Source organism: Halichoerus grypus, chromosome 5 (genome assembly GCF_964656455.1).
Source record: "Halichoerus grypus chromosome 5, mHalGry1.hap1.1, whole genome shotgun sequence".
Classification (NCBI taxonomy): Eukaryota; Metazoa; Chordata; class Mammalia; order Carnivora; family Phocidae; genus Halichoerus; species Halichoerus grypus.
In genome coordinates, this window is record NC_135716.1 from 32,827,650 (window position 1) to 32,971,828 (window position 144,179).

Below are 144,179 nucleotides of genomic sequence, written 5' to 3' on the forward strand. Positions count from 1 at the left end.
ACAAGTTAGAACAGGGACGGTTACATGCAGTGTAGTGCCCAAGAAGCACTGATTGCTATGGTTGATGGTCGAGTTATTAATAAACTGCTGGCCCTGTTCTCTGCCAAAGTAATGTAACAGTTATAATATAAAATATAAAACTGTTTATAACAGCTATATTTGAACAAAAGGCTTTCAGGATCAATAAATTTGGAAACCAGTGCTGGAATATCATAGAACCAAGTCACCCTATGCTAACCGACAGTACACATGGTTTATTGATATTGAAATAAATATATTTTGAAAAGAATTTACTAAGAGTGATTTCAAGTAAAGATACTGAGATGTCAACGGGGGTGAATCTTCCCACGTATAGGAGGGAGGCTCAAGCCCAAAGAAGCTTAATATTTTCCTAAAAGTGACATGGAAGCTTCACTAAGGATGAATACAGTGAGCTGGAAAAGCCTGGGCTTTGGAGTCAGACCCATCACAGTCTGAATCCCAGCTCTGCTGCTAAAGAGTTTTATAACTGAATAAATCACTTGATCTCTCCAAGCCTTGTTGTCTCATCTGGAACATGGCATAATACCTACCCTTAAGGGTTATTACTGTAAGGATTAAACAAAAGAAAAAGAAAAAAAGAGACTATGCAAAAGCCTTTCCCAGAGCATAAGAGGTTGAAAATAAATTTTAATTGCCAATATTACAGATTCATTTTCCAAATTAAAACAACTTTTTTTGTTGTTCTTCCCTCCACTGTGTATAATACATTTTGGGTGTTAGTAGAGCCCTCTGAAAGAGCAGATTTCCTACATCAGCCATTGTCCTGTTTTCTTGATTACAGGACCACTTAGGTCTGTATCTCAGTGAAAAGTGCTATCTTGGCACAGACATCTATTTTATTTTACAAAGGCCAAAATGAAGGATTTCCATAGAGCTCCAAACAGGAAAGATGTGACTACATGTTATGGACTTAGTAACATGTGTTGAGCTAGTATAAACACCAGTCTTTCAGGGAAGTTATCTCTATCCAGAAACTATGGTAATAAGCAACTTATAAATAATATTCAAAAACATTTTGCAACTTCACTACAATAGGATCATGTATATTTCTATCTTATCTGCCGAGCTCTGATTTCAAAGAACATAGAAATTTCTTACCTAGTTTGACTTTTAGATTTACTTTTTCAAAGTCTGACTTATAGATGTTGTATTGGTTATTGTGCATTGTATGAGTTTTAACTCCATTGTGTTCCTATTAGTTTCCTTTGGCTGGATTTGCATTATTGCTGTTTTTTATTGAGATGTCACCATACAATATAATTTCCATCTCTAGCTCATGAGTTGCAGCTAGAATTGTTAGCCAAGTGTGCAAAGTGATTCTATGTAACCATTTTCTTGATTTGGAGTGGAAATAAGCATCCATGTATTGAGTACTTCCTGAGTACCAACCATAGTACTAGATGCCTTATGTCTGCCATTTCTAATCCTCAGAACATACCTGTATGATAGATATTGTCCTCTGAATCATCATCAACAGCATCAATAAGTGCCTTTGTTATTGATACTGGAAAGAGTATAACTCTTGAAACACGAACTAATTCTTTACTATATTTTCACAAAGAGAATAATGGACAAATTTTACTTTATAGTTAAGATTTTATTACAGTCATAGAGTAAGGATTTCTGTTTTATTTGGAACCACGTTTGCTTTATTAAAAACACAAAAAGGTTTAAAAACAACCACTTCACAATAGGATGGCTATAATCACACAGAGCAGGAATAACAAGTGTTGGCAAGAATATGGAGAAATTGGAACCCTCATGCCTCACTTGTGGGAATATAAAAATGGTGCAGCCATTCTGGAAAGCAGTTTGGCAATACCTCAAAAGTTAAATATAGAGCTACCATTTGACCCTGAAATCCCCCTCCGAGATATATACCCAAAGAAATGAAAACATATGTCCACATAAAAACTTGTATGTTTTTATAGTAGCATTATTCATAATATGTTTATAGTAGCATTATTCATAATAACCAAAAAGTAGAAATAACCCAAATGTACATCATTTGATAAATGGATAAAAGTGTGATATATCCAGAAAATGAAATATGACTTGGCAATAAAAAGGAATGAAGTAGAAAAACATTCTACAACATGAATAAACTTGAAACCATTATGCTAAGTGAAAGACGTCAGTGACAAAGGACCACAAATTATATGACCTTATTTATATGAAATGTCTTGAAATCTATAGAGACAAAAAGTAGATTATTGGTTGCCTAGGGCTAGGAAATGGGGAGTTGGGGGAGTTAGGGTTGGTGACTTCTAATGGGTACAAGTTTCTTTCAGGGTTGATAAAAATATTCTGAAGATAGATTAGGTGAATGTTGCAAAACATTGTAAGTATATTAAAAACCATTGAATGGAACACTTCAAATGGGTGAACTTTGTGATATGTAATTTATCTCAATAAAGCTGTTAATGATTAGAGAACAAAAACACAAACAATATTCCTTTTCTCCTTTTGCTTTTAGAATTAGGTCTAAGCTATTTCTGTATAAATAATCTTGCTTATTCTGCAGGATAAAAGTAATTTTTTATCAAATTAAAGACAGAAAATACTGTCTTCATCTGTTTAGCAGTATAATATAGTGGTCAGTTCCATTGGCCTTGAAATCTGATCAACTAACTGTATTACTCTGGCAATTAATCTCTCTTAACCATAGTTTTTACATCTGTAAAATGGAAGTAAGACTTCCTACCTCATGGAGTTCCTGTCGACATGAGAGAACATATGAGGGCCTGAGCCCAGGGCCTAGTGGATTCAAATTCAACAATTAATTATTCCATAAATATTTACGGAATAAATATTCCATAAATATTTGCTCAAGCTATATGCTCTTGAAGTCATAATGTGAAAACTTTGTTTAATGTGAGAAATACATTTTGTAAATCTAGAAAGTTCTAATATAAAGTTATAATATGAAATTACACTTGTATATTAACATGTCCCCAAAATGATGCATTAGTCATATTCAAGGAAACAAAGAAACTATTTCTTTTCCTTTCCAACTTTAAAGGAAGGATAATAACTATATATAAATAGAGATATAAGGTCACCAGGAGTGGCTTATCTGTTACTTACACAAGTTGCTGAACAAACCAAAGGAATAGTTGGCCTTTTCAAGAAGCCATCTAGTGGTTTATTCTAGAATTTACAGTTATTTATTTTGCCAAGCAATTAGTTGATTACTTGTTTATTATATCACTCAAATGAACTTCTTTGAAGGCAAATGTATGAATCGAAAAGAAAATAAGGCTGGCACTCAGTTTGGAGCTCCAAAGAAGTCTAAAAGAAACTTTTTAACTGTGACCTGATTAATGTGGACCAAATGCTGCAAAATCCCTCCGAAGAGTCCTGTACTGTGATATTGACAAGGTGAACATGAAGTACGTGAGCTCTTCTTAGGTGCCACCGAGAGGTCTGTGATCACACAGATAAATATGGTGCAGTTTATGTTTTCCAGGAGGTCACAGATTAGCGCCCTTAAGTACACAGTTACATAACAGATGGGTAGTTAGGTACTATCCTTGACCTCCAGCAACATTTTCCCTGCGTCTATCCCGTCTAGTACTAAGCACTTCTTACAGGAAAAGAGTAATCTTCTCCCAAGAAGTCTTTAAATGAACAACGTTTTTAATGAAGAAGGACGATATACAACTCCATCACCTTATGTGAGAGAAATAAAAGTATAAAATGAGATGGCAGAGACCGTGCAGAGGTCGGACGGCTCTGCGCCAGGGGCGTGGGCAGAGGTGGGGCCAGGGCCCGTAAGAGGCGCCGCCCCCTGCCTGCTGTGTGTGTATCTCATGCTCCCTGCTGTCCGCGGATTGCTCCACATCGGCGAGGCTCAACACGGTCATGTCTGCATCACTTTATACCGTGTTGGGAAGGCTCCAGCTCAGCGCCTGTTAGCCCTGCTTCAGCCCCAGGTGTGGCCTGGAGTAAATCCCAGTAAGGTCTGCCTTGAATCCCTTTTGCTTTAGATCTTGACAGCATCGGGGACGGGGAGGCGGGCTTGCTTTAGATATAGGGCACAGGAAGAGTGCCACTAAGTTGAAGATGACATTTATTTTTTTATTACTATTCTTAATTTAAATTTTAGTTAACATACAGTACAACATTGTTTTCTGGAGTAGAATTCAGTGATTCGTCACTCACATACAGCACCCAGTGCTCATCACAAGTGCCTTCCTTAATACCCATCACCCATTTAGCCCATCCCCGCCCACCTCCCCTCCAGCCACCCTCACTGTGTTCTCTATCGTCAAGAGTCTCTTATGGCTTGTTTCCCTCTCTCCTTTTTTTCTTTTCTTCCTTCCCCTATGTTGATCTGTTTTATTACTTAAATTCCACATATGAGTGAAATCTCATGGTACTTGTTTTTCTCTGACTTATTTCACTTAGCATAATACACTTTAGCTCCATTCACATCATTGCAAATGGCAGGATTTCATTTTTTTTTTTTTTTGATGGCTGAGTAATGATATTCCATTGTATATGTATACCACGTGAAGATGACTTTTAGAATGGAAATAGGTAAACTCTTCTGCAGATACTCTGCAGCTCACTTTGTATTCAAATCAAAAGTCAACAAAATTCAAAAGACAGAAAAGAGATAGTGGTTGCCATGGGCCAGGGCTAGGGGCAGAGAAGACTGGCTGTAAAGGGGCACAAGGAAATTTTGGGGGATGATGGAAATACTCTCTATCTTGATTGTGGTGGTACCTACATGAAAAAAGATTGCATGAAAATTCATAGTACTATATGCCCAAATGAGATGAATTTTATTCTCTGTATTTTACAATGTTTTTATTAAAATTTTTTTAAAATATAAAATACAATATTCAAACCCTATTTTGGTCTATGCAACAAAAGTCCAAATAGTATTTTTAAAATGATTTGCTCTTGCTTAAAATGGTTAAGAAACTTAGCCAAGAATCCACAGATGATAGGTGATAAGCCAGAACTCAAATCCAGATCAGCTGGGCTTCAAAGTGCAAGCTGATTTATTCATTCATTCATTCGTTCGTTCGTTCGTTCATTTTTTTTTCTTATACTCTTTGTAATCCATGGAGCGCTTTCACTATTTCCCTAAGTATTATTATATTGCTGGAATAAGTTTTGCTAAAAACGACCAAAATAACTTGGAAACTGTGGCACATTCTGAGTGAGTTAGAGGAGCAGGAGAGTTTGTGGAAGCACAGGTTAGTGCTGCCGGCAGATGGGCAGACAAAACCTCCGAGCAGAGCCCAGTGTGCCTGGGCCACCACTTGAGAAGGCAAGTGTCTTTTTGTTTAAGGGAAACAATGACAGGCACTATCATAGGCTGAATTAGGGGTCCCAAAGATACCCGGATATCTTTCTAGACCCTGGAAACTGTGGATGTTGCCTTATAGGGCAAAAGGGGCTTTGCATATATGAAGTTGAGGATTTTGAAATGGGGAGATTATCCTGGGTTACATAGGTGGGCCCCGACTATAATCACAGTGTCTTTACAAGAGGGAGGTTAAGGAAGATCTGACACGGAAGAGAAGGCAACTGTAATCACGGAGGCAAAGATGGGAGTGATGGGGCCACAGCCAAGGAATACCGCCCCCCTCCAAAAGCTGGAGGGGGCTAGGAAGCAGATTCTCCCCTCGGAGGCCCCAGAAGGAACAGCACTGCCCATAGTTTGACTACAGTCCGGTAGAAACTGACGTGGCTCCATGACCAAAAAAAACTAAATCTGTGTTCTTTCAAGCTGCCGTGTTTGTGGTGCTTTGTTAAAGCAGCTGCAGGAAACAAAGACACACTACTAGAGCCCGCTTTTCTAGGACGTGCCTACACCGGGCAGCTTCGCCTCAGAATATTTTAACAAACGAAAAACAAGCAAACAAATAAAAACCATGTAGGACCACACTGTATAGGAGATAAGAACGTTTAGAAAGTATTTTCCTTGAAGGACACCTGGGTGGCTCAGTCGGTGAAGCGTCTGACTCTTGATTTCGGCTCAGGTTGTGAACTCAGGTCTTGATCTCAGGGTTGTGAGGTCAAGCCCTCCATTGGGCTCCCCATTTTAAAAATAAAAAAAGGTATTTTCCTTGAGTTTCTTGGACTCACACGATAACATGTCTGAAAGTTTTCCCCCAAGGCAGGTCAGCGTGGGTGTGTTGGATCTGGTCCCATGAGATTTGTTAATTTGTTACCAAAAAGTCCACTTTATAATTTTATTTACTTATTTACTTATTTTGCCACTCATGACCTTGGTTACCTGAGCAAGAACACAGAACGGCTCCACCATAGAATCATCACAGTTTAGGTGACTATGAGCAGCTTTGCCACAGCCCAATATGGGCGCTAGAGGTCTGAAGTCAGTGTCAGGGACGTAGGATTTCACTCCTGGATCCTCATTTATCCATTCACGTCACCTGAGGCCCCAAGGCAGCCAGGAGCTGAACCTGGCTTTGGAATCTGGAGTCACATAATGGGTAGATTACAGGCTCCAGAATGGCTTACCTCCAGTATTTATTGCTATGTGACCTTGGGCAAACCACTCGACCTCAAAAGCGTCATCTATTAAAGGGAAAAATAGCATTCGGTTCAAAGAGTTCTTGTGGGAGTGAAGTAAAATAAGGTACGTCAAGTATTTGGCCCAGTCCCAACTTGACCTGAGTGCCTGATAACTCTTAGCTACCGATGCTGGTATTGTTATTCAGGACAGCTATCTCCCTCTACCCAGGACTGGTGCTTCAGGGAAGAGTGCCCTCTGGAGCTGTACGATGACCAGCTCTCTCTCTCTCTCTCTGGCCCTCCAGAGTCAGGGGATCATTCCCACCTGCCATGCATGTCCTTGCTGAACAGTGAAAAAATGTCATCCCTGCTCAGCAGCACACAGACTCCAAGATCAGTCCCACCAAGCACCGTCCCCTGATGACTGCGGGTTATACACTCTGTATGTGGCACCCTTCCCCAGCAGAGCCCCTCTGCTTCAGTGGAGGGACCAGAAATAAAATAGTCCTGAATCTCAAAGGCAAGTCCTACTCGGTCTCCAAGTCACCCACCTTGACCCGAGAAGAGTTGAACTCTAGGGCTATGCAGCGCACTCTCTGGATGAGCTTCTGTCCCTGCTCATAGAATCATAAAACTCTAAAAGCACGGAGGGTAGGTCCTATTAACTTAACTCTATGTTTTTCAGTTGAAGAGACAGAGGCCCTGAGAGTAAATGACTCGACCAAGCTCACACCAGAAGTTGGCATCAGAGCCAGGATTAGACTCCTAATTCCAATTCCTCATTTGATTTTTTTCTATTTTGACCTGTCCATGCTGCCTACTCCCCTCTTCGATCACTGATTCAAATATAACCTCATTACCCTGCCAGGGACTTGGATCCCAGGGTGGGACAGGGAACTGGGGCTTCCTGCAGACCCCAGCTGGGGCATGCTTTCTGGAGACACCCGGCTCTGTCCTGTTCTCTCTTTCTGAGGTGTTGCCTGCACACCCTCACCATCCCTTCCCTCTGCCCATGAACAATGGCTTGAAACCCTCTGAGGGCCCCTGCGTCCTAGAACAGGAGCGGGACAGGTTAGGAGAATAGGGAAAGCAAACTCCTGGACACCAGGCTTGCTGAGGACTTACATACCACTGGGCCTGGTGGATTTGTTTCCCGCTAAACCCAAGGGACTCAGTGAGGGAGGTCACGATTTTCTCCTCTACCTTGCTGCCCCTTTAAACCATCCATCAGGGCTGTTCTGTGATTAAGCATCAATCTTTATAAATCTTTGAGTGTCAGTTCGTCCTCTGAGGAGTGCTCTCAGACACACTTTGTTCTGTGAGTCAATCAACTAGACTCTTCCCCAGCAGGAGGAATGCAAAATGGCAGTCTTGCTTCCCACCAACATCGAGTCTCTGTCTCCCAAATCCTTGTTCACTGTAGACATGTGGGTCAGGAGGCCGGTGAACAGGCCGAAGCCAAGAGGGGCGGGGCTGTTCTGAGGACACGCTTCCTCCAAGGAGCATGTTTGCCCAGGCTCCCCCTGCCCAGTGAGCTCGTGTGGGACACCGATGTCCCACCAGAAGGGGGGATAACTCTTCCTGCGAGCTAATGCTTCTCCTTAAACTTGCCCACTCTCTCTTGTGTTGCTCTCAGTGAATCTCAATGAACCACATCCTCTTGTTCTAGTGATATTCTACAAACCCCTTTTCTGATAAAAGTTTGAGTTCATGAAACGTGGGAAGTCTGTTTTGTGTTGTGTTGCAGGGCATTTCATGATATAAAGCATCTAAAATAAAGAAACCTTTGAAATCATTCACCCGGACAGTTTCAGAAAGGGTGTCGCAACCGCCCTGACATCCCAGCTTATTTACCTGAGGTGGTATGTTATTTGAATAGCTTGTAGGAGTTTCATTACATTTAAAATTATTCCTTTCACCTTTACACAACACCCTTTCCATAACAATCGTATAACCTTCTTGGATTTCTTGTTCCTGGCTTGACGGCCAAATCCGGAACTTGAAATAATTGAGGCTTTCTAATTTTTAATCATTTTGACGCATGCGCAATCTGAGAGCTGAGGAAATTTGGCCATACCCTGCATTCCATTATTGAAAATGCCATCCCTGAGGCCGCAGGTGACCGCCTCGTCTCCAAACTCAAAGGTATCTTCCCAGCCTCTGTCGGTTTACTGTTGAAAGTGACAAAAGACCCAAAGTAAACCAGCTTCCACAAACAGAGGAAAGTCTAGAGGAGGGGACTTGAGGCATGGGTAGTTTCAGAAGCTCCAACAATGTGAGAACCTCACCTCCCTCCATCTCTCCTTCATGTCCTCTGTGTTGGCTCTGTTCACTTAACAGCCGTGCTGTCTACACGGCTCCCAGAAGCCTCTTGTTTATACCCTTCCAGGTTCAAGTCCAGCAGGAAGGAACAAACTCCCCATCTACTCCACCTAACAAAAGCCTTAGAATCTGCTCTCATTGGGACACGTGCCCATCCCTGAACCCATCACTGTGAGGGCTTCCTGGTGGGTGGAGGATTTCCCGCCAAAGAAACTCTAGTGACTGTTATCAGAATAAGGACAAGAATAGGGGCTGGAACAGCAGATGTCTACCACACTCTCCAATCCTTCTATAGCATTCGATCCTGGTGCCCTTCTTGAAATTCTGTATTGTTGTCTTCCCCCCACACAATGCTTTCTTATCCCCCTTCTCTCTGACTGCCCCTCTTCTGTTTTCTCTTCCTCCTCCTCCCCTGTAGGGTGTGGGGTGGTCCATGGTTGTTTAGCTTTATCAGACTTGACTTGCCATCGCCTCTCCAACCTTTTACATACTCTGTTCCCACGACCTAGAATGCCATTCCTCTTCCCACCCCTCATCTCTTTATGTCTGTGTCCTCTATGTCCTGATTCAAATATCTCTTTGTGAATCTTCTATAACTGATTTTCTTCAAGACAAAATCCACTCTCCCTTTCCTCTAAACTCTTATCTTTATCCTCTCTCAAAGGTAGAATTTTCTGTTTTATGTATTCGTCATATATTGAATGTCTATATGTGTCACCATTGGCTCTTGGCTCCTTGAGGACAAGAATGTCATTTATCTTTATCGCTTACCCCTCTAACACCCCCCCCCATCCAGCCCCAATGGTCAGTCCTTACAAAGCCAGTATTTGTTAAATAAGTTTATATGGTATTTCCCATTTTATTAAGGTGCATTCACATCCATCACCATATCTGCTTCTCAAAGCAAGTCTGGAAGGGGAGAACAAGTATTATCACAGTCTTATGTATGAGAAAACTGAGGACTCAAGACGGTGAAAGATTTAACTGAAGATCCCTAAGCCAGTTTTGTGAAAAACCTGAGGAAAAGCCTAGATCTTTAAAGTTACATTACCAGATATCTTCCATAAAAACCTTGCTGGTCTGTATTGCATCATTAAAATCTGGAGAATAGTTGATATCAAACCGCTTTACTTTCAAATAGATTAAATACTTCACTCTGAACTTTCACTCTGTGTCTGCCAATTACTCGGATTGTGTGATGATGATTCACTCCTCATATAAAGAATATTTTTACAAGGAAATCCAGATCAAGTGGTTCTTTCTGGCGTGGGTATTATCATTGTTGCAGGTGTTGCTCTGTGTGTGTGTGTGTGTGTGTGTGTGTGTGTGTGTGTGTGTGTGTGTCTTGGGACAGACAGTTCGTCTTCAAGGGTAGGGATACAGGTGGATTTCTTTCCCCCAAAGTGCCTTTTCTTATACAGGAAAACAGACGTGTAAAACTCCAAGACTTCCCCGTCGGAGGACTCGGACTCCTAGGCTCGGCGCGACGGGACCCCGGGGTGGGAGCGGCGCGGGGCCGGCCTGTCCCCGCCTGCCAGCGTGAGCCCAGCCCTCCCGAGGTGGAGTCCGCCCTCGGTGCCCGTCGATAAACCGGCCCGGGCGCCGGGGCTCCGCGCTCGCCCGCGCTCGCCCGCGCTTCGGAGCCGGAGCCGAGGGTGCCGACCATCCTCGGGGACCGTGAAGGGGCCGCCCCCATCCCCACCCCACGCACCATGGCGGCGCCGTCGCGGCTCCTGATCCGCGGGGGACGCGTGGTCAACGACGACCTCTCGCAGGTGGCCGACGTGCTGGTGGAGGACGGCGTGGTGCGGGCGCTCGGGCGCGACCTGCTGCCGCCCGGGGGCGCGCCCGCCGGCCTGCGGGTCCTCGATGCCGCCGGCAAGCTCGTGCTGCCCGGCGGCATCGACACGCACACGCACATGCAGTTCCCCTTCATGGGCGCGCGGTCCGTGGACGACTTCCACCAGGGCACCAAGGTACCCGCGCCGCCGCGCCCTCCAGCCCCGGGCGCCCCGCCGAGCTCCGGGGCCTCCCGCCGCTGCCGCCGCGCGGAGGGGCCGGGGGGGGGGGGGGGGCTGCGGAGCGAGCCCGGGCGCAGCGACCGACGGCTGGGGAGCCGGGCTTGCCTTTCCCCGCGCGCGCCCTTCTTCTAGGCGCCCCTTCTCGCGGCCACCGGCCCAGCTCTGGCCGAGCCAGACGCCCTCCACTCCTCCCTCTGGGTAATTTGACAAGTGTAAGGCAACCTGTCCCCTCACCCTCATTTCTCTGCACTCTATACCCCCACACTCCCCTCCCCACCGTCATTGGTATTCTGTGGAAGTCCACACGTCTTTCATAATATCTGTAGAATCTTTTCGTTTGGGGGCACTCCCAGCCATTTTCTCCCTATGTTCCATCCCCAACCAAAACCAGATGAAAAATCCATTCACCCAGTAGTTAGTGCCGTGACTTCCAAGTTCACAGCGTGTGCTGGGTCGTGGTAAGTCTGGGCGGGCTGGAAGCCCACCACGTCCACAATCTTTGCCTCCACCCCCCCCCACGCCACCCCCCCCCCCCCCAGCCCCCGGGTAGAAAAGACACAGCCCGGACAAGAATTTAGAAGAGAAATATTCCAGAATGGTCTCCCAGCACTCACACTGGCCCCAAGGCAACCTGGCCCCATCTCTTCTTAACCGGCTTGCCCTGGGGACGTCAAATAGGGATCTGATTCTTGCTGCTTGAGCCGGGGCAGCCTGGCTGATGGTGCAGGAGTTTGAGATCACCAAACCCAGGTGAGAGAGGCTTGGGTTTCTCTAGGAGTTTGAGATCACCAAACCCAGGTGAGAGAGGCTTGGGTTTCTCTAGGAGTTTGAGATCACCAAACCCAGGTGAGAGAGGCTTGGGTTTCTCTAGGAGTTTGAGATCACCAAACCCAGGTGAGAGAGGCTTGGGTTTCTCTAGACACAAAGGCCTAGAGATTGTGGTCAATGAAAAGAACCTTAAACGTTTCTCCAAAGCTCCTGAAAACAAGATCTGGAGTTGAACTGGGCGGCCTTACAGCTACATACAGTTAACACCCCGCTCAGCACTTCTGCTAAGCCCAGCCCTCACCCTTCTTGAGGCTTGCGTTTTGGGGCTGCAAGGAGAAAAATGGCTCTTTCCAGAATGAAAGTATTGATATGCTTAAGGCCTAAACCCTTGTGTGTGAAACAGATCAGGTTACTTAGTTGTGCAGGCTTTCAGAGCAGTTTGGAGGATAGTTCATTTACCTTACTAACTTCTCTCAAATAGTTTTATTTTCTTCACACACACCCCTCCACATTTCTCAGTCATCTATGATTGAGTAGAATGTTTAATAGAAAAAAGAACCATTTGACCCAGATAGAAGGGTCTGGGGCTTGCTGCTCACATCAAGATTTGGAAAGCTTACTCCTAGTTACTAATTATTAACCTTTACCATCAGGGCAGTGGTCGAAGTCTCTTTGTAGGACATATCATTATCCGTTGTGAACATTGAATATTCATTTTGCCGTTTTGTTAAAAAGTAAAATTTCTTAAAATTTAATGAACTTAGTTTTTACATTTTAAAAATTTTCAGATATAAAAGCAATACATGATGGTACAAAATTGGAAAAAAAAATATTACCCATAATCTCTTAACTCCATGTCAACTGTTTGGATGTATTTCTTTTATGCTTTCTAATATGCTTTATTTTACATAATTGAGACCATATTATGCATGTATGTATGAGTGTGTGTGTATACCTGTATATAAAATTTTGTAACCTGTTGTTTTCAGTTACAGTGGACACACTTTCTGTTATCACAGGCTCATCATTAACAAAATGCTTTGCTGGTGGCGGGGGACTCCATTGACACCTCCGTGTACCAGGTGCAAAGCTATTCCTTCTGGCCATCAGTTGCCAGGCCCACTAGCATCATTTCCCCTCAGCATCTCCCTTTTTCTTATCAGGGTTCTACAGATGCAGCCAGGAAGTGGGGTTGGAATGCTCTAGAGGAGGAACATTCCTTCCCTTTCTCAAGATTATCTGTGCATGCCCCAAGGCCCTGAAAGTTGGTTCTTAGTCTTCTATCTGTTGTTCTCTGGCCATTCAGGGATGCCTAGCATGGAGAGATTTACAATTCTATAGTGAGAAGGCAGGTCTTTGAAGCATATCCTAGTATTATAGTCATCAGCATTTGAAAGAACTTATCCACCAGCTGATTCTCTAGGTATTTCCATACTTAAAGGTTGTCGACTCCTGAGCTTAGGATCTTAATTAAATAGAATGGTCTTAATTAAACAATATAGTCAGAGATGTTAAGGTCAAAGATTTAGCAGAGGCTAAATTCATGTTGAACATTAAACAGTACTCACAAAGACACTAAGTTACAAAAGTCTACTTCAATACTGGTTGGATCCCAGGAGATAACCTCTCCGGCACCCAGAAACAGAGGAGACTCCATGAAAAGGAACTACATGGGTAAATATAGATAAACATGAGCATTCAAGTATTGGCCTGAGTTCTGAAAGGAGAACGTTATGGAGTCGCCTTGTCCTCTTTTATAGTCTTCACAATAATTCCCAAGGCAATGTTGTAGAGTTTCTAGTTCCCGGAAATAGAAACAAAGAAGTCTTTTGTAGATGCTGCTGTGCTGTATATTACACTTGAAAACATCTTATTAATAAGGTTAAAGTACTATTTATTTTATCCAGCACTCACTGGGTGCTAGACACTGTGCTAAGCTGTTCATCTGCCAACACTCTCAGGGGCCTTATCTCTTTTTGCAGTTGAACAAACTGAAATTTAAGTCACTTGCCTAAGGTCACACACCAGTAAGTGACCAAGTGGCTCTTCAAATTCCTTACAGCCTGCCATTGCTAGAGCTCTTACCTACTAGGCCCTCTTCCTTTCTGAAACGATTGGGAAAACGTGTGATGTTTAGATTTGTCCGAGTGACAGGTGATGGTATGAAAACGCTGGGTGAGTTGCAAAATCGAGCAGAGTCATCCGTAAGAAATACAGTAGCCCTTCACCTTCCCAAAGCTAGAGGCAGTTAAGGTTATCAAAATAAATACACATCTCAGGCATTAGGTTTGTGAGGCATTTGTACTGCATTGATGGCCACATCATCTCTAAGGATACAGAAATGGGTACGTCACATACAGAAAGCTATAGAGGAAAAATGATATATGATGCTTTCAGGAGATGGGCTCTAAACGTTTGCTTTCTGCATGCCCCAGGCTGATCATTTATAACATCTGACACATAGAAAGGATAGTGTTTGTGGTATTCTATTTATTGATCACCAGATTGTGATGTGGCCCAGTTTAAAAAATGAAATATAGGTCAACCAAAGGTTATATATTTTGTAAATATAATTTATGGCAGAGGTTGGGTTAAAGCCTATAATTGATTTACTTAATTACAGGTAAAAGCTTTCTATCTGATGTAACTAATAGAAATAATGTTCTGCTTTAAAGAAATCATATTTCATCTTGTTGGTCTATACTAGAAGTACAGTCGTCTTCCAATAATTCAATATCCATGAGGAAAAACAACGGGATTTTTTATTCAAATGGAAATTGTGAATTAAAGTTGAAGAAATTATGACTTTGCTTTTACTACATCCTGTGATAAGAGAGTAAATTATAAAAGCTCGGCTAGTTTTCAAATATATATTTATTAATATTCAGAATATATGCAGCTTGGAGTAGGTAGACTCACATTAAAAATCTGGCAGCATCAGTAGCTGGCGGAACGATCTTTTTTTTTTTTTTTTAATTGGGAAAACACGCAGCACACTTTCTTTTGTGTAGGACAAAAAGTCTTCAAAATTATCAAGAAAGGAAATTATACTTTGCTCTGGAACTTTTTGGTAAAGTGCCATCAAGATGATTACTTATAATAAGGCAGTGGAAGGTATGTGATTAAGCATGCATTTGTGGTGTATTTATAGAATTTCTTCACCTTGTAGGAGAACTGTGCTTCAGAAAACTTGGTCGCCAGCCAAATCCCTCTTTCTGTTGCTTGCTGGAGTGGGCTGGGCTTCAGAGGCTGTGTGGGCTGACTGTGTGACCTTGGGCAAGTCACTTCTCTCAGGGTTGTTAACATTATCTTGTCTCTGTAATGATGCATCGGTTAGAAGAGCAACTTCATTTAAAAAAAAAAATGTTGGAAGTAATGGAGACAATATATATTATTCCTTATCCAGACCTATAGGAAAATGCTGGAGCATTATAATTGCTCAATATATATTAGTTTCCTTTAAAAAAAAAAAAAGAAAATACAGTTGAGTGTAAAGAAAATAATATTTAAATCACCTATAATTTTAACATTTTGCTTCCTGTATTTTCATGCTTTTCTTTTGGGGGGCATATAAACATTTTTTAAAAAGATTTTACTTATTTATTTGACAGAGAGAGAGAGACAGCGAGAGAGGGAACACAAGCAGGGGGAGTGGGAGAGGGAGAAGCAGGCTTCCCGCGGAGCAGGGAGCCCAATGCTGGGCTCGATCCCAGGACCCTGGGACCATGACCTGAGCTGAAGGCAGATGCTTAACGACTGAGTCACCCAGGCGTCCCCATATAAACATTTTCTACCAAATTTTGCATACTCTTCAGAGACAGCCGTGTTCATCAGACATTTGTCTGGGACCTTGACTATCACTGGAGAACGTGATTTCCATGGCCCTTTTATCCTCGCAGGGCTGAGTCTCAGGGCTTTCTCTCTAGTCTTGGTGTCTCTGTGCGTCAGGCTTCTATTTCTGCCTGTCTGAGGAATCTGGATGTCCCACAAGCACTTTGAACTCAGTGTGTTCCAAACCAAATTCCTCCTTTCTTTCCAATGCACCACCCATTTTTCATCCTGTTTCACCAACTGTTAATAGCGCCCCTCCCATCTTCTCAGTGCTGGACATTTTGGTGGTTTCCAGGGGGTTTTTTTGCTTGTGTAACAATGTTGGAACAGAAAGCATCACACGGATTCTTGATAATTGACTTAGAAATCACCCCTCAGAATGAAATGACTGGACCAAAGAGTATTGGATCGGTCTTAAAGGAGTTTAATACATATATTCAGATTGCTCTTCAGTTTGTGCTCCCATGAGCAATATATTATAATCCTCATTTCACTGAATCCTAGCTAATTGTAGCTACTGCCTTAAAAAAAATCAATGCCAATTTAATTGGAAAAACATAGAATTTCTTAATGTTTTTAAACAAGCATTTCTTTCATTGCTGGTGAAGCTGAGCTTTGAATGTCCTCGTTGTGCTAATAGTTTGCCTGTTGCAGCTCTAAGAGTTTATAATTCTATGATTTCCTTGAGTAGCTCTTTACTGATTACAGAGTTAATCTTTGCACTAATCAGAGGAAGAAAAAAAAAATCTCCAAGATTAATTTGAAACAACTTGATGTTAAATAGGGCCCTACTGAGGATGTTGTATGTTAGGGATTCTTTCACTGAACTTTACAGAATCTAGGACGTCTTCTTTCAGTTTGCATACTTGAGTTCTCTATGCTTTTCAGTTCCACTGCTTGTTTCCGCCCTCATTTGCCTGGACCAGGTGTTTTTAATGTCCAACAAAGGTAGTGTAGAAATCAAGGTTTTCATGATGCTACTGTCCGGAAGAAAAAAGTTTTCCTATAACCTCTTAGGTTTAGTTACTGAGGCATGCAAATTAATTGACAAAAGACAGATTAACAAGAGAAAGGACAGGTCTTTAAATTTCACACACCTGCGAGTTCACCGAAAAATGTGACTCAAGAGGCAATTAAAATTTGGGGTTTATATGCCACCTTAACAGGGTAAAGGAAGGGATAGAAGAGCACGTATGGGAAATTAAATGCCTTCTTAATAAGAGAAGAGGGGGAGTAGAAAGGGCACTTATGGGAAAACAAATGACTTTTAGGAAAGACAGATGAGCTCTTAAGAGAAGAGGTGGGAGACATGAGAGTTTGTGACAAGGTCTGTTGAGGCCTGGTACAGGTTTCTAGTCTCAGGTGTTAAGAGTCAATCTTCCCTGGTGGTGAAACTTCCTAGAAGGGGATTTATTACAGTTGAATTCTTTTGGGCGGCTTTGCTTTTAGGCAGATAAGGGAGTTCTCACATACACACACACACACACACACACACACACACACACACACACACCCCTATTCTTTTTTTTTTTTTTAAAGATTTTATTTATTTATTTGAGAGAGAGAGAGAGTGAGAGACAGAGCGCCAAGAGGGGGTAGGGTTAGAGGGAGAAGCAGACTCCCCGCCGAGCAGGGAGCCTGATGTGGGACTCGATCCCGGGACTCCGGGATCATGACCTGAGCCGAAGGCAGTCGCTTAACCAACTGAGCCACCCAGGCGCCCCACACCCCTATTCTTAAATACCTTCAGCTCAAAATGATTTCTATGCTACAGTGGCACACTGTGGACCTTGTCACTGCCATCCAATACGGAATGATCCGAAACTAAGGATTTTTCAAGTCGATGGTTAGGTGCTATTATTTCAGTGAACCAATATTTTTGGTAACCCACTAAGTGGCAGGCATTGTGTTTGGGCTCATAAAGATGAAAACCATGGTGGTCTTTGTTACCAATGGCAGACAGACTAGAGCTACATGGGGCTCTAATTTATGTTGGCCTTAATAATGAATTATATACAGTAGCCTTTTGGACTTGTGGGCTTAACTTTGATGATTGTGACTATTTTTGAGTGAAAACTTAAGGTCTGGTATTTTCCCCTTTGCAAGGTCCCCTGCCCTAATGGCTTGCTGCATCACAAGCTATGTTTCTGAGCAAATTATTTAGCTGAGAAGTGAGCAACTACCCAGAGTCTACTGCTCACTTCCACTTTGTGTGCTTCCTATCACATGTCAAGTAACAAATTGAGGGAGGACTCTTCAATTCTTCAGTTATGTTTTATTGCATCTAACAGAGAAGCTGTTATCATGGTGGTCATGAACCCTGAGAATCTGTTCACACATAAAAACAAAGACCTTAAAAGTTAGTTTAAAGTAAGACAAAGTGTAATCTTTGAAAAAAAAACAAACAAAAAATCATTTGAGGCAAATATGGATTCCAATCTGTTGTATTAACAATCCTGGTTAACACTGATTAGGTGATAGGCTTTGGACAAAACTGAGGGTTTAGCTTTCATAGGTGCTTAGAGTATACATTCCACATTAACATTTTCCTAGAAGGAACCAGGAAATTACATGGCCAGGGCTAGCAATATTTTTAAGAAATGAAATGTCACATTAACATGCAACTTACACTGCTTTCTCATTTTGCTATTGGAAAGTGAACCATCAAAATTATTCCATCTCATAGCTATTGGGGGAAATTCATTGATCCCTCCCTTCCTTTCTCCTGTTAAAGAACAAAAATTCAACTGAGTAAATTTGAAGATCTAATTGTCTTTATTAAGCGATTCAAAAATCAGGCAGCATCCCATCTGGCAAGTAGAAAGAAGCTACAAAGAGTTTACAAGATGGAAGGTTTTTATAGGAAGGAGAGTGGGGCAGGAAGTTACTAGCAAAAGAGAAGAAAAGGATTGTTTCATGAATGGTCAGTTTCGGGGGTGGGGGGTGGGGCATGGTGTCTTATCATGCAGATTACCTCCTCTTACTTTGGGGGATGGAGAGGGCCCATGTGACAGATTACCTCATTGGTGCCGACCAGAAAATTCCTGACTACTTTTCTGAGGCAGGTTGAAACTGCAATTTGATTAGGTATTAAGCCCTGGTTTGGTGATTTGGCCTAGCGTAAGTCATTCCATTTTGGGACTGTGATTTTCTTTTTAACACTCCCTTAAACATTTAAAGAACATTTATGTACCAGGCACGGTAATGGGCAAAAGACAGACAGAGATGAAACTATATCCATCCAATCAGGATCTCTGAGGGATGGGATAAATTTCCCTAGACGATGCCTGTGTGCAGCCAAGGTTAAGGGTCACTGGACCCGGGGCGCCTGGGTGGCTCAGATGGTTAAGCGTCTGCCTTCGGCTCAGGTCATGATCCCGGGGTCCTGGGATCGAGCCCCACATCGGGCTCCCTGCTCAGCGGGGAGTCTGCTTCTCCCCCTCCCTCTGCCTCTCTCCCTGCTCATGCTCTCTCTCTCTCTCTATCTCTCTGTCTCAAATGAATAAATAAAAAATCTTTAAAAAAAAAAAAAAAGAGTCACTGGACCAAGTAGAAGAGGGGCTGGGGAGGGAAGAGCAGGCGTGAGGAAGAAAGGAGCTCAGAGCTCTCCAAGGAGAGGGAGGGACGGTGTCACTGGAGTGGGGCGAATGGGTTGGGAAGCAGGTGACTCAAGAGCAAGCGGAAGGGTCAGCTGAAGTTCAGCCTTGTGGGATGTGTAATAATTGTCTTTTTTCCATCCTAAGAGCAAAGGGAAATCAATATAAGATTGGCAGTGGCAGACATGGCTGGGGATGAGGTGACAGTGAAGAGCTACTGCTCTAGTCCTGTCAGAGGATGCAGATGGCATTGAGCAGCAGAGGTGAAGACGCAGGAAGGAGAGAGATTCATGGAATATGTAGGAGGCAGCCCGCGGGGGTTGGGGGAGAGCTGGGCTTGCCAGTGGGTTGGATCTGGGGATGTTGAGAAGAAGAGAGATACATGTCCAGGGTGACTCCTCAGTCTGGTTTGCAGAGTTGGATGGACAGTGGTGCAGCTAATATGTCAGACTCGGGGACACAAGGAGACAGGCAATGAGGAGGCCATCTTTACAAAGCCAAATGTGCTTCTGGAGTTGGAACATAAATTGGGATCATGAAGTTTGTTTTCATAAGTCTTAGCAACTCTGAGAAAGCTGAGAATTCAGTCCAGGGTTTCTCCCTAAGGCTCAAATGTCCTCTTGGATTTCTTTCTGCTTTACTTGGGTTGATTGATCAGGTCCTATGATTGATTTTAATGAGACAAAGTCACTTGTTCCAGGATGAGCTTAGAAATGAAAATTTGGTGACCCCGTCAAAAGGAAGACGATGCTTGGGATGCTTTCAATAACGATTTCCCGCCTAATACATTCTTAAATAGAATCTTGTGTTATATAATATTGTGGCCCTGCTGTTGGTTGGAGTTTATCTCAATGTATGTCCTATCACATTTGCACCTGATACAGCACGTGCTCTCCTCCCCAAAAAGAAGGCTTTAGATAAATTGGAAGGTTTTCAAGGGAGAACAGCCGAAGTAATTAGGAGCTGAAAGAATTGATTTATGAGCCAAGATTAGACAAGGTAAATACATTTTGTTTGGCTATCTGACAAATAAAAGTGGAGTGAAGTCAATCAGCAGTAAAAACAAAGGAAACAATTCAGGTTCACCCAGAAATACGAGAGAAATTTTCACCCTTTACTGGTTCTCCCTCCCCTCCCTAACTCTTTTCATTCCTCAAATGTTAGGTAAACCCTGAAGAACATTTGTGAAGTGAACCCAAAAGGATCTGATGATAAAAAACAGTTAGACAGATCCTGAAAATATTTGAGGTGGGCTAGGAAGGTGATGTTCTGACCAGCTGGTTTGCTGAATAAAGGAGATTCTTCCAGGGCCCATAGATGCGTGAAGGTGAAGGAGCACTAGTATAGAGCCCTTCCTTATTAATTTTCTAGGGACACATTTATTTCAGTAGTGATTGTCACAGTGATGAACATCAGCGGAGCCATATAAAACTGCGTTTCATTTGTGGCTTTCCAGTTCACAGTCTGATGGCATTTGTTTTGTTTTGTAAGGCATTTGGTTTCCTAAGTGCTTGATTCACTTTATCAACCTCTGCATTTCTCAAAGGAATGATTCACCGATGACCTGGGGCAACTGGCTGGAAATCAAATCCCAGGACATGGAAGAGGGGCTGAGGGAAAATGGCTTGCATAGGATTGAGGCCCAGAGTAGGCTGAAAGTAAGACTTACCCCTCAGAGTTGTATGCTCCTCCATGTAACCTTGGGGAGTCATTCGACATCTCTGAGCCTCAACATCCCCAACTGTAAAGTGAAAACCATTCCTACCTTTCCAGACCGCAAGGCTTAATTAAATGATCTAGTGTGTATAGGACGCTTAACCCAGGCCTGGGCATTTACAAGCTCTTCTCTGAAGAGGTCAGTACCTCCTGGAGGAACACGTCTCCTTAACACCCTATTTGGGATTACAGATCCGCCGCTCTAGCCTGTGGCTGCCTGGATCCAGTGGAAGGAAATAATACTGAAATAATATTCGGGGGTTTGAGGTAACCTTGGGCGGTGAAAGGACCCTGGGTAACCAGAGGCACCAGGAGAGGAGGGGGAAGAAGGAGGCTCAGAGGAGCCTGGGGCGCAGACCGTGGCTGCAGCTGATCGCCAGGACCCAGGGTGGCAGCGGGGGCCCCCTGCGGTGAGTGGCTCATGCCCCCCTGATTTGTTTTCCATACATCTGCCCACACCCTCTCCCATTCAGTAGAGCTTCTCGAAATGTGTTCCCGTGTTGAGGGGAGGAGAGGGAGGAAGGGCATGGAGGAGAAACAGAACAAGAAGAAACAAAGGAGAGGTCATGGCAGTTCTCCTCTCCCTTTCCTGCTCCCGGGGAACTAGGGATGTGGAGCAGGTGTGATAAATCCTGATTTGGGAGCTTGCAAATTGAAGCCCCAGGAATTTCGATCTGCTGTCGTTTCAGAAAATGGCCCTTTGACCATCACATCTGCATCAGCAGCAGTCTCTACTTTATTTACATACCATATGCATGCATGTTGATCATCTATCTGTAAAGCCATTTTTTCTTCTTATAACACTTGTGCTTTGTTATAGAAAAGTTAGCAAATATTAAAAATAAAATTTAACTAGAGGGAAATTGAAGCAACCTGCCATCACGCCACCCAGAAACAGCCACTGTAAATGGTTGTTTTGGCTCGATACTGTTGCTTTCCTGCTAAGTGTTGGAATGTTCTGGAGCATGCATTGTGATTTATATTATCATGTCTCCCTTCTCTGTCCTGGGGTCATTTCGGCCACCCTCAGGACCCCTCTGGCATCCTCTCCAAGGCGACTGCCACAACCTTCTCCTGCCCTTGCTTGCTCCTCAGGGTCAGGTCTGCATTTCTCTCTGTGTGCAAATACACAGAGTGGACATGTGCCCAGGCCCCTCACTCTCAGGATGTTCCACACCACACTCATGCTCCCCCTCCATGCCAGAGCTGCCTCCCTCCTCTGTCTCCTCATCTGTCACCTGATCAGTCATCCCAGTGAGAATCTGCTCAGAGCCCTGTCGCCCAGGCTGATAGCACAGCCTTCCTCTTGTTGGAACCAATGCTTTGAATTAACCCTAGTCTAGGTCTTAATTCAATTCTGCCCTTTGCCACTTTCTGCCGAGCTGCCGGCTTTTCCTCATGGGCCCTTCCTCAGAGTGACTCCATGCTGTTGGCTGTTCCTCAAAGCCCGGGCTCTGGAGCCTGATGACGTGGTTCCAGTCCCGCCTTTGTCAAGTTAAATTTAAGAGTGCTCTGTTGGGTTTCCTCAACCCTAAAATGGGGCTAATAATATTCCCTGCTGCAGATCTGGTGAGATAACTTAACTTCAGCCATTTAAGGTATACCTTAATAGGGGTTTTTAGTATATTCCTGGAATTGGGCAACCATCACCAAAATCAGTGTTAAAACATTATATCTCTCCAAAAAGAAACTAGGTGCCCCTTAGCTATCACCTTGACTCAACCCCTCCAGCCCAAGGCAACCACTACCCTACTTACTGGCTCTGTGGATTTGCCTCTTCTGGATATTTCATACAAGTGGAATCAGAGAGTATGTGATCCTCTGTGACTGGCTTCTTTCACTTAGTGTAATGTGTTCAAGGTTCATCCACAACATGTGCCAGTGCTTCCTCCTTATGGTCGAATAAGATTCCATAGCGTTCCCCTACCTCATTTTGTTATCCATTCATCAGTTCATGGACATTTGGGTTGTTTCCACTTTGGGACTATTATGAATAATGCTGCACTGAATATTTGTGGACAGGTTTTTGTGTGGACAGGTTTTCATTTCTCTGGGATAAATGCCTAGGATTGGACTTGCTGGCTCATAGGGTAACTCCAGGTTTAACTTTCTGAAAAACTGCTTTCCAAAGTGGCTGTGCCATCTTCTTGTAGTTCCATCAGCAGTGTATCTGGTTTGCCCACATCGTGAATGTGGAAGACTTAATACGGAAAGAATGGAAAGAATAGTTCTTTAAGCTTGATTTTATAGTTCAGTAGACACTAAAAAAGTACTTTCTTCTAACACTTTAATTAACAGCGCTTGCTTTTAGAAAAATGCCCTTTGTCCTCAAGGGATGTCTGCGATGCACTGGGAAAACATTTTAAGAAGGAAAAAGGCAAGAAGATTAATCTGCATTCAAATAAAAATACAGAACCTGAGGATTTTTTTTTCTAGTATTGTCATTACTGCAATGAACCAATAGGGATTTCTTAAGAAATGCAAATAGGTATTGTTTGCCATGAATAAGGCAATGTTATCTAAAGGTAGAGACGAAGTATAGGATCCTGTACAAAAAGTGAGATTTTTTGAGAGCAAAAAGAATTGGAGTGGGGCCAAGTGACTTAGGAAAAATAAAAAATCTATTGAAGTAAGCAAGAATAGAGCTTGTAAACCAGGGAGGCTTTGCAGGGAGGGTGATGGGTGTGCAGGCAGAGGGACCTGGGAGAGGGGCTGGTGGATTCCTAGCTGGTAAGCACTGAATCTGAGCTTCCAGCCCTGGAGTCAGTCAGCCTCCGTGGTCAATGCCCTTAATGACTACATGAGCATCCCTCTCTGCTCCTTTGTTTTCCTCACTTACCTTGTTTGACCACAACAGTTAAAAGCACATGAACCACCTCATGATTACAGTTTAAGTAAAATCAATTTCAGTAGTTCATCAAAGACACTTAATTAAGCAACTTAACTTACTTTTTAAATTAATCATGAGTTAACATAATATACTATAATATACCAAGGAAAATATGAGTTGAGCCAGATCATGTGGGGCCTTGTAGACCCTGTTACGAAGACTCAACTTCATTCCAGAGGCGGTGAAAAGCATTCAGTTTTAACCTTTGTGCTTTGGAATGTGCTTCTTTCTACTTGCCCCGAGGAGTTTGTATTGGAGGGAGTGGAAGCAAAACCTGAGACACTACGATCAAGGGGAAGAATGACAAGAGGTTGAACTAAGATCAGAGCAGTGGGGATGGATTAGAGGGGCCAGTTGGGAGTTAAGGAAAGACAGTTGGTTGTGGGGAATGAAGGTGAAGCAGGCACCATGTGAGTCTCTGGGGATTCTGCATGCAGCATGGGCAGTTTGGAGATATAATTCACTGAGACTGATTCTCATGAAATGAGATTTCACAATAATGAGTCTAGTTTTCTGGAGAAGAAAAAGTTTTGCGTTCTCCATTTTTCATCTCAGTTTTTCCTTGCAGTCCGAGAATTTTGTTTGGGCCAAAGCCATTTTTTTTTCATCAGGCATGTCATTTTTCAAAACAATTCCAGCAATTTCAGTACTTCCAACTTTAATTTATGGAAAGTCTATTCATGTCCCTCTGAGTCTTTATTTATTTATTTTTAAAGATTTTATTTATTTGTGAATAAGAGAGAGAGAGAATGAATGCAGGAACTCGGGGGCAGGGGGACTCGATCCCAGGACCCTGAGATCATGACCTGAGCTGAAGGCAGACGCTTAACTGACTGAACCACCCAGGCGCCCCATGTCCCTCTGGGTCTTTTGAACAAGCAGCATTGTTGTGCAATTTCCTGGACCCCTCAAGCTTGCCCAAGGGCTTGCCAGTGCCGAGCATTCAAGGAGAAAAATGACTCCGCTAGAAAATTGATGGCTAGGGGCGCCTGGGTGGCTCAGTTGGTTAAGCGACTGCCTTCGGCTCAGGTCATGATCCTGGAGTCCCGGGATCGAGTCCCGCATCGGGCTCCCTGCTCAGCAGGGAGTCTGCTTCTCCCTCTGACTCTGCCCCTTCTCATGCTCTATCTCATTCTCTCTCTCAAATAAATAAATAAAATCTTAAAAAAAAAAAAAAAAGAAAATTGACGGCTAACCTGTTGAAACCCTCTTGTGATTCCAGGCCGCCCTGGCAGGAGGCACCACCATGATCATTGATTTTGCCATTCCTCAGAAAGGCGCTTCCCTCCTCCAGGCCTTCGAGACCTGGCGAAGCTGGGCTGACCCCAAAGTCTGCTGCGACTACAGCCTTCACGTGGCGGTGACATGGTGGAGTGACCAGGTGAACCACCGGGGGTTGCGGGGGGGGGGGATTTCTTCCATTTAGTCCCCTAGCCCTTGCTCCCCTAGGAAATTGGTGATATCAGTTGCTTCCTGGGTGACTGGAAGTCAGAATTAGAGGGAGGACTTTTCCTTACATATTCCTTTGTACCTTTTTGAATTTGGAATCCTCTGAAGTATTATCAACTTGAAAAACTAAAAAATTTTTTAAAGCATATAAAGATGATAGGATACATCCTTATACCCATTCACAATAGCCTTTCCTAATACATGATCCAAGGATTGTAAAATCTTCAGCTGTAATTTTTTTTAAAGATTTTATTTATTTGAGAGAGAGAATGAGATAGAGAGAGAGAGCATGAGAGGGGGAGTGTCAGAGGGAGACGCAGACCCCCTGCTGAGCAGGGAGCCCGATGCGGGACTTGATCCCGGGACTCCAGGATCATGACCTGAGCCGAAGGCAGTCGCTTAACCAACTGAGCCACCCAGGCGCCCTTTAGCTGTAATTTTTAAAAGTACTAAACTTCTCAATTTTAACACCTCCAGGCTCTTTTAAGCAGTATTTTCCCACAGAGTAGAACTTGTATTAGAAATGTTTAATATCTGGAGAAAAGAAAGAAGAAGGGATAGAACAGGAACGTTTTGAAGGCTGCGTCCCAGGTGTACCCGCACCTGGTGCCCTTCCTGCTCCGTTCTCTAGCATCAACACGGGGTCAGATCCTTTCATGGTGGAGCTGAAACCAGCTTTCCTTATCTGCTAACCATTTAGGCCATGGCAGAAAGGACGACAGAATTCAGATAGAAAAGATAGTTTTGAGAGATGTTAAAACATGTTTATTTCTCCTCCTAAAAAACATGCATGTGTACTTTGGAAGAAATTTTTACTTGAATTTCAATTGCCAACAGTTTTTCCACATTGGACTTAATTCGGAAATCCTTTTGCCAGAAAGGGTTCACAAAGGTGATTTTATTTGAAGTTACCATGCAACTTATGTCCGCACTTCCCCCCTCGAAGTTGGGCTTCAGGAACCAAAATAATATAAAACAAGTAATTAATCTTTAACCAATGGGTCTGCAAACATAATAGCAAGGTTTACAGTCCACAGCAAAAGTTAATTTTTCTCCCAAAACACCATTCTAAGTGATGCATCTAATCTCTTTTCTGCTTTTAGGGTCTTCCTGCTTTCCTCCTTTCTCCCTCCCTTCCTCCTTCCCTCTCTCCTTCCTTCCTCCCACTCTTATTTTACAACATAAAGCAAAGATGAAGATGTTTGCCCTTACCAGTGTTTCTCACACGTTAATATGCAAATGGTTACCTGGTGGAATTGTTAAAGCACCAATTATGTTCAGAAAATGTATTCGTTTGCTAGGACTGCTGTGACAAAGAACCACAGACTGAGTGGCTTAAACAGAAATCTATTGTCTCACCATTCTGGAGACTCAAAGTTTGAGATCAAGATGTTGGTAGGGTTGCTTCCTTCTGGGGGCTGTGAGGGAGAATCCGGTGCAGGCCTCTCCCCGGCTTCTCGTGGCTTGCAGGTAATCTTGGGTGTTCCTTGATTTGTAGAAACAGCACCCCGTCTCTGCCTTGGTCTTCACATGGCATTCCCTGGTGTGCATGTCTGTGTCCAGATTCCCCCTTTTTACGAAGACACCAGTCATCTTGGATTGGGGCCCACCCTCACGACCTCATCTCTACTGATGTGATCTGCAATGCCTCCATTTCCAAATAAGGTCCCATTTTGAGGTACTCGGGGTGAGGACTTCAACATATGAATTTTAGGGGGTGCACAAGTCAACCCATAGCAGCAGATCTGGGACAGGGCCTGAGAATCTGCATTTCCGGCCAACTCCCAGGCGATGCCAAGGTTGCTGGTTCAGGTACCACACTTTCAGAGCAGTAAGGCTTAAGCCACCGTGCCTGTATTTGGAAGCCCGTCATGTGCATATGCTAACAATGTTTAAGGCATTTTTTTTCTGACTATAAAAATAATATACTCAAGGGACACCTGGGTGGCTCAGTCATGAAGCGTCTTGGGATCAAGCCCGGCATCGAGCTCCCCACTTGGTTGGGAGCCTGCTTCTCCCTCTCCCTCTGCTGCTCCCCCCGCTTGTGCTCTCTCTCTCTCTCTGTCAAATAAATAAATAAAATCTTTAAAAAAAATTATACTCATGGTAGAAAACTTGAAACTATAGAAAAGTAAAAAAAAAAAACCCCAAAAAACAAAAAAACCCCCCAAAACCAAAAAAAAACCCAAAACGAAAATGAGGCACTCTATATCTTGTCCTGCCCCTTGCTGTTGTCCCTTAACATACCTTGGAGCTCATTTCATCCTTCAGTGATGACCACTGTCAACATTTGAGCGTTTTTTCCGTTTCTTGATGAATACGCTGTATATAGGTCCGTTCAGCCAGCCGTCCATCCAGCAGATGGTTTCGGCATGGCCACCGCGGCAGGCACCGTTCCCGCGCACGGCAGTGGACAAACTCTGCAAAGCCCCTGCTCTCTAGTGGGGAAAGCCATGAGAAAGGAAATATATAATAAATAAAGCACCACAGAGAAAAGTAAGAAAAATTAGTAAGGGAATCAAAAGTGACAGAAGTGAGTCATCTGACATGTAACAGAGTCATTTATAAACATCACTGATTTAATAGAAAAAAATGGCATTGTTTTATTTTGCACTTTTTAATCAGCAGAAAGGTTAACATTTTTTTTTTCATGTTTATTAGTCATTTGTATTTACTGTTTGAATTGCTGGTAGTATTTTTCACCTGGCATGTTAGAGTTTTTCTTATTAAGTTAATAGACAACTAAAAGCAATCAATAATCCTATGCCTAGAACATGTGTTGGGTGTATGTGTGTGTGTATTAACATATAGAAATTCAAACAATTGTATTTGGTCAAATCTACCAATTTTTTCTTTGAAGTTTTTAGTTTTTATTGAGACTTGAATTGGACCTGCAAGGGTAGTGAGTGAGCATGTTTTGATCTTACCTTGTCCCTTACCTTTGGCACACCTGAATTCTCCTAAGGATTCCAACCTGTCCAGAGTCTCTCACGTCCCAGGAGGGGCCGGCAGCTCAATCCGGGTCTTCCTCCTCCATCTGAGAGCCCATCCTGCGGGTTTCAGATCTGAGTCCAAAGCCTTACCTCGCATTAGCTTTGATCCCTTTTAGAGACATGATTTCTCATGTTGCTGCCAAGTGGCTTCGTTTTCATTTTCCAAAATAATTTCCTCCCATCAGGAGATAGATGCTGAGGATTTTATGTCCGAGTAAAGAAATGAAGTACTTTGGGGAAAACTATGAACTCTTTCACGATTAAAAGCATCATACCAACAGCACTTCATCGGATGAAGTGAGGTCTAACCTGGGGGAAGGATCAAGGCCTTAATTGCATTTTTTTGGGAATTTAACTGTTGCCTTATTTTACTTAATTCTCTTCTGAATGCAACATCTCGAATGTTGAAGAGAATGTTGAAATTATTATTTGAACGAAAGCATGGCATTTTGTGTGTGTGTGGCTGTTGTTCCCCTTTTAGGTTAAAGAAGAAATGAAAATCCTTACCCAAGACAAAGGTGTGAACTCTTTCAAGATGTTTATGGCCTATAAAGACGTGTACATGGTGAGGGATGAGGAGCTGTATGCGGCCTTCTCTCAGTGCAAGGAAATTGGAGCGATTGCTCAGGTCCATGCAGAAAACGGAGACCTGATCGCAGAGGTAAGCATTTACATCCCAGAGCTTCGCCACAAATGAAACGGCCATCACTTGAGCCAGAGACAGTTGGACCCAAGTAGGTGAGCTCATTCTGTGCATTGGAAGAATGGAAATCCAGACATTCATGTCCTATGGCTTGGAAACACTTGACTCGGTTTACTTAAGTCCATGCTCTGACTTTTATTCAGGTGATATATGCATTGGAATGAAGATTTCCCTTTTTCAGATTAGCTATCAGATCTCAAACATGTTTCTCAAACAAATACTTTTCTTTGTGTATCCCAGCACTTTTTTTTTTTTTAGTAGCTCCACCTGCTGGTTCAGAATGCTAAAGTGCGGACATGAGTGGGCTCTGATGACTTAAGCAGTGTATTAAGTGCTGTTTAAAGCCCCACTCTTTTCAGAAACTGGTATTAAAATGTGCTCTGAAGGAATCTAGATGGGGTATTTATTTCTCATGGGAGTTCCATTATTAATGCCCGAAGGATACACTATCTGCAAGATTTAAAGTGCTGTCTCTTACCCTTTATATTAGCTGATTTTTTTTTTTTTCTCTCCCCAGGCTCACCTCCCATTAAAGTCAGGGAGAGTGAGGCTGGGTGGCCAGGAGGCAACCAGGGATCATGAGAAGCGAGCCTGAGCTGTAAATTCAAGCCGACCGGAGTTTAAATGGACTCCTCGTTTCTAGCTGTATGACACCGGGTCAGCCGTTTTCCCACTCCGAGTGTTGACTTCCTGCTTTTTTTGTAAGGAAGAAATAACATTTTGGAGTGGGAAAATGTCTCGTCCAATATCATTCGGTGGGTGGGACAGAGGGCAGCAAAGACTATGATTCAGTAAAAAGCACAGCTACTTACGTAATGTCATATGAGTCACTTAAAAATATTGGGAATTTGAATATTTGGTTTTATTTTATTTTGTACTGAACCAGCAATAAGAATGTGATTCAAATTACCTCCTATCTTTTTCAGCCTTTCCATCGAAATAATTTAATTGTGAAATATGTGTATGAAAAGCTAACATATACCAAGTGTCATGTTTATGTGTTAAAACTGTGTTTACCAAATACACACACACACACACACACACACACACACACACCTCTACCCCTAATAGGTCTGAAAGCCTGGCTGTGTATTTAATTCACAAGAAGATCATGGTACTTGTCATTAGTAGACCTTCCTCGCACATGTGTCTGTTCCCACTGTCTTTTTAGGGAGCAAAGAAGATGCTGGGGTTGGGGATAACAGGGCCCGAGGGCCATGAGCTGTGCCGCCCGGAAGAGGTGGAGGCAGAAGCCACGCTGAGAGCCATCACCATCGCCAGCGCCGTGAACTGCCCTCTCTACATCGTGCACGTGATGAGCAAGTCTGCAGCCAAGGTCATAGCGGATGCAAGGAGAGACGGTAATTCCTGAGCGACAAGCTCGCCTACAGCTCGGTAGTAGCTGAAGAGTGAGGTAAATCGGCCGCAGTTCCTGCTTTGCTTACGAGAAATTTGCAGGGAGGGGAGCCCGGGTGGCTCAGTCGGTGAAGCATCTGCCTTCCGCTCAGGTCATGATCCCAGGGTCCCGGGAGGGAGCCCCGAGTCGGGCTCTCTGCTCAGTGGGGAGTCTGCTTCTCCCTCTCCCTCTGCCTGGTGCTCCCCCTGCTTGTGCTCTCGCTGTGTCTCTCTCTGTCAAATAAATGAATAAAATCTTTATAAATAAATAAATAAATAAATATCACAGGAAGTTACCTTTGTAAAAAAAAAAAAGTTGCGCATGAATTTCCACAGCTCGTCTTCCTCCTTTTCCATTAACATCCTTTCTGTTTTCTTGCACCTTATGCGTGTCTAGTTGTATCCTTGTATCCTTCTTTCTGCTTCTGTGCCTTAGGTTATTTCTCCACCATCCTTGGAACCTCAGGACATTTCCTTCAGCCACAGGTCCCCCACTCTTTAATCTGCAGCCCACTTTTTAATCTGATGGCTAAGTGCAAACTCTCTGATTAATTTTAAAGAAGATTACCTGTCTCTTAGGCATCTCCATTATCCTCTTAGTACCTGAATCAGGATGGCTCAGGGTACACAGTAGATGCTCAACAAATTTCTTTCAAATTGAGTTGATTTGTCCCATAGCTCCCTGGGTATTAAAGCTATTAGAGCAATTATCCAAATAGTATTTTTATGACAATTATTTTAAGATTTTAAAACCAAAGCCCCTCCCCCCACCCATAAAATATAATAGACCCTCCTACCATGTGCTAGCATCATCTCACTTTTAAAAGTCAGGAAATCAGAAATAGTTTTATAAATCATCCTGGCTCTTTGTTTTCTTTTTAAACTGAAACCGACTGAACTTTTTAAAATATGGGTTATAAAAATTATGAAATTAGATTCGGCATGTCTTTAATTAACACTAACATTAATTTTGTCAAAATCGCTTCTTGTTGCATGAAGGTTCAATAAGGATTTTGTGCAAGTTGAATGCATTTTAAAAATGTAATCCATCGATAGACCTTGTGTTCAGAGTAAACTCAGTTTTACACAGGAGCCAATAAGGTCTTACTACCAACCATTTCTGGTTACTTCTCCCCACTCGCCTTCCCCAATAATATAATTTCGGTATAAAAGAGCACAGCAGTTCAAAAAGAAAATACTGCAATTTAAAAGTTACAGTATTAGTTTCTGCCACTAGGTGGCTCTGTTGCCAACTCTATGGAATTGGTTGTTATATAATTATTTGCTTTGTAAATCATGTGCCATGTCCTACAGCCTGTCAGTCAGGTCCATAATGTCAGAATATGATTTAAGAAATAGCAAAATCAGCAGAAATGGGCAGTCTTAACCCACATCAAGCTACGATTTTGACAGACCTGTCAGAAAACAGTTTGTTGATCTTAGGTATTAATTTTTTACTGGGATAGAGTTCCATTAGGTGCAGAGTAAAAGTCTAGAGAAGGTTTTTGGAATAAATCATGGGTAGAAAACTATTAAACTTAAGTATGGACATTTTAATTTTATTTTAAATTTTAAATTTTATTTTATTTTTTTGAATAGGTAAAGCATTTACATGGTCCCAAAGTCAAAATTATATATTAAAAAAAAAAGTATTCTCAGAGAAACCCTACTTCCTTCCCTAGCAACTTCATCCTCCACCTCATTAGTAATTATTTTTATTAATTTATTTCTGGCTTATCTTTATAGTGTTTCTCTTTATGAAAAAAGAATATATGCATATTCTTATTTCTCTTTCTTTCCTACTTGAAAGGTAAAGTAGTATATCTCGTGTTCTGTATTTGGCTTTTCTTTCTACTTGAAAATATGTCTTAAAGGTCAGCTCATGTTAGGTCTAGAGTTTCTCCATTCTTTCCTACGGGTGCAGAGTATCTCTGTATTTGTTCTAGTCCCCTACTGATGGACACTTGGGCTGTTTTCAGTCTTTAGCTCTTACGTATAAAACCACAGTGATGGCCTTATACATATGCTGTTTTATGTGAAAGGTGTATTCGTTTTCTATCACTACTGTAAACAGATTGCCATAAACTTAGTGGCTTAAGACAGCACAAGTGTATTCTCTTACAGTTCTGGAGGTCAGAGGTCTAACCCACATCTTACTGGGCTAAAGCTAAGTTGTAGGCCATGCTTGGTTCTTTTCCTGGAAGCTCTAGGGGGAGAATCCCTTTCCTTGCTTTTTCTACCTTCTAGAGACCACCCGCATTCCTTGGCTCACATTTCCCCTGCTCCATCTCCAAAGCTGCAGGGCTGGGTGGAGAACATTGCATATTCTGCTCTCCTCTGCTGTCCCTCTCTTCTGCAATTAATCCGGTATAAAGCCCCTATCTCAAGGTTCTTTATTTAGTCACATCTGTGAAGTCCTTTTTGCCACGTAGGAGAACATAGTCACAGCTTATGGGGATGAGGACATGGAGGTCTTTGGGGCACCATTATTCTGCCGGCCACAGAAAAGGATCCTCAGAGCAGCGTCCTAAAAAGTGGGACTGCTGGTTCAAAGGGTAAATGCATACATACTTTTTGGATACTGCTAAATCCCTTTCTAAAGAGGCTGTAAATAGGAAATATTTAAAATGTCAACCCAGATGTTCCAGCTGAGTCACACTTACTGTGGTAACACTTGTGAAAACCCTCTAATGTGCAATGGTCAGAGGCAGCCGAGGTCCAGAATAAATTGGCATAAGAGGTTTCCCACGCCTGGCATGTGATCAAGCAGGAACCCAAAGGGAGTAAGGGGTGGGTTGGGCATAAACAATGCCAGACTGTTCACATGGTGACTGTATCCGACAACCCAAGGGCAGATCCCTGGAGAGTCTAGAGTGACAAGAGCTGGTGGACCACACTGACCTTTTGCTCATTTATTATCTAACAAAATTTCAGAACATGAAAAAGCAATACACATCTATTCATTGTTATCATGTTTAAATAAGAAACAGTTCAGCCTTACAGATTTATGATATGCACATGTCCTATCTGTGAATACCTTTGCCAGCCCATTCTATCATCAGGGCCTTACCATCAGAGTGTGTCCCCTAGAATGCAGCATCAGCGTCCCCTGAGAGCTCGTTAGAAATGCAGAGCCTTGGACCCCATCCCAGACCCACTGAATCAGAATGTGCACTTATAACTAGAGCCCTAGGTGATTCATATGCATATTAAGGTTTGAGAATCACTGCTCCAGGAAGCACAAAAGGGATCCAATTATTAATTCTTTATTGTAGTAGCCTAGCAATACAATGCTATTAAGTTTGATGTCATTGTTGAATTGCCAACTATCTACCCAGAAGAGAGCAGCGTGAGTGTTAATGATTATATAACAACCAACATTATTTGTTGAGTACTTAATATGTGCCTGGCATATATTTTAATATGTCTTATATCATTTCTTGTTTTACTATATATTATGTCATTCGTGCATTTTAATGTATGTTATCTTTTTAAATTGTCATAACAATGCTTAAGCCAAGTTTTATCAGTTTTCTGACTGATGAAATTGAGGCTTGGAAAAGTTTGGTAAATTAAGCCCAAGATCACTTACTACTAGTAGGTGCTAAACCTGGAATTCAAGCCCAAGTCAGTATGGCCCCAAAGCCCCAATTTTTTCCATTACTGTCCACTCTGTTCAAGAAGAAATTGGTTTTACAGATTTGGGAAATGCAGATATCAAGTTTGTATTTAATTGGCTTTGGTTTTTGGCCTTACATTTAAAATTTTATTTAAAACATTATCATCATTTTGTTATTTTTTATCATTACTGAAAGAGAAACACATGGTTGGAGTGATGTCGCCAAGACGGTGACTTAGGTCGTTCCTGATTCCGCTCCCCCTCATAGGAGCAGCTAACATCTATTCAAGAACAAGACACACTGAGAGAATCCCAGAACACGGGGCTGAGGCTGAAGCACCCCCTGCCACAGAGACCAAGACAGACCGCATTAGGAGGGTAAGAGAAGTGACTACACGTTGACCACATTGCCCCTCCCCCAGGCCAGGGCAGCACCACAACTAGAGGTCTCCCTTGAGTCTCTGGTTCCTCCAGTGGGAAAAGAGAATCCAGGAGGAGAGCCAACCTCCCTCAGCATTGTGGGTCACTTTGGGGAGCCTCTACTCTGGTCTGACACCGTGAGGATTTCAGGGGAATCCGCAGAGCTTACCCACTGGGAATCTGACTGTGGGGGAAGAAGGGAAGGGCGGCGACAACCAGCACACAGATTTTGACAGAGAGTTCGTACCTGCAAATCCCAGACAGCAGCTTTGCTCATCTGCGGAGCCAAGTTGGGGGCACACTCTGGCCAGCGGACTCTGTGGGGGGCAGACCTGCCCGATTCACATCCCTAAACCAGGAGTTTTGCTGACCCTAGAGCCCGGTTTGCTCATGCCCAGGCAAGGAGCTGAGTCAGGGCCCCACCTGCTGTGGGAGGGCCTTCCGATGCCATCGGACAAGAAGGGCTGGCCACGACTCCCCGAAGCTGTGTGGCCTGGCAGTGCTCAAGCTCGGAGGCAAACAGGTAGAGCTGATCACAAGCAGCAGGTAGAGCTGATGACACAGAGCAGAGCCAGCAGCAGGCACGGAGGCTCCCCGTGCTGTGCAGACGCAGGAGATTCATTCAGAGCCAAGGCTGAGGGTAGCTCCTGACCCCTGCCAACCAGAGAGCCTGTTTGGGAAATTGAGAAGAGTCCAGAGCGACCCCCACCCCTCTTGCCCAGGCACTGGGGCTGAAACGTAGCCCCACCCGCCGTGGAGAGTCTGCTGGCCCCATCTGGCCAGAAGAAGTGGCGAGAACGCCTGAAGCTGCGTGGCCCAGCGGCTCTCAGACCGAGAGAAGAGCGGACAGAAGCAATAGTTTTCAGAGCAAAGCCAAAGGCACTGTCTGGCCAGGGAACTTGGGGTGCAGGTCGGCTTGAATTAAGACAACAAACAAAAAGCTTGACCAGTTTAGAGCTGCTTCTCCCCCTGTGCCTGGGCAAGGAATCTAATTCATAGCCCCACTTGTCACTGAAGACAGCCTTCAGCCTGTCTGACCGGGAGACGAAGCCAGAACACAGAGGAAGGGGCACAGCCCGTTCACCAGCCCTCCGCGGGGTGGCCCTGGGACAGAGAGCAGAGCAAAACCAGTCCCTTCCCCTGGCAGAGCATTCAGTGTCCACGCAGGCTCGATTTGGGCCCTCACACAATGAGCTGCAAAAGCCCTTCCCTCCAGGGCAGGGAAGCGAAGTCCTAGCTCCACCCCACTACTGAAGAGAGTACCCTGACCACCGAGTGAGCCTGACCGCAGCTTTCGGGTACCCACGGAGCCCACCCGTCAGCCTCACGTGGGTAGGGAACCAAGCCAGCCGTCCCATCCAGCTGTTCTCGGCCAGCAGCACACCCCCGCTCGCCCGTCCCTATCCGCAGACCTCACACAGTTGCCTCGGCCAAAAATGCACCATAACAGCAGGCCCCACCTGCCCAAAGACATTACCAGCAGACACACACAGAAATCTAAATTGAGCCAACTGGTGGATTGTTGCTGCCAAAGCAACCCTGTAAAGTCTGGAAGAGAACCCCAATTACTCAAACACACAGACACCAACATAAGGAATCGAGGATCAGAAAAAAAATCAGGTAAATACGACACCACCAGAGGAAACTAGTCAAGCTCCAATAACTGACCTTAACAAAATGAAGACCTATGCACTGCCAGACAAAGAATAATCCCCTTAAGGGAGTTTAGTGGACTACAAGCAGCGGACAGACAACCACATGAAACTAGGAAAAAGAGGCATGAACAAAACGAGAAGTTTGACAAGGAAATAGTAACCATCAACAAACAAACAAAACCCCAGAAATCTCAGAGTTCAAAAAATACAGTAATTGAACTGAAGAATTCAGTAGAGTTTCAAAAGTAGACTCGACCGTGCACAAGAAAGAATCAACAACCAGAAGATAGGACCTTTACCCAGTCAAAAGACTAAAATGGAAAAAGAATGAAAAGAGTGAACAAAGCCTATAGGAATTATGAAACACAACAACAACAACAAAAACAATATCATATTATGGGAATTCCAGAAGAAGAGAAAGAGAAAGGGACAAAAAGTATATTTAAAGCAAGAACAGCTGAGAACTCCCCAAACCTGGGGAAAGAAACGGACATCCAGGGGCTCCTGGGTGGCTCAGTCATTAAGCGTCTGCCTTTGGCTCAGGTCATGGTCCCAGGGTCCTGGGATGGAGCCCCGCATCGGGCTCCCTGCTCGGCGGGAAGCCTGCTTCTCCCTCTCCCACTCCCCCTGCTTGTGTCTCGCTGTGTCTCTTTCTGTCAAATAAATAAATAAAATCTTTAAAAATAATAATAAAATTAAAATTAAAAAAAGAAAAAAGAAACGGACGACCACATCTGTTTCTTGCTGAGTCAATTTTTCTTTTTTTTTTTTAACATCTTGGTCGTGCTCCTGGACTGTCTATGTTCATGACTGTCCTTCATAAGCTATTGCCATCCCTCTGCTTTCTTGTCTTCCTAAAATCTACCTAAACTTCTGGTCAGCTGTGGGCCCTCCTTCCTTCTCAGAGCAGCTGTGGGTCTTGCCCATCTCTCAGAAATCTTGGTGTGAACTGAGAAGAAAGAGACAGAAATGTACACTGCGTCCCCAACTTTAAATTGAAGCCTGAGCTTCCCCTTTGTTCCTACCTCGATGTTTTCTTTTAGCACTTGCGATAAAAAACAAAAAGCAGGTTACAGGAAGAAAGAATAAAAATGTCACGTGTAAGCCATTGAAATCAGAATCGCTTTTGACAGTTTGCAAGGAATTTAAATTTCATGCTTATTTCTGGTCTTAGTTCATCTAAATTGAGTAACTAGAACTAGGTTAGTTCTCATCCTTCATGTGAGAAGCCACTTTTGCAAAAATGAGGTAAGAGAGCCAGAAGGCTGCCCCTAGAATGCTATCCTTTTTTTCTTCCAGAAGCAGCATCTGCCTCCCTTACTCCATAACCCACGTGTAAAATTGGACAAACCAGCTGTGTTTGTGTCATATATAGAAATCCCCATCTGCCCGGCCCCAGACCGCGTTCACTCATGTCCTTGTCCAAAGAGTGTATGTGTTAACATGTTTCACTGGCTTCAGTGACGCTTTTTATTTTGGTTTGAATAATTTTGGTTATCAATGCCTCCACTTCTCCACGTATTGGCATCTGGAATTATTAATGGCCTTTCAAATATGTATCATTTACCTCTCCCTCCCCTTCCACTAGAATTCTCATGCACGTGGAGTCACTGTGTTTCTGGTGCTTTATTTCAAATGGTGGGGACTTCTCTCAGAACTTACTTGATTCTCTACTTGATGTATATCTGTTATAATTTGTGTTCCAACTATGACTGAAATTGTTAATGCTTTTTTTTTTTTCGTTTCCAGTTTAACTTGTCTTAATAAAGTTCAACTCTATTTTATATCCATATTCCCGTCTTTAGGGTATAAATAAGACTCTCATCTGAACTTATTAATAAAATGTTTTCCTTATACTCTCACACACCAAAAAACCCAAAATTATTGGACACCAAATATATGTTAAGCATTGGATTTGCAAAAGTGATTATGTTAATTTTGATCCTCAAGTAACTTATAGTGAACTGAGCTACATTGTGGTTGGGGGTGTTTTCGTTTGTTTGATGTGGATTGGTTTTGGTTTTACTTACTGTAAAAAGCTTTACTTTCCAGGCTTATTGCTGTAAAGTATAAACTTCTGTTACAGAGAGGTTTTAGATGTCTTATTTTCCACTTTATTTAAACTCTGCCTGCATCCCCCCCCTCCCCACCATGTTCCTCTTGTGTTTTAAAAGATGGGCAGAAAGGTCCACACAGGGGCCACTCTCTCTGTGTGTGGTTGCATTGACCATTGCTCGTGAGAGCTGAACAAGAATAAATCAAATCTTGTCATCACAAGCATGATTAGCTGATGCTTAGTAACCAGTGCTGTTCCCAAGGAAGGACTCACATGCAGCTGAGTCAAGGTGGATCTGAATCTCAGACTTCCTTTTTCTGTATGTGAACATCTGAACACTCCCTTGTCCTTTAAATTTAGAACAAGATGATTTACCTTATGTCCAACTGCAAAGCAGTTGAAGATTGGCCATTTTAAAACATTTTTTAAAAAAGAATTGTGTAACCGTAAGGAAACTAATGTTTATGGGACATACTTGCTGTAACAAAGTACCACAGACGGGACAGTTTAAACAACAGAAATGAATTTTCTCATAGTATTGGAGACCAGAAGACCAAAGTGTTGGCAGAGTTGGTTCCTTTTTAAAAAAATATTTTATTTATTTATTTGAGAGAGACAGAGATAGCGAGAGAGCATGAGTGGAGAGGGGAGGGAGAAGCAGGCTCCCTGCTGAGCAGGGAGCCCAACGCAGGATTTGATCCCAGGACCCCAGGATCATGACCTGAGCTGAAGGCAGCCGCTTAACCGACCGAGCCGCCCAGGCACCCCGAGTTGGTTCTTTCTGAGGGCAGTGAAGGAAGGATGTATTCTAGATCTCTCTCCTTGGTTTGTAGATAACTGTCTTCTCCCTCTGTCTTCACATTGTCTTCCTTCTGTGTGTGTGTGCATCCAAATTTCCTCTTCTTAGAAGGACTCCACTCATATTGGATTAGGGCTTACCCTAATGACCTCATTGTAACTTAATTACCTTTATAAAGGACCCTCCAAATACAGTCACATTCGGAGATACTGGAGGTAAGGACTCTAACATTTGAATTTTGGCAAGGGGCACAATTCAGCCCATAACATGAAGTGAACCCAGAATCGCAAGATGCTAGGTACTTTCATATGCATTAATTTATTTGATCCTCATGAAATTGCCACTCTAGAGAGACATTGTGACGCCACTTCATAGATGAGAAAAACTGAGGCTAAGAGCAATGAGTCATCTTGCACACGTCACTAACTAAAAAGTAGCACAATCAGGATTTGAACCCGAATCTGTTCGATCTCTATTATGCTGCTTCTGGATTTTCCTTCTCAGTCATTTCCTTTCTTTGTAAATGTAATATTTTTGAACCAAAACAGAACCGAGGAAGGTTCTACTCTGTCCTTCTAGCTAGGAAAAATTATTTTTATAGATGTGTTTGGCTTTCTATTGGTAGCCAATGCTTGCACTCCTGGGTACTCATGCCAGCCTCTCTGCATTTTTCGGCCTTTTGTAACAGATCTTGGGACTTGATTAAGTGCTACTAGCAAATCTAGACAAAGTGCTCTATCACTTTCATCTAATAAATGGGTTGTCTGGTCAGAGGGGAGTTTGGATTGGTTGGACATTTTCATTATTTGGAAATCTTTAGAATCTCTCAGAGGGAAAAACTCCTTTAAGTGGGAGATAGCATCATGAGTACAGAGTCTTTTTTGGCTTGGGGCCAAACACTGGAGAGAGGAGAGACCCTATCTGGGTAGACAAGGTACAATGCGAATCTTGCTGAGACAGTGGGAGGAGATTAATGATGAAGATGTTCTATTTCCAGAGAGTTGTTGAAACCATCTGGTCTCAAATGTAATCAGGAGAGTACCAGACTAGGACAGATATAGCACTTTTCATTACCAACCTGCTAAGCGTAGTAAATGAAACCAGTAAGTGAAATTGGAAAATTGCTCAGTCCCATCCACAAATGGCTTGTGGTTGACTTAAACATTTAAAAACATACATTCTTTACCAAGAAATGAAGAATGACATTTTACCTAGTAACATAATGCGTATGTATGATACGATATCAAAATACTAGGGTTCTAATTCTGGTGTATCACTTACTACCTGTGTGACTTGGGCAACTTAGTTCATCTCATTGAACGTCAGTTCCTTTATCTGTCAAACCAGCATGGGGGTTGCCGTGAAGGTCAAGGAAGTACATGACCTTCAAACTATGTTTGCCAACTATAGAGTGCTATACATATGTTAGATATTTTTATTACTTTATTTTTGGCCCAAATCTAATAAACCCACAATTATGCTGAATTATCCAGTTTGATTCTCCAATTTATGGATTACCCAGGCTCCTTGTTTTCCTTCTCGTCTTTTACTTCTTGAATACTATCTATTTTCTGAAAATGTCTTAGAACCATTGTGAAATAGGGGGAAGAGTAATTAGGAATTTTTACTTTTACTTAAAATTTTAAAAGTATATTTACAGATGCTTAATGGGGAGACTGTTGAAAATAGCCCCGTTAATGACGAGCTTGTTGTATATACACCAAAACTGTGGCCTGTCACATTTTAAAGGTGCTAAAGCCTTCCAAGGAGATTACATGTCATCTGGTTTCAAAACAGTTCTGGCAGACTCCTGGTAGATGCTGACACTTTTAATTTTTCCTGAGAGCTATTAAAATTGTAGAACTTTGGAACTGTATCCCCATCTCACCTTGATGGGCCAAATGATTGAATAGAGCATGTGACAAGAATCTTTTCTGTATGATGAAGCACCATGGAAAATCCTGAGTTGGTAGCTTGTAAAGTGATTGCAGATCAAGTCTCTGAGTTTTTCATTGTCTGAACAGTTATCTGTATGTTCTCTTGGGATAGGAAGTCTCTCCATACCCGCAAATCAGATATGGGGTCTCTCCTGCTATCTCTCCAGCAAATAGTACATTACTTCTTAGTTCATATTTAAAAAGGATTGCTTCTTGTCCTACACACCAGAACAAGATATTAATGGTATTTCTTCTTTTCTGGGAGTAAGACAGTAAGAAACAGAAGGGGGATGGGGTTCAGTGTGTGTGTGTGTGTGTGTGTGTGTGTGAGAGAGAGAGAGAGAGAGAGACATGAAAGTGAGGGATCTTAGCATTGGCTATGTTCTTGGGGGGTAACTTTTATTGACCATGATACTTGGTTACTTAAGAAGCAAGGTTTGTTAGGCTTCAGTAAGCCTTGTTTCGTGGTTTGCAAGAGGAGAGTGGCTAGTTTAGGGAAGAAATGATCTGTGAGAGGGTGCTACATTCCAGTTGAATATGACGTAGGCAGCTGGTGGCCATCCACTGTCAGTATCCTCTGATGAAATGAGTTAATTTCAGTTCTCTATCAGGATTTTGACTGAAATCCACTGTCTGACTAGCCAGAGCGAACCAGTTCCATGTACAGACATCCCTTACTCTGTGTTCACCTCTGTGACTGCTTGGGGATGATCAGCTCGATGCCAATGCCAGTGCATCTATTATCCCAACAAATGCTAATCAGAGAGAGGATTCTGATTTTAAATTCAAATTCACTATGCACTTTTTGCTTTTCTAACATTGTGTGCTCTTTGATGGCCTCATTTGCATGATTTTTAAAATGTGCATTTCTGGCTACAATTTTATTATCTGAGTGTTCTTTTATTTAACATGAGTTTTTGGAGGAGTTTTGTGTTTTTTTGTTTTTGTTTTTGTTTTTTCCTTAAGGGTATGAAGAGATTCTCAGTCGATTTGTAACAGAGATATACTGTGGTTGAATGCCATATGACCGTGTGGTAATTGTCAGAAGGGTAGTGTTGCATAGAATTTAGGGCTGGCGTCAAAAATGCCTGGATTCAGATCCTACCTCCCCAACTCCATCTATGTTATGTTGAATGCATGTAATGCACCTGTACAGAAGTTATTTAACCCCATCAACTTGATTTTCATCTTTTAATGGGGATAATAATAGCATTTGCCTGGTAGGGTTTTTGAGATAATTTCTTGAGAATGGCACACATATCAGCCAGCATTTGCTAGACTATGCTGCAGTAACAGATGAATCTAAAATATCAATGGTTTCCAAGTACAGCGATTTATTTCTCGTTCATAGTCATGTCCATCATGGGTTGGTCTAACTCTGTTCCATATTCTCTTCATCCTGAGACACAACTGAAGAAGCAGCCTGTGATAGTCTAAGGACAGAAGGAAAACTCATTGTGGCTGTAACAGCTTCTGCTTAGAAGCAGCACATGTTCCTTCCATTCGTATTTAATTGGCCAAAGTAAGCCAGGTGGTCAAGCCTAGTATCAGTGAGTGGGTACGATCACCTACCACGGCATGCACTGCGGCGGAACATAGTAAATGCTCACTAAGCAGTAGTTTTCTTATTTATTTATTTATTTATTTATTTATTTATTTATTTGACAGAGAGAGACACAGCGAGAGAGGGAACATAAGCAGGGCTAGTGGGAGAGGGAGAAGCAGGCTTCCCGCCGAGCAGGGAGCCCGATGCGGGGCTCCATCCCAGGACCCTGGGATCATGACCTGAGCCGAAGGCAGACGCTTAACAACTGAGCCACCCAGGCGCCCCGTAGTTTTCATTTTTAAAGCCTGCCCACAAAAGGTAACTTATAGTCTGGGGTTCCTATCATATTTTGCTAGCACAGAGAAGACTAATATTTATGTGTTTGTCAGATGGTTCTCTTGAGAGCAAATTAAGGGACTGAATGCTTCCTTTGAAATTTCCAGGGAAAGTGGTCTATGGAGAACCCATCGCAGCAAGTCTCGGCACAGATGGCACTCACTACTGGCATAAAGAGTGGCGCCATGCAGCCCACCACGTCATGGGGCCACCCCTGCGACCAGACCCTTCAACACCTCACTTCCTCATGAATCTATTGGCTAAGTAATAATTTAGCAGATGATTGTGAAGGGTTTTGCCAAAATGAGGTATTATGTGAGTCTCGGGTTTGAGCATAGGACATCTTGTCTTATCATCTGACCTTCCATTGACCTCCAGTGTTCTGTTCTACTTGACATCATAGGCCGTGGGGAGTCCCTCACCTGAGACCAAAAAAACAGTGGCTTAATTATGGTATGGTGTTAAAATCTCTCCTGGACACAGAGAAATCATATAATTTTTACTAAAATTTTACTCTCCTAATTTTTTCCTCATCTTTTCTGTCACTTATTGCCTAGAACCCGGTCTCTTCATTATGTTTTGTTTTTATCATTCACATACTCTTGAATATTTTTCTATGCTGTTATAAGCCAAGAGGCAGATGTGCCTGTGTATATCCGACAGGTTATGACCTAGGGCAGAGCCAGTGTAGGGGTGAAAGGCAAAAATCCTGCCCTCGGAGAGGTTATCCCCATGAACAGCCATCCAAACCATTTTCAGAGATGCTTCTTTCTGGGAAGTTATGATTACTTTTCTTGAGAAATACACCATTCGTGGACACCCCAGCGCTCCCCATTCAGGTACTAGACCCAAGTTAAGGAGTTTTTCACAACATTCAAGAGTTCATTTACCTTTTTCTTTCGGCCTCCTTCCTCCTTCACATGTCTACATCTCCGAGATTATTCACAATTCAAAGCAGGGCTACCTGTCGCTGGTGACATGAACATCCTCAGCCAATGTCACGTCTCGGTCATCACAACGTTGCCATTTGGCCAGGGGCTGCCTCTGTTCATGTGGGTCCACTGAGGTTCATCTTTGTGTAGTGCTCTACTCACAAAGATTTTTCACTTACATTTTTGCCAGTGATCCTAAAATAATTATCACCGAGTACATACCATCATCAATTTCTAGATAAAACTGAGCATTGGACAAACTCATAATCACAGAACCAGCAAGTGATGGAGCCTAGAACCAGTTTTTCTGACATGAGTATGATCCTGCATCACACTTCTTATAAGAGTATTATTTTCCAAAAGTCCTTTCTAAAATAGAGATGGGTATGGCTGAAATATATACTTGAAAAAGCCACTCATTGTCCATTGCAGTTTTCTGACTTTCAATTGAGAAGGGCATCAGAAGAACAGGAAAGGTTCTGGTAGTTTCCTTCTGACGTCTTTTATCTACTCATCCCACACTCTTGTGTGTTCTATTTCAGTGGTGATCTAACCACAACAGGAACTGACCACTGCACTTTCAACACTTGCCAGAAAGCTCTGGGGAAGGACGATTTCACTAAGATTCCCAATGGGGTGAACGGTGTTGAGGACCGGATGTCAGTAATATGGGAAAAAGGCGTGGTGAGTTTCACAGCATCCAGCTTGTTTTGCTGAACTCTTTAGCCAGGATCTGGCTCATTTCAGGATCAGAGTACCACAAACCTTCATAGAAAAGCTTTTTGATTGTTTATTTATTAGAGTGGAGACTGGGAATGCAACACTGTGACCATTGTCACCCCATCCTCCAGGATAATAATAAAAAATCATTTTGATCTCTGCATAATTGAGTTTAGAAGATGCATTGCATCATTATACAGACATTAGGGGGTAAATTTAGATTGGGTACCAAGAGGATTCCTCTCTAAGTCTATGAAATGTTATAGCCCTTTTACTTGATTTCTTATTTTTGAATCCCAGTTCCTCATGTATCGCTAGTGTAAATACTTGGAATGATTGAAAATACAGGAAGGATTTTTATTATGTTCATATCTCCTTTTCATGAAATTTTTGTAGATGTCCCTTTTTGAGGATCTTTGAATATCATATTTTTGAAACGGCTGTATAAAGTCACATAAATAATAATCCAAAGTCTAGAAAAAGAAATCTTTTAAATGTCCATGATTTAAAAATATTTCCCTGAGCATGGAGAAGAATCAGGTGGCTAAATGTTCATATGTTCACCTGTCCATCCACTTGACATGTGTAGTTGTACAATCAGTGGGGAGACTTGCCTGGTTATACCTGGGGCCACCATTTTCATGTCATTATCATCCATTTCTCAGAAATCCTCCCTTAGATGACATATTACCCTCCCTTAGATGACATTATCTCACACCTCAGAATCCCCTCCACATACCTTTCTTTCTAACTAATTATTTACCAGTTCTCGTCAGTTGGATTTCTAACATGACTCCTTATTTCCATCTTCATGTTTACTACTCTAGTTTGAATCCTGCTCTTGTTTGGACCATTGCAGTAGTCTCGCAGCTGGTGGCCTTACTACCAGGCTCTCACTTGCCTGTGCTATATGCCTATGCTATCTATCCTCTAGCACCAGTGCTGCCTTCCAAAACCAAAGGACTATTCATGCTACTTTCTTCTTTAAAACCCTTTAATATTCTCCATTACTTATAGGATGATATTTGAACAATCAATTTACATGTAAGGATCTTCAAAACATCTCCATAGCCCTATCTTCTGCTAATCATCCTTTCAGCCCTTTGTACCTCTACCCTAACTCTAATCATTCCAGATGATTCCTCTTCCTCTTTGCCTAGATTTTCTTGCTAAAAGTTCAACCTTTTTCTCTGAACTTGTGCTATTATAAGAGTCTGCTCATTACAGCAAACTTTCATAATATATCAAGTGTATAAATGACTTTAAAATAATTGAATATTTCTTAATAATGTACAGAAACTATGTTATTTTATGAAACATTGAGATGGTTTACTCATGGGAATATTACTCTCAGGATGTGATTCTTAATCATTTTGTGAGACATGGACACATTGAGAATTAAATAAACCTTAAGGATACTCCTAACCATATAAATGTACATAGGGATAAACTCTCAACATTAAAAAAAACAAATCATATGGTTTTAGAGAGACCACATTTATCCAAAGCTTGTCCATATTAAAATCTCTTTTAATAGACTGTCCATGATTATTGGTTCATGTACATTTCAATAGCACAAAATTTAATCTCTTGAGTTGATTTTTCCTCTTTCTAAAAGTCTTGTCATCTGATTTAAAGGTCTGTCTTATTTTAACTCTGTAATATTTTACCTGTTGTCTACATGATCATCTCATAAAGCTCAGGTCTATAGTAAATAAGCTAGATCATAAATGTAGTAGGTGGTGGTAGTAAACTCTAACCAAAAATTGAAAATACTTTGCCAACGTTTAGCTGTTGTCTGTGTGATTCTGGGAAGGATGAAAAAAATTAGTGACGGGTGGGGGTTAAGCTTAGGTTTGTGAAAAGTTGTCTTCAGGCTTGTGTTACCCCATCATCCCCATCATTATCATTATGATATAAGACTTAGCAGCATCCACAGAGGTGTTTGGCTCCACAATATAAGAAATTAGGTGCGGTTCTGTTTGATTCTAAGAGATACAAGTCTCGCCCTTTTATTGATAGGAGATGTTTAAGTACATGGTCATTAAAACACATGCATTTTCTTTCTTGAATTGTTTTACAGCATGGTGGTAAGATGGACGAAAACCGGTTTGTGGCAGTTACCAGCACAAATGCAGCTAAGGTCTTTAATCTCTATCCAAGAAAAGGAAGAATAGCTGTGGGATCAGATGCAGACATTGTGATTTGGGACCCAAAAGCCACCAGGTAAGTCTAAGTTCTTGTATTCCTTAGCTTCTCCATGGAGAAAAAGCACTAACTTGCAAAGAAATTATTTATTGGCCTCAATCAGACACTTCTTATTAGGTGATTTATTTACCATATATTTTGAGCCTGTGCACAAGATAAGAGGTTTTTTTTTTTTTTTAAGATTTTATTTATTTGAGAAACACAGAGAGAGAGAGAGAGAGAACGAGTGAGGGGGAGGGGCAGAGGAAGAGGGAGAAGTAGACTCCCTGCTGAGCAGGGAGCCTGACATGGCTGGATCCGAGGACCCCGAGATCATGACCTGAGCCGAAGGCAGACTCTTAACCGACTGAGCCACCCAGGTGCCCCAAGATAAGAGTTTTGATATACAGATATTCCTTTGTTTTCCTTGGCATAGAGGATACAAAAGTTGTGTTGCTTACCACTCCCTGGAGATGCATTTGTGTGTAAAACCAATATGAATTTACCACTTCAGTGGTAAGCTTGGCAGCCACTGGAGTTCACTTGGAGGAAAGGTATAGAGAGCAATGAAGAAAATAGGAGGCTTAGTTTGAAAAGGGCTGACTTGAAAACTCAAAATAATTACAGCCTTTTTAAAGCTTTCAGATAGAAAAATTCCAGCACAAAGGATGTCACTTTTAGTTAGGCAAATTTTCCAGTTGAGTTCATCTTGAGCTTATCATTCCCAGTAGACTCCAGCTTTTTGTTTCTGATTTCCATAATTCTATGTTAATATTGCAGATTTGGCAATTTCAACTCAGGAAAGCGTTGAATAGAGGCTGAAGCTCTGGTGATTTCTCCTTATAAGACATTAGCACAGACAACATCTGCCTCCCAATTTGTGTCTTCCATAACCTTTACATCTGTACTGGAGAAAATCCCACATGCTTTAATGTTGTCTGGGGGGGGGGGTGTGCGCACGTGCATACATGTGTAAATAGGGATACATAAGACCTTCTACCTCCACTGAATAGGCATTTATTCCAGGTCTACTAGGTTTATTATTGTACTAAGTGAAAGTCTATAGTTTCTTGGAGGTGCTATTGTCACAAAGGCCCAGAAGCAATTGAAATGCTCCTGGGCTACCCCTGGGGAACAGAAGACGGAGAAGCACTAGGGCTACCACTGCTATGAGCTTAAAACTAAGCCCCAGATACTCCCATAGAAAATGCTTGTCTTTTGTGGTTTAACACTGTCTGGGCATTCATTGTCCCAGTTCAGGCAGCCGTTCACGTTGTGGGCAGTCCACGGTCGTTGCAAAGCATTAGTGGGACCGTGTACCAGCCTGTTGCTGGCTTACAGTCATGCAGCGCAGTACATGGTCCTAAGATGCCAACAAGGCACAACTCAGGGTCTGCGTTATGATGTTAACAAGGAACTATTGCTTATTTAAGGACTAAATATCTGGTGGTCAAATCATCTAGGCACCTTTCCATGCAGAAGACATGAAGACAAATAAAACCAAATTTGGGGCAGCTCCTCTACTATACTAGAAAAACTGTCCTTGGGAAGACAAAGGAAAAAAAAAATTGCTTGGATTTGATTTAGTCTGTGGATGCATTGAACATGCTGTGTTTAGAGTTCCTGATATTTTAAATATCACTGCACTCACGCTATTGTACACCCAGCAGGGGCCCGCCCAGCATCATTTCTGCTGTGATTCAAACAATTTAGGCTGCCCCCAAGTACTGGGACAGATAGATCTTTTGAAATGATTTGTGGCTTAAGGAAATGTTGATTCTTAATCAGGAAACCTCAAAAATTTCAAAAGGGAGAAAACGATCACACAGAAGAAATATTTGTGAAAAATGGTGTTTTTGAAGCATTGCATCTGGGAGAGTCCTAATAATGATAATAATTAGCAACCATTTGCATTTGCACAGTTCTCAGTGGTTTTAAAAAATGCTTTGGTATCTGAAACGTGACTTACAAGGTAAGACAAATAGGACTCCTCCTTACGGCAATGGGAAAACCATAGCACAATGGCGTCCGTGAACAGTGTCTTTGACTTTGCCAACTTTTATGTTTTTCATGAGATTTGGCACCATGCTATTTCCTGACACCAGAGCAGAGCACTTTATACTGTATGTGCTTGTTCATGGTCTGTATTTTCTTCCAATCAAGTGGGCCAGTCACAGAAAGATTTTTTGGATTTGATTCTATTCTCTATTATTCCTTTTCAAGGTAAGGAAGAAATAAAAATGGTCAATAGAGTGATCCAGCCTCATTCCTAATAGCGTGAAGAGCCATGGGAGGCCGTTCCCTGTGGTTCCTCTTTTTAACCCTACACCTGGCATCTGTGGCAGGATCCACCTTAAGAGTCTCCTTGGCTGTTTTCATTTGTGAGGGTGACACCAGCTCAGGGGTAAAGCATTGTCTTCCTTAGACAACTGGACAAATAGAAATGACCCGAACCTGCGGGTGTGAATAATTCACTTACTTTATTTCCACATATATTGTTGCTTGGGGGATATTTATAGGCTGTGATTATGTCTCTTTGAGTCATGTTTTTAGATGATATAAATTTAGAGCACTTTTGCACAAGTTTGAGTTGCTGATTTCTGTAACTTTGTCTTGCCCTTCCTTTCTTATTCAGTTGTTGCAAAAGAGCACGTAACGATCCAGATGTTTACTTCTTATTTTGTCGGCTCTATCTATTACCTGCTTCATGTCCCTCATTTCCCATCCAAGAAGAACTAACTTAAGGTCAAACTAACAAGTTTCTCTGAGTTTAAGTTTCTTTCTATCTCTCTCTCTTCTCAATTCTCTAGTATTTCTTAAGTGATACTTGTCCTTCACTTTATAGCAGTCATGATAGCAGAAAACTAAATATTTACATTTTCATATATATGCCTCTGGGATAAAGATATGCATTGACATTTAATTACAAGCACTATGTCTTCTTTACCTACATCTGCGTATGGTGCCTGCCTAGGCGCGAGGCTAAATGAAAACAGCAGAGCTCCATCCGTGCTGAGCTGGGAACCCAGGCAGGTCAGTTATGGTCTCTGAGTAGCCTCCCTCTCATATGTAAAGTGAGATTATTAATAATTGTTATGCCTACCTCATCGGGTTTTTGTTAGAATCACATGAAACAGTGTGTGTGAAAATGTGTTCTAAACTAAGAAAGTGTTCCCCAGAGACAAGATATGTATTGTCCTGATTACTTCCTGTTTATCTATGTGAGCTGGTGTCATTCTTTGCTGTCCATCTTCATTTTTAGGTGTTTTCAGCTGTTTGCCTGAGGTGTCCAGGAGGCCGATGAACCAGAGGCTTCTATTTCTCTGACCCTCAGATTCTTTTAAAAAATGGGAGACCTCTTTGTTTTTCTTTTCCTTTTTACTGTCCTTTTGAAAAATGGAGAAATATGTATCTTTCCTTGGCAGGATATATTGAAAGGATCCAGCCCCCTTTGGATTTCTTTGAACTTCTTCTGCATCTTGCTTCTTCAACCCTTTAATTTAAGAATTTTCTCTAAGCCACCCTCAGAATGTTTTGCACTATCATGATTGATATTTTTCAGTGTGAAAACTGCAGAATGTGGGAAACAGGAGAGAAGGGGCAATTGGAGAGGAGCCTTCATAGAATAATGAATCTGGAAGAATATTTGAACAGGAAGAAAGTGCATTTATCATGCTTCCTATCAAAAGAGAGAATTTTGGGGAAACTGCGGATTCCTTATCTAGGTCGATCATAGCTCTAGCTTTCTCTATTCTTGGCCTGCTTGTTATGAGAAAGTCGCTCATCTGGGCTGGCTGTTCCTGACCAAAATTTATGCTGATGACCTCAACAAGGACCTTTCTGAGTCACGACAATATTTTTAACCTTCTCTAACTGCCCGTCCACCACCCGGAGCTTCCCCCCACCTTTGCCGCTGCCCCATCTTGGCTGTGAGAGTCTGTCTCTTCCCACCTTGCAGACCCAGCTCCGCCGACCGCTGCACAGCCGCTTCCCAGAGCGGACCACGGTCTTTACTCACTGTCTTCCTCCTTCATTAACATTCTTGAAGTCAAATCCAGTTTTTAAAATAAATCTTTTATTTCAGAATATTTTTAGATTTACAGAAAAATTGCAAAGATAGTACAGAGAGTTCCATATAATCCACAGTCAGTTTCCATTATTATTCCTATGGTAGATTTTTTATAATTAATAAACCGATATTGATATGTTACTATTAACTAGAGTCCATGCTTTAATGAGATTTCCTTAGGGGTATTTTATTTTATTTATTTTAGAGATAGGGAGAGAGAGTGCGAGCACCCGCAGGGGGAGGAGCAGAAGGGAAGGAAGAGAGGGAAGGGGAGAGAATCTCAAGCCGACTCTGAGCTGAGCGTGAAGCCAGTCCCAGGGGCTGGATCTCACGACACTGAGATCATAACCTGAGCTGAAACCCAGAGTCGGTGGCTTAACTGACTAAGCCACCCAGATGCCCCAAGATTTCCTTAGTTTTTACCTAATACTCTTTTTCCTGATCAGGATCCTATCCAGGACACCACACAACATTCAGTCATCGTGTTTCTCTAGGCTCCAGTGGTCTGTGAGTTTCTCTAACTTTCTTTGTTTTTGATGACCTTGAAAGTTTTGAGGAGTCCTGGTCAGGCATGTTGTGGAATGTCTCTCTGTTATGATTATTCTGATGTCTTCCTCGTTATCAGCCTGGGGTTATGGGTTTGGGGAGGAAGACCAGAGAGGTAGTGCCATTGTCATCCCATCCTCCCATGGATACACGCTATCAACCTGACTTATCACCGCTGACGTTGATCTGGATCAGCCGGCTGACATAGAGCTTCTCAGCTTTCTCCATTATACAAATCACTCATTTTCTCCCTTTCCAGATTGTACTTTTTAGAAGGAAGTCACTGCGCACAGCTCACACTTAGGGAGCAGGGAATTATGCTCTAGTTCTATGTTTTAATTGATTCTACATCTTCAGGGCCTGGCCCAGTTCAGCACAGAGTAGAAGCACAATGTTGAACGGGTGAGCGAGAAGGAGCCAGCCTTCCACACTGCATGTAGGAGTCACGTGACTAAGAAATGGCAACAAGTGCATTATATACTTAAAGTTTCTAAGAGAGCAGATCTTAAATGTGCTCACCACAAAAAAAGAAATGGTAATTTTGTGACATGATGCTTTCTGGTACTGATTTTGCACTATGTAGGTTTATCAAATCAACTTAAATTTACCCCTTGTTATATGTCCATTATATATATTTTTTTAAAGATTTTATTTATTTATTTGACAGAGAGATAGAGAGAGAGCACAAGTAGGCAGAGAGAGAGGGAGAAGCAGACTCTCCCCTGAGCAGGGAGCCTGACGCGGGGCTCGATCCCAGGACCCTGGGATCATGACCTGAGCCGAAGGCAGCCGCTTAACTGACTGAGCCACCCAGGCGCCCCTGTCCATTATATTTTAATGAGGCTGGTGAAAAATAAAGAAATGGCATGAAGGAAAATTGGAAATATTATATTTAGCAGCAATTACAGTGAGAGGAAAAGTAAAGAAGAATAGCATTTCCTCACCTTATGCTTTTAACTTATTGCAAGTTGTCAATAAATGATTGTTGAAAGAATGAATCAAGGTGAATGTGAGTCGAAAGGATTTTTCCCAGGAGAGGAGGAAGAACTGCTCCACTGGTCTTATTTTCTCTGTGTCTTCTTCATTTTTGAGGTTGGGGAAGAACTAACTTGTTAAGCAGCTGTTATAGAGAAGAAAATGAAGCAAATAGAGTTGCGTTCCTGTGCTCCTTCATTCACGGGGTCACTCGTCATGGGGGGCACCGCCGTGGGCAGGACCTAAGGGTCCACACTCTGTGAGAGCCAGGCCCCACCTTTAGGAAGCTGACAAGGGCAGAAGAGGGGAGGAGAGGAGGGGAGGGGAAAGGGGAGAGGAGAGGAGGGGAGGGAAGGGGAGGAGAAGAGAGGAGAGGAGAGGAGAGGAGTGGAGATATAATGTCAAATACTCTCCATCTTAGAAGGAACGTGTTAAGAATATCACATGAGAGGCGGAAGCAAGATACCTCTGAAGTTCAAAGATCATTCTCACCTTCACACCGTCATTGGCATAGGACCACATTGGAGAGGACAGTCAGTGGGGCTTCTGCCCCTGAATGTCAAGACTAAACATGAAGGCAAGATAAACCAAAGGTCTGGGAGGAAGGAGTTAAGGCCGGGGATTACGTGAGAGAACAAGTCAGGCTGTGGAAGGAAGCAGGAAGGTGAGGAGGTCATGGGGTGCCTCTCTCCAGTTTTAATTTTGTTTATTACAGACAGAGGCAATTTTAAACAGAGCTCATCTGGTGCAAAAGCATCATTTAATCAAATGAATACAATGAATATATCTATGGGTTTGTTTTTTTTTCTTGAATGACACTGTCTTTTATTTTACCTACCTGGTTTTGATATTAGGTGAAGGCTGGTGATGTGAGGGCTTTCCGTCTGGCCACACCAACACAGGTGGGCCACAATGTTCCTTTGAAATTTCCGGAAAGGTTTTAACCAAAACAACTGCCCGGCTGACTAGTTAGTATCTCAAATGAGAGCAGCATGCATTTCACCCCAGAGCCTGAAGGGGGCACCCACAGCCCACACTGAGACCCAACAGGGCCATTTGAGGTGCTGGGTATGCGAGAACGAGCCGGCCTCTGGAGAATGGATGTGTTTGCTAATGATTTTTGGCTTCATGGTACATAGATATTTCCCCCTTTTTCTAAATTCTCATTATTTATTAATGGCATGTAGAAGTAAGTCTGCTTGCAACACAATCTGTAACCTTAAAAACCCGAGGGCGACCAGAGCCAAGAAAAAGCAATGCAGCCCTGCCCCCTTTATTCTTTTTTTTAAAAACCTGTGTAAAGCCAGATGATTCCAGGATGAGAAATCTGACATGTGGGATGAATGGTGAGAGAGAATTGGGAGTGGGAGTCTGTAGAGAAGGTTTGGACATCCTAATGAAAGATGACCTACGATGTTACCAGCCTGTAAAAAGTGCCTGCAAAAATCAACTGCAGTAGCTCTTCTGTGTCATTGCACAATGAAAACAACCTGCATTTGGTGCATGTGGAGCATCCACCTTTTTCAGAAGTAAAAAGAGTCTGCTGTGTTCAGCTTGATGGCTCCTTGAGCCAGTGACAGAGCTATGTGTCCTAACGCTTCACTCCTTGGGTCAAAGATTCAAATTTAAGGACACATTCTTTATCTAAATGTTTGGCTCGTTTCTGTAAAATATTTTGGTACTTAGAGTCAAGGGGAAGAAATCAGGAGTAGGATTTTCATGTGGTGTCAAGAAAGAATCTTGTGGCCTCGTGTGGTCAACACGGAGACCCGTCAAATTGGCCAACTTGTTAAAAATCGTATTGGGGGGGATGGCATGTAAGTTAACTTGCAAGCTCACAGCAGCGGCAGTAACTCACGTTCTGGCAATTTAAGACTATCCTATGAGCTTCAGTTCTTTGGTATTCATTAAATAGCACTTAGTTACTATGGCAACTGTCCCTTTTCGGTATTTATGAGCTACAGGATATCTCACAGCATCTCAAGCACACGAACACATAGTTAACACATTGTGTGCACCAGAACGTTTAATGAAGACTTCTAGCTAGACCATATTCTGCAAAGCAGGCATTATTTTGCTCGCGGCTATTTTCATTTATTATTTTTTAACTCAATTATAGCAGGCTTTGACCTTGAATCTACCATTCTTAAAGGCATTGTGCATCTCTCCTGCTTAATTTCCTTCCCTTTCTCATGGAAAATAGAGATAAATGAATTTTACTTTATATTCAGTAAGGAGTAATGACTTGTCGCCTATGAAAGTGCCCCTCTGGATTCTGGAGGGGGCCTTGCGTGTGCAAGAAAGCAGGGGAAGAATGACTGTTTCACCCTTGGGTAATGGGGGTTGTGGAGTGTGGGGACAAAGAAGAGATAAGGGAGAAAGTGCCCTTTGGCGAATAGTGATGGCTTCTTATTATAGCTTTATTATCAGGGACTGTTTCACAGAAGCTTCAGGCATTTTCCCCTGAAGTTGCACACTGGGTATCGTTTGACTAATTGGTACACTACAATCTTCCTCCTCCTCAAAACTAGCACGCGTGCACACACAGACCCTAGCACACACTCACACTGTGCACATAAACCCAGCAACTGCATTTCTGCCTTTAAAAGTCGGTCAGCCTGAAGACTCTGCTTGTAACGCCTGTTTCTAAGCGTGTTTATAACCCCTCCCCCAGTTCCCAAACCCACACCATGGTGGTGCATATGCGTGGGAGGAGGGGGTGGGAGGCCCAGGCCTCGTACCAGGGACGTGGGTGGAAATGACAGCTTATGCCTGGTTGTTCACTGTGTCGTCTTGCGTCCATTCATGGAGGCCACGTGGTGTGAAGTTAAGGTTGTCGCGGCTATGCTTCGCACACCTCCGGGGGCACCCTTCTCGGAGTGGTGACCATAGATGTAGACAGTAATTATGACTGTTTTCCGGCAGATGATAGCGAAGTATCTTGAGGAAAGAGTGTCTTTTGCTAATCCGCACAAAATCCTGCCCATCTTCCTGGTTCCCGGGGGCAGGAGCAGAACCATAGTGTAAAGCGAAAGGCTTTGGGGTTTAATTCCTTTTACTAACTAGAGGTGACCTTGGGAATGTTACTTAATTTTTCCGAATTTCGGTTTCTTTCTCTGTAAAATAGGGATGATGATAATGATGGTATTCATTTCATAGCATGGTCTTGAGTATTTAAAAACAAAATAACTAAAATGCTTGGGACAGAATTAACTAATGTCCAGCAGCGCTTGGCATACAGTAGGTGCTCAGTTAGTAGGAGTAGGTGGTAAGTGGCAGTATGGCAGTAGGTGGTCAATTTATTGAATAGGTGGGAACTATTATTAACTATGGCTGTGATTCAAAAGTCCTTGCAGTAACGACTTGATTCAGACATGACCAAAAGATACTAGAATTCTATTTCATATAGAAGTTCCATCTCCTGTGTGTCTTGCTCACATCCAATTTTCACCAAGGAGGACTAAAATTGAGAAGCTTGGATGGATTCTTTTGGCTGAGATAACTTGATTAAAGGAGGACTCAAGTGCCCCCAGAGCTGACTCCTTTGAAAAATTGTTTGCTGTGAAACTGTTCCAACCAACCACCTAGGATTTATTTTCTGGCCTTCAGAAGACATTTGCTTTTTAAAAAAAAGTTTTTGACTATGCATGCATAAAGCTGGTTTTGCTGATTACATACAGGTAAAATTTTAACCACGATTTATTCCAGCTTATTTATTTAAACATGCTCTTATGCAACTGAACCTTTCAAGTGAGCTAGAAAAGATTTCCAGGACTTCACTACTAATGGCATTTTTTTTTATTTTTTATTTTTTATTTTAAGATTTTATTTATTTATTTCTTTGACAGAGAGAGACACAGCGAGAGAGGGAACACAAGCAGGGGGAGTGGGAGAGGGAGAAGCAGGCTTCCCGCAGAGCAGGGAGCCCGATGCGAGGCTCGATCCCAGGACTCTGGGATCATTACCTGAGCTGAAGGCAGGCGCTTAACGACTGAGCCACCCAGGCACCCAGCATTTTTCTTTTTTTTTTAATTATAAAAGAAAAGCAGCTTAGGAACAGATCACAGTAACCCATTCTATCGTTGATCATTTGCCTTGGTCAGAGTAAGCACAGTTTATTTTAAGCATTAGGGTGAAAAATAAGCACAAAGGGGACGTGGTTGTACAAAAAGCATAGGCTTTTCTAACCAAGCAGCTACTATATTTTTCTTTCTACCTGACATGTATTATCTGTTTTTCTGTCTTCGGCATTTGCCTATCTTATTAACAGCTGCATCCCTAGGTTTCAAAACAGTGCTGTTACATCACATGGAGGAGCTCAATAGTTATTTGTTGAGTGAATAAACCAGATACTAATAGTCTTGGGCCAATGAACCAATGTGTGATTTAAAAATTTTGGTTGGGCTTTGTTTATCTGTTCCTTGAATTGGTTTAAGATCGGTTTTTACATTACTTCCTTTTGGGTTAAAGAAAAAAATAATAATTCTTGGCACTTCTACCTTCTCCTTCCCCAACGTAGGGGTTGGCAAAGAGGAATTCCAGAGTCAGTGGCCAGCAGCGTTGCCAGAACTGGCCAGGAATGTGGCTTAAGCCAGGTTGGATCCTTTAGTGGGTCAAATAATTCTGGTTTTTGCCCAGACTCACTCTTAATTCTGGCCACTTATCTTAAAAACACGGGAATCTTGGTTACAGAGGAAACAAGAAAACAAAGTGAAAATGGATCAAAAGAAATTTAATATCCGTACCTGGAAAGAATCCCAGGGTCCTTAGATCCTGAAAGCACAGCAAAGAGCCACGGCTTTTTACAAAGGCCTTTGGGGAAAACATCAGTAAAACTGCGCCCCTCCCATCAGAAGAGGATCACAGTGGAAGTCTATTTGGAGGCAGTGAGTGATGTAGGGAAGGGCAGTCTTTTCTAATGGCCTGAAAAAACTCCAAAAAACTTAATTGAAGCTGATCTACCTTTTCTTTTTAAGAGAACAGGTTCTCAACGTATGGTTCCTGGGCCGGCAACATCAACGTCATTTGGGAATTTATTAGAAATGCAAATTCTCAGGCACTACCCCAGACCTGCTGCCTCCGAAACTCTGTGGGTGGAGCCCAGCGACCTGTGTTTTAACAAGGACTCCAGGGGATTCTGATGCATATCCAAGTTTGAGAACCACTGGTTCTCATGGAATTAGAGAAGACTTTGGGATTCATAAAGTCCAGTTAACTCCCTAAACAGAGTTCTCTATGACCTTGCTTGATTACTACTAGTTTTAAGGAAGTTACTACCTAACCAAACTGTTCAGTCCTCCCTGGGATGGCTGTAATTGTTAGGATGTTCTTCCTTTGGTTGCATTCAAAATTACCTCTTTCTAGCTCCTAAAATGTTTGCCTCTGGAGCTATGCAGAATTTATCTATGCTCTCATAAGATAGTTTGTTCATTCATTCATTCATTCATTCAAATATTTGAAGAAAGTCATTGGCCCCCAATAACCTATCCCATCACCAAATAAGCATTCCTGATCCCTCAGTAGATCTTTAGGTCCATGATTAGCAGAATCCCAATGTCCTGACCAGGCTCTGTTCACCCTTCTCTTGACACACACCTGTCCATGTCCTACAAAGATTCAAATCCGAGAACTGGACATGATTCTGCCTGGAATACCACCAGACAGGAACACGTGAGACCGATTAGTTTTATACTAAATGTAGAACTTTGCATTTCCTTTATTACATTTTTTTAGGATGCACTTTATGAAATTGCCATTTGCAGGTTACAAACAGTGAAATGTAAGCAATTGCATGAAGTTCCAATATCTTTTTTTTTTTAAAGATTTTATTTATTTATTTGACAGAGAGAGAGAGATCACAAGTAGGCAGACAGGCAGAGAGAGGGAGAGGGAGAAGCAGGCTCCCCGCTGAGCAGGGAGCCCGATGCGGGGCTTGATCCCAGGACACTGGGATCAAGACCTGAGCCGAAGGCAGACGCTTAACCAACTGAGCCACCCAGGCTCCCGAAGTTCCGATATCTTATTACATTTGTTCAGTTGGTAATTTAAAAACTGGTATTGGGTCTTCCTCTCTGATGTTTTATGTTAAAATGACTAAGAGTATACTCATTGACTGCTTTTCTATATTACACTTTTAAGTCCAGTTGAGCAGAGAGTAATTTATAATGTCTAGCATTATAAATTATTCTAACACTCGATGTTATAATAATTTTTAGAAGATGCAATATTTAATATAGATAGCAAGTGCAAAAAATAATGCCCTTGTGTATTCACCCCCAACAACTACCTTGGATCCTGGATTTGATGTTTATCACTCCCATGTGTTTTGTTTTTTTTTTCTATTTGTACTATATGGAGATGCCGTCCCAGACCATTATGTATATGTACATATATATAATTTTGTGAATTTTTAGCTTTATATGAAGTGTTTTGTACTACATATATTATTGTGTGACTTTCTCAGTACTCTCTTTCTGGGACTTATCCATGTTGAAATGTGTAGGTTGTTTCATTCATTTTCAGTGCTATATAGTATTTGTTTTGTGAATATAGCATAATTGATTATATATTCTTTGCTCAGGACATTTAGGACATTTCACTATTTCAGACACTGTGTATATCCTTGGATACATGCGTGAGAGTTTCTCTAGCACTTCCATCTAGCCCCTGATTTCTTTGACGTCAAATGCTGTCAAATTTTGCCAGTAGAAGCATATAAAATAGCTTGGTTTTTTAAACTAAATGCAGAACTTTCCATTTGTCCCTATTACATTTTATCTTGTCCCACCTTCATTTATTCAGTTATTAAAAGCCAGACATCAGGCCCCTGCTATGATCCAGAGGCCACAGGAGGTAGCTGAAGACAAAGTGAATAAGGCATAATCTCACTTTTTACCCAGGGTGGCAAGGGCAGGCCTTCCTTTCTGCTGCAGTCATTGATTTTCGAGTTGAGAGTCTTACATTTCAGGTATTAGCTCTCACTGCCAGAGGGATCTGCTCACTCTTACCCATATAAACGGAGATGAAGGAATGTACATGTGTGTGTGTGTGTGTGTGTGTGTGTGTGTGTGTGTGTATTCACGTAGAGTGATGAGCTGGGAGTGCTCAGTGAGCTGAGCTGCCCGTCTGCCTGTGAATCCAAGGTCGGGGCTACCTCACCGTTCTGCAGGGCAGCAGATTGCATGCCCTGTCCTTGGTGACAAGTGTGCACTTGGCTGGCGTGTGGCATGGGTCCTTGCAAATCTGCCAGCACTCCTGGACGTCACTCCTAGCACGTTTGGCTGGCAGTGGGATTCCTTGGACACGAGAGGACCATTGACTTGTTCGTTTAAAAGATGTCCTGTGCCTGTGAACACCTACTCCGCGCCCTGCCACGAGAGCGGCCTTCGCAAACCGGTGCGAGCTCTGGAAGGAGAGTCAGGGAACATTAGGTTTGTTCTGCAGCTGCAGCTGGAATCATATTCTTGCCTAATTTCCTTTGTCTAACTTGATTTCTTTTTGGCTGGGAGGCAAATGGATCAATATTGTTTTTTATGCCGAGATTATGTTGCCTGAAGGAAATTTCCCATCGGTTCAGCGTGCCCGCCTCCAGTCCCATAACTGGGGCTGCGTGCCACGTGGGCAGTGAAGGGCCTCCCCAGACGGGCACGCGAAGCCTGCCATGTGTGCGGAGCCCGCCCGGAGCGCTCTTCCGGGGGATCAGGCGGGCTGCTGCTCTCACGGCAGGGCTTGGCATTTGTTCTGGGCCCTTTTGCACATGTTTCTCTGGCCGCACTCTCATACAGACAGCTTTCTTTTCTTTTCTTTTATTTATGTTCTGCAAAGCCCTTTCTCCCTACCTTCCTTTGTATCTTTTTCTATATTTGGCGTGCTCTCTCCCTCTCCAAAAATTTTTCAAGGTAGTTTCTTTCCATTTCTGTTATATTTTCTTCCCGTCTTCCTTCTCCCCACCCTTCCCAACTGTGGTTCTGCCCTTTTTTTTTTATTATTATTATGTTATGTTAATCACCATACATTACATCATTAGTTTTTGATGTAGTGTTCCATGATTCATTGTTGGCGTGTAACACCCAGTGCTCCATGCAGTACATGCCCTCTTTAATACCCATCACCCCGCTAACCCATCCCCCCACGCCAAGATGTCCATCGACAGATGAATGGATAAAGAAGATGTGGTATATATATACAATGGAATATTATGCAGCCATCAAAAGGAATGAAATCTTGCCATTTGCTATGATGTGGCTGGAACTGGAGGGTATTATGCTGAGCGAAATAAGTCAATCAGAGAAAGACATGTATCATATGATCTCACTGATATGAGGAATTCTTAATCTCAGGAAACAAACTGAGGGTTGCTGGAGTGGTAGAGGGTGGGAGGGATGGGGTGGCTGGGTGATAGACATTGGGGAGGGTATGTGCTATGGTGAGCGCTGTGAATTGTGTAAGACTGTTGAATCACAGATTTGTACCTCTGAAACAAATAATACATTATATGTTAAAAAAAAAAAAAAGAAAGATAGTAGGAAGGGAGAAATGAAGGGGGGGAAATCAATGAGGGGTTCTGCCCTTTTCTTATCACCATCAGAGGGAAATGCTCATACTTTGCTCTCAGTTTCATTCTCCTATGAGGCATTTAAGGAAAGCTAGGATTCTGGAGGCAGAAGCATGAGAAGGCAGTTTATCCACATGGAAAAAACTGGAGCATTGATCTGTGTGGAAGGGTTGCTGAATTCCTCATGTGGTAGGGGGAAGAAAGACAGTAGTAATCAGTTGTCTATAAACATATATTTACTGCATGCTCACTCTGTGTTAAGATATGCCATTGCTCAGTGCTGTGAGGGACCTAAGTAAAGGTATAATACTGGCCACCAAAGAGGCTGCATTCTGGTTGGACAGACAAGATATACACGTGGGAAAGGATAAATAACTCTTGGAAGAGGAAAATAAGAACAGCTCAACACAGCAGTTTAAGAAGTGGGAAGGGTCTCATGTGCTTCACTCCCCAACAAATGAGTGGTCTAACTAATTGTCCTGAGTTGAGGTCATCAAGACTTCACCAAAGGCTGGGTTGGGCTTGTGAAAGGGCTTTGAATTAACTGAATCCTTGGGGTGGCTCTGGGTAAGTAGACAGGGCACAGTAAAGCCCCAATAAAGTTGGAGAAGTCAGGGGTAAATAAGGAGAAATGGAAAAGATACAATCAAGGGGCTATCAAGGGACCAGAGAGCCTGGGCAGAAGGGTCAGGATGGCAGGCAGTCGCAGTTAAGATTGGTCCTGGCCGGATTGCGAAGGGCTTTGAATGTTAGTTTAAATATGGGTTTCCTGAGGCAGCACATGTCACTGAATGGTTTTGAGTGAGGGTTGGACTTGGTCGGAACCTGTGCGTCCTCATTTACACATGGCGTAAGCAGAAACTCTTACTTGTTGGGTGCGCGGTAGTGCGGAGAATTTAGAGACCAAGAGGAGAATGTCACATTATCAGCTTCTCTTGGTTTGGCCAGAACTTGCCCAGTTTTAGCACTGGAAGTCCCATATCCCAACAAACCCTTCAACCTAAGCCTACACCAGGACTGCTTGTCTGTCACCTGGGAGGGTGCTTTTGGTCGCAGGTGACAAGCCTAGGAACTCTACCCACACCTGCTCACCCTGGGACCTGAGCGTTTTGATCCTGCATCTAGGCTCATCAGTCGGGAGAGCTTGATGACCCAGTACGTTAGGGTGATGAGTGTGCGGGACTGGTTGGAGTCTGAGAGAATGGTCAGGAGGCTGTTGGTGGACTCTGGCTTGAGGGGATAAGACCTCAGACAAGATGATGGCAACAAAAGTGGGGGGGGGGGAAGGAATTGATTTAATTGATTGATTTCCTGGAAGGAAAACTCTTCCCCGACAACTTGGTGGAAGATTGGAAATGAATGAAGTAGAGGAGTCAACTGCAGCTTTATTAATTTATGACCCAAGTATTTATTGAATGCCAACGGGGGCCATACATCGTACTCAAAGCTGCGTGAGAAGTGTCTTCCCCTGATGTAACTCAGGACCTAACTGGACTGGTAAAAAAAATACTCAACCTACTTTTGGTATAAAGTAATAGATGGGGGTGTGTGTGGCCCAGTGGTTAAGGGACGTGGGATCTAGAGCAGAACTGGATCACTGGATTCAAATCCCAGCTATGCCAATACTATCTGCATGACCTTGGAAGCGTTCCTCACCTCTCTGAGGTCAGTTTCCTGCCAGTAAAATACCAGCCTCTGGGGGTTGTTGGAAGGAGATAATACCTTCAACCTGATGTGTTGGCATATAGTAAAACTTTAAGAGACATTAATATCACTATTATCATTATCATACAAAATGATCAGACACGAGGGCGCCTGGGTGGCTCAGTTGGTTAAGCAACTGCCTTCGGCTCAGCTCATGATCCTGGAGTCCCGGGATCGAGTCCCGCATCGGGCTCCCTGCTCGGCAGGGAGTCTGCTTCTCCCTCTGACCCTCCTCCCTCTCATGCTCTCTGTCTCTCATTCTCTATCAAATAAATAAATAAAATCTTAAAAAAAAAAAAAAGATCAGACATGAAAGATTTACAAACTAGCAGGGAGGAATCAGAGTAAATGACCTTTATAATACGGGAATCTAGAGGGACAGACACTTAGAGAGATCCACAATAGCCCCAGAATTCCAGTTTGTTTTGTCAATCACAGTTTCACTCCTGTTTGTATATCCTCCTCTGCACATTTAGGGTGTAACGGGCAGATCAACGAGGCACAGTTGTAGCTGCAGCTTGCATAGGAAGCCCTAGACATCAGGTTATACAGGGCTGCTGAACATTTTCTCACTTCTCCAGGAAAGGCTCTCTAGATAATGACTCTGTGTTAGGCCTTTTTTTTTTTTTTAAGATTTTATTTTTTTATTTTTTTTTATTTTTTAAAGATTTTATTTATTTATTTGAGAGAGAGAGAGCACATGAGAGGGGGGAGGGTCAGGGGGAGAAGCAGGCTCCCCGCCGAGCAGGGAGCCCGATGCGGGACTCGATCCCGGGACTCCAGGATCATGACCTGAGCCGAAGGCAGTCGCTTAACCAACTGAGCCACCCAGGCGCCCAAGATTTTATTTATTTATTTGACACAGAGAGAGAGAGAGAGCACACAAGCAGGGGGAGCAGCAGACAGAGGGAGAAGCAGTCTCCCCGCTGAGCAGGGAACCCAATGAGGGGCTCGATCCCAGGACCCTGGGATCATAACCTGAGCCAAAGGCAGATGCCCAGATGCCCAATCGACTAAGCCACCCAGGCGCCCCTGTGTTAGACCCTTTATCCAGGTTTCATATACTTGGATAACTTTATAGTTTTTACTTTTTGTTTTTGCTATTTTAAATCCAGATTTGGGATTATTTCCACTGGACAGATTACTGAAAGTGGAATTACTATATCAAAGTATATGCTGGTTTAAGGGCTCTCTGCATATGTGGTTACCACCCCATAGCTCCTCACCAGCTCTGGACACAATCTTTTTTTCCCCTCTGCTTTTTGTTATTTTTGCAAGTAAAAAATGTTACCTTCAGCTGCAATATATTTGAGCACTAAGGAAGTTGAATACTTTCTCATGTTTATTAGTCATTGGGTTTTTTTTTTCTTATAGAGAAATACCTATTCATGCCCTTTGTTCTTTTTTCTTTTGGTAACATATTACTTGTCTCTTTATTTAAATAGTCTGTCATATTTTTGCAAACTCCCCAAAGTTCTTTTGAGGAATAAATGCTATTGTCATGTGAAAGTGTTTCACAGAAACTGTAAAGCGCTATATATATATATATATATATATATATATATTATTGTTATTAAAAAGTTGACCTTGTTCATATGTTAAAGTCAAGTTTATAACAAACAGGGCCTTGCAAACTCAGAAATAGTCATGACAAGAGTGGGAGCTTCATTCAGGCAGGGATTTCTATCTGTTTTATTCCCTGCTGCATCTCCAGGGCCTAGAACAGTGCATGGCATGGAATCAATCAGTTGGCAATCAACAGATATATGTTGGTAATCAATGGTAATTAATCAGTATGTTGGTAACCAATAAATATGTGTTAAATGAATGAGTATAAGATAAACACATAGATAGAAAGGGATTTTCTACAACGTTCCACCAAGATGACTTCTTCATTTCACTTTCTTTTTTGCCTCAAGCCAGAAGTGAATAGAACTGTAGACAGCCAGGAGGTCAGAACTTTGAAATAGTGGCCTCACAATTCTGGGCTTATGAAACTCATTTCTTAGCATCTAACTTTCTATATGGTGACATTGTAAGCCTAATTAGCAATTCTTACCTCATTTATTTAAGTGATAAACCAGAGACAAGAAGAGTTTAATGACCCAAGCATGGCTTTCAGCAATATGATGAAAGACCCAGGTTGTTGTTTTGTTTTTCCTATGAGAGCATTATGAGTCCCTAAATATATGGCACTTCTGAGTCCCCGCATCCCCCATTTGTTGTTTTCTGGCACCTATGAGAATAAATTGTGCACAAAGTCTAGAAGAAAACATGATGGTAGTCCTTAAAATTGATTCATTGTTTGGTTGCCTATTTTTGGGGAAAGGTTTTGCATAGAAATTTATGCTGATGAGTATAATCTCATGTATAGACTTATATTCAACTACCCACCCAGGGGCTTGGTACTGTGTTCTTTTCAACAGTGTTTCCGTTCTGTTTTTATCCTTAATTATGCTACCTCACATTGTGTTTTCCTTTCAAAGTGCTTTAGTATTTCTGGAGGAAGATTGTGTAAATTTTCATATAAAAGCACATTTCTTTCAAGACCTGTGTCCTGGATGGATCTCTTCTAGTGGGAGGCAATATATAGTGGTTAAGCACTTAGTATTGGACTCTTACGTATGATATTAGATGAGTTACTCAGCTTCCTTGAGCCTCAATTTCTTTATTTATAAAATAGGTATTTAAAAGCAGCCTGCTTCCTTAGGGTTATAAGGAGGATTACGTAAAATAATGCACGAAAAGATGCTAGCATACAGTTTGACATATAAGCATGCAGTAAATAGAGACTGCAACTGAATGTTATTATTTATCATCATCATGTTTGCATTGGTGACTTGGCCATGGCTCCTAGCCACTGAGGTGCTATTAGGAAATGTAAGAAGAGCAAGTAAAAATGTCAAAGGTGAATGCTTTTGGATAGCAAAAGAGAAGGAAAGAGATCCCTGCAAGAAACTATCCCAGACGTGACTCATTGAAATGTCTAGGGAACAGAATCATGCGACATTATGCTTGCCTCTTCACCTTCCCGGGAATCCTGGAGGCCAGGCCTCCCCTCCTCGGATCTCAGACTAGGAATTCTTTCCGACTCTCCGCAGAGCATCTCCCAGTTCTCTGGCAGCCTGCGTTCCCAGAGCCTCCCGTGGCCACAGCCTTTGCCTCTCTCCTCCACTAACACACCTCTCAGTTGTCAAGCAGTGATTTTCCAGTGTCAAACTGCATTTCATCTGCCAGTGTTTATGCTTACTACCTCTTTTTATTCCCCTTAGTAGGGATGGAAGGAAAATAGGTCATCTTCCTTTCAGAAAAAAAAAACAGTAAGTTTAGAAGTCCCTCAGACATTCATTTCTGGTAGCCAGCCTTCTCTTTTTTAACCCCTTAAAGAACTCAACTGTCTTCCCTTTATATTCCAGGCATTCCTTTCTCTCCCTAAACTATAGCATTACAGCTAAACATCCTAAGTATCTGGCCTACTCTGACTTTTCAGGAAGGGTATTGTGTGAACGTTAGCCTGTGTATTCCTGCATAGAGAACCGACATCTTGTTTCTCCCCAAGTTGTGCCCATACGTCGTCTGTCAAACAATGTCATCAGCCAAGGGCAAGGCAACTTCCCAGCATGGGGACAATGTAATTACAAGACCAAGTCCACACCACCCCAGAAAGTTACTTTTAACTCTGACCAATATGTTAGGCCAACAGCCTTGCCTGGTACAAGCAAATAATCAGACCTCCCCTAGACGCACTTACCTGTTCAATATTCATAGGACATACATCCTAGAATCATGCTAGCTTATGCTGATTCACATTCAGTTCCTGTTCCTTTAAGACACTAAATTATTTTTAGTTCCCCACTTTCTGAAAACTAATATATGGAACATGAAATATTTATGTTAGGTAATAATGTAGACATTTATTAATAAGTTATTTTCAAATGAACAAATATGTATATAAAATGCCTTCTATTTGCTCAAGGCTGTGTGAGGCATGGGAGGTGAAGGAGTGATACCTACTTCCAAGGTCAACTTGTTAAATTCACTTTCTTTAACCATGATCTACACCACCATTCATGACCTATATGATAGGACTTCAAGGACAAAATAGCAGGGTTACCTAACCAGTTTATTTCTTCAAGTCAATGTTGGGGAGCATTTTTATGAACCTGCATTAAATGTCTCGTCATGCATTGAGCACCAATGGAGTTCCAAGTTATTGTCCAATTTAGATTTAATAACATGGCTGAAGCAATTCCCATTTTCTCTTCTGAGAGGCAGGTGGAAAAGTCTGAAGAGAGGGTGGAAGATTGATGGGTGCAGTGAGCAGCAATTTTGCTTAATAATGACAATGTGCTTGAAGTAGCACCGATTAGCATTTCCAGAGATGTGGCTGCTGTGCCCCCCATTTATAGAACTTGTCAGGTCCCAGAAATTGACGGAAGAGGTAGTTTGAAATAGACAGTTGGAACACATGTCCAAAAAAAAAAAAAAAAATCTTCCATCGTGATCACATTGAGAATGACCGGTCAATTTTGGTTTAAGAAATTTGTAAGAGCATATGAAATCCCTTGCTGCTAAATAGAAAACAAACTAAGAAACATCAGGAAGTATGGAATGAGCTGCTTCCCTTTTGTTTTCTGGTTGATGAAGAATGCTTTCGTTGATTGAATGCTGTGCACGTGGCTTTTCATCGAGCTTTCAAGGGCAGCATTGTCTAGGGGTTCAGACCCCAACCTCTTATCTCACCTGACCTACAGGGACTGTGCAATGTGGGGTGAGTTATAAACCTCTTTGTGACTCATCCTCAGCCTCGTTGATTGCATGGGAGTAATAATAGCCCCTACTCCACAGAATGATGATTATTCTTTCTTGTGAGTAGATAAGGTGTCCTATAACACAGTGTAGAAAAATGAGGTATAGTTTTAAAGAAGCCACTAAGAGACCTGACATGATTTTTTAAAACTTTTTCGGGTTCTCATGGCAGGCTGATTCAGAATCCACCCGTGCCATGGACAAAGTGGCCGAGCCGGAGAAAATAGAACTAAATACCGAAACAAGTCATTTCTCTGGGGTCAAGAAGACGCACGTTGCTCTCCGAAATCCTCTTGCTCTCCACAGTGTTCTTCCCAAATGCACAGAGGTGGTGTTGCAGCCTCCTGCAGGCTTTGCTTCAGTGACTTTCTCATCTAGAAGAGCACACGGCTCTTTGATAGGAAGCTATTTGCAAAGGGACAGAATGTTTTCTCCGCAGTTGTGATGTCAGTGGCATCAAAGTTATTGACTAAGTTGGAAAATAGCTTAGTGTTATCTTCAGGGCTTCTGCTGCCCCGTCGGCTTGAGCCTCGGACATGTGTATAACTGGGACTTGGTAAGACAACTTTGATGCTCCGCTTCAAGGAGACATGCCCTTTGATACACGCTCAAAGCCAGCTTGACAAAGAGCAGCTTTTCCCTTGGGGCAGAGTGAGCACTGAGAACACCCTCCTAGTGAATCTGCTAATGAAGAGGGAGTGGCCCAGGAACCCCAGCCTCCCTTAGCCCCTGGGAAGGCTTTAATCATCCCTATCCTTCCTGCCACCCCCACCCCCACCCCCCAAACAGGCCAACAGCCCAGCCATCCGGTCATTCGAGAGAAGGGATCTCTCAGAATGCTACTCTCCTGAGCTACCTTGCATACTGTTAAATTTGAAAAAGATTTAGTGATGAATCTCATAGCTCTTGGGTCTGGCTTACAACTGGAATCAGAGCATCGCCCCACCTTTGCATCTGTTCTGCAGACACATTTGGTTGAACATAGCTTCTAGGTCCCTTTTGAATCACAGAACTTTTGAACTTTGCCTCAGAGTTATTATCCATGGGCTCTTCGTTAAGGGACTTACTCTCCAAGGGACAAAATCTTTATCAGTCAGGGTTTTTGGCTGCAAATCAGAGTAACCGACTTGTTCTCCCTTAAGCAAAAAACGCACGCTACGGGATGGCTCTGGGGAGCTCACCGACCAAAGGAAGAGCCAGGGCTGCAGGCTTGGGAAGGGTGGGGCCTGGGCTGCCTGCGGCAGGAATTGGGTTTGCGTTCAGGAATGCACCTGCCAATCACTTTTAATTATTTTTTCACTCTGCCAATGATTCAGATTGCTAGGAAACAAAAGGCAATTGCTCATCCCTTGGTTATGTAAGAACAGGGCACCATGCCCGACTGTCTTACCAAATTCTCTCCAATGGGGGAGAGAAAGGTCTTAAAGAAAAATTGGGGTGCTGACACCAGAGGAAGGGAGAATGAAAGCCAAGGGACAAAACTACAGTGCTTGCTGCCCTGCATTTCTCAGGATGGAACTGTGTGTGTGGCCCATTTCGGAACCAAAGTCCCTGCAAAGCTCCATGACACCTGCTCCAATGTGTCTGATGGTGTTGCCGAACCTTACAACGATGACACACGAGTCTGTTAATTCAGTCTCTCTTTTAGTCAGAGTCTGGGTAGGGGCGTTCTTGCTTTCTTACAAAATGGTGTCTCAGTGTTCAAAGCATTGCCAGCTCATCAGGTGACGTGGGGCCCACTGGCTCTGCGGGGGGGGGGGGGGTTATGAGTCTGACCTTGGCTTTGTACCTGAGCCTGGGCTGCATCTGAGGGAGCCCCTGTGAGCACCTTAGGAAAACCAGGGGGATGTTTCATTATTTTTCCATGAAGTTCTGAGAAGGACGGGTCCACTCCTATGTCCTGCATGACAGTGGCCTGATCCAGGCAGCGAAGAGACCGTGCTTAATGCTCCCCTCTGCTCAGGACCTGTCACTGGGACAGGCCTGAAGGGTGGTTGGACTCAGGCTTCATGCTTAAGGAAGCCCTCAATTTTATGCCTTTGAGATTATCACCAAAGATTTTTCTAAAAGTCCCAGAGGTACACTGCAAATATTAAAAGAAAAATATGTATCAGGCAAGGTTCTTAGCTGTAACCAAGAGAAATCTACTCTAGGTAAACAAAAGGGGAATGTGTTAAAGGACACTGGGGGGCTCAGAAGAATCTCCAGAAGGACCAGAGGACCAGGCTGAGAGGCTATACAGCCAGGACCAATACCCTGAGCCTACCGCAGGGCAACGGGGAGCCCCAGTGCAGTCCCTGGGCACAGTTACCATGGAAGCAAGGTTGGACCCCTCTGCTAAACTTCTGTCACAGCTGGCCCTAAAACCAAGATTTATCCATCTCCATCCTCACCGACATGGATTCTTGTAACACCTGCATCCGGAGTCGCCAGCTTGCCATGCAAAGACTGGTGTGAGGACGTGATTTTGGAGGAGGCCAGATCCCATAACTGGGCCCCAGCTGCAAAGGAGGGTGGGAAAGCATGTTCTTGCCTTTTGCCTTAACAGAAGGCCTCTGCCTTTAATGGAGCATGTTCAAAGGAACAACAGGTATCCTTCCAAAGGCAATTGTGTGACTTTGAACTTGTGTTCATTCCATTAACTGACCACATCTCCCACACTGCACTAGTAACGAATAGATTTTAAATATATTTTGTAGTAATTTTAGAAATCTTGTGATGATATTGCATTCTGTTTTTCTTTAAAACAATTAAATATTGAAATGTACCACAATTTTTTTAACCTTCTTATGGCAGGATTACAAATATACCAGGATTCTCAAGTGAAAGTTATTCTGACCTCTCAGAGGTTCATTCATTTTCAGACTGTGTGATCCTTGGGCAAGCTCTCACACAGCTCTATTTCAGCATTATCAGCAGGGACACGGGGTAATCATACTTACCTGTGTATGTATTAGTGTTGATCATATCGGCATTGCTAAATACTGCTAGGTATTGATGAACAGGCATTTCATATAACTTGATAAGATGCAATTAAGAATAATAATTATAACAATTTACTTTATTTATTTATGTCTGTCTGTATTAGTATTGAGTTTGTATAGCTCACCAGAAATGTTAAATATACAACGGAACTCTGGGATTAGATGTTTACCTCTCCTTTAATTTAGTGCTCTATTTCCAAAACACAGTCACGTCCTAGAGGACAGGGGAGGCAGGAAATAAAACACACAGAAGGAAAATCGTGCGATTCTTTTTGTTCATTTCCTACATATTTATTAAGCACCTACTGTGTGCTGGGGATGAAACAACATGGCCTCAGTCTTAAAGTGTGCACCAAGTAGGAAAAGAGGGACTTATCTGGAGATCGTTAGATGACTTAGCATTCAGATAGTGCTAACCCACAGAAGAAAGAGGGCCATTGGGGTCAGCTTCTCAGGGCCAGGATTCTCTTTTCCCCCCAGCTTTTTGAGATGTTACGAACGTGGCCCTAGGACTCTTGAGCGGGGTCTTAGGGAAGGTGGACATGAGCAGGGAGGAGGGATCTGGAGTGAAGAAAACTCCATGCACCAAGATGCAGAAGTGTGAAAGTTCCTCAAGTTCATGCACCAAGATCCAGAAGCGCAGAAGCTCCTACAGAACTGTAGGATTGCAGCTGGGCCTGGAAGGCAAGGGCTGGGAGAGGAGAGGCGCCCAGTCCCACACCTCTGAATGGGAAATGCAAGCGCGTTCTTTTTGCTGCTGGTCATACTGCCTGGAATTTACATTTTGTGCTAATTGGACCTCATTTACATAATGCTTTATTATAAAGAGTCACTTAGATGTTGCCTAATTGTCTTCTCTCTCTTGCAACCCCAAGGCTGAGAAAGTCAAGGTCATGACCTTTATTTGGCTAAGGCAGAGAAATCTGATTTGACATTTTGCTGTCACAGACCTTCAGCTTTCTTATTTGGATCTTTTTGCATATCCGTTCATTCTTAGCCCACAAAAACACTTCACTGTGTGTATTTCGTTTTGTTTTTGTCTGCCCGCATATGTATTTTCCCTGTAGATATAATATACATACTTCATATATAATGTTTTTCCATGTATTATTATCCAGTTTTCATTTTCTTTGCTTCCCCAGCATATTCTTTTTTTTTTTAAAGGTTTTTTAAAAATTTATTTATTTGACAGAGAGAGAGACAGTGAGAGAGGGAACACAAGCGGGGGGAGTGGGAGAGGGAGAAGCAGGCTTCCCGCGGAGCAGGGAGCCCGATGTGGGGCTCAATCGATCCCAGGACCCTGGGATCATGACCTGAGCCAAAGGCAGACACTTAACGACTGAGCCACCCAGGCGCCCCACCCCAGCATATTCTTAATTCTAGTCTTTCATAGATGCCCGATATTCCATTGAATAGTCATTAGGAAATTGTTATGCTTCGGATTTTGAACAGTGTAGGCAATATCGTGATGACAGTCTTGGTGTATGGAGCTTATTTCTTCTGTTAAATCATTTCCCTAAGAGCGTCAGTAATTCTTAACTTCCCATCAGGAAAAATAGAATTTTATGATTTAGAGTTTCCCCTTATTTGCCTCCCGTTCTTGGATTGAATAACCACTTCAGCATGGATTTTTATGCATTTTCCTTTCTCTATCTAGTGGCCTTACAGTCATGTTTATGTCACGTTTTACAGAACAAGCCCAAGAGTTCCTGCTATCAGTGTGCCTGTGGTAGCTAGGAAAGCCACAGCCCAGACTACAGAAATATCCGAAAGAGACGGTGGTGGTCGTAAAAACTCACTTTAACGTGCGGGTCTGAAGCTCCTCTATGTTGTTCCTTAGATTTATTTTCTCTGATTTTGTATCTCTCATCACCAACTCATAGCTCATAACTCATTCTATTCTTAGTAATCCGTTAAATATTTTATTCATTTTCCTACTTTAGTGACTTACTATTTGATCAGTAGGCTTCCCTCCTCCTTAGTGTTTGAAATTATTATTGCTATATTTGTACCTACCTCTGGTTCATTTGATCTTTTCAACTTTTCTTTGTTTTGTTTTGTTTTGTTTTTAAGATTTATTTATTTATTCGAGGTGGGGCAGGGGCAGAGGGAGGGAGAGAGAGTCTTAAGCAGACTCTGCATTGGGCATGGAGCCTGACGCAGGGCTCAATCTCACGACCCTGAGATCATGACCTGAGCTGAAACCAAGAGTTGGACACTTAACCAACTGTGCCCCCCAGGTGCCCCTTTACGACTTTTCTTTGTATCATTTAAGTTGGTTCCTAAAGCCTCTCTTTGTGGATGGTGGTGAGGAGTGTAGGAAGGTAAGAGGGGAACAAAGAGGCCAATAAGAGGTATTGGGGGTCACTCAGATGACAGATGATGGTGGCATGGACTTGGGTGGAAACAATGGGGAGCAACAGAAGTGGGCAGGTTTGGGATTTATTATTATTATTATTATTATTATTATTACTGGAGATAGAACCAACAGGCTTGATGATAGTTTGACTGGGGGAGGGGGTGTGTGGAAAAGTAAAGAGTGGTATCATTTCCTGAGTTGGGGAACTCAAGGGAGGAATAAACCCGAGTGGGGGAGTTGTGGGAGACATTAAAAATCAATTCTGTTTGGACGTGTTAGGGTTGTAAACCAAGTAGGTAGTTGGGTGTAGGATTCTGGACCCAAGATCCAGGCCAGCATTGTCTCGTTCATTTCTAGGATGGCAGCACACAAAAGCCCGAATCTCCCAGCTCCATCCTTCCAGGTTAGTGTTGAGAGAGCTTTGGATTGCTGTACCTTTGACTCAGACCCAGCCTTGGGGTTTTTAGCAAAGTACTTCTCTTCAGTCCATTCCTGAGGAGGGCTTGTAGAAACTTCTACCAGAATTCAGATTATGCTCATATTAGTCACTGCTGCCAGATCACTTCCCCTCACCCCTTTCCACTAAATAAGATTTAGGACAAGAAGACATCCAGCATTTCCAAGGATCTAGCCTGGAAGTCATCAATCATATTGTGTCAGATTGAAAGTATTAATAAACTACTGAGAATGATGATGAATTTGCAAATGGATGACATAGATCCTGCTAAGAGATTATATTCTAATGTATTTTGTTATTTTATTATCCTCAAATTTTCAGTTTTGCTGCAGACAATGGAAAGAAATTCAAGATACAATTTTCCTTGATAACAACCAAATTCAATTTGGTAACTATCAATTAGCAAATCCCTCTGGAAAGGGAGGGACAGGAATGGGATTTGGGGAGAGGTAACGAAGAAGCTGACATGCATCTGCAAAAAGATAAAATTCTGTAGAGCTGGGTACTGGGTCAGGGTGTTCATCAGACTCATACATGTTGTAAAAAATTTAAAAATCTAAACATGAAAGACAATATCTTCCTTTCACCCACTTCATCCTTATTAATCACCATAAGAAGTGATCTATTGGGTTTTTTCTCAAAAAATGTAATTACTTTGTAATGAAATGTTAATGCTATGTTCTATTCTTAAAGTCGCTTGTGCAAATAATAAAGCTTAATATGGCTTAATAGAGTTGCTAAATTTTCTTCTAAAGTCATTCTTTTAATATATTTGTCAGATGAGCTGGTGATGATGTGGGGGGTCCTTGTTTTTATAAACAGGACTATTTCGGCAAGAACTCATCATCAGGCTGTTAACTTCAACATCTTTGAGGGCATGGTTTGCCATGGGGTGCCCCTCGTGACTATTTCCAGAGGCAAAGTGGTGTATGAAGCTGGAGTTTTCAGTGTCTCAGCAGGAGATGGGAAGTTTATTCCTCGCAAACCATTTGCTGAGTATGTTTACAAACGGATCAAACAGCGGGACCAGGTGAGTTGTGCAAAACTGGGCTGTTACCAGGGGCTGGACTGTCACCTGTTTCTGGATGTTGGTGGTGGTGTTGTCACATACACTCGGTTTAACACATTCTTGGGATGGCAGGATTGATAGGGGAGGTTCCAGAAATACCAGTTTTCAAAGAAAGAATCATTATTGGATGGATGCGTTTTCCTTGACGATTGGTGTGTTTATTGAGGGTTTCCTCATGACCAAGTCAGGTTTCCCCAGGCAAGTTCAGGGTCTCTGGGGACTTTTGGCAGTTGAATTAGTCAGTGTCCTCCAGGAAGCAGACACTTATGTTTTTATTAGGGGAAACACCTGTGTGAAAAGATGGGAGGGAGCCAGAAAAGGCTGGGAGAGCTTTCAGACTGCAATTCAAGTCTGCCCTGGTGAAGGAGAGAGAAAAAGGAGTGAAAGCATCCTAGTCTTCATACAGTCTAAGATAGATTGAGCAGGGCCTTGGGGTAGCCCTCGAGCCAAGTCTCCTGTCAACCAGCTACATGGCATGCTGTCATTTTCTGGGAGCAGCTATGGGAGGTGTGGTCTCTGTGCAGAAATAGAGGTGGAGTTCAGAGCTTAGCAATGAATGGCTCCTCAAAAAATTCTGCTCCTTATAGTTGAATGTATGAAGGTTCATTCTAATGGCATGAGAGCAATGGTAGAGTTTGGGGTTCAGGTAGATCTAAATATGAATTCTACCTTGCCCTTCCATTTCCTAGCTGTGTGGCCAAGAGCAAGATCTCTCATCCTTGGACTCAGTTGCCTCATCTAGAGAATGACAACATTTCCTCCTTAACAAATTGTAAGACTCAAATGAGAATTTTAAATATAATGCCCATAGTAAGAGTCAAATGTTAGTTTTGTCTCTTTGCTTTCCTCTTTTGATGACTAAATCCATAACAAAGTTCCCCCAAGACTTTGTAATAAATCTGTTATTATAAAAGAGATATTTGTTCTTAATATATCTTGGGCTTTCACACCTTTGTTTACTTTACACTGTGTTCTGAAAATTCATCTCACTAAATATACTAACTTATTAGGAAATTTCAGATTAAAGCCATATAAACTGCTGGATTTGGGGTGGGAGGAGGCAGTCTGTGCCCTTAATCCCACATGGACACAATAGGCCAGGACTGGATGGCCAAGACCTTCCAAGGCTGCCTTTCTGATTTTTACTCTGCAGGCTTCATTCGCTATGTTCCTCATCTGGCCATAGAGACAGTAGAGTTTGGAACCCTTGGATTAGTTCTAAGGCTTCTCTCTCTTCTTTCCATTTTAAAATATACTTCTATTTTCCTAAAGTTCTCTGGCTGTTTTTCAATGCATTCCATTTGGATCTTGTAGTCTGTTTGGTTTTTCCTCTTATGCCTTGTGAGAAATTTTTACTTGTGGATTCTCAGAGTCCATTATACAAGATTCATCCTGTTTGTTGTTGTTTTAACACTTCCTAAAGCTTTGATTAAGTAGATAAGCTCTCCAGAATGTTTTTAAATTCTCAGGGTGCTATAATTCTTTATAAACTACATTTCAGTCAAAATGTTTACGATTACAGTTCATTCTGCTAAGGTTAATTTGTAAATGTTGACACTGACAGGTGACAGGTAAATAGTGACTAGAAGCAGCCTATGTGTTTCTGACCATTTATGTGATAGGTAACAGCAATACTGACACTTACTGACTGCTAACTGAGTGCAAGTCAGGGCACGGGTGCTGTTGCTGTAACAGCTCTGTGAGGGAAAGAAGTATTATTGTGCCCATTTTAAACATTAGAAAATAGGCTCAAGAAATTAAGACACTGATCCAGGTCACACAGCTAGTGTATGGCAGGACCAAAACATAAACTCTGGCTATTTGATTCCAAAAACTGTATACGTGAGCAGTAAATGATATTGTAGATCATAAAGATTGAGTTAAGTGAGTTCATGGGAGATAAATGATTCAGCATTTGCTGTGAAAAACAACGGTCTCTCAAAAAATAATTGATCTGAATTGGAAGCATTGTTAGCAGCAAATTCACTCATGCAGCTGCAGTAGTAATCCCAGGGACGAGCCGAAAGGGAGAGGCTTAGGGCATCATAAGGAGGGCGAATCAACAGAACTGAGTGATAGGTTAGGTGACACTTGAAGGGATTCAAAAAGGGGCGGCTCCTGGCGTCAGTTCCGGTTGCTCACCAGCAGGGACGCTAGACTAACTGGGGACGCCTGACAGACTGTATTTAAATGGCTGACCTTACCTAAGTCTTTCTCTTGTAGAGAAGATGTTTGAAGCAGCAGAGATCACCAAATGACTGGCTTCATCAGTTCTCCTTTCCAAATGATCATTTTATGTTTTGTGGGCAAAATTCATGTCAACTTCCTTTTTCAAGAGTTCACTATCAATTTTGTGAGTTAGTTTCCTAGTATTTTCTTCTGACATGACCAACTTTTAAGGCATTCAAGTACATTACTGTGTTTTGCAATAACAATAAGTGATAGTTGTTATCATTATTGTCATGTGTTGTTCTGAGCACTTACTATCTGCCAGGCACTGTACCAGGTAGTTTATGTTCATTATTTTACTTAATCTGCATCACAAGCCGTATGGTAGATATTATCTTCCTCATCTTACAGAATAGAAAGCTGAGTCTCAGTAAGATTAAATGACTTTCCCTGGGATAAGCAGTAAGAAACCTGCTCCAGAAAAATACCAGTTTATGAGTGGGGATAAGAGTTTGAAGGCAAGCAAAAACAGCCTATACCATTTCTCCTGTTCACTTGTTATCCAACCCAAGAAAATTAATCACTTACCATTCTGGACTCCTGAAGAACAGATGGTAGAGACACATCACCTGCTCCAGAACTCAGCTGATCTGGCTGGAGTGTTGGTTTCTTGAGGACAGCATCTTATATTTTCATGCCCAGTGCTTGGTACTAGTAGGAATTTGACAAATGGAACAAACTACAAATGGAAGGAGCAAAGATTATAGTTTCAGAGGTCATAGGAGGAAATTTAAATCAATTTACCCAGAATATTGCCCCCTGACTCGTCCCAAATAGTGGAGTTGTCTGTGAGCCTGATTCTTGTCCATGACTTTATTACTTGATAAAACTTACCATCATCCTGCCATGCAGCTATCACTGTTATTAGATATACTGAGGAATTTCAAAGGAAAGAAACATTTTTATCCAATCTGATAGCTTTAGGGAATTATCACTTCATTTATTTTAACATTTAAGCAGCTAATCCTTGAGGGAAAAAATCTAAATCAGAAGATGAGGCATCAAACTATTTGATAAATGTAACCTAATAAGATATATATTTCAATTTTTTATAAAAAAGTCACTTAAGGGAGAGTTTGGGGGCATGAAGGAAGGAGAAGAAAAAAAAGTAACAGCAACTTACATATTCAGGAGCATATTGAAAAAACAAAATTGACTTACACACTGTTAATTCTTTACCCCCAAAAATATAGCTCTTGAAACTCAAATGGATTATTTTTTCTAGGATTTTTGTATTTAGACTTGTAATTTTCACCAATTCTTTAAGTCATCTCTTTTTCTCTCTCTCTCTCTCTTTTTTTTTCAGTATTAAGCAACCCAATCTATTCTGGGAAATCAGGGTCACATTGCATTTTATAGAGAAACAGGAATAGCTTCATGGAGCAAGGCATGGTTTCAGAGCGCGGCTGCCAAAGCTTTTAAACTTTTAAAGCTTTGCAACAATAAGCATAATTTGCCTTTTAGATAAGATAAAATTGAAAGGATGGCTGATCTGGTCCTTGAAATGAGTGTTCTCCATTTCTGAGGTAACAGTTTGTCAATGTCTTTCCCAATGTGGTAGCTCAGAGAAAATAATTTAAGAGATGTCGGTAACTGCCATATATCCTAATTTCCTCAGACTGATGGCTAAGAATTCTAAAAGGTGAGACCTCTGTGCAGTCAGCTCATTGCAGCTCCTGAGAGACACTTATGTGTACCTCCTCCCAACTCCTCATTCAGTGAGGTCACTTTGGTAGCTTGAAATCAGCTGTGGCGGCAGGACTGACACCCCAGAAATAGGCAAGTGCTATAAATCGGGGATTTTGGGGGTGGTAAGAAAAGGGAAGGCAGAGCTGCTTGGCATACCACTGTATATAGGGACTCTCTAAGTACTCTCCCTTTGGGCTTTATCTAACCGTTCACCATTCATTCAGTAAATATTTATTGATAACCAATTATGTGCCCGGCCCAGCTTAATCCTTACCACAACCTTCTGAGGCAAGTAGCAGTTTCCCAATCTCATAAAGTAAGAAATCAAGGCTTAAGGAGGTCACATAGTGACTCAGTGGCAGCTTCAGAACTCAGACCCAGGTTCTCCGACCTTCAAAGCCAATCCTTTTACCCTCTTGTGCTGCATGCAGCATACTCCTCACAACGTTTAATCCCCACTCACACACATGGCCACCTGCCCCCATGCTCAAGATGTCACCCCACCAACCTCCCCTCCTACACACGGGGCTCACCGACTCTCAGACTGGCAGACTTACTGGAGGAACCATCCCTGAAATGAGAGGGCCCAGCTTTGTCACACTGTCCTTGAGAAATAGCTCAGCAGATGTGTCGAAGGTTAAATGGAAACATTTGGTGGATTGTAATATATGCAAGTTTTCCCTGTTTTAGGTCACCTCCGTTGAACCTAGGGGTTACTCATGTGCTGGGGATTCACTGTCCCTGAAGAGTTCCGTTCAATGTGTGCTGAGTGCCTGAGTTCACCAGACAGGCATGGATTTCATTGGCTGCTCATTTGGACTGTTCAGTGCTGGGTCAGTGTCTGCTGTTTGGAATCTAGAAGTTCTGTTGTCTTTATTGATATTTTAGTTTCTTAGCGTCCATGGATGGGTTGGTATTAGAACCTCCTTTGCGGCCCCAGATTCTTCTCTGTCAGTCTTCCTAGTCTCAGAAAAACTAGCATCTTAGCACTCCACTCTCTGCAAACAATACAGTTACATTTTTCTATCAACTTAAAACTTCCTGTTTCCCCTGATCAGCTAACCAAAAAGCATTTCTGCAGTGATGCAGGTGTAATGATGATTTAATTAGTATTTATTTATTGCACCGCATATTGTGATATAATTCTTATCTTTGTCTTTCAACTAACTCATCACAATGACAATATCATCATTAAATGCTGTAAACCTAAACTGAACTTTCATCTGCCAATGAAAACCACCAGCACCCTACCAGACGAGGTGCCCCTCTGTGTTCTGTATATGACTTAGGATAGCCTCTCACACGGTTTTATCCTCAAGCCATTTTGTAGGATTGTGATACCATCAAGATGGAAAGAACTGCTGGTGGGTGAGATCATCGAATTTTGACCCGCCTGTACAGAGAGGGAAAGATGCCCCCACCCAGCTGAGCCTTCTGAGAGTGTGTTCTCAGTCAGGACACTGGTCTCTTGAGGTGCACCTTGAGAAAGCTGTCAAATGATTTTAGATAATGTTATTCTCGGGAGATTCTATTGCCCAGTATCATATAAAAAGTTCTAAGAGGTCCTACAGTTAAGAAATCTTCTTTCATTTAACAAATATTTCTTGAGCACCAGGCACTATCCAAGGTCCTGGGGATGCAGGCATAAATATGACAGCAGTGTTTGGTCTCAGAGACCTTAAATCCTACTTCCGTTTCACCTACAGTTTGTGGTGCTTAAGTTCTGGGTCTGCTGGAGACACTCATTACATCTCCCTGTGATGAGGTCAATTAGCCACCGGAATAAAGGAGTCTAGAGATTGGGAGAGATCAGAGCTGAACCTAAAATTTGGGAATTGTGGCATGTAGATTTGAAACCATAAGTCCGAGGCTACCAAGGAGATTGTAGGCAGAGAAGAAAGGGGGCTTGAGATGGAGCTCTGGGGCAGCCAGCAAAGGAGCCTGAGAAAGCTGACCAGTGAGGCAGGAAGAAAACCAGGAGAACATGGAGAAGAGAAGGCAAGCAGAGAAGAGACATCTCTCTTTGTTCAACCCAGAGCCCTCTGCTTCTTGGTCTTGCTCTTCCATAAATGTCTTTTAAGAATTAAGTATGGGTTTAGCTGAGACACTCAGGATGGAGTCCACGTTAATCACTGTACTCATCGGGGATACTAGGGAACGAAGCCCACTTTATTTCGGACCCAACCACTTAGGATAGCTCATGAGCATGACGCACTGGTCTCCCCACATGCTGGGGGTCGTGTCAGGACTGAGCACTTCACACTTCAGATGGAGACTTGTCATTGTCCCTGGAGAGAAGTCACAAGAGTTGTAGGTTAGGTCTACTCAGAAAACAAATGTGCCACTCAGCTTCTGAATAATGCAGTGACGGCTTGAGAGTTCGTAGAACGTGTACCGTCACCTTTTCGCTTTGTCCCCGTGAACATCTACTGAGGTTCTGAAATAAACATCGAGTGCAATGCCAGGGGCAGGAGATAGGACAAAGATGAACAAGATGTGGGTCTAGCATTAAAGAGGTTATGCAACCCACCTCTAAGGGTAAGAAAGGTGAAAAGTACTGGGAGGCTTGGGACCAGAACTTAAATTGTCTTTGATTGCTGTCCAGTCATCTATCAAAGGGAAAGACTGTCAAGTGTGGAGCAGAAAAGCCTCCTCAGAGAGGGTTGGTTTGTTTCTGAGGTGGCCGTGCGGGCAGGAGTGGTTCTGGCGGGAAACCGGGCCCTGCCCCCCCAGAGCCTCAGAGGCAGGTCAAGAGTGGGACCGTGTGCAGATCAGACCTGGCCAGTGAGGCCAGAGATACATGGTGGCCACCGTGACCAGAGCGACCAGCCAGGCTCTGAGTGCAGTGATGGAGCAGCCAGAAAGCGGTTCTTAGACGACCAGCTGAGCTGAGACCTGCCCGTGGGCCGCAGCCGGCCAGAGAGGCGCGGCCCCGAGAACAGAGAAACGGTGAAGCCCAACGACGTTGTGTGAGGGAAACGGAGTCAGCCTGGGCTAGAACAACCCACCCAAAGAGGAGACAAAGCTCAGAAGGGGGTCTCCTGCCCATCACAGCCTTGGTAGAACGTGATCAACTGTGTATTGAGTATTTGTTATGGAAAAACAGAGCAAGTACCCCAGCCCTGAATCTGCTGGAAGAGAGGGACAGGTAAGCAGATGGTTACAGAAAACTGGTGAGCGGGATAGAGGACGTGTCAGGGAGGGTTAAAGCTTCCCGGACTGATGATTGTCTGGGCTGAGTTATAGAAGAGGAATCTGTGATATTTAGGCCCAAAGGAGGGTGGTAATGCCGGCATGGGCAAGAGCATAGGCCTGGCAGGAGGACCTGGGAAGGACACTGGTCACCTGGTTTGAGTCACATGCTCCCTCCTCCCCTCCGAGCCTGCAGCAGGGGTCAGGGAAGGATCCTCAGCCCGCCCCTGACTGAGGAGGGCGGTGCCCTGGCGTGTCGGCCCTGCCCCCATCAGTGGTAGCCACCAGCTCCCACAAAGGAGTCCAGGAGAGGAAAAAGTAAGAGCTGAAAACCACAAGCTGTGAAGTTTCAAAGGAACTGTTGGATGAAGAGGGAGACAGGATGGGGCTGATGAGGGACATGTAGCATGTCAGGTGACACAAAGATCTGCCCATTTAGGTCACTGGAGATTGATCGGAAATACACCACAGGTTTGGCCGAGTGTCAATGCTGAAAGGAAGAGAGAAAGGCAAGACCCTTCAGATAGTAGGCAACTCAGGGAAGTGCATCCTGGCTTTCTTAGCCGGTTCTGATGATGCCTGTTAATTATGTTTAGTTCCCTTTACAGCCTCAGACGTGTCCCAGTGTGGATCAATTCTATGGTCACCCTAGGCGTAAGTGATAGATCAGACAGTCTGGCTTGGAAAGTGAACCGGGGAAAGAGAAAACATGAAGACCTCCCTGAAGGGGAAGATGTGGTCAGAGAGTTGGGTATTAAGAGGGTTTAAAGTTTCAGGTGTGGTTGGCTCCAGGTAACCCCAAGGTCGAGGTGCTGGGTGGCAGAAATAGGAAGCGGGTCCTCTGTTTCCCGGTGTGGATGTTCCTCAAGATGACAACAGCATCCAGGGTGAAGAGAAGGACAGAGTCGATAGTGAGCCAAAATGCAAGTCTAGCAAATCATCTAACCAGACACAGAAAGTGGACGGAGACCCGGGCTGCTGAGCAGGGGAGGGCAGGGCTCCTCCCAGGCACTAAGTGCTCAGCGTGTAGCCGACGCTATACTTCAAATCTCAGAGCAGAAGGGACAATCTCTGTGTTGTTCTTTGTTTTGTCCTCTGTGCCTGGCAAAATACCTGGGGCGGTCTGTGTTCAATAAATATTGAATGAAGGAAGGAAATGCTTTGTATCTGGGAAATGGCTTTCATCCCCTCCGTTTCCTAGATGAGTGAGTAGACTCAGGGGGGTCTGTTACCTTGCCAGCTTCCTACAACTAGAGCATCGTATGCCAAAGCCCACACTGTTGATCACTACAATATATTCCTTTGTGTGGTCAAAACAAGACAAATGTTATTTGTATGTGTGTGTGTGTGCACATATTTATGTGTACACACATTTATTAAGAGCTTCTTCTATGCTAGGCATTATTCTAAATGATTTACTTATTTGTCAGCCTCTCACAACCACCCCATAAAGTAGGTGCTGTTACTACTCCCTGTGTAAATTGAGGCAATGGAAACACTGTGATAAGTAAATGTGCCCAGTCTGGTGTCATAGCCCAGGCCCTTAATCACTGTGTCTTGCTGCCTCTTGACTTGTCAGTGAATGTGTATCCATGTTTACAAACAGTATGCTTTAGTTACTTCTTGTGAATTCCTTTGTTTATAAAATCCAGATTTCTAAACTCTGAGCAAGCCCTGAATTAACTCAAGCCGAATCCAGTGGCGGGGAGGGATTGGGGGGGGGGGGCGGTCCGCTGTTCAACCAGCCACCCAAGAGGTATAGTGAGAGATGTGAGATTGTGTGGATGCCTGAAGACACGCGGGAGCAGGTGAGAAAACGAGAAAACCCCCACACAGATTGCTAGAATCTGAAAAACATGCTCCGAGTCTTGGGAAAGGTACAACAAAGCAGTCTAGGAACACAGACATCTCAGACAGAAACTAGAGGGGAGGGTAGCAGGTCGGGAGGACTACAAGGTGGTAATAGAACGAGAAGGGCGTGAGGACGTGGCAGAGGCTTCAGTGTAAGTTTCAGTGAAAAGAACAATCGCTGGAGAGTGCTCCCTGGGCCTTTGTCAGACACAGCAAAGAGTGGGGCACAGCGCAGGTTCCCGAGGTGGCCAGGAATTTCTGTGAAAGGGCAAGGGGTGGGAGGCACGTGATATGTAAATTTGCAAGATTCATTTTTGCTCTCACGCTTCATCAAAGGAGCTGCATTACCCTCTGAATTCCGGAAGTCACCAAACCACAAGAGAAACATGAACTGTTCTGTTTCAGACTTGCACACCCATTCCTGTGGAGCGTGAACCCTACAAGGGAGAAGTCATCACACTAAGATCGAGAGAGACAAAAGAAGACTCCACAGCGGGGATCAGGAAACAGGCCCACCCCTGAGCTGGATGCTGTGGGTAAGGGACGGTGGGCAAAGAAAGTATTCCTGCATGACAACATATGAAATCAGCATCTCTGTCTTCGTAAGCATTTGAAGAGTCCAAGGCCAAGGTCAAAGGCTTCAAAGTGACATAAGTCTCCAGGGCAGGTTAGTTAAGGGGAGACTGATAAAAGACCTCTTGACACAGAACACCTAGATGAGCCTCCAGATTGAAGAAGGCCTTGGTCTAGTTAGAGTTTTATTCTCTGAGATGTTAGGAAACATTCAGCAAAGCCTTGAAGTACCAAATATGAGCAAGAGGCAAGTAGGCCGGTAGCATACAGAGGACCTGTTACTGAGGAAATATGACATGTCTTAAGACAGAGATTATAATTTTGTGGTCAGAATTTATAAACTATTCAATTAGGGCTTTATCTGAGAAAATAAATCTTCGTATTGTAAATGCAACTATGTTCTAGAACTTAGAATGAATGAAAAATGAATCAAGTGTTGCTTTGGGGGGTATAATTTTTCAGGAAAATTATTTGATAGGATTTGATGTACTTTATTGTACACTTAATTTTTGGAATAATATTGTAGATATGGTCATTTTGAAAAAATATTTCAGTACCTCCTCAGTTTTGTCTTTTGACATCCAGATCTTTCTTTTTTCAAGCATCTGTTATCATCATTCTTATCAATTCCTCCCTTCCTCCCTCCCTCCCTCCCTTCCTTCCTTTCTTTTTTTTTTTTCATTTATTTTCTGGTCCTGCACTGTCAGATGTCTATTTGGGAGTGACTTTGCCAACACCACGGAATTCATGAAATCTACATGTTTTGCCAGTTTGCAATTTCACTAAACTCTAAATAATGAACAGGGGTAAGTGTTCGTGTTAATTAGGGACACTGCCAAAGGACTAGTTTTATACATATCCACTTAGGAGTTGCACATTTTCACATTAGGACAACCGATGCTTCCCTAAACCCCGTGACTTGAATAATGAGGTGCTGTGACTGCATTGTGTTCTCTTTATTATGGAATGTTGTCTTTAACGGTGCCGTACAGCCAAAAGTTTCAAGGTTTGTTTTTTTGTTTTGTTTTGTTTTGTTTTGTCATTTCCTTCCTATTGGAGTTATTTTTCCAATTCAGGAAGATTGTGTTAAAAATTCAGAGGAAGATTAGCAAGAGGAAGACATTCTGTTGAATGCTGCAACATGCTATTAACAGAATTTGTAGGGGCAGGATTAGTGTTTTCTTTGATTATAGCATTTCTTGGGGGTTAGGCTTGAGTTCTGCATCTCTTTGTGAGGGGGAATGTTACACTGAGTTCCTTTTATTCTGTTCAAAGGTAAAGTCAGAGAAAAGGATTCTGCTGTTCCCATCACTGTGAAGCATTGTCAGCCCGTGGAGAAGCAGGCCTTATTTCAACCCCCCAAGATCCTTTTGAAAAAATAATCGCGCCAGGCCTCTTTGATTTCCTTTCAGAAGCAATTGCTGTCTTTCTTACTGTGACTTTGTTGTTGTGTAAGATTGAAGACATAAATGAATATTATTGTGATGGGAAGTCGATGTGAAAATTCACTGATGATACTTCAAAATGTCATCTTCACTTGTCCTGGATTTCTTACTTGGAAATTTTAAAAATCACATTCTTGTTGAAGGGTTTTTTAATGGCTACATTTGTTTAAAAATAGCGAACTCTGTGGTTTTACATGCAATTATAATTAATAAACATTTAGATCTTCATTTTATATCCTGTTTTCTGGGTTATGTGTATCTTCTTCTAACCTATAGGATTGGGACTCTGGGAGGTTGGGTTTGATTCAAAAGCATAATTTCCTATGTGACATCTGTTTCAGCAACTTCTGGAAAGCGGGTCCCTGAGCAAACCTCGTGTAATTAAACTGGATACTCAACCTTAGATTAAGTCCAAGGAGAATTATCCAAGCACACAGATGAGTGCAGGATTTGGGGGAATTAAAGAGAATCAGCATGGCCGAAAGATGTTACAGTGGTACCTTCCCTCTCCTGTGCTTCCGGATCTGTCCCGTGATCCTTCTGTGTATGCAGAGAAGCTGAGCTTCTATTTCTTCTCCTAGGTAACTAGGTCAAGAGGAATTTTTAAAACATGGAGTAAAATCAGGGCAATTATGCTCTCATTGCAGATACATCTGCCCCTGACTTACTCTCTTAGATCAGGAGTGCACCTGCACCTTTGACAAAGAGTGATAGGAATCCAGTTGGCTCAATTATAATTTGTTCTGAACACACAGAAAAAAGGACATGAACTACACTTAAAGAAGACTTACAGGTCTTTTTTGTCAGGTAAGAGATATCTTAAAATATTTTATTAGTATTCTCCCCTGCTTTGGTTGACAATAGGAACTCCGCAGTAAAATGTCTGAAACCTCTGAAAAGAAATCATTAAATTGCTTTCTTACCGAAAAGCCAGTTCCCACTCATCCTTCCGTATTCGGCTTAAATATCAGCCCTTCTCAGAGGCTTTCCCAGATCCAACATGGGAGGTCATGTTAGGTCGTGTTCCTCTTTACCAGGGCCCAGCCTACGCCCCATCACAGCACCTGTCTTACTGCGCTATAATCACTGCTTTACGAGTCTGTCTCCTCCAGGATACTGAATGCTCATTCAGGGCAGGGCCTGTCTGGGTCACTGTCATTTTCCCAGCATCTAGCAGAGTGCCTGGGAATTGATGGGCATTCAATGCATCTTTATTAATTTTAAAATAAAGGAGGAAGCAAAGGAGTTCCCGTTAAGTTCCTAAATTGATAGAGATGAAATGAGTGAGAACTCTGCACAAAATAGGGACGAATTGGTGGAGTATGTGAATGTAAAGGTGCTTTAAATGCAGAGCGAAGATTCATTATCTGTTTGACAGATCCATTCTGGAGAATGAAATAGCTATAGGATTCTGTGTCAACAAAGTCATTTGAAACGAATATGGGGATCTCTTTGTTGCTTGTATTCGGCTTATCATGAATAGTTTTGTAGAAACCTAATTCTAAATAACAATATAAAGCCATAGGAAAATGGGATTCAAGCTATTAATATTTAATACCATGTTTTTCAGGATTGCCTCTGGTATACAAAGTGAGATCCCTTTATCACTAAACGATTGCATTTTCAAGGTCTGTGCAAAGAACAGATGGAATGAGTAGCATTCCTTCATTTTCACCTTCCATTGCTTGCTTCCTTCAGCCGTCAGTATGATGTACTGGAAAGCAAAAAAAGTGTGGGCTCTACACTTCTATTTACTAACTCTGAGGTCTTTAGTAATTTTTAAAATCAAAATATGAGTTGATTAAAACATACAAAAAGCAAAAAAATGAACATAACCACACCTATATATCTATCATCCCGTATAAGAAATACAACGTCACCAACACAATCGAAGTGCCCTGTTTTCCTCTCCATTCCCAGTCCCCTCCCTCCCCCATAGGAATCAGGGTTCTGTCCGAGTCTGGTATTTTATTCCCACGCGCATCTTTTATAGCCCTGCTACGCATGCACAGATGTCTAAGCATTGTGTTGTATGTGGTGAAGTCTTATAGAAACATTACATAGTATGCCTTGGGGTTTTTTTGTTTTTTAGCACATATGGTTTTGATTCCTGCTTTATTTGCAGTCAAGGTGTTTGGGAGTTCTTTGTTTTGATCAGTACTAATTCTTTTTTTTTTTTTTAAGATTTTATTTATTTGACAGAGAGAGAGACAGCGAGAGAGGGAACACAAGCAGGGGGAGTGGGAAAGGGAGAAGCAGGTTTCCCGCAGAGCAGGGAGCCCGATGTGGGGCTCGATCCCAGGACCCTGAGATCATGACCTGAGCCCAAGGCAGTCGCTTAACCAACTGAGCCACCCAGGTGCCCCTTGATCAGTACTAATTCTCATTCCATTTTATTGCCACATAACATTCCACTGTGAAAGCACACCACAATCTATTGACTTTCCTGTTGATGGGCATTTAGGTTGTTTCCATCGTCTTGCTCTATCACCCACCATGCTGCTCTAAGCATTTCCGTACAGGTCTCTCCTGTGACTCATGAGAACTCCAGGGGATATGGCTGCAGAGCAGAAGAGTGGGGCTAGGGGTTCCGCAAGTGTGCGCATTCTCCCCTGACTTAGATTCTGGCAAATTGTTCTCTAAGTGGAAAGTTATGCTAATGAGGCTCCCTTTCACTGTGAAGGTTCATTGATCTAACTAAGCCTCAGTGTCTTCATTTATAAGATGAGACTGGTAGTAGTATTAACCTAACACCCGAGGCTGCTGGGAGGGTTAGGAAGCCCATCCTGCATGGTCTGCACAAGCTAGCTCGGATTACTGTGCCACGTGGCAAACTGCGAAAAGACATGCCACCCAGAGATTGCCCCAGTCTTGACTCTGCTCTCTCCGTGGGGAAGGAAGCTCCCTGGGCTTGGTGGTGCCGGCCCCTTCCGCGGCCTCAGGAGCATGGAGGCCTAGCCTAGAAGGCAGAGTGAGAGCGGGCGCGGGGTGAGAACACAGCACGGGTCTGCAGAGGGCTCGGAGGTCAGTGGGCATGGGAGCTCCCAGCAGGTGCCCTGTGAGCAGTGGGAACGGGCTGACACAAGCTGAAACACGGGGGTGGGTGGAGACTGGCTCTCAAGCGCCCCCTGCAGGTCCAGCGGGTCCGCTTTCAGCTGCCGCAGTTACAGCTCTACCCTCTTGTCCCAACGTTCGCTCTCCCCTCCGCCTGCCCACTGGACGGGCATCCTGTAGGGGAAGGATCATGGGCCCGTCGCCGGCCTTAAAGTCACAAAAGCTGGATCTGTACCACTTGACTGAGACCCTTGACCTTCCTGAGCCTCAGTTTCTCTATTGGTAAGGTGGGAACAATTAATACCTCCTTTGCAGGGGTTAACTGAGAATATGAATTGAGAGGATATGTGTAAAGCTTCTGGCTCTCCGCCACTGGAGGTCAGATTCGCCCTCTGCCCCGTGCCCCTCCCCGACACCCACTTCTCTCCTTGCCTTCTTTCCCAGCTACCTGCTCCGGAGCCCCCTGAAGGCCCGAATAGAGTAATTAGATTTCTTTTTGTCAAACCCACTCTCTCCCTTTCCTTCTTTTTGCGTAATATCTGTAGACAAGTTAAAAAAAAAAAGCAATGGATCTATCATTTATTAAACACCTACTGTTTATAGAACCCTAAACGAAACTCCTCAGTGGGCTACCTCTGTTCCTCAAAGGCACAATGAGTGGCACAGTCAGGTGCTCCGTGACTTCATCTTAGGAATAAAAGAAGATAATGGTGGTGATGACAAAGGAGGGGGAGAGCAATAATTCATGAATGAAAATTCGCACTACAGCAAATTAATATTCGTGTTCAGGGGTCAGGACTGCCTCTTTAGCCTGTCCGGGGGAATTTCTAAAAATACAAATGGCCAATTTTGACATATATTTGCCTATGTTTTATTTCAGTCTGCATGAAAATCTAATATGATAAAATAATTATGTTACATGTGTTGTGCCAAATATTTGCAACTGCCAATTGTAATTGGAAGCTCCTTGAGGACTGGGACAATTTCATGACAGCTTGTGCCTCGGACAACACCGGCACAATGATTTACACAGCGTACACCTTTACAATGGGCTTAGTGAGTGGAAATTAATGTATCACAGCTAAGGCGATTTAGGGGAAAATTCCCAAAAGGGAATTTGGAAAGGCTTTCTAAAGAACAAAGATTTTAAATCCTGTTTTTTGAAGGCACTCATGTCTGCCAGAGAGAGAGAGAGAGAGAAGTATGTTTTAGAAAGGAAAACAGGACAACAAAAGCGCAGGTGAGCTCACCCCTGGGGCCCTTGTAACCCACGGGGGTTACATAACAAGCTGCTGGAGTAGGGAAGCATCAACAGGGGTTTTTAAAGACTGCTTTTTGCCTGAAAATAGGATGTAGGCTCCACAAGAATACAGGACCTTTGGCTTTTTCTGTAATGAAACCTATAAATGTGCTGAGTAGATTCTTAACACTTCTTAGGCCCTTATTAGGTGTCTGGCCCAGTGCTAAGCTCCGTATAGACCCTGCCATTTCATTCTCCCTGCAGTCCTATGAGGTAGATGCTATTATGATCATCCTGATTGAACAGATGAGGCAACGAAGCCTCAGAGAAGTTAAATAGTTACCCAAAGGCATTCAGCTGGTCAGCGGGTGACCCAGGATGTGAATCCTAACCCACTTGACTCCACTTGACCATGATAGTGTATTCCTTAGTCAAGATTTTCAAAAGAGGGCGCCTGGGCGGCTCAGTCGTTAAGCGTCTGCCTTCGGCTCAGGTCATAATCCCAGGGTCCTGGGATCAAGTCCCGCATCGGGCTCCCTGCTCCTTGGGAGCCTGCTTCTCCCTCTGTTTCTCTCTCTCTCTGTCTCTCATGAATAAATAAATAAAATCTTAAAAAAAAAAAAAAAGATTTTCAAAAGAACCCACTCCTGGATGACGTACAGTTGCCTGAACTTCATTAAAGCCAGATAAAATCATGGCAGCTAACAATCATTAAGAGCCTACCTATTAGAGCCCGACATACTTTATTTATAAGTATTAGTTCACCCCATCCTCCGAGAAGGGGACTGTGGTTGCCCCCATTTTATACATGGTGAAACTGAGGCACATTAATTATAACTTCTCAGACCCTAGATGTGTCACGGGATGACCTGGAAGGGGGTTTCCAAGGTGTACTAAGTCTTCTTGGTAAACAGTTTCTGAACCACCTAAGACAGTGCTGGGGTAAAGCATAAGCACTTAACACTAGACTGAACACAAAGTAAATCCCCAATCAACGTTAGCTACTGTTACGTCTTTGAACTTAACTGCTTTGTTGTTCTACATCAAGGCAGAATAAAGCCGTCTAATGCCGTTTGAGGAGCCTACGGTCTCCTCTGAGTCACACTTCATGGCCATTGTTGCTCAACAGCACAGTCCCAGAACTAAAACTGAAAGACAAAACAAACCCTGTACAAAAGAAATTCCACAGTGATCGATGGACTGTTATCTTCCTATTGACTTTCGTTGGCTCTCTGACTGAAAAGTGATTACATTATTAGCCACTGAGGGGCAGGGAAGCACATCCTCTTGCTTCAGTAATTTATGAAACCACTTGAGAAATAAATCTTGCTGTTTTCAAATTTTCTCATGAGCCAACTAAACATACGTCTTTCGGTCTCATAAAATTTATTATTTGAGTTAATTATTGGGGAATGAGATGTCAACAATACACGAAATTAATACATTTCTGCAATTAATTCTTCCAAAGTCATAAATGTTTTGAAATTTTATTTTCACAAAAAACAAACTTAAATTCTGGGTGCTTATGCCTCAAAACTTGTATCAGAATAGAAAGAGAGAAGGGCACCTGGGTGGCTCAGTGGGTTAAGCGGCTGCCTTCAGCTCAGGTCCTGATCCCAGGGTCCTGAGATCGAGCCCCCTGCATGGGGCTCCCTGCTCAGCGGGGAGCCTGATTCTCCCTCTCCCTCTGTTTCTCTCACGCGTGCTCTCGCTCTCTTTCTCAAATAAATGAAGAAATAAAATCTTTAAAAATAAAATAAAAAATTTTTAAAAAAAGAATAGAAAGAGAGAGAGCTGTTTGCAGGACAAAATCTTCATTACATTCAAACACAGATCAGACTTAAACTTCACTTGGGCAGAAAATGAAAGCATCATAGAGATTTAAAGCCAGAAAGATCTTCTAGCCCCACATAAGAGATGTGAGCAAAGAGAGCCCCACAGGCTATCTTGCCCTAGGTTCCACTCCTGGCTCATGCCCTTGGGCAACTAATATTTATTGAGTATTCATCGTGTGCCAGGTATTGGCAGAGATAAAATTGTTAGCAAAAGCACACATGGCCCCTGCCCTCCCGAGAAAAACAGACATGGATCAAACAATCCCAAAGCAGCCTAAATCTGTCACTGTTCCAAGTGCTACAAAGAAGAGATATACAGTGAAATGAGAACCTGAGGGAAAAGACTTGATGATTTGGAGAATGGCCAGGGAGGGCTTCCCAGAGAAGGTGACGGATGAGCTGGGACCCGAAGTAGGATATAACCAGGCAAATCCGGCAGGAAATGTTTTCCTGCAGAGAACAGGGTGTGGGGCTGGGGGTGGGGAGGGCAAAGACCTGCAAGTCAGAGTAAGGGAACAAAGGCTGGAATATCTGGTGGGAGAGAGAGGGAGAGACAGACAGAAAGAGTCAGAGAGGACAGACAAGAGAGGGAGGCGGGAACCAGGACAGTTGTTCGTCCTACGAGCAACGGGAGCCTTTGCAAGGTCTTCAGCAGAAATGCGACCCCGACGGATCTGAGCGGCAGATCAGAGGCTGGGGTTTGGGCATGGGTATATTGGAGATGCTTGTGAGTGATCCAAGGGGAAAGATCAAAGAGGCTGCTGGACATCTACAGGAGAAAGCAGGGTCCAAGATTTCAATTTGCAGATCCCCTCCAAACAGAAGAGTTTCGGTTTCCTTACTTTTAAGTTGAAATCATCACAGTGTCCACCTCAGGATGGGAAGAGATAATGTAAAGAAATCACTTAGCCCAGTGGCAGCACCCGGGAGGTATTCAGTAGAAGTCAGCTTGGGGCATGATTATTATCAAGGAACTTATTTCCTGGAATCTATCGCTGGTCAATCACCTGAGAGGAATGGGCCCTACAGGCAATTATGAGATTCCTGAGATTCAACAGCTCCACTGTTGCCGACTCTAAACTCACTGCCCTAACAAAATGTAGAGGCCAATTCTCTGACGTAGAGACCCCAGTTTCCGAGCAGCAGCATCCGAATCCTATAGATATGACCCATATGAAAAGACCTCAAATCTCCAATTCCTCAAGATAACCCAAAGGACTGGGCCCCTGATTATGCCTCAGTTTTGTGATCTGGAAATACAAGTATTAAAACTCCTGACATCCAAGCAATGAGGTGGGGATGAAGTGAGAGCATTTCTTCACATCTTTTCTGAAATGAAGTGGGTATAGAGAACTAAATACATTTTGCTATGTGACATGGTGGGTGTGAAGCTCTGGCATCGCGTCTGACGTGCAGAAGGCTCTGGGCCCTTCCCTGTGATGTAACTGCACCTTCCTATACTTAGCACATCACTCACTTGTCTCCTCAGAGGCAAATGGTCGCTTTTACTTTGTGCCAGGCAATGTGCTAGACTCCAGGCATATGAAATCACCCCTTTATGAATGAGCTGGGCTTGGTAGGGTGCGGGCATTAAGTAACTATATTCTTCTCCTATGGTCTGAATGTGTTCTCTCCTCTCCCTCAGATGACATTTCGGGCAGATGCCATAGCTCTGATGATTCTGCTTAGATATCGAGTGAACAGGGGTCTTGTTTCGGCGTTAGAAAATCACTTCGGGCCTAATGACCACAAAACTGCAGTCCAGTCTAGGATAATCACTGAACTTCTGAAGGTGGTGAATCAGTGGGACCTTCTCACCAACCATGCCCGCTTTCTTCTCTCACCTGTGCCCCCCTTCTCCCCACTCACCTGGCGCAGTCTCTGACCGTCCCGTCATCCACACGGTGGCATTGGGCAAGTCATTCAACCGCTGTGCCACAGTGTCATCAACGCTAAAATGCTGGAAGTATTTTGTCTCCCTCACTGGATTAGCAGCGGCTTAATGAAAATATTTCAGTGTCTAGCACATGATAAACACGCAGTAAATGCGCCAAGTACTATTATTAGTGCCTTCCCTTTTGCCTATAAGTATGCTTAAGTTTCTCCTACCCTAAAGAGATTTCTTGACCCTATTTTTGACTCAAATTATTTTGATTCTACTTGTCCTTCCTTCCCAGCCCAGTTTGGAAGAGGAGCCATTTACTTCCCTGTTAATTCACTCCTCAAAACTTCCCAGTCTTGGACCCACCCACCACAACTGGACTTGTCCCGATGTTCACCAGTCACCATGTCCCAAGACAGCCCACTCACCCTCTCTATTAGTCGACACAAATATTCTCTGGTTGAAACTTACATTTTCCTTTGACTTCCATGACATTGCACTGATTAATTCCTTAATTAACTTAAGAAACAAGGAGCCTGGGCGCCTGGGTGGCTCAGTTGGTTAAGCGACTGCCTTCGGCTCAGGTCATAATTCTGGAGTCCGGGATGGAGTCCCACATCGGGCTCCCTGCTCGGTGGGGAGTCTGCTTCTCCCTCTGACCCTCCCCCCTCTCATGTGCTCTCTCTCTCTCATTCTCTTTCTCAAATAAATAAATAAAATCTTAAAAAAGAAAAAAAGAAAAGAAACAAGGAGCCTTAAGGTCCTTGCTAAGGTTCGCTTTGTTAAACCTCACCGGAAAGGAGCTCAGGCAGGTCTTTTCTTCAAGTAGGGAAAATGAGGAACAGAGAATGAAGAAGAAATCAAGGCCACGCTCAACAATGACAGGAAAGGCAGACTGAACACCAGCCTCTGGGCACGTGGTCCAAAGCTCTACCCTGTGGCTTGAGTTATAGGAGAGAATGTGCTCAGTCCCCTTGCTGCAGAAAGCTTTGGTGTTTTTCGGTGACAGGTACCAGGCACGGAACTAGGTGCCAGGACATAACGATGAAGTCCCAGGCAGGCAAATCAGCGGCTCCAGTACAGTGTGGGAAGGACTGTGGCAGTGGCAGGGTGCTTTAAGAACAGAGAAGGAGGACGGCAATCAAAGATCCCTCTGCAGCTCCTGCAACCCCTTCTCAATCTTCTCCATCTTCTGCCTCAGCCACCCTTCCTCTGTCCTCCCTCCTGAAGCCTCCTCTAGATGCCGCAAACCTCGCACCACATCGCAGTTAAATTCAGCCCACACCCAGGAGGAACCAAGAGCCAGATCTTTGGTTTCTCTTGTACCCCTCATGGCAAGCAACACCTCAATGGGCAAATTCATCGCTGTTCCCAAGTGTCTAACACAGTACCTGGCACGTAGTAGGACAGAAAAGACTTGTTGAATAAACATATGTTAACAGTGAATCATAGTGAAACAGAATTGGTGTAATTAACAGAATATTTTGAGACTTCTTGAGGATAGAATCAACCCTTCCTTCTTTGAGACTGAGGATCCTTTTATGTCTTGTTGTTTGGGGGTGGGAAAGATGGTATGTGTGTGTGGTGGGGGGAGGCATGGGGGCAATAAATCGATCATAAGTGCCCCCTGTGGCTACGTCATTCCAAGCCCCTTGGCAATTCTTGACTTGTCTGCTTTCTGAGTTTCTAAGGCATAGAGTATACAATTCTGACAACCCTCAGTCATAAATATTCTGGAAGAGTTTGGAGTTCTACTATCCCATAGCACTGTCCCCATCAGAGTCCTTGCCTTGAGAGAACCTCTGAAACAAAACCATCAGTTACGCACTCTTGTGACTGTCCCTACCATGTGCTTAACAGGAGTGTGTAACTGGTGATTTTGTTTGCTCAAGCTCACCCTTTCAGAAGACGGCTTAATGGGTATGGGATTTCTTCCCGGGGGCGGGGTGGGGGGGGAATGATAAAAATGTTCTGAAATTAGAAAGTTGAGTTGGTTGCACAACCTTATGAATGTACAAAAAACCCACTAAATTGTACACTTTAAAATGGTTACAATGGTCAGTTTTATGTTGTATGTATTTTACCACAATATAACACTAAAAAAAAAAAAAGGCACACATAACCACTTTAAATTAAATTGATGAATGTAAATAAGGGATTTGGAAGTTTCGGTGGTTGTAAAGTTGGGAGGAAAGATGGAGAGGGGAGTGGCAGAGTAGGTGTCCTAATGACAATGACACACTTTAAGGAGCTCAGCTACAACACCCTCAGCTGTCTCCCCAGAGGTAATAAAACAAATCCTCGCAGATAAGCTGAGACAATGAAATGGTCAGAGATTAGGAATCAGCAACAGTCACTGTGCAAACACTATTAAAACCAGAGCCGGTTATGTTAACAGTTTTGTTATGCCAGAATTGTAAGGAGCATTCTTCCTGATAAATTCATTTGTTAATTCAACAAGCACTTCTGGATGGGCTCTCTGTGCCAGGCATTGTACGCCCCGCGCTCCAACCTCACTGTCTCTCCGGTGGTCTACACTCCGCCCACTCGCCAGGCTGAAGGCCTGTGGGTTGGAAGCTCCGTGTGACCTTGCTCATGGTCATGAGACGTGACCACAGGGTTCCATTTGCTCTGAACAGGCTCCTGAGATCAGGGTCCAAGGGCCTGTGTTCTTAGCCCTCTTCTGCCCCTTTCTAGCCATATGGCTTGGAGTCAATCACTCAGCCTCTCTGAGCTTCAGTTTCAACGGACGACAGCATTCATCCAGTCTGTGTCATAGGCTTGTCACACACGAGGCAAAACACGAGATAAGATCTGAAATCGTTGAACCCTATCAGACGCCCGGTCAGAGCGCATTTTTAAGAGTGGGTGAAGGGCACCGGTTTGGGAGTCGGATAACCAGCGTTCACCAGCGGGAAGATCAGGGACAAGAGACGTCACCGGTCTGCGCCTCAGTTTCCTCCCGGGTAAACGGAGGCAGCAGCACCGTGGGGAGTGTGCTGTGAGGTTCAGCTGAGTCGGTGCACACCCAGCAGCCGGCGCGGGGCTGGAAGGGAGTGAGCCATCGGTAGAGGAGAGCGACTGCAAATTCCCCAGGCAGCGCCATTTCCCTGAGTCACGCAGGCCCCCGGCCGGAGCTGCAGGAAAGGCAGCGGGACGGCGCCGCCTCCCACACCGGGAGGAGCGCGGGGAGCGGCCGGGGGAGCGCGGGCCGGGGGGCGGGGCGACGCCGAGCTCGCCCGCCGCTCCGCGCTCCCCGCTGCCGGCGCCCGAGCTTTCCAGACTGCGCGCGCTGCAGGCGGCCCGCTCGGGACTCATTTACTCTCCGGTTCCGCCGCTCACTCCCCCCGCCCCGCCCGGTTCTGCGTTCTTTTCCTAAGTGGTTTACAATACCCTGCGTTGCTTTACACCTTATGGCCAATCTCGATGTATATAATTCTCTTGTCTTGGGAATTCTAGTAACAAGACGGCTTGCTTGCTTTCTACAGGAACACGCCGCCCCCCCACCCCCACCCCCACCCCCACCGCAATCAATATTTACAGGCTCTGCACAGGTCCGCTGAGAGGCAGCGAGCTCTACAGCACCTTAGGGAGATGTCGAGGCAGCCCTGACGGAGCTTGTGATAAAAACGCTCCTGAGCATCACTAGGCTTCCCCGGAGCGGGCATGGATGCTATGCACGAAGTGCTGGCATTTCAAGAGTTCCCGAGAAAAGGGTTTTCTTGTTGTAGGTTTTGGTTTGGTTTGGGCTTTTTCCTTTTTTGTAGGCGACAAAGGAAAAATGGAGCTTCCTGAATCTTGGTGGTAGGATCCTAGCATCTACAGTTATGCCACCAAATAATCTAAAGGGAAAAGGGGAATGAAGGCGCAAGTCGCTGTTTCTGATTATTCAGATTCTTTGGAGGAGCCTGGCGTAACACAAAGAAGGAAGCCCCGTTAGAGTCACAGTGAGGCGTGGTGTGGGCAAAGACTCGGAGGCCCAAAGGGTAGTGCCTCCCCGCAGCGAAGGACACATGACCCGGGGCTCTGGAGCCAGGGCTCCGAGTGAGGAGCCGGCTTTCAGCCCTCGTCCGTGTGTGGCCTGGGGAAAGTTGCAGAACTTCTCTGAACCTCAATTTCTAGATCCATGAAATGGAAATGATAATAATGCCTGCTGTGCTTACTTTCCTGCATTGTCAGAAGAACCTCATGAAATGAAGTTTGTGAACAATGAAACTATACGCATGTGATGAGTAGAATCTGATTGTAATATCAGTGGCCGGCTCAAAAAGCCAGTCACTCTGGAAAGTTGGTTTGTGGTCAGAAATGATTCAGACGGAGAGAGGTTGTAAAGGCCGTGGAGTTTACAAATAGATTGGTGAGATCACGGCAGTCATAGAAGGGCACTTTTGGGGCGATGGTGCCAGGAAATGGGGACACTGAACGGAAAGCTTAGCAGCGGTGCCAGAGGAGGAGGTGTTGCTGGGTCCCACTGGAGGAAGCTGAAGGTTTTGTTCTCTGACATGCCGGGGATATGAGGTTGGGGTAACAGCTTATGATGTGAGCTTATGATTCCGTGAGTCACCGAACCATCCACACTGAGGGTCACATGCGAAAGCCAGAGCCAGGAATAAGTACGCGGCACCAGGCTGATGACCGTGCCAAGGATCTGTGGAGAAGACACGCAGGGCCGGGAGGTCCAGGATGTAAAATGAGTTGGACAGTCCAGGCAGGTTCTGAGAAAGCCCAGCCGGAGGCCGTGGGAGGAGGTCAGAATGAGCAAAGGATGTCTGGGCAGAGGAGGCTGACAGCAGGTGTACGGACCTGCCATGGGGATACGGTGGAGACCAAGAAAACCAGCTCTGAAGGAGCTGGAATCCTAGGCAAGGGGGCCAGGAGGCCACTGGGCAGGATGGAAGCCTGGCAGGCACCCTGGAACAGGACCAGAGCGGCAGAGTTATGTGAGGCTTGATTCCTAGGAGAGAGACAAGAGAATTGTGTGTAGGTCTTGCTCCTCCAGAAAGCACGGAGGGACAGCAGGATCCTTGAGAGTTGGGACATCTCAGTCCTCTCTGTAGCCTGGCCAACAGAAGGCACTCAGTATTTGTTGGAATGAACCAACAGATGAATGGCAAATGAATAAGGCCAAAATCAAGATACCCAGCAAGCTTGGAATTTTTATCCCCCCTTTTGGTGACTTTTGACAGCCTTTGGCTTTCTTTGTAATGCCATATAGCTAATGCCAAGACTACCTTCACTGTCCCTCCTGAGAACGCTTGGCCAGCTGGCATGCCTCCAGTCTCCTTCCCTTCTCTTTATAAGTTGTATGCATTCAAGATGGTTGCCGTCCACTCAGTGGCTTGTTTCCATGGCAACTTGCTTCTTCATTATGCCATACCCAACCTGTCTCCAATTCCCAGCCATCGCTGTACCTTATTCAGTTCCCAGCCATGTTTATGTCCTGTCCTGATCCCGAATGTCTTTCATTAAGGGAACATTGTCTTCTCAGAATTAACTTTAAAAATGCACTGAAACACATTATGGTATGACTTCTTTTTTCAACTAGAAATATAAAATTTCTCCACAACTTCCTTGCCAAAAAATAAGTTTCCTTGTCATTGACTCTTCAAAACTGTTTCCTCCACACATAGTGTATGCCAGCCCTGGAAGGAGGCTCCAGGAGAAGCATTTGGCTCCCCAAATAATGTCTGGCTGTCAGATTTTTACCTACATCTGGGGACTCTACCCCCTGCTGGTCCCTGTCCCCGGATCTTATCGCCAGCCGTCTCACCCTCAATACTGGGGAATGTGAACACTAACTCAAGAAAATAGAGGAACAAGAGTCGCGGTGCACATTTAATTTTATTTTACCATGTCATTTTTATGAGACCCATCCATTTCTGTTTTTAAGGCTCCTGACGTGGTTTTCAGCAATTTAATGAGGAAGGATCTATCCGACCCATTCTTAGACTCCGTCTTGTTCCGCTCACAGAGAGTGCCTTGACCATAGTCTCTTTCTCAGCTGTAAACTTGTAAGACTTAGGAAGCACTCAGATGGCGCCCACTAATGCCAGTTCAGGATCACTTTATCTTTTCTTTTCGATGTGGATTTTCACGTCCCCTGGCAGAACAGTCTGCCACGCAATCACCACTTGCAGCCAGTGTGGATAGGCTGGCTTGTCCTTGGCCCAGCAGCTAGTCCTGTTCCTCACTGGGGTCCCTTTACCACCATTCCTTGCCTTCTCATAAAGCGCCAAATTGGTTCCCACATTTGATATATCCCACTTATAAGACCTCTCATGGCTCAACTCAGTGTATTGCTGAGGTCTTCCATCCACGTCCTTTCCTCAAAGCTCAGGGAGCCTCTACACAGCGGACCATTCATGGTAGCTAAGGTATAATCCCAAGTTCCTTAGAAAACCTTTTCTCTGTGGCATCGAAAATCCAGTTTGATTTCTCCTGCTCTTTCCATGCCTGCATGCAGAGATAAAGGGCAGCAGAGGATATGCAAAGTTCATCCTAACTGGGCAGTTGTGCTGTGACCAATTTGTGAAAAATACTTTCTGAAGAGGTGGTTCTATGTACTATATGTGGGGTCATTCTGGTAGGGAAAGTCTTTCCTGTACTGAGTTAACGGTGTCCCCTTCAAAAATATGTTCTAGTCCTAATCCTTAGTTCCCCAAGTGTGACCTTATTTGGAAATAGAGTCTCTGAAGATATAATCAAATTAAAATGAGATCATACCGGATTATGGTGGGCCTTAGCCCAAGGACTGCTGTTCTTATCATAAGAGAGAATATTAGTCACAGAAGGAAAACTGTCAGTGTGAAGACAGGAGAAATCGGAGTTATGCTGCCATAAGCCAAGGAAAGCAAAGGACTGCCAGCAACCAGCCAGAAGGGAGGAGAGACAAGCAAGGATTCTTCCTTCGAGACTTTATTCAGCTTCTATCTGTGAGAGTGTAAATTTCTGTTGTTTTAAGGCACTCAGTTTGTAATAATTTGTTATAGCATCCCTAGGAAATAATTCATTCACCAACTGGAAACCTAGGTAGAAGTGAGAGGTTTGAGTCTCTCAAATTTTGTCCTGCCTCCAGTGTTCCACTCCCCCAAGGATAAATGGAAACGTGCCCAGTTTGTTTCTGGGATGAGAATACTTTCTTTACTTTTGGATGTGAGCAAACAAATACAGAGATTTCTTCCTCCCCTGACATTGGTAACATTATTACCCACAATGCTTTAGACACTTTTATTTGAGATACTACCTAAATATTTATACCTCCTACTGGAGTATGAATGCCTGATACTCCAATGAGAGGCTGCCTGTGAACCACCCCTGACCATGCTACACAGCACTGGGCCCTCCCCTCACGCCCAGTTAATGAATTAAATATGGCTGCCTGAGTGGACTCATTAGCCTACAAAGGCAGTAAGGCAACTTGAAGGCTGGATGTGATAAGTAATGCAGATTATAAATAGCCATTGCAAATTTTCTTCCAAGGAAAATTTCTGAAAAAAATGCTTTTAAAATTATTTTTTTTTGTTTTGTCTTTGGAGGAAGAGTTCTAGAGCTGGGGGTAATGGAGAAGCTCAAGGAGGGATGGAAGCAAATCTCCTGGTTTGGTAGAAAAACGATGGTAGCAGGTCATTCCTGGTCAAAAGGGAAATTTAAGGAATGTTGCAGCAATAGAATTGGTTGGATGTTGCCTAGAAGCAGAGTTACAAATAAAACTGACTCCTAAGCTGAGAAAACCTGGAAAACGTTTGGGTCACTGACTGTGGTAGGAAATTGATATTTTGAGATCAAGAAAGGCAAGAAAAAGGGGATGAAGAGGAGGATCTATCAGACTCACAGGCTAATAGAGCTTGGCAGGGCCCTCAAAGTCATTGACTCCAAGGGCCACATTCCACAGACGAGGCAGCTGGGGCCCGGAGAGAGGAAGCTATCAACCAAAGTTCCATGGCTAGCAAAGAGTGGAGCCAAAATCAGAATCCAGGACTCCTCTCCTAGTCCAAATGAGAGATCAAGAACTGGAGGATTTAGACCTATGGATGTAGATTTTGTAGATCCCCCACTTTACAGCTGGTAACACAAGAAGGAGAATATATGGAACAGAGGTTACAAACTGCAAACTCATGGCTCCACCTTTACTCTATTTTTTAAAAATTCATATTTAAATTCATTTCTAACATTTACAGATTAGGTATGTTCCTATAAAAAACTCTGGGTTTCTGGGCGCTCTGGGAAAAGTCAGTTGGTCTGTGAGAAACTGAGGAAGAGTTCCTTCCTTTCGGATGGTTTACCCTGCCCACCTGGCTGGCTTCACAGCTGATATCCCCGGCCTGGCCCCGGAGGGCCCTGCAGTTTATCCCCGGGGAGTGGGGAAGAACGGCAGAGGTCCTGAGCCCGAGGCTGACCCGCAGGACTGAAATGGCAGAAGGTGAAGGGAAGCCAGCAAAAGAACCTGCAGACAAGAAGGACCAGGGAGCTTATATCACAGAAGCAAACGTCTTGTCCAAAAATCCCGGGGACAGAGTTTTCATCTATTTTTAGGTGAAGTAACAGGATGTGGAAACCAAAAAAAGTGGACAGTTCTCTGATCCTACACAATGGTGATGACTTATGCAAAACATCCTCTTTCCTATTTTTAACTAGATCACAGAAGCTGCGTCAGAGGGCGTGTTGCTGACTAATCCTGTTGCGGCGCCTTTCTCTGAATGGCATAAATGCCATCTACATAGGCTAAAGAACATTTGAGAAGGGGACAAAAAATCTGTAAAGACTACTGCACACACGGCATTCTTCTAAATAGGGTTCTGAGTTGAGAGCGGGGAGTTCTGGGCCACCGCTTTCTGGACGTTGTCTAGGACTTCATGGTTGGCATGATGCAGACATTCAAAGAAAATTATTCATTTATTTAAGCTGAGTTAATGATCCTGTGATTGGTTTGTACTCCATAGTGACAACTGTTTTTCAGTAGGTAACATGGAGAATGATGTTTCAGCAAAATTATTTTCTAGTTGGGTAAATACCCCTGCCCCAGGCATCGGCATTTTGTTGGAGGACCGGACTCAGGAATGAGAGCGAAGGGTTCTCAGTGGTTTATAGGCAAGAACGACATCATGACAATGACAGGGCTTTAGTGTCGTCAGAGACCTGGGTGACCGTGGAAGGCAGCCCCTTCCCATTTTACTGAGATGGAGCTGTTGCAGGTGCTGTGGGCCCTCCCCACCCTTCCCCCACCACTTCCGTGCGCTCCAGCTGACCCCAGCTGCCGGGCTCTGCATCCCTTTGCCTGGGGGCTTTTTTCCATAACCGAGGAAAGCCAGAGAGGAATGAAAACCACCCAAAAGCAGCAGCAACCCCAACCAGCAGGTGGCGGGAGTTGGTGTACAAATACCCTAGTCCCTCGCCCCTCGGTGGGATAACCCCTAGCATGGGTTCTGCGAGCGGTTTCACAGAGTGAGTAGGCTGTTGGCTTTGGCAGGCAAATACCTCACTAGACTAATGCTGTAATAATGTTGTTTTGTTTTCAGTGCGCGCGTGTGTATCTGTGTAGTATATATAAAATGTACATAACTGTGTGTATAACGTATCTGTGTATAATCTGCGTATATAACAAATAACGTACATATGATGTGAGTGTGCGTGTATGCTACTTTATATTTATGGAAGGTGACACTGTTTTTCCATTTGCAATGATGTTATAAAGCTTCCTTTTTTTGAATGAACTTATTTAAGTAATAATGCTGAATTGGTTTAAAGAACATGTAAGTAAATGATAGAGGATGACCTCTGCCGACATGCGGCGAACTAGTGGAGGTGGGACTAGACTAGAGCCACCCCTGTGTCTTCCTGCTCTGGTCTGCACATCGCTTGGGTGCCTCCCAAACTGCCAAGGTGGACAAGAGGACAGAGAGTGGCTTCAGGCTTCAGCCTCTCCTTGGAGCAGAGCACCTGTGTCTGCTGGACAGGGAGTTGGTGATCTAGAAAGTGAACTAGGGGAAGGGGTCTACCGCTTCAAAGAAAAGAGTTCACAAGTTTGAAAAAGTGCAAATGGAGTCCAGCACTCAAGTGATCAAGAAACTGTGGCCAGGAGAGTTTAAAGGACGTTTCCCAGTTCCCACACAGAGTTTGTGACCCAGCCGGGACATGGCCCCATTCACACGACCCCCATCCTTGCTCTGCCCACTGTGCTCACTCCCTGAGAGGCAGGACTCAGGTAGGGCCTGGAAGGCAGGAGAAAGCAGGGAGGGGGATGGGGAGGGGAGATCCAGGAGAGCACAGTGCTGAAGGGGGATGCAGATGACTCCTTCAGGGGGCCGGGCAAAAAGGGCTTTTTAATAAAGGAAGGGCTCAGGCAGAGGGAGAATGAGAAATATGGTGGGGGCTAGGATCAGATGGGAGGGAGCTTGAATGCCCGGTGGGGGGAGTATGAACTCACAGCACGTGTGGATCTGGGTCTCTAAGCTGGGAAAGGACACAGGAAAGCCTCGCTTTGGGAGGCAGCATAGTAGAGAGTCAATCATGGCTATTACGATGTTTTCTATGAAGGACTGAGTTGTGTCAAGAGAGGGAAGCGCTCCGGCTAAATCTAGGTAGTAGTAGAGACAGAATTAGAAGTCAGTTCTGATTTCTAACTCAACGCTCTTTTTCTTTGAAGGCATCCTGTTTTAAAATGATGACTTATTTATTTTCTTGTATTAGCATTTGCATTTGCAAGACACAGGGCCCTTATTTAGTGCAAACATACCTCCACATGGTTTCCTTTTGGAAAAACAGTTTTGATCGATTTCTTTCAGTCCCTAATTAACATATCACAGAGTAAGCGCACTGCTCGCTTTGAAAAAAACAAGGCTTTCAATTTTCTGGTCTTCAGCCACGGACATCTTAGCCTGACTTGAAACCGTATGAAATTACGTATGACATTTAAATTTAATAACTGTTTTGATTGTTTCTTTGTGTCTGTGGAGAAAACACCATTTATTTTGACCAAATGCTATCTTTTCCCTTTTTCATCAAATAAATCATACTTATGACCTGAGAGCTTCTGTTGCTCTTTATGATTCACTGATCAACCATGAAAGAACAAACAAATGCTGAAATTCAGGTGACAGTGTATTGGTGATTCTCTCCAGGAGACTGTGGTCTCTCAAAGAATCAGAGACAAGGGATGGCAGCTTCCTCAGAGATTCTGTAGCCCAGCTCCTTCGTCTTTACAGATGAGAAAATTGTGAAGTGAATTTTGCAAAGTCATCTAGCCAGTGGGTGGTAAAAGGGATTTTGAACCCATTTGGGTTTTCTGACTTTGAGTCCCCATTGCATCATGTCCGGCATCAACCCATGCATTTCTACAAAGTCTTCCTTTATTATCAGGCCTACAAATCCAGCTTGACTCTTGGTTTTGCAAATAAAGTTTTATTGAAACACAGTCATACCCATGCATTCACCTTTTGTCCGCGCGTTGCTTTCTCACTACCCCAGCAGAGGTGAGGGTTTGCAACAGAGACCCCGTGGCTGCAAAGCCTGACCTATTTACTGTCTGTCCCTTCACAAAAAAAGGTTGCTGATCCCTGGTGTGTACCAAGCCTGGTTGAGACTCTTTTTTGTTGTTCTTTTGTTTCTGTTTTACTCTTTTTTTTTTTTTTTAAAGATTTTATTTGACAGAGACACAGCGAGAGAGGGAACACAAGCAGGGGGAGAGGGAGAGGGAGAAGCAGACCTCCCGCTGAGCAGGGAGCCCGACGCAGGGCTCGATCCCAGGACCTGGAATCATGACCTGAGCTGAAGGCAGCCGCTTAATGACTGAGCCACCCAGGCGCCCCTTACTCTTTTTGTATCAGACTTTAGTCTTGTCAAAAGTTGAAAAAAGTGAGATTGAGCAGGGAGCAAAGAGAAAGGAGCAAGACGATAAACATTTATTTATTTTTGAGAGACTTTATATGTGTCATTTCATTTAATTCTCAAAAGATGCTATCGATTCCTATTTTAAGCCCCATTTTAGAAATAAGAACATTGAGGCTCAGAGAGGTAAGAGCTAAGTTGCTCAAGTCGATGCCACCAGTACTTAGCAGAAGTAGGATTTGAATCCAGCCCTCCCCATTCTAAAAATCTGTTCTTTCTAGTGTATCATGTGACTGTCATAGTTGAGGTTACTTTCATTTTTCAAAAAATGTGATATACCATCCCCTAAGTTGGGATAGTTTAATTAAAAAATAGTATGGGTACCAAACTATGTTTGATAGTTAACTACTAGTTATTGATGAAGTTTTAGAATGTAAGTGAGGTCCAGTGGGGTGGAGTCGGGAGCCAACGACTAAGAAAGAATTCTTGAGACGTCTTGGGTGCAAAATGGTGGTTTATTAAAGCCCCGGGGACAGGACCCGTGGACAGAAAGAACTCCCGCCCCGGGGTTGTGAGGGGTGGCCGATTATATACTATGGGGTGGGGGAGGTGAGGAAAAGGGAGGTTTCAAAAGAACTTTCATATGCTCAAGAGGACCTACAGATACCGGAGGCCTTGCCACTGTCAGGTTAAAATTGTTTACACCTCTAGGAAGGCATTAACAGTAAGATAGTTGGGAGCTTCCCGGAGGAACATTACACTTGCCCGCTTCAATTATCTGTCAATGGGCCGCAGGTTATAAGGGCATTTAATTGTATCTACATTCCCTTCTGGAAGCTAGGCCATTGATAGAAATGCTTTGTCCTCATAAATTGCTAAGACTTTTGTAACCTGAAGGAGACTCCTGTCCTGCAAGACTGTGATCTCTATCAGTTAACTATTTGTTTTTCCTTTAGGGCAGCCAGGAGTGCCCGAGGAATGTCACACAGATCCCATGGTGGGGGGGTTGTGGGGTGTCAGCTTCTGCTTTGTTCTCAGCTTGCCTTCTGTTCCTTCATCATTATGATTATTTAATTTTATGATACCATCATCAGTTCTGTTTTTGTTTGGGTGGGGAGTTGGGCTGCAGAAGGTGAAAACAATGTACTTTTTTTTTTTTTGACAATTTGCATTTTGCATTATTGAAAAATCTTGGTGGATTAATAGCTCCTTCAGCAAAGAGTAGAACGGAAGTTCTATGTGTATGTCCATACAGCTAATCACATCGTAGATGTGTTTTTATTTAACCAGCAACCCATCCTCTCCAAAGCTTGCTCCAGTCCTCTAAAGCTGTGGTTCCCAAATTTGCCTAATCATCTGAACCCCTGCTCCATCCCATGAAGTCCCACAGAATACAGACTCCCGGGACCCTCCCCCATCTCTCCAGTCAGTGGATCTGAACTTAGGTTTGGGAATCTATAATTTTACATTTTTTCTTTAGCCTCTGGAAGCAACTCTGGTGATCAGCCAGCTTTGGGAACTCTGCTCTGGGTAATGAGTGGATGGACGTCTGTATCTTTGTCACAGTCCTTCCTGGTCCTCCTGTGTGTCCTCTAAGCCCTTCCTCTTCCTGAGCCCCGTGCTGTGGGCAGTGGGTACATTGTTCCTCATCTTTACTGAATGAGGCTTGGGGCCGGGGCACCTTACACACCACACTGTGTTTCCACAGTATCCGGGAAAGTAGTGCAAACACTTTGCGCCCTCATTGCAGTGATTTGGCTGGTTATACTTTGATTTCTATCATTGCCTTTTTCACTTTCCATTTGCATTTGCATGAATTTCCTCAAATGACAAATACAACTCTGATTTCTTCTGTTTTCTGATTATAAAAGTGAGGTTCATAGACACCCAGAATTTAGATAAAAGGCTCGTATCTCCTGTACCCTGTTATTCATCTTTCCTTTCCTGCTTTTAGAAATGTCACTGCATTAGAGATTAAAACCAAAGAAGACTTTGACCCTGAAAGTTTGTTGGTCTCAGCCACCTATTAATTTAAATCTTTCCTCACTGCTGTTGGGGGGGGGGGGGGGAACAGGCTTTTAAATATATATGAATATAGAACCACGTTCAGCCCATATTCATTTTTTTTTTAACCAGTTCCTCTTTCTTCCATAGTATAAGTTAACTAAAATAATTGAAATTAATGGTCTTTTCACTATGACTGACTTTGGGTGAGAAAGCTAGTTCTTACTTTCAGAGGATGAGATACGTTTATTAATTAAGGTGAATTAAGACAAAAATACATGGTGTGTGAAGACTTCAGTATATCCCATATTATAATTGGGATTGATGAGGTCCTCATCAAGAAAGCAGCAGAGAGCGAATCAAAAGAGGAAAGACGATGTTTAACATGCCCAGTAGAACAACAAACGAGGGGCGCCTGGGTGGCTCAGTCGTTAAGCGTCTGCCTTCGGCTCAGGTCATGATCCCAGGGTCCTGGGATCGAGCCCCGCATCGGGCTCCCCGCTCAGGGGAGAGCCTGCTTCTCCCACTCCCCCTGCTTGTGCTCCCTCTCTCGCTGTGTCTCTCTCTGTCAAATAAATAAATAAATAAAAATCTAAAAAAAAAAAGAACAATAAACGAGATCTATTACTGCGAAGGGTTTAGAATTAGTGTATCTCACCGTCAAAGAGACACAACCTACAACAGATGCGAAGCCAATGAGGAGGTCAGAATGACACTTGAAAGACCGGAACGAGTATGGCACCAAGCTGGGGTTCGTGAGATGAGAAATAGTGACTTAGGCTGCAATAATGCAATATCTTTTATAAGCCATTAAAATTAGAGGTGAAAAAGGAAGCGCTGTTAAATTACTTTGAGTGGTATCTTTCCACCTCCACGAGATCAACAAGGCACATTTCACAATAGATGTCTCAAGAAATGTAACCAACTGTTCATTTTTAAATCTAAAGTGGATAAGCTGTAATTAAATAAGCATTTTATATCCCAGTTAGACTGGCCCTAATGAGCAAGTCTAAATCTTGTTTTCAGGATCAAATTGCATTTTGTGCCACCCCCTCTTTGTCAGCCTGTCCTTCCAATAGGGACAAGCACTTCAAAGTCAGGGCAAACATGCCTAACAGGGACAGCATGACACTCTCCAGGAGCCTTGTGAACTGTTCAAAGTCACAGTGCATTGGAAACAACAGAGATTATGCTACTTCAGAAAGTAATTTTGGTTTCATGGGAATTAAAACCAATTGACTAATCTCTCTAATGCCCTTCTCATAGAGAACAGGGGTAAACTAGGCAATCGTAATCGGCCAGGGCAGAGAACCTGGCCCCTGCGCCCTACAGGCACCCCCTGCCCTGTGCCCTTGACACTTTCCAAAACCTAGGGTAAGTTGTTATTTATTGTCTAAGCACGTGTCTGTCTTCCTGACTAGACTGAAAGCATCCCAAAGGCAGGGACCCAGGTGAAGTGTCTGGGCATCACCAATACCTTCTACATGGCCTGTCCCAAAAGTTTATTCTAGTCGTTGGTGATGCTGTTAGGTAGATCAGTAAGTTAGTTAATTAACAGAATTTAGAAGCACAAAAGCATCCAAATCCTTCTAAAAATTTGGCAGTTCATTCTTTGCCTTTGTTAATATGGAATAGATCCCTTCTCTGTAGGAGGAATAAATGCAAAATGAATACAAACATTCACACATTGGATCCATGTATCAATATATACATTTGTTTATTTAGAAAACACAACAAGGTATGAAATCATGAGAATGATTTGATTTAAATAAACCCAAACTGCAAATGCATCTTCATCTTCTCAAATCCTTTTTTGGTTGGAAGTCATGCCAACTCCATCAGCCTTTGCCTGAGTATGGACTGCAGAACTGGCCCTACGTGATGCTAATCGTTGTTGCAGGTAAAATTATTCCAGGGTTTCATAATTTGGGGCAAAATAAGTTTTAAAGAGATCTCTTTATTATAGGGTTTCTCAAGTTTTTGAATTGTGCCAACATGCTTTATGAATCTTCAAAGTTAGAAGGCAGATGGTATGGATTTACTAACTCATGTAACTCTTTTTATGGGACAGCTGAGAGACTGGTGTGGTCTGAGGAACACACTTTGGGAAATGCTGAATCAGACAGGCTTTTAATGGAGGCTCCTTCTGTTAGAGAAATTTCACAGTTGAACCTGAATTGAACTGTAAAACTTTCTGGACTGGTGGTTCTCAATCCTGGCTGCCCATTAAAATCACCTGGGAGCTTTAGACAAGCCCTCGCCAAGGCCCCACCCCCAGCCAGCTGAGTGAGGGTTTCCCATCTATCAAATGGAAATAATACCTACCTCACAGAATTGTTGTGAAACCTAAAGGAGATCACGTATGTAAAATGCCCACTCTGGGGCCTGAAACAAAAGTTTGGTCTTTGGAACAATGTTTCTTTCTGGGGATAGTGTAGATCCAGTGAAAAATGGAGATGATATTATGTAAATAGAAAATCACTCTTTGTCCACACCCTGGTTCTACATGGACAGATGCTAACAATGGATGATGAGAAACGGGATATTTGCATCGCCTGAATATTTCCCCACAATACACTTAGTAATTACAAAGGGAAAAACAGTAACTTTACCGTGGAAAACTGGCAGACCCCATCCTAACTAAATGAGTCACGTCCATACCATGTGCCCCCTGGTAAAAGGGGACACCGAGATGACCACATCATGGCTTCTATAGTATTCTTGCCAAAAATATATTATCCGGAGGAATTACACAAGGAAACATCAGGCAAACCCCAGTCAGGACATTTTAGAAGATTACTAGCCAGTACTTTTCTAAAGTGTCAAGGTCAGAAAAGAAAAAGAAAGACTGAAGAACTGTCCCTGATGGGAGGAGACTAAGAAACTAAATGTGTTGTGGGAGCCTGGACTGACTCAGGGACCAGAAAGGGGGTATTAGTGGGACAACTGACAGCTTCAATAAGCTCTGTACATGATGCATTTTTTCAAGGTTGTTTCCCTGGTTTCGATAATTGTGCGACGGTTCTTGGGGATGATGGATGAAGGGTAAATGGAACTTCGTACTATTTTGCAACTTTTTTGTAAGTCTGAAAAGTTTTCAAAATGAAAAGTTAAAATATTAGAAAAATTTAATGATTATTTCTCTCTCATTCAGGGGCTTTCGAGATAATGGAATCAATATTTGAGGAGGTTTTTTCCCTCTTGGGTATTTGGAGTTTAGGGGAAATAGGGCCCCTATACAATGTAGTCTACACCGAGCGTTGTAGAAAGCGGCCCAAGATGGTCCTTTTAACAAGCATTTCCTGTGGTTTGGATACATGTGGTCTAAATACCTGATAGGGGGCGCCTGGGTGGCTCAGTTGGTTAAGCGACTGCCTTTGGCTCAGGTCATGATCCTGGAGTCCCTGGATCGAGTCCCGCATCGGGCTCCCTGCTCAGCAGGGAGTCTGCTTCTCCCTCTGACCCTCCCCCCTCTCATGTGCTCTCTCTCTCTCTCTCTCAAATAAATAAATAAAATCTTTGAAAAAAAAAAAATACCTGATAGAGGATTTGATAGAAGACATAAAACCAAAAGTGCTCCAGGAAAGAGGAGGGTCAAAACCGAGGTAGTGGTACAGAGAAATTAGGAGCTGCTAGATAAGGGTTTCAGAGAAAGTCTTTGGTGTTTGAAAAAGGACAGGGGGAGGGCAGAGAGTGCTGGGGGTCGGGAATAGCTATGAACGATATTTCAAAGGGCAGAGAAGGGACAGAAGAGTTTAAAGATATTTTCCTTGCATTAAATGTGTACGTTCTCCTTGGCATTTGCCTATAAGCCTTTAGTAGTGATTTTGATTTTTTCTAATTTTTGTTCTGGTTTTTTTGTTTTGTTTTTTCCTTGAGTATTATTCTATGCTGGGACTCATCCTCCAGGGGTCTGGTTTATACTTTTCTGCTACATTGTCACACAGTCTGGATCATGTACCTTGTTTGGAAGACAGATGACAACGCCATTTACCTGGTAGCCCTTTGGCCTTAGGAAGAAAAGTGGCTTGGCCTGCGAGCACACCCCAGCAGGTGCAAGGAACACAGTTATCTGCTCTGGGGCAGGCAAGGGGACCTGTGTCGGCGGAAACCCAGGAGAATGGCCGCAGCGGTGTGGCCGAGGAGCTCCTGGGGGTCTCTCATGGATTGCCTTCAACTGCAATGCCCGTTCGTTTCTTCCTAATTATTTTCAGGACTGGAAGCCAGAAGTGAATCTGAAGAGACAAAGAAGACAGATGAATGAGCATTAGAGTCATTTCAAGTGCCTCTGACATAAACTTTTCATCGTGCAACGGGCTGGCGTCAGGAAAAATGCAAAAAAACACTTCAGAATGGCAGAAACTGATCCTTGTGGGTTATCTTAGTCTTCCATTGTTTATGAGCTATTTTCCAACTCTGTAAGTTGTTGGGAGCCGAGAGCAGCAATGCAAATGATTCTTGTCCATGGACGTGAAAATGACTTTCACCCTGTAGAGTGCAATTAATCCTCCCACCGACCTTGGGGAAGAAACCAGTTTTGCATCTAGTAAGCTCATTCGTTTTGGTGTTCCTGATGGCTTACACATGCATGTGCTTTGAATTGTTGTTTGAATCGGTTGGAATTTCTTACTGTTCCCTCGTTAATTAGTTAAATGAAGTCTTTGACGAGCATTCATTTTATGTGTAGGAAGTCATTAGGTTACCATATATATGTATAAATATGCATATGTGTCATATACATAATATCATATATATATATATATATATTTACACACACCAGACATATATTTTAATGCTGGAGAATGAACAAATTCTTTAGAGTTTACCAAGCTGTTGTAGATAGTTCCGTCTGTTATTTCTATGTCCTTGGCATAATAAATAACTAATTGGACCCTGTCCATTAATAATCACCACAGAGGGTCTTCCCACCAGTCTTTCTACCTTATGGCTGAATGTGCCCACTTAAAATCAGTGTTTTGAAAAACAGCTTGTAGAATCATCTGGACCAGCATCCAACATCAAGAAGCTAAGAGCCTTAGCCATGCACATCTGTTAATTTTCTCCTCCCAGTGTCCCATCTGTTCCTGGGGATGTGAGCCCTAACGTGAAGCTGGAGAGTGCTTTGAAAGTCCACTTGCCCTTCAAACTCAAAATCTCCTCCATGACACGTTATGCCCCCATCTTGGCCTTGCCTTTGTGAAGTAGAGACGCTGTTTACTGCTTCCTCCTTCCACTGCCTGCTTTGATCTTTTCTTCAGTAGCTTCCCATGCAGGTATCGGACGCGCTCCGCCTGCACGCTGGGGTAGAAGGATGCCGACACCAGGATTTTGAGTTGCATCAAAATGGAGGACAGCAAGCCCAGCATCACTAGTACCATGAGAATGAAGCTGAGAGGAATCCAGGTCTTAGACAGAAGGAGCTTTGGTTCAGGGATGCAGGTGGGTTCGAACAGAGATATGTGAAAGGAAGAATCATGGATGATGTCTTGAGTTCCTTGCTCCTAAAATGAAAGAATAAAATCCTTAAGATTCATGCCATGGTTGTCCTCAGTCCTGGTCTTTCTCAATCTTGCCCTGCAATGCAAAGCATTTATCTTACAACGTGCAGGAGCTCGGGCTGGAGCAGCTAAGGCGGCACCTCTTGTGTGCTAGGATCAGAGTAAAGAGGAGGACCAAGTCTTACTGGAAGCTACCGCAGAGTTTTTCCAAAGTGGGTTTGTGGAAATAGAGATTTCCTTGAGAGAAGGGTATCAGATAAGTTTTTCTACTCTGTCCTTTCTTTGCAGAGTCGGGATGCCCATGAGACTGCTGAAGTCTCGAGAAGACAAAGAAATCCAGTTAACGTCAGCTAGCGGCTCTCCTGACCAATGTGACCACATCACTCAGTTTTACAGAACACCTGCTTCTACCCTGTAGGACATGTGGGACTGATGGAAGATGGTTTTAGCTCAACTGGAGGAGAAGATTTTTGGAACTTAGACTCAGTCAGATCCTCCCCATCTTGACAAACACCCTGACAGCGGACCACAATGTCACAAAGATGTGGAAGCATTATATTATGTTCTAAAGCAACCTTCTAGACATTGGGGGTGGGGAATTATTCTTAGTGTAAGAATACTAAAAATAGTATTTGCCGAAGGTGGCTTTAAATCCTATTTGTAGAGGTCTCAAACAGGACATTTTCTCATTTTTCTTGGATGCTCAGGTGGAATGCGTTCCTTTCTGCTTGAAGACAAGAGTACAGACCAGTTGCCCTCAGCTGACGGACACAGAGGGCAAAGGATGACATTGAACCACCCAGCCAAGACACCAGCAAGAGAAGTGTGTGCTGATTCAGCTCTTTGTTTCCCCTGACCTGAGAAAGTCATTTCATCTGTCGGTGGATTTGTTTTCTGATTTGGTAAAACAGGAATTAATGGACCAGATCCTGCCCATGAATAAACTACTCCCTGTGTAAATTAAGCACCTTGGGGATGGAGCATTAACCTTACAGGCGGGAGTCCTTAGTTTTTATCACCGCTGTACCCCAGAGCCCTGGGGCCAGGAAGAGGGAAATGACTTCTCCAAAAGAACACAACCACGCCTAGAGAACAGAGTGCACCTTGATCTACCCCAGTACCTGTGAAGACTCTGGACACTTCAAATCTGGGACCTCTCTACAATCGTCAGGTCACATCTGGAATTTCCATGGCCCCATGCCTAAGCAATGAAAAGCATTTGCGCTGCCTCTCCTTTTCTCTTATTAAAAAGACAGTTCGCCTACAATTAAAGAGAGAGATTTCAGTCCCCAGAGCAAAAGCATGCACTCTTTTTAATACGGTTGAAAAAACAAGCACATCAATTGAGTCAGTGATGAGAAATCCTGCAATAAGAAAGCAGTGGGTGTCCAGTCTGGGAAGAAGTTACTTAGTCTAGGAATCTAACTGGGGATTTTGCAATTGGGAGTCAGGGCTTCATAAAGGTTGAGTCAACATTTTTGTACCGGCTTGGCGGAGGGTAATGTGGAAGACAAATGAACTCTCTCAAAATGCAGAGCAATATACTAAATGGTACCCTGATGTTTTAAAATGTGTTTACCTCTCTTAAGTAAACAATTTGCCAAGACAGCATTGAGGAATGGACCGAGGTCTGGTATCAGACAGTCTTGAGAAGTTAATGCAGACCAGTGCTGTGCACATACAGTAGGGACTGGAAAAGTAACAACGCTGGCTATTTTCCCGTACAATGTCCACCCATCCAGCTAGCTCACTTTGGGTCATTTCCCTTCTTCTTTACTTAAAACACTTCTTTAAAATCATATGAAGGTGGGAGAGAAATACTGGCAAAACCCTGAGGTGATGGTTCTCTCCCTGCTGAGCCTCTCCTTCGCAAACCTGTGACAATGGAGGGACCAGGAGCCTCCCAGCACATCCTGGGATAAGGGCGGGCCCGGCGGGTCCCCAGAGGCAGCTGCTGACGACGGCAGTCTCCCAGGCGCGGCAGGAGAGAGTTTGAGAGGAGCCCCCACGGCAGTCTCCAGTCTCGTACCCACATCTGCCCCAGCACCCACCGCCCTGCTGTCGCTGTGCTCGCGGCGGCCTCCCCCACCAGGATGTGAGCCTCCACGGCAGCCCGCACAGCTTAGACATCCTTGCATCCCCCATCCCCAGTGACACCCCAAAATGTATTTGTCAGGACATTGTCATTGGAAAGCTTCTGGGCTTTTTTTGGAAGGCAGAACTTGCTTTTCTCTCCTTCTGTCTAAAATGGTGAGAATTCCCAAAGCAGGCATGGGTATTGGCTGCGGAAGAAACGAATGAGAGAGGAGGAAAAAGAGAAGGGAGGAGAGGAAGAACCAAACAAGGAAAAAAGACAAAGGAGAAAGCATTGGGGGAGGGGAGGGGAGAGGTCCTTTTACCTGCCAGCCCCGGGATCAAGCATGTCTGAAAGTCTAGTTTGGCTTTCACTTGAAACACCGCTCCCGTTATGACCCTACTCCAGATATCTAGAGCACTAGGGATCTTGTAATTCACTGAATTCTTCCGAGGCAGCAGAGTGCTCGTGCTGGGGGTCATCAACTCTGAGAAGCAGCCCAGAATTAGAAGGGGCGGAGCCCAGCTACCTGCAGAGCCAGAAGAAGCAGGGAGGGAGAGTGTAGACACCACAGGAGGACCCCAGGCCCGGAGATAAAGAGAGCCATGGAAAGTGGGGTTTCAGAGGAAGGCTTGCAGACACCTTTCTGCCATTTCCTTCTAAGAGTTCCCGTACTGTAGCTTGACAAAAGCAAGGGAAAATCAGACATGTGCAGACAGCTGGTGGTGTTTTCACCAGCCCAGGCTAGCGCGCTCCACCCCAGCACGCACAACTCTCACACACCCACTCACACACCATGCAGACAGGCCTGTGTGCACACACGTCCCACCTAGTTCAGCTTCACAACCTCTGGGTTTAAAAGAAATCAAGACAATATCTGACAATATCCACATCCTCTGAAATGCCTGCATAATCACAAACTTTCCCCAGAGAAAAATGGAAAAGAAAAAAATGGGATGCACAAAAACCATGGTCTTCTTAGCTGGGGACACAGCTGCTAAGAAGAGTAAGAACAAAGGAGAGAAAGGCAGATTCCCTGAGACTCAGGGGGCACCAGCTTAGAGAAACACAGCATCTTGACTAATTAAGATTATCATAGATCCACCAATGGCCTTCGGCTCCGTTCTTTTGGGTGGAGTTTAGACCAGTGGTTCTCAGTCTTGACCGCACATCAGAATTACTTGGAGAGTTTTTAAAAATCCCCACCTCAGCCTCACCCCAATCCATTTGAATTCAATTTCTGGGGTGTTCTTTTGCTTGCTCAGGTCCACAGTGATGACACTGTGCAGTCACAGTAGATAACCACTGGTTTAGAAGGTCCTTGAGTGTTGGCACCTGAGCCAAAGTGTCTCCAAGTATGGTCTATGGACCACCTACTTTGAAGTCACATGGAGTGCTTATTAAAGGTACTCTGCTTTTGAAAACGGATTCTCTGTAAATTGAAGGCTGAGACTCTGTATCCATCCCAGGAAATACTTAAAACACATTTAAGGTTGAGAACCACTGACCTAAAAAAACAAGGTAGCTGTTTTCATTGCTTTAGTGGGTATTACCACATACCAGCCCCAGCCGTAACATTTGGTTATTTAGGAGCCCTTTCTTTTTTTCGGTGCCCATTGTCTTAAATGCTATGTGGATGCATTGGGAGGCCTCCTGTGTTGTGTAAGGGCTCAAGATTCAAAGAAAAGAAGTTCTCATTCACAAAAGGTGCTCAAAGTCTACTGGCAGAGGTCCGACAGAGAGATGAAGAAGGAGCCTAGGTTCATGCCAGGTACTCTTGCTTGAGAACCAACTTCATGTTCCATATCAGAGACACCGATTCCCACATTTAAGTGTTTGCTGACTATAGAAAGCTAAAAATGCTCACCCACCTTGATATATGATCCTAATGCCCAGAATCTATAAATGTTACTTTATTTGGAAAAAAGGGACTTGGCAGAAGTGACCCTGATTATCGTGGTGAGCCCTAACACAATCACATTCATCTTTTAAGAGAGAAGCAGAGAGAGATTTTACATACATGGAGGAGGAGACGATGCAAAGACAGAAATGAAGGTGGAGGGTTGCAGCCGCAAGCCATGGAAAGCTGACAAACCACCAGAAGCTGAAAGAAGCCAGAGTGGATTCTCCCCTAGAGTCTGAAGTGAATGTGGTGCTGCCAACACTTGATTTCAGCCCAGTGATACTGATTTTGGACTTCTTACCCCCAGAACTATAAGGGAATACATTTTTTGTTTTAAGCCACCCAGTTTGTGTTCATTTGTTACAGCAACCCCGAGAAACTAACACAGTGACCAAGGATGCTCAGGCTGAAATCAGACTCTGAACAGTAGGACTTCGATTCAATTTAACCAACAATTATTGGGCACCAATAATGCCAATATGCCAGGCACTGTGCCATCACAGGGATCCAAGGGTGAATAAGACACTGCCCTGGTCTGGGAGGTTCATGGTCCTTCTTAAGACACCCCAGCAAACAGCCGGGACACGCCGCTAGACATGCGCCTACCTCTCTGTGCAGTTTCAAGTGAACCTCAAGCCCTGGCAAACTTTGGAAATGTTCGCTCACTGAGAAAATGAGCCGATACAGCAGGTAATCGATGGCTGCAAACAGCACCCAGATGTAGAGGTGGGTAAGTATGGGGAGGAAAAACAGCCCCAGGTTTCTCCTCTCTTTCGGAGACAATCGGAAAGACGGGATGACTACATAGTTCTTCCTTTCCTTCTTATTCAGCGGGAGGACGCAGGGCCTCTGTAGATCCCTCTCCATTTCGTCGAACCGAACAAATTGTTTGGTAATGAAGATGTTCTCAAACTTCCAACTGCAGGGGTCCAAAAATTGTTTCATGAAGAGCCCGGTGCCAAGCAGCACCAGTAGAAGCCCTGCTAGGGCAAGTACCTGCCGACCCAGCGAGGACAGTACATCTGTCGCTGTCACCATCTGGTACAAGACACCCAGGGCTTGGCCTTTGGTGTCATTTAGCTGTGCCTCCAGGGCTTCAGTGGGACTGAAAAGTGAGACCGCTAGAGTCTGGTTCCAAGAAATAAGGTCATCAAATAGGTTTAGGTGAGTGGTGAGGCCATAAATCCACTGAATTGCTTCAATATATCTTTTCAAAAGTGGAAAATGTATGGAAAAGCTCTTTGCCCTTAGGTTGCAAGTCATACCGTCCAGGAGACCTTTGAAGTTGTGAAAAATATTTTCCACATGTCCAAAGATTACTATCCCTGTGCCGGCTGCAATCAAGGTGCTCCTGCCTTCCCGCAGGCCACAAGAGAGGAAGAAGAGAAGAATGAAACATCGTGCGTGCTTGGAGCCACCGAGCAGCGCACTGGTGATCACCCAGGAGGTGCTGAAGACTATGAATGAGGACAGAAACCAGGAAAAGGCCAGAGAGAGGAGGCCCACTGAAATGAAAGCCACAAAACAGCAAACTCCCCAATGTTGGATAAAGGCCATCCAGCCAGGGTGTCTGGGAGACACATATGTCCCCCAAAGACCTAGGAAGATAGCAGTGCCCGAGGTCCAGACACCCATGCTTCCTGCATCCCTGGAAATAAAAAAGAAACCAGGGTCAGACGTTGCTTTTCAATGTCCCCTGTCACTTTGCAAAGGGCATGGTGGTAGACTGGCGGCCAACAATGGTCATAATTCTTTACCTATTTTTATCTCCTCATCCCTTCCAATGTGACTTCACAGCTTCTCCCATTGAGAGGTTAGAGAAAGAGAAGAATCCATCAAGAGGCAAGTCTATTTCTCCAACCCTTGACTTCGGAGTAGCTTTGTGATGTCTATGACCAGTAGAATGTGGCAGAAATGTCAGGATGCCAATCCTGAGTCTGTGATTCACCCCTGCTTCTCTCTAGGCACCCTCCTGCTAACTTTTTAACACGCCCCGGTGTATTAGTCTCCCATTGCTGCTGTAGCAAACAGCCACAAGCCTAGTGGCTGATAGAAACACCTATTTATTCTCTTACAGTTCTGGAGATCAGAAGTCTAAAATGGGTCCTGAGAGCTGTGTTCCTTCTGGAGGCTGTAGGGGAAAATCCATTTCCTCACTTTTTGCAGTTTCTGGAGGCTCATGGACTCTTCTTCCTCCATCTCAAAGCCAGCAATGTTGCACCTTTTTTTCTCTTGGACCTCTGCTTCCATCCTTGTATCTTCTATGACTCTGATCTTCCTGCCTCCCTTCATAAGGACACCTGCGATTATATTGGGCCCACCCTGATAATCCAGGATAATCTCCCCATCTCAAGGTTCTTAACTAATCCCATATGTAGAGTCTCTATCACTATGCAGAATAACCTACTAACAGGTTTTGGGCATTAGGACATGGGCATCTTGGGGCGGGGGGGGCACATTATTCAGCCTATCGCACCAGGTTGGGCTGCTGGATGACAAAGACACATGGTCAGTCAGTTCCACCAACCAACAGCCAGCCGATAGCCAGCCAACTGCCAGACAGCTGAAGGAGGCGTCCCAGACCAGCCGGTCACCAGCCAGCCCACCAGCTGATTACAGATACTTTAGTAGTAATAGATGCTTATTTATTTTAAGCCACTGAATTCTGTGCTGCTTTATTAGGCAGTGATTGTTAAATGATAAAAGCAGTAAGACTGTATCATGGACCTTAATAATTGCAATAAACCCTCGGCTGATGGATAGGTTGAAATTTCAATGCATTGCATTATGTAAAATCACTTTTGATAGTCATCTGTTTTCTCCTGTTCTAATTTTGCAGACCAGAAAGCATACCAAGGGCATCCAAACTGAGATGTAGCGCTGGACTGAAGCCATTGTGCCTCTGCATTGTGATAATTGCATCCTACCCACACCCCTCCAGCCTGCCCCCACCCTCCGAGGGCAGTTCTCCCCCCGAGAATCTTGCAAGGAAAATAAGAATATTTTGTCACTGAGTTAATCATCATTTCTTTTTTCCCAGCTGTGGCATAATTACAACAAAGGTGCTATGGGGCTGCTACCACCCTGTCAGTCATGCATATTTAGGTCTGTGATGCACTCAGAGTCTTGGGTTCATTTGGAACCACATAAAATCAATTTGAGATGTTTCTCTCCTGATTAGCAGGAAAACATCTAATGAGCATTATACCATATGCATGGGATTTTAATGAAGACATTGATCAGTTTTTAAACACAGTCAAATACATCCCTCCTCACATCAGATATGCTGGGGCTGGATTTCTGGATTAGCTGGACACGGTTTGAGCCAGTGGATTACACCCAGGGTGTGAGAGGGGTCCAGGCATTGGCTAGTACGCATGCACTGAGCGACTCAAGGTGAAGAAACGATTCTTTTTGTGTTCGGGCTGAATGAGGTGAATGAAGGGCAGAAATGAGATGGGGAAGTGGGCAGGTGAGGAACAAACCTGAGGTTGTTTCTCCTGCAATAATGCAGAAGGTTTGCAACTCCTGTCACATGAAGGGAGATGGCTTGGAACAGAAAAGAGATCTGGAGAGAAAGTCACTGTTGAAGAAGGGTCATTACCATGTGGGACCGGCCTTATCAGAAATTCAGAATCCCACATTAGAGGATATTCTCACTCTATCCGGAGGGAAACTGGAATCGCCATTAGAATGGGGACCCGCAAAAGGACAAAGCTCTTTTTTCCTGCACACTCGCCTCCTTTTAGGGTCTGAGGTTGGTTTAGAGGTTGGCAGTGCTCCCATGCACTGACCCCATTCCTACTCCACTCTGATCCCCAGAAATCTCCGAAGGGCTCCTGTGCTCCCGAACCTTCCCCAGCACTGCCAACCTGAGTCAGAGCTGCCTCGTGGCCCGGACAGGAGGAGAGCATCAGTCAGCAGAGCAGGTGGGCCACGGGCAGGATACTCTGCATCCGAGTGGGTCAGAAGAGCTGCCTCCCCACCCAGGCATGGCCCCCTTCACTCTCTTCATCACAGCTTTGGATTTGACCCAAACCATTATTTGACTAAATGATCCACTAAAAGGGATTCACTGCCTATTCTGCTCACTTTCCGTAAAGCATCTCCCTCCATCCTAAATGCCCTTTGCATTTCACACAGAAACTGAGGCTCAGAGGGCTTGCTGAAATCTGTCAGCAATCCCACAGAGAGTCTGTGGTGCAGTGGAATCCAGACCTGGTCTCCCTGCCTCCTGGGCCAGCTCCCCGCCCCCCCTGCACCGTGGCCAGATTCCCTGACTCCCGGGTATGTGACAGGACACTCAGCTCAGTGTGTGTCTGCTGGAAACACATTACACTTTCTGCCAGTGACCGCTTAAGAGCTGACCTGTAGATCACAAACCCATTTCTATCTGCTCATTTTCCCCCTGCATCAAGATAGTTGGCCCTGGAAAGCTGTGTCTCAAATCAGCAGATTTCTCTTTAAAGCAGATCAGAAATCTCAGCTGGTTTTTCCCCCCCTAATATCCTTTGTGAAGCACCATTTTGCTTGCTTCCTAAAAAATTAATAATGTATATTTTGGATTCATATTTCCCTTCTTTTGCCTTCATTCTTGAACAGTGTGTTCTTAATACCGATATTTCTCTGAAAGTAAGAAACAGATTTATGGACACATTAAAACTGTAACATTGGGCAATAAAAACTAGTATCAATTAAATAAGATATAGGACTGCAATTTTGTCCCATAAGAGGCACACGTTTTCTTAATGAGCAACAGATCTAATATTATCCTCCTTGTTTTTGTACTCAAAACAGCACGTCACGAAAAGACACCAAAACTTCCTGCAACGAGAGGACTGAATGCATTCTCTCCTATTTTATTTTATCTTTTATTTTTTTAAAATGTTTTATTTATTTATTCATGAAAGTCAGAGAGAGAGAGAGAGAGGCAGAGGGAGAAGCAGGCTCCCCGCCTAGCAGGGAGCCCAATGCGGGACTTGATCCCAGGACCCCGGGATCATGACCTGAGCCGAAGGCAGACACTTAACCATATAACACCCAGTGCTCATTACATCACGTGCCCTCCTTAATGCCCATCACCCAATTATCCCTTCCCCTGACCCACCTCCCCACCAGCAACCCTCAGTGTGTTTCCTAGAGGTAAGAGTCTCTTGTGGTTTGTCTCCCTCTCTGATTTCCTCTTAGTTTATGTTTCCCTCCCTACCCCTATGTTCATCTGTTTTGTTTCTTAACTTCCACATATGAGGGAAATCATATGACAACTGTCTTTCTCTGACTGACTTCTTTCGCTTAGCATAATACCCTCTAGTTCCATCCACGTCGTTGTAAATGGCAAGATTTCATTCTTTTGGATGGCTGAGTAATATTCCATTGTGTATATATACACCACATTGTTATCCATTCATCTGTCGATGGACATCTGGGCTTTCTCCATATTTTAGCTATTGTGGAAATTGCTGCTATAAATATTGGGGTGCAGGAGCCCCTTCGGATCACTACATCTGTATCTTTGCAGTAAATACCCAGTAGTGCAATTGCTGGGTCGTAGGGCAGCTCTATCTTCAACCTTCTGAGGAACCTCCATACTGTTTTCCAGAGTGGCCGCTCCGGCTGTACATTCTCTATTTTATAGTTCAAGCCGCAGACCTGGGCTTTGGACCACGTGCCCAGAAGCTGGTGTTCAATCTGCCCTTCCTGTCACTGTTGAATGAGGCCTTGATTTCTTCTCCAATCTGTTTCTCATTTTCCCTACTTGAATATAAGATCTGCCTGAGCTCCTTCCTGGTGAGGTTTGAAGAGGGGAGCTGTCGCAAGCCCCTTCAGATGACCTGGCCAGAAAGTGCTGCCCATTTCTTGGTTTTTTTGCTACCACAAAAAATTGAGAACTTCCCTTCTCTGAAGGTCTTCAGGCAAGGACTGAATGCCCCAATTTGATGGGAGGCATAGCGACAGGAGCTGGATTCACTGCCTTCCCAGCACTGACTTTCCGGGTCTCCTTCAGATGGCTGCTGATTTCCTTCCTCTTTTCCTGCAGAGGTGCGAGCGTCCTGCTGAACTTTCTCGGCAGATGGCCCCAACTCTTTCCTTTGAGGCAAATCAGGATTTGGACAAGCTGGTTGCTTTTTCTTTCCCAACGACTTTGTCAAGCAGATACCCAGATTCCTGAATTTTATTTTTAGAGCTAACACGAATCTTACAGATCAGAGCTTCTTAAACGTGAGTCTGTGATCACTAAGGAACCTTGTTAAAATGTGGATTTTGCTCCTAAAGGTCTAGAGTGGCCCCTGAGACTCTGCCTTTCTGTCAAGTTCCCAGGTGGCTGATGCCGCTCATCTGAGGACCAGACACTGGGTAGCAAGCTCGGGGGTTCAGCCCTGTCTGATAGCACTTCCTGTGATGATGGAAATGTTCTCTCTCCGTGCTGTCCGACCCAGTCGGCGCCAGCCATATGTGATGATTGAGCACTTGAAATAGAACCAATGGGACTGGAAAGTTGAATTTTTAACGTTATTTAATTTTAATTAATTCCAATTTAAATAGTCGCATGTGGCAGGTGTCGTTGTGTTGAGCAGCCCAGCTCTAGAGGACTGACACCTAGTGAGCTGGTTTCCACGGATGAGGAAACAAAAGTCCAAAGAGGCTAAGGGACTCACAGAGCCTGTCCTGGCATTGGAGACAGACCTGGGGGTGAGACCCCAGTTCCCACCGCTTTACCTGTCACATCAGCATCTCATCTCTGACTTCTCATGAGCCCTGTTTTAAAATCCTTACCACGGGGCGCCTGGGTGACTCAGTTGTTAAGGGTCTGCCTTCGGCTCAGGTCATGATCCCAGGGTCCTGCGATCGAGCCCCGCATCGGGCTCCTGCTCCGTGGGAAGCCTGCTTCTCCCTCTCCCACTCCCCCTGCTTGTGTTCCCTCTCTTGCTGTGTCTCTCTCTGTCAAATAAATAAATAAAATCTTTAAAAAAATATTAAAATCCTTACCAGTGTTCCTGGATAATGGAGGTAAAATTTCCCACATGCCAAATTTGCCTTCAGGCAAATACGTAACTAGAAAAGTGGACAAACTAGTCGGCGCCCCCAAGACTTAGCCAACCTAATACTAGGTAATAGTAATAGCTATGAATTTGTTAACCAAATGCCTGGCCACGGTGTTAGCGTCTGATGTACATTATTTCTAATCTTCACAGCTCTAGATAATACAGATATTCTTATATCTCTATATTTTAGATGAGGGAACTGAAGCTCAGAGAGGTCAAATAACGTGCCCAAGGTCACACAGCTAATAAGTGGAAAAGCCAGGATTCTAAGCCACATTCCAGTGGCCCTGAGGGTTCAGGATGGGCAGCTTTCTAGACTTTCTTAAAATGATCTTCAAAGAGCAGCTTCTAAATTTGTTTGGAATATATGCCCAGAATCCCAGTCATGCATGCATCCCGGAATGTGGCTTTAACAATGCTGGTATACGCTGTCCTTGCGCTGCCATCTGCATCCGGCGTCCCCTACCTCGGCTGCCAGCTCAGCCCCACCGAACCCTCCAGAGCTGGCTGTGGATCTCCTCTCCCTGGGCTGACCCTTTTGCTCAGCTGTGGCCTGCTCCATGTTCTCCTTAGAGACTGTCCCAGCCAGCCTGAGGCTCAGACTTACTCATCCCTTAAACCAGCCCATTTGGCGTCGGGCTCCCTGGTCTGAGGTCTGGGCCGCAGGGCCCTCATTCTCAACTCAAAAAGCCCTCTCTCCCAGGGTCAGGGAGCCAGGAGGTACATTCAGGGCTGGTGCCCACACTCTCTGTTGCGCCGGAAAATCGGGGCTGGGCGGGCAGCACTCAGCATTTTAAATAGCTACAAGGGTCAGACTAGCACTGGAAAGAATAAAGGAAATCAGGAGGTGTGGCTACTTCTCAGGGTGAGGGATGTGGAGCAATGGGGGGTGGGTCTTGGTGGGCTGGAGAGCCCAGGCCCCAGTTTAAGTTATCTGGACAGGAGCCTCCATCTCAGCAGATTTTCCTCAAGGCTGTATGGAGACCCAGTGTGGCCAAATTTTCTGATTTTTTTTTTTTTTTCCGAAAGAAGCCAGAAATCTAGATTTTGGGAGGTGACATCTCCTGACTTAAAAAAACAAAAACAAACTTGGCTCAAATGATTTTTAAATACTCTGACTGGCTGGTTTTTGGCCACCCGACTGTCGGTTTGCAAACCTTGGTCTTTGGGGAATTGTCATTGCTTCCTCCTCTCTGCTCTGCCCCCCTCCTTCCCTTATTTTCCTCTTTCCCACTCATCTGAATTGCCTTTGCTTCTTTTTCCCCCCTGGGACATTTTAAAATCATGCTGTAGGCCAGTTTCCAGTCTCATGCATAAAGGTTTTTCTCTATGCCTTGGGAATATTTATTTTTGCCCAAATGTCTCTAATTCTATTCTCTTCCGGGAGCCGCTGAAAGGCAAACCTGATCCCTTTAACCTGCAATTTCTCTTTGTTTTGCCTCCATTATCGATAACGTTTATTATCTGACTCAACATCCTTGTCTCCCCAGGACAGAGTACCTGCTTCTTGCTCTTACCCACAGTAATATTCCAACACTAATTACCACTTTGCTGCCTTTATCCCTAAACTACAGTTTGCATCACAGCCTGGGTGGGAGAACGCAGCTGGAGTGCACAGGACAGTAACACGGAGGAGGCCCCATCTTGCTTCCATGGGTTAAAGCAATTTTGGGGTGGCTGGGTGGGAGGGAGCAAGGCAGGAAACGGGGCTGGTGATGAGGCGCCCTGGTCCAAGCCGAGCGCCACGCAGCCTGTGAGTGTGCGTCGCCAGCCCGAGCCCACACTTAGCTGCTTTCACGCGGAGCCGAGCTGTTGCCATGGGAAACAGCAGTGGCCAGGCTCCTCCATCAGCCCTGTGTGCTCCGGCAAACACCGGCTGTGAGGGGCATACACTGCGGCCTCCACTGTTACATGTCAGAGGCAGCAGCGAAGTCCCCCAGCACCACCCCCAAGAGCCCTGCTCGTCCACTTTGTGGGGGGTCAGCGGGTCCAACGCTCCTGAGCACCGTCCTTTGAGCACAGATCCTGTCTCAAGGTGTACCGCATCCTCGCTTCACATACAAGGACACATGCAGCCATGAAATAATAACTCGAGCCTCCCAACAAATGGCCTATCCCAGGAACTTTCTAGATGGGGGCATACAGGAGACGCACATCCCCAGTGCCACTCCGGGGCAAGCAAACAGAAACCTCAGTGCAAATGCAGGAGAAATCAAGGCGGACTTCCTTGTGGAGGGACCTGGAGATCAGGATCTCGGGGATTGTCCTATTGCTCCCCTCTTTCCCTACTTGTGGAACATTCGCCTTGTCTGACATCCCAACATTTCCATTAAGTGAGATCAGCTCCTTCTGCCCCTGCTCCCCACGCAGAAGCCAATGGCTTATGCTCAACAGGCCCAGCTGCAGTCTGTAGACACCCGGGGAGGAACTGTAAACGCAGCCTGCTGATCCCTCTATTTCTGTGCTCCTCCAGCCAGCTCCGCTAACCCCCTGCGGGAACCTACCTACCCAATACCTCTCTCAGGATATTTAGGACTTGATGAGACTCTCATTTGAAAGGAAATTGGGACAAAGGTCAGAGTGGAATAAGAAGAGTACCCGGCAGGGAGATGGGAGCCCTGTGGTCTAGCCTGCTTCTACCCAGAATGAGCTGTGTGACCTTGGGTAGGTCAATTCACCTCTCAGGACCACAGCTCCTTTGAGCTAGATGAGTTCTAAAGTTCCTGCTAGCCCAATGGTCTGAAATGAAAGGCACAGGAGAGCAGCAGATCAGGCCCTGGGTGCTGACATTTTCCAGCCTGGTACCTGTAAGTCGGACAGAGGAAGAATGGAGGGTTTCTCAGCCCTTCCTTCCTTCCTTCTTTCTTTCCTTCCTTCCTTTCTTCCCTCCTTCCTTCCTCCCCCCTCCCTCCCTCCCTCCTCCCTCCCTCTTCCTTCCTTCCTCTTTCTTTCTTTCTTTCTTTCTTTCTTTCTTTCTTTCTTTCTTTCTTTCTTTCTTTCTTTCCTTCTTTCTTTCTTTCTTTCTTTCCTTCCTTCCTTCCTTCCTTCCTTCTTTTTTTCTTTCTTTCTCTCTTTCTTTCCTTCCTCTTGCAAACTTCTAGTTTGCTTGGGAACACACTGTTCTCTCAGGAGGCCAAAAGAGCTTGAGCAAGCACAAAGGCCTCCTTTTGAGGTAGAATGAATTCCTCATTTCTTTTAATCGTTCTTGCCTTGGGAAAGCCAGCAAATGCCTTCCTCCGTGAAAGCAAACTTCACACAAGAAAGGAAAGATTAATGAAAGCTACCAGGTAAACAGAAGAGCATTTAGGGCTCAGTTCAGTCTGTCACTGTGCAGGGCATTGTCCATGAGGCCGGCCCGGCCAGCCCTGCTCCTCACCACCACCCAGAGGCTCAGCCAACAGGCATCAATTCTTCAAAAGTTGGGAAATGGGCAAGTTAACCCAAGCTGCTCTGTTCAGAGGATAATCATGCTCCGAGATGAGGGTATTCGGATCCCTCGGGCCAGCATCCACAAAGACTTCTTTCTGGTATTTCTGTACACAGATAAACTGTCTGAGGTAGAGGAGGATCTTAAAGTATAGTCAGGTCTCAACTGTTTATTCCAATTTACTATTTTTTTTTCATTAAAAAAAGCAATTCCAAGAACAGAATTTTCGAAAAGTTTACTTACAGCTTCCTCTCAAGTTCTTCTGTGAGTGCAAAAGTGCCCTTCCCATGGACTCTGAGTTTTGATATACAACAGGAAAAAAGGAACTAGAAGTGACGAGAGGGTCACATCGCTTTGAATCAGCATCTTTATTTCCCCCACAAAGTGACTAAGTCATAATATTGACAAAGGGGATAATTGTTACAAAGGAACTCCATATTTCTTTCCAGTATTTTCCCCAGAATGGATGTTCCAGAAATCAATTCTAGAAAACAATGAAATAAGGCATTTTCAAACACAGGAGAGTGAGTTACGAACATTTGGAAGGTTTCTTCCCTCTGTCCTTTTCTCCCCTCACTCTTATTCTCCCTACCCCACCCCCAGCAAGGGGACAGTGACAGTCTTCACCATTCCCACTGCCATCAACAGTCCCAGGGGCATGAAGGAGTCACCTCTGCACCGATGACCCAAGACAGGTGTCATTGTGTAACCCATCTCAATCTTACCATCTTGGAAATTTAGCTTCCAAGTCAAGAGGATCAGCTTGTATGGTTGAGGGAGTTAGGGAAGCCTCAAAACCCTCCTACAAAATTGTTCTTCACCTTTTGATTGAGACCTATAAGTGGAGGAGATTTTATCTTAAAATCCATGGATTCCTGCCAAAATGCAGAAGGGTTGATAAAAAGAAAAATATAAAATAAACAAGTGGATAGATGATGGGTCACTGAAAACTTAGGTAAAAAAGAAAAAAGAAAACGAAAAAGAAAACTCAGGTCAAACATCATGGTGAAGATACCCAAATGTATGATGTTTGGGAGACAGAGCTATTCATCATGAACAACAGGTATCCAGCAAATGTTGTGAGCAAATTAATGTTACAAAAAAAAATCTCACTGATTTTTTTCAATGGGGTGGATTGGAGGGGAGTGGGTACAGGGAGCAAGGAGCTGAGTCAGGAGGTAGGACCAGTGTATTAGTCAGTGTTCTCCAGAGAAATGAAACCGATAGGGGGAATGTGTGTATGGAGAAAGAGGTTTATTTTAAGGAATTGACCCACATAGTTGTGGGGCCTGACAAGTACCAAATTGGCAGGGTGAACCAGCAGGCAAGAGCCCCAAGTAAGAGGTGGTGTTGTAACTTGAGTCCAAAGGTGAATTGCAGGCAGAGTTCCCTCTTTCTTGGAGGACCTCAGCCTTTTTCCCTCTTAAGGCCTTCAACTGATTAGATGAGGCCCACCTACAGTATAGAGGATAGCTACTCAATGTTTACTGATTTAAATGTCAATATCATCTAAAAAATACCCTCACATCAACATCCATATTAGTATTTGACCAAATATCTGGGCACTAGCCAAACTGACCCAGAACATTAACCATCACAACCAGATCTAAGTAACAGAAAGGAAGGACAAAACATAGGGTTTTATTTGTTTGTTTAGGCTGTGGAGAGCGAATGGACAGAATTGGTAGCTAGGGGAGAGAAAGCAATCGGTGAGAATCGAAAATTTCCACCTGAACCACATAGAGCTTGGAGGTTCGTAGGGAATGTGTTTGGAAAAATAAGGTCCCAGATAGATGTCCAGATGGAAATATCCATCCTGTGAACAGCCAGGAATGTGGTCCTGGGCTTAGGAGAAGATATGAGGGATAAAGGCAGAGAGCTGAGAATTAGCCCGGAGAGTGCCTGCAGCATAGCATCCAGAGCATTTCTGTTGAATTGAGTTGCAAGCTGAAACTCTGAGGCCAGATGGATTTTCAGAGGGAGACGGTATCAGAGAGGAAAGCAGCAGTGAGGGGCTGGGTTGATGGGTACTGGGCTATGGGGTGCCAGCCTGGGACTCAAAGGGCCAGGTCTTCTGTGGACTCATCAAGCTCACCGAACACATGCAGAGAAGGCTTCAGGACCACAACTGCTTCCAGGGAGGCCGAGAGGCAAGTCTTAACTTTTGGAAGGGTGGGGGTGGGGGGAAGGGAGGCTTCCAGACAGAACAAAATGGCACATGCAAATAAATGCATGGAGACAAATGAGAGTTGCAAAAATCTGGATGTGACTGAAGTGAAGGGACTAGAAACAGGCGGTCACAAATGAAGCAGACAAGCCTGCCAGAGGCACAGCCTCGACAGCCTTCGTGTCAGGAGGCGACTCTGTCCCGAAGGTGAAGAGCGCCACTGAAGAAGGTGTTTTCATTTGAATAAGAAGGTCTGGACCGCAGTGAGGGGGCCTGATGGGGTAATCCGGAAGCAATACTGGGGGCCCCAAGAAAGGGATGGGTCAGGGAATGGAGAACCAGAGGCAGGCTGGAGATCACGAAGCTGGGAAGAAGAATGAAGCCCAGGAAATGGCCCTGGACTTGGTGATCAGGAGGTCACTGTGCTCTTGGAAGAGCCATGTCAGTAGAGGGCTGGGAGTGAACCAGAGGTGAGAAGAGGGGCAAGCCCACTTTACTTTGTAGTAGTGTTGGGGGTAGAAATGGAGAGGGGAGAAGATAGTAGTCCAGAAGCAGTGGTTTTGTGGGGTTTTTTAATTAATTAATTTTTTTAAAAGATTTTATTTATTTATTTGAGAGAGAGCGAGCATGAGTGGAGGGAGAGGCAGAGGGAGAAAGAGAATCTCAAGCAGACTCTGCGCTGAGAGTAAAGCCTGACACAGGGGCTTGATCTCACCATCTTGAGATCAAGACCTGAACCAAAATCAAGAGTCAGACGCTTAACCAACTGAGCCCCATTGGTTTTTGAAGAACAGAGAAAATTTAGCATATCGGAGGTGAGGTAAGGAGAGAAGAAGGAAAGCCACTGAGGATGGGCTCAATCCCCTTGGGGTGAGAGTTGGGGGGCCCTCTGCCCAGAGAGTAGGGAAGGGAGATGGGTCACCAGCTTGTGGAGAGCACATCTGGGAGCAGCTGCTAAAAGAAGCACCAGGAGGAGGAAACTAATTCGCCATCAGTGAAACCCCCCCAGTGAGCCCCAGAGCAGTGCCCAAGCTTTGGAATAATAGCGGCCAATTGGTTTCAGACCTTGGAGACTTCTAAAAGTGGGTGCCCCTTAAGGTTGAGGGGCTGGGATGCTGACATTCAGCGGTTGCTGCCAAGATTTCTTTCCTGGGCTTCCAGGGAACTCAGACAATGGGAAGGAAAGTTATGCTCAGCTGGGAATTTTAACCTGAGTCAGCTTCAAGGTTCCTTAATGACTTTGAAAGTCTGCAATGAGTAGACTGGACAATTTGAGAGTCTCTGTACTCCTGAGATAAATAGCTTCAGAACAGCAATGGTTGAGAGGGCCCGATAAGCAGCAACCATCTTGATTCCAAGGCCAGAGTCTGGTGACCACGGGCATGTCTAGGATTCCGCCTGCAGTGTGGGACAAGGAGCAGTCAGTCACTGCTGAAATTCCCATAAGAGCCTAGTTTCGGGAGCATCTAACATTCTTTCTCCTGCCATCAGGAATCTCTGGCCCAGAAGTGATTTTGGTGTTGATGAGTCAGGAAGCACGGAAAATACGAGGTTCACTTCAGACTGGTGATTCATCCAGGCCAGGGATCTCTGGAGAACAAGCCAGGGAGTGGGTGTTTTGTGAGACTACAAGGCCTGGCATAGACAAGTGTTGTCATTTTGGCCATTTAGTAGCTTTTAGCCCCTTAAAAATGGCGGTAGTCTTTCCTGAGCAACCCATAAGAGGTAGTAAGCTTCATATGTTGAATGAACAAGGAGAGAATTCTGTCCCATGAGTCCAGTTGTGTGGTCTCTACTCCAAAACTCTCTCCTTTTAATCTTAGAGTGATATCCCCAAGTGTTTCTCTGAGGTCATCCAAGAGATAGCCTTTACAATTAAAGATCTGGATCATTCCTGCTGTCTCAATACTGAAGCCTTGCAGTGTTTTACATTCACCGCCGCACTAAAGCTGCTTCCCTCCCTCCACCCCAGGCCCGGGATGTAAGAGATAACAAATATCTCAGTTGTTCAAGCCACTTTTTTTTTTTTATAAACTTTATCTTATAGAGCCATTTTAGGTTACCAGAAAAATTGAACTGAAGAAGGTACAGAGATTTCTCATGTACTCGCTGTCCCCACACATGCACAACCTCCCTGCTTATCAACATCCCACACTAGAGTGGAAAATCTATTACAACAAACCTACATTGAGACCTCATAATCACCCAAAGTCCATAGTTAATACTACAAATCACTCTTGGTGTCATATATTCATTGGGTTTGGACAAATGTGTAATGACCTGTGCCCACCATTACAGTGGATATTCTGTTGCCCCCCCAAATCCTTGTGCTCCTACCTCCCGATCCCTCTCTCCCCCTAACCCTTGGCAACCACTGATCTTTTCACGAACTCCATAGTTTTGCCGTTTCCAGAATGTCACAGAGGAAGAATCATGCTGTGCCTAGCCTTCTCAGGCTGGCTTCTTTCACTTAGTGATAGGCACTTAGGTTTCTTCCATCTCTTTTCAAGGTCAAGCCACTTTGAAACACCACTTTATTCGGGTATAATTGACATACAACAAACTGCACGTACTCAAAATGTGTATTTTGATAGGCTTCGACATACACGTAGACCCATGAAATCATCATCACAATCAAGATAGAGAACATATCTGTCACCCCTGGAGTTCCCTGGTACACCACTCCCCTCTTCACTCCACCCCATCCTCAGACCATCACTGCTCTGTCACTATAGATTTGTTTGTATTTTCTAGAATTTTATAGATGGAACCATATGGCATGTACTCATTCTTTCCTTTTGGTCTGGCTTTTTTCATGCAGTGTAATCATTTTGATATTTACCCACATGGTTGCATGTATCATTCCTTTTGATTGCTGAGTGGTGTTCCTACATATGAACATATTATCATTTGTTTCTCCATAAACCTGCTGGTGGAAATTTGGGTTGTTTCCACTTTGGGGCTACTAAAAATAAAAACACTATAAACATTTGAATGTGAGTCTCTATAAGGGCACATGATTTCATTTTTTTGGGAAAATACCTAGGAGTGGAACGGCCAGATCATATGGTAGGTGCATATATGATTAACTTTTAAGAAACGGCCAAAGTTTTCTAAAGTGATTGTGCAATTTTACATTCCTTCTTGCAGAGTGTGAAAGTTCCAGCTGCTCTAGGTCCTTGTCAACACTTGGGATAGTCAGTTTATTTAATTTAACCCACTCTAATCGCTGTGCAGTGATATTTCATTCTACTTTTAATTTGCATTTGTCTAGCAACTAATGATGCAGAGCATCTTTTCATGTATTAATTTGCCATCCCCCTATCTTCTTTGGTGAAGTGCCTGTACCTGTCTCTAATTCATTTTTTTTAAAGATTTTATTTATTTATTTGACAGAGAGAGACACAGCAAGAGAGGGAACACAAGCAGGGGGAGTGGGAGAGGGAGAAGCGGGCCTCCCGCTGAGCAGGGAGCCCGACGCGGGGCTTGATCCCAGGACCCTGGGATCATGACCTGAGCCGAAGGCAGACGCTTAACGACTGAGCCACCCAGGCGCCCCTCTAATCATTTTTAATACAACTGCCACAATAACAGAATTTCTGTGAAAATATGTATCTTCTTTACAAAATAAGAATGCACGTTCATTGTAGAAAATCACCCTTAACTTTACCGTTCAAAAATAATTCTCTGTCGGCCGCCTGGGTGGCTCAGTTGGTTAAGCGACTGCCTTCGGCTCAGGTCATGATCCTGGAGTCCCTGGATCGAGTGCCGCATCGGGCTCCCTGCTCGGTGGGGAGCCTGCTTCTCCCTCTGACCCTCCCCCCCTCATGTGCTCTCTCTCTCTCTCATTCTCTCTGTGTCAAATAAATAAATAAAATCTTTAAAAAAAAAAAAATTCTCTGTCCATTTTATACACTTCAAATAATTTTCCACTTTGTCATTTGCATTTTAATTTGATTTTTAGGGTTTTTTTTTCTTTGTATAGAGAGGTTTTTTAAAATGCTATCACTATCTGCCTTTGAAGAAAGAAAATTCTACTTCCCTTACAAGTTTTGTTTTGTGTGTGTGTGTGTATGTGTGTGTGTGTGTGTGTGTGCGGTGCTCCTATTTAAATATTTAATCTATCTAATATTTGATAACTTATAAACTAGAAATCTGCATTAGTTTTCTACTGATGCTGTAACAACTTGCAAACTTGGTAAACTTAGTGATTTAAAGCAATACGAATGTATTCTCTTACAGCTCTGAAGGTCAGGAGTCTAAAATGGGTTTAACAGGGTGAAAATAAAGGTGTCAGCAGGGCTGTTGTTCTTTCTGGAGGCTCGGGGGAAGAATCTGTGTCCTTGCTTTTTGCAGCTTCTAAAGGCCACCCACGTTCTTGGGCAAGTTCAAAGCCAGACATTACGCCACGCCCACCTCTGCTTCCATCCTCACATTTTCATCTCCGGATTTGACCCTCCTGCTTCCTCCTATAACCCTTGTGACTACACTGGGCCCAGTTGGATAAACTAAGCTAATTTTCCAGTCTCCAAACCCTGAATTGTAAAGTAACACATTCGCGGGTTCTGAGGATTAAGACAAGGACCTCTGTGGGGGTGGGGGTGGGGGTGGGGCTGGGGTGGGGGGGTGCATTATTCTGTCCACCATAGGAACTGTCATTGTTTTATAGTGGCTCACCAGTTAGCCCAGTATTATTATTGAATAATCAATCCATAATTACTCTACTAATTGGAAATGTCAGCTTCATCATATAAAAATTTCATGTGGGATGTATATTTCAGAACTTTCTATTCTGTTCCTCTGGTGGGGAGAGCACACTTCCTAACATGCATACCTGGTCCGCACTGCGACAGGTCACAGTTCAGACTCCTTCCCGTGACTCTTGAGACTTCCATGACGGGCTCCTGTCTCACTTCTCAGCCTCATCGCCTACACGCCCGGCAGGCCCACCAGGCTCCAGCCAGAGCCCGGGGAATCTAGTGACATGGTGACCTACCAGATTGCAGGTGACACAACTGTGTACCACTTCCTGCAGGGACACTGAAGTGAAAATATAAGATCTATGAGATCTGCAATGATAGGATGCCACCTCATTCTCTGTGAACAGTAATGAGCTACATCTTAATGCTTCCAAGTTTCAGCTCAACAAATACTTGTTGAGAACAAATGATGTACCAAATGCCAGGCTCACCACGGGCGCTATGGAAGGAGTAAGCCACCATCTCTAACTTCGAGGCATTCCTAATCTGGTGGAGAATTCAAATATGTACCATGAGAATTTTAGTATAGACAGCTGTTGTGATAGACGCGCGTTGTAGTTCACCCACCAGAGTTGCATTCTTGTTTATCTTTCTTGATGTTTCCATTATGTTAGTATTCACTAAGCACTGCTATGTCATTCATTTCATCAAATAGCAGAATCTGTTAAAATTTCAGAGTGAGTGTACCTGCATTTGGTGGCCATGACCATTTTACAGCTGTCCTTGGTAAAATTGCTATAAATAGCCTAAACTCATTTCAAGAGGCTGCCGGGTATTTGCTTCCTCAGCCACATCAGCTGCCTGATGGCATAATGTCCAGCAGCCAGGATAGGAAATGCTACAGTGCTTTTGCTTGTCATCACAGACATCTCCACCAAACTGTGGTTCACCCAGACAATGGAACGGTACTATGCGCTCAAAAGAAATAAGCAATCAAACCGTGAAAAGACATGGAAGAACCTTAAGTGCATATTGCTAAGCGAAAGAAACCAGTCTGATGTTTCCAACAACACTGAAAAAGGCAGAACTATGGAGACAGTGAAAAGATCAGTGGTTGCCAGGAGTCGAGGAGGAGGAGGAATGACTAAGCTGTGCTCGGAGGATTTCCAGGGCAGTGAGACTACTCTGGTGAGGGCTACATCGGGGCATACTGGCCATTACACGTTTATGCAAACCCATAGAAGGTACAACCCCAGGAGTGAACCCGAATGTAAACCATGGGCTTTGGTGATTCTGATGTGTCAAGGGAGGTTCATGGATTGTAACGCATTTTCCACTCTGCGGGGGGATGTTGATGGTGGGAGAGGCTGTGCGTGCGTGGCGGCAGGGTGTGTATCGAGACTCTGTCCGTGAACTTTCCATTCAATTTTTTTTTTTTTAAAGATTTTATTTATTTATTTGAGAGAGAGAGAATGAGAGAGAGCGAGTACATGAGAGGGGGGAGGGTCAGAGGGAGAAGCAGACTCCCTGCTGAGCAGGGAGCCCGATGCGAGACTCGATCCCGGGACTCCAGGATCATGACCTGAGCCGAAGGCAGTCGCTTAACCAACTGAGCCACCCAGGCGCCCCTCCATTCAATTTTGCTGTGCGCCTAAAACTGCTCTGAAAAATAAAACCGATCTTTTTAAAATTCTATGATCCCATAATCCCTATTACTGAAAAATCGTCAAATGTATGGCTCTCGGTGACATCCAAAGTGATAGCATTTCCCAATATCTTCTCCCTAAACTCCTAAGACTTATAACCTAGAACCTTATTGACTCCTGAGAACACAGGCTCTACACATGGCGGGATAAACCCGGAACTGCTTCTTCATCACAGAGGGAGGCGGTGATGAACCCAGTCCCATGGTATGGGCCAAGGAGTCCTCCCTGCAGGAGGCTGGGATCCCAGTGTGTGAAGCGAGCCGGTCGGACATGGGGCAGTGAGCCTGCCCAACAAGGTCGGCCCTGGGTTCCACTGCCCGTCCCCACTGGTTATTCTCCAGCCGGAACCCACTTGCTCCCCGGCACTGGAAATTTACTCCAGACCAGATGATCTAGGTTCAAAGGGGAAAGTTCAGTTAGATAAAAGATGGAACTTTTAAAATAAATGCATAAAACAGAAGAGTAGAAAAGAATTTGCCTCTTGAGATTAATACACAATTTAATCTGGTGTCTTCAGATCATGGAGCTATAGATAGAAGGGAGGCGGTTCTTTATATACTCAAATGGAATGATTTCTAAGAAACACTGATTGGAAAAAAAAGATAACAAGCAGAATGATATATGCTGTATGCACCACGTATAAAGAGGGGTAAAAAAATATATAGGCGTATTATTTTACCTATATCATTGTTTCCGAAAGGCTACACAGCACACTAATGTGGTTGCCCCTGTGGAGGGATGTGGGTAGCTGCAGGACAAAGGTTAAGGAGGGGCAGTTTTTACTGCATTTTGAATTTCGGGTATATTTTGAATTTTGAATTGTATGCACTATGGCCTATTCAAAAAGTAAATAACCTAAAATTCCCAACAATAATAAAATAATTACTAAATTATAACTTAGTATATTATATGATTTTATCAATATATTAAAGTTCTATGTGAATGTAGTGAATATATTTATATAAGTAGATAAGCCAATAATTTTCTATAATATAAATATTGGGAAACTAATAAGTAAATAATATAAAGCAGATAGATCTGCATTTCATGCCAGTTACTAGCTGTGTGGTCTTGGACAAGTCACTTACCCTTTCTGAGCCTCTGTTTTGCTCTGAGCTCAAGGATCTTTATTATTGTCCTGAAAATGGGGGTGGGTTGGAGAAGTGGGTAGACTGCCTACAGGGCTGGCAGGGTGGGGAGCAGGGGGCTGGTGTGTGTATCAGCTCTGGGATGGGCTGCAGGGGTGGGGGGAATGGGGAGACAGGTCAAGGACCAGAGGGCAACAGAACAAGGGCCCTCCTGGGGCAAGCCAAAGTCCTTGGGACGTAAGTCCCTCCCTTGGGGAAAGCTCTGGCTCCAAACCCAGAGGCAACTTTGTAACTCTGGCTGGAAAGCCTGAAGCGCCCATCTGCTCTGGGGCTTTCTTAGTCCCGGGCCTCATCTTGGCCCCTGTTCCTCTTGGCCATCAACAGGATAAACACTTTGAATTTACACAGCCCCAGAAGCCTGCCTGCCCAGGGCTTGCTGGCTCGGCCTGAGACTCGGCCGCCGGCCGACCTTCCTCCTCGTCAGGCGCCTCCCGCCAGCCCTCAGTGCTTTCCCTGTGGTTCTTCATTCTCAGGGGCCGAGAGAGGGTATGAATCAACCGTGGCTCAGGAGATAGAGAAGTGGCTTCTTCTTCCCCTGGTTTTGGTTGTGGCTAAAACTGAGGTCACACGAGCCTCAGCCACAGGCGCAGGGAGGCTGGGCCGCCGGGAGCCCACCCCGCACAGCCCGCGGGCCTTCCTCCCTTCATCTCTTCTTCCACTTATAAAGGCACATTCTGTAAGGGGGAAGAAAAGAGTATCTGTTTTTCATCTGGTCTCTGTAGGTGTCCACTCCGCCCCCCTCCAACCCCACACACAGTTGTTCACTTGAAAGAACTAAATTATTTTTTTTTGCAGGTGGGAAAATGGAAATGTCTTAATTTAATTGCCCCTTCTCTGTAGGCCTCACTGGTTCCCTCAGACTGGCCTTCCTGAGTGCCTTGAAGAGAGCCAGATTTAGGAGAAATATCATTGCAGCTCTCAAGATGGAAAAAGATTTAGCCAGGAGACACAGACTCTGGAAAATCGCTAATAAATTGTTACTGCCTGCTATTAAAAGGATCGATAAGATAAGGCCAGAAATGACGGGTGGGAGGGAGTTGTGCTTTGAGGATTAATGCAGGAAGTGGCTCCTGGCAGCTCAGCAGGGTCCCTGGCAGGGGCAGGTGCTTGCCCATCACCTCCTTCGCAGAACCCCGGGCCAGCTCCATTCACCGCCATGGAGATCAGTAGCTCCTGACGGTGGTTATGAGTAATTAAATCAAATGGCATCTGGGGGAGTTCAGGTACCAGGGGAATTTCCTGATTTATCATGTCTGTAGCACTGAACATGCGCCAACATGGCTCTTCTATATTTTGTTTGTGATGCACGCATGGGGCAGAAGCGGGCGCTGGTGCCCTGTGAGGCTGGCCCGAGGTGGGAAGGAGCCCGGGGCAGGCAGCTGGCTCAGCCTCCACGGCAGCCCTGCCCAGCGGCCCCGCGTGCCTGCCCGGCTCACCAGTCTTGTTCCTTGCCACCTTCCCTCCCTTCTGTAGGTGGCCCTGCAGCCAGATGGACACGCGATGGACCAGGCTCGTCTGTGGGGCCAGCCTCTCTTCCAGCCCGCAGACCTTCCAAAATCCAAGAGGGTGAATCCATGTATCCAACAGCCAGACCTTTCAGCCACATGCATCTCTGTCCATCTTCTTACCTTTCTCCCCTGGTTGTCAACCATACCTCAGAGAGGGCTGGGGCAGGCTTCCAAGGTGCCCCAGAAGCCCTGTGAGCTAAAAGTCGGGCCTCCTTCTTGCCCAGGATTCCCGATCCTTAGAACCTTCAGAATGCCTTGAGCAGACCAGATCTTTCTGCCGGCAGACAGAAGTGTCCGTACTCTCAGGGACCAGCACAGGGCATCAGCTGTCCCCCCAAAGGGCAAGGCCATGAAGCAACGGGCCGTGAGCGGGCTGCAAAGTGTGGTAGCGGGGTGGACGGTGGGTGGGCAGGAAACTCCAGCACGGGGGCTTTGCCTGAGGACGAGCCACCTTTAGGCAAAATGGCAAAAAGGCAAGTCATTGGTGGCACTTCTGCCATCCCCTCTTCACTTTCTTTCTCAAATGCCCTTCAATGCCTCCCTCTTCTGCTCTTTTGCTCAGGAGAGCCCTGGATTTTGTTGCCATCCTTTTCAGACAACAGTCTTCCATTTCTCCCAGCCTCGAGCAAGCCCAGCCTCCTTCCAGCAGGACCTCCCAGCCAACCAGCAGCCCCAGTGTTCTGGGCTTACCAGTGAATCCTTTAGCGAGCAGCTGGGGAGTCCTGAGTGTGTGCAGGGTCCCGGACTGCGGGCCCCCCTGTGTTATCCCTTGCGCACACCATGACAGTTGGCCAAGCGACCACTCTCCTTACTGTGGGGTGAGCGTCGTCCTGAGGAGCAGAGTTATCCCTTGCCCCTGGGGTACACGGCACTCACGTTCTGGAGCCCGGATCTGGCCCTAAAGCTAGGCTCTGTCCTCGACACCTCACCTCCCATCTTCCGTCGGGGCCTCGGGAAGATGGATCTCTTAACTCCAGAATGTCGGGGAATGCTACAGGGGCCACATCCTCGACATCTGCCCAGATTGGCAGGCAAGGGTTGCCGGAAAGCCAGGACCCCAGGAGACTGTGGCTGGGAAGTGACTGCCACCAAGACTCTGACAGCTTCTCAGATCAACCTGGGGAGCCCTCGTCTGCCAGACACAACACTGGTGTACCCTTGATCTAGGGGAATGCAGCCTAAAACAGGTGACACAGCCAGAGCCTGAGCAGAGGAAGGATCATGGGCAAAGACTGTGGCCTCTTCGATGGGGGAGGCCGGAGCACAGAAGGTACTAGGGGGGCTTGGGTGTCGGGTGGCAGACATGGAGGTCTGTCCACCCCACAGCCTGAGTCCAGCCTTCAGGAGACCCCTACTCGTAGGGTTCACCAGACACTGCCCAGCTAGTGAGAGGCCAAGTGCAGCCCAGAGCCCTAGAATGCCCACAGACTTGCGGTCGGCGTCTCCACACTGTGGAGCAACCACTCCCTTAGGCGGCTGGCGATGTGCCACAAAGCAAGTCAGGAAAATGCACAGGGGTGGCTGTGAGGGACAGCGGTGTGTCCTCCTGCCTGGGACCCAATCGGTGGGGGCAGAGGGTTTATGCACACGTGCCCAGAAGTGGGGTCACTTCGGTATGGGGCGCAGGCTGTGGGTTGCTCCTGGGGGGGGGGGGTCCCCTGTCTGTGGGCAGAGGCACAGATTCGTGAGGTGTTGGGTCCTACGAGGGTCTAACTGATGGCTGGCATTTTAGGAAGAGGCTCTGTCATCCACACTTGGCCTGAAGGTGGCAGCTCATCCTGCGTCTGGAGAGGGTGGGGAATTTCCTTCTCTGAAGCCTTTAAAGTCGGCCCCCTTCTCTTTCCTGGGCTGTCTCCAGCCTTTCAGCACAGAGCAGCCCCTGACACAAGGGCCATGACCCCAAGGGGCCTGAGAGGCAAGTGTGTCCTTGGGAGCCCAGCCAGGGTGGGTGTGAATCCCGGCCACTTGCCAGCGGAGTGGGCTTGGCCCGGGGACTGAACCTCTCTGAGGATGAGAATCAGAATTCCAGTGATTTCCTCCCTGCCCGGCTGCCCTCCTCGGACAAGTCACTCCAGGTCCGGTGGGCCGGAGGGAGAGGGATGGAAGAAATGGCAGCAGCAACGCATCGGTCCGACAGAATCCAGTATGTGCGCAGCGGGCAGTCAGCTTCTGGCGAACCAGGCACTGAAGGCCGCCAGCTCCACTGAGGTGCAGGGCGCCCCCTGCTGGGCACGCTGGGAACTGCAACTCCCTAGTCTGCATCCCCGCCTGCCCAGGAGGGCCTGATGACAGTCATGATTACAGCCACCACTTTCTGATGCTGACTGTGTCCCCTGCCCTCTTCCATGCAATTTGTATCTATTAACTCATTTCATGCTAACAACGGCCCTGTACTGCTGGTACCCAATTTTATAGATGGTGAAACTGAGGCACAGAGAGGTTAAAGAAATTGCCCAGGGTCACACAGCCTGTTAAGTGGCAGTTCGGAGATCCAAACCCTAGGCAATCTGGCTCAGCTCTAGGGAGTGCTGTCAAAAAGGCTAAACTGCTGTTGACAGAGGACAGGCACAGAATCATGAAGGAGGAGGTTTCAGGGGCCTGAGTCTGTTTCATGTACAGAGCACAGGGCTCTGTCCCTTGGCCACCAGTGTAGAATGAATGTTCCAGAACCCAGGTGGCAGCCGGCCGAGCAAAAGAGCTGCCTATCTCTGGGGCCGAGGGAGAGGGGATGCAGCCGTGGAGAGCTCATTTCTAGGGTGTTGGGCCCCTCCTGAGTTCTCTCCATCAACGCCTGAGCTCTGTCATTCCACTCCAAGCCCTGAAGCACAGGCCCCTGATAAAACAGCAAACCCTGGAGAGAAGAACAGTGGAATTAGAATAACAAATACAGAACACCAAGGTGGGAGCTACATAAACGTTAGAAGGGAAATTAAGTTGGAGAAGAGACACACCACGAATGGACTTTGGGGACTGGCTTTTTTTGCAGTCCCTAGATTGCCTTTAGAAGAGAAAATTAACCCTAAACAGAAAGCAAACGTTCAAGGGAAGAGGGATTCTGCTTTCTCACCGGTAGCCTGGATGTCCCAGGCTGGGCCTGCCTTGGAGGTTCCCATCAGTCCTGAAGCCTGGTGCCAGGGCCAGGCTGCTCCCGGCCACCTTCTGCAGACCCTGGGGGTGGGGGGTGACGAGGGTGCATTTCTACATACCTAACCTTCAGCAAAGGGTCTGTGCACACGGGGCGCTCGGGGCGGGGGTGGGAGCAGCCCCAGAGCCTCACTGAAACAATTACAGCCGCTAATTGCTGCCTGGGATGATCTAAGCTCTAACTGGGCCTTTTATGAACCTGCAGAATTCCCAGGGAGCCCGCAGAGCTGCAGCTTCTCAGCGTCCTCCTGCAGAAAGGCAGAAGTCATTGCGCTAATCGCAGTGTCCCCAGCCTGCTGTCCCTTCCCTCCCTGACCCCAGTCTAGTTCCCGCCGACTTGCAGCCTAATTATTCTTGGGGCGTGTGTGTGGGGGGGTGCGTGCAGAGGTTGGACTCTCATCATTATATTAAGAGCTTTTGACAGGATCAACCTTTCTGTCTTCTATTTCTGTCTTGTTGAAATTCTACTGTGTCACGTTAATGGCGGAAATAAATGTGAGGGGAAGGATCCATCAGCCCTTTCTGGAAACGGGGAGACAGCAGAGGGTGTTGTGTGCCCAGCACTTGTGTCCAGAGGGAGATTTATGTTTTGTTCTCTTGGCTAATAGGAAAACTGCCCAGACTTAGGGGTGTGTGTTTGGGTGGGTGGGTGGGGGGGAGAATCTATGTTATCTCACTTAGAGCCAAATTTATGCCACTCAATTTTATGCCAATATCAAATCATAAGGCCGAAAGGGGCCCCCAGAAGGTTTCCATCTTACCCCCATTCCTATTTTATGGGCTGGTTCTCTCCTTGCACCCTTGCTCTGGTCTTGACCTGACCCATGGTAGTGTGCCCTATTGGATGAAAAGATTAGCACTGGCAAAGTCAAGGCCACTGGCCAGGTCCTTCACCTGGCACGTTGGCCAACGAACGTCCTTACTGCCCTCCGTACCCAGCCACTTGCTTTTCTGACCTCAAGGGGAGTTAGTAGTGGAAGAGCATAATGGCCAAAACAGCAGGACTTCTGCAGAGGCAAGATGGCCCTCACTGTGTGATAAAAGGTCAAGAAAAGCACCATGAACAGACAACCACCTGCACTTGTGGAAGACTCTAACAGTAACATTATCAACGTCTAACATTATCAATTATACACCATAGGCCAGGCCCTGAGCTATGCATATGACATGGCTTATCTAATTCCAGCCTTATGATAATGCTATGAAATAAGCATTGTTAGCCCATTTTGTAGATGAAGAAGTAGAGGCGCAGAGAGTTTAGGTAACTTAACCAGTGTCCTACGGAGAACAGGTTTCATGATTGGAATTGTATTCATAACTGAGATTTGAACCCAGACACTTTGAACTCTTAGCGCCCACATTAAATTGCTAATCATACACCCAAATGAGAGAGTGAAGGAGCAAGGAGGACATCAGGCAGAGTCACATTTCTCGGTAGTCCCTGGGAAATGTCTCTCAGGGTCTCCAACTTTGACTTCTACCATCCACAGCTGCTCTCCCTTCCATCCTTCCCAGGAAGTTTTCCACCGGGGTTTGATGAGCTTTAGAGGGGTCCCAGAGAGGAGCCACAGCCCCTGAGAGCTTTGCTCCCTGGAAGTCCATCCATTTTAGTTTCTGTTCTCTGCCTGCCTATTGATCTGCCCTTCACACGCTGTAGTCTGGGGAAATGAAACACCATTTTCACATGAGTCTAGTCATTCCAAAAATTTCATAATTGCATCCAAGAGCCTCATTCCTGGTGAGTACATGAATTAGTATCTCAATACTTACTAATCAATAGATGCAATGTGACCAGGCATCCCAAGGCATGCAACTGCTTCCTTCTCGCCTCTAAGGACCCGTATCAGTCAAGAGGGTGCTGGGCCGTGAGTGACAGAAAATCAGATTTATAGGGGTTTACACACAAAGGGATGTATTTATTGCAAATACCAAGAAGTCTTTGGTTAGGCAGCTGGTCACATTGGTCCAGCACGCAGTGATGTCAGGGCCGCTGCTCTTGGCCTTTCAAATAAGGCTGCAGGATGGTTGGTGCTACTCGAGATGCATGGTCTCATTATACCAAGTAGAAGGTGGGAAGAGGTGAAGTAACAGCAACATCCTTCTATCAGAAAGAGCAAGGACCTTCCTAGAAGCTCCCAATGGACTTCTGCTGACATCCCATCGGCCCGGGGAGTGAGAAAGGCAGCAATTGTCCTTTATAACGGAGGTACCAAGGATAAGGGAGTGAGACTATGTTTCAAGCCAGTTAACAAGTAGCATCTGCCAGAAGAACGCTTCCTCAAACACTGTGTAGAGCCCGGAGCCAGGATTACCACCCAGGCCTCGTCACTTACTAGCTCTGTGACCACAGGAGAGTCACCTAATCTCATCTAGGTAGACTTCGTTTCCTCATTTGTAAAATGGAGATAATCACACCGACTCAGTGAAGTTGTTCTGAGAGCCAAACACTGCGGTGAACGCGAGCACACCACCCCCCAGGTGCCCGGCACATGCTGTCGCAACCGGACCCCAATCAAACTACCAGAGACAGATGGCAGGGCTCAGACGCAAACTGGCCTTCCCCATATGTCTTGCCCTTCTCCCGCCTGTCTTCACGCTCTCCTGCCTGCCAGGTGGGGCACCGCAGGCTTGAGGAGCTCCTACCACGACAGTTGGGAAACCACCTGACTGGGCAACGGAACACACTGGTTCCGAGCAAGGGCCTCCCGGTCAGACAGGCCGGGGTGTCACAGGCGGTGGCCTGTGCTTGACTTGCTGAGGTCCTCAGAGCCCTCCCTCCCTAATGTGGGGAGCACATTGCTACCGGTATCATTGGATCGTTAGGAAAATTAATGCGATCTTACTGGTAAACCACAGGGTCAGATATATAGCAAGAGTCTGGCAAAGGGGAGCTATTATTACTGGAGATTCGGACTGGACGCCCCCACTTTCGGGCACTAATCAATCCCAGTCCCAGCCTTGCTGAGCTGGAACACAGTGTAGCAGAAAGAGTCGGCCCCAGTTGGCCGACTGGCTCTGTCCAGTTTGGGCCTGAATTCATTTCCTTGTACCATGAAGATAGAGCCTTCCCTGCCGGCTCTGTGGCAGGAC

At 44.4% G+C, this 144,179-nt stretch overlaps 2 protein-coding genes and 1 long non-coding RNA gene across 5 annotated transcripts; 1 reads left to right on the plus strand and 2 right to left on the minus strand.

Annotated features, from left to right (window-relative positions):
• The first annotated feature begins 10,444 nt into the window (after nt 1-10,444).
• DPYS (dihydropyrimidinase) lies at nt 10,445-85,166 on the plus strand. 3 transcript variants are annotated; one of them, XM_036072596.2, is made up of 10 exons: nt 10,448-10,835; nt 24,904-25,062; nt 28,605-28,784; nt 29,998-30,187; nt 42,697-42,853; nt 44,064-44,205; nt 46,325-46,467; nt 73,708-73,915; nt 74,644-74,726; nt 84,764-85,166. In XM_036072596.2, the coding sequence occupies exons 1-9, from the start codon at nt 10,572-10,574 to the stop codon at nt 74,701-74,703; spliced, it is 1,503 nt and encodes a 500-aa protein (XP_035928489.1). In that variant the 5' UTR covers nt 10,448-10,571; the 3' UTR covers nt 74,704-74,726; nt 84,764-85,166. The 3 variants fall into 3 exon arrangements, with proteins under 3 accessions (XP_077928225.1, XP_035928489.1, XP_035928488.1); XM_036072595.2 differs by lacking the exon at nt 74,644-74,726 and adding an exon at nt 83,321-83,451 and having other exon boundaries at nt 10,455-10,835; XM_078072099.1 differs by lacking the exons at nt 74,644-74,726; nt 84,764-85,166 and adding an exon at nt 73,207-73,273 and having other exon boundaries at nt 10,445-10,835; nt 73,708-73,874.
• On the minus strand, nt 25,890-28,586 carry LOC118523157 (uncharacterized). The gene is made up of 3 exons (XR_004910965.2): nt 28,070-28,586; nt 27,378-27,568; nt 25,890-27,191 (listed from the first exon to the last, which is right to left on the minus strand). It is a non-coding gene; the product is annotated as an uncharacterized LOC118523157 (long non-coding RNA).
• A 24,854-nt stretch (nt 85,167-110,020) lies between the features above and the next one.
• Nucleotides 110,021-117,881, minus strand: DCSTAMP (dendrocyte expressed seven transmembrane protein). Its single transcript, XM_036072594.2, has 3 exons — nt 116,853-117,881; nt 111,964-112,272; nt 110,021-111,006 (listed from the first exon to the last, which is right to left on the minus strand). Exons 1-3 carry the CDS (start codon nt 117,879-117,881, stop codon nt 110,932-110,934), a joined length of 1,413 nt encoding a protein of 470 aa, XP_035928487.1. The 3' UTR covers nt 110,021-110,931.
• Nucleotides 117,882-144,179: the final 26,298 nt, after the last annotated feature.

What these genes read in the sequence shown, in the direction of transcription:
- DPYS (XM_036072595.2), top strand. Translation starts at nt 10,572, where the DNA reads ATGGCGGCGCCGTCGCGGCTCCTGATCCGCGGGGGACGCGTGGTCAAC. An exon ending in TGACATGGTGGAGTGACCAG is followed by an intron (nt 25,063 to 28,604) that starts GTGAACCACCGG and finishes TTCCCCTTTTAG; the next exon opens with GTTAAAGAAGAAATGAAAAT. An exon ending in AGCGGATGCAAGGAGAGACG is followed by an intron (nt 30,188 to 42,696) that starts GTAATTCCTGAG and finishes TGAAATTTCCAG; the next exon opens with GGAAAGTGGTCTATGGAGAA.
- DCSTAMP (XM_036072594.2), bottom strand. Translation starts at nt 117,881, where the DNA reads ATGGGTGTCTGGACCTCGGGCACTGCTATCTTCCTAGGTCTTTGGGGG. An exon ending in ACTTGAAACTGCACAGAGAG is followed by an intron (nt 112,273 to 116,852) that starts GTAGGCGCATGT and finishes CTTTCATTTTAG; the next exon opens with GAGCAAGGAACTCAAGACAT. An exon ending in AGCGTCTCTACTTCACAAAG is followed by an intron (nt 111,007 to 111,963) that starts GCAAGGCCAAGA and finishes TTGTCTCTTCAG; the next exon opens with ATTCACTTCTGGCTTCCAGT.